This window comes from Cololabis saira, chromosome 1 (genome assembly GCF_033807715.1).
Source record: "Cololabis saira isolate AMF1-May2022 chromosome 1, fColSai1.1, whole genome shotgun sequence".
Lineage (NCBI taxonomy): Eukaryota > Metazoa > Chordata > Actinopteri > Beloniformes > Belonidae > Cololabis > Cololabis saira.
Window position 1 is genome coordinate 41,791,019 of NC_084587.1, and position 121,896 is coordinate 41,912,914.

The window sequence follows — 121,896 nt, forward strand, 5'->3', positions numbered from 1 at the left end:
AACTTCTGTAAAACCTGCATCACTCATTTCTGGGATGATAATGTTCTCTACAAGTGTCCCATGTGTCAAAAGATGTTCAGTACAAGACCTGACCTGGAAGTCAACACCTTCATCAGAGAGATGGTTTCTGAGTTCAGACGTGAAGCTCAACAGAAATCCAGCAGCAGCAGCTCAGAGCAACAAGCTGCAGAACCAGGAGAAGTTCCCTGTGACGTCTGCACTGGAACCAGACTGAAGGCCCTGAAGTCCTGCCTGGTGTGTCTGCTGTCCTACTGTGAGACTCACCTGGAGCCTCATCTGACAGCTTCACGTCTGAAAAGACATCAGCTGGTGGAGCCTGTGGAGAACCTGGAGGACAGGATTTGTACGAAGCACGATAAACCTCTGGAGCTGTTCTGTAAGACCGACCAGACATGTGTCTGCATGCTCTGCTCTGTTTTAGACCACAAGAATCATGAGTTTGTTCCTCTGAGAGAAGAATATGAAGGAAAGAAGGCGGATCTGGAGAAGACAGAGGCTGAGATTCAGCAGATGATCCAGAAGAGACGACTGAAGATTCAGGAGACCAAAGAGTCTCTGAAGATCAGTAACGATGCTGCAGACAGAGAGAAAGCAGAAGGTGTTCAGGTCTTCACTGATCTGAAGGAGTCTGTTGAGAGACGTCTGAAGGAGTTCATGAAGGAGATGGAAGACAAACAGAAAACTGCAGAGAAACAGGCTGAAGACTTCATCAAAGATCTGGAACAGGAAATCTGTGAACTGAAGAAGAGGAGATCTGAGGTGGAGCAGCTCTCACGCTCTGAAGATCACCTCCACCTCCTCCAAAGATTCTCATCCCTGAAAGATGCTCCACCTACCAAGAACTGGACAGAGGTCAGAGTCTATCCACCTCCATATGAGGGGACTGTGGTGAGAGCTGTGGACCAGCTGGAGAAGAACCTCAGAGAGAAGATAAAGAAGCTGCTTGAAGCTGAGCTGAGGAGGATCCAGCAGTTTGAAGCTGATGTGACTCTTGATCCTGATACAGCACATCCTGTACTCATCCTGTCTGAAGATGGAAAACAAGTGTATGATGGTAATGTGATGAAGAATCTTCCAGATAATCCAGAGAGATTCTCTCCATGTGTTTGTGTTTTAGGAAAACAGAGTTTCTCTTCAGGCAGATTTTACTTTGAGGTTCAGGTTAAAGGAAAGACTAAATGGACTGTAGGAGTGGCCAGAGAGTCGATCAACAGGAAGGGAATAATCACAACGAGTCCTCAGGATGGTAACTGGACTGTTTGTCTGAGAAATGTAAACGAGTACAACGCTTCTGCTGGTCCTCCAGTCCGTCTCCATCTCAATTCTCCTCCTGAGAAGTTGGGGGTGTTTGTGGATTATGAGGAGGGTCTGGTCTCATTTCATGATGTAGATACTGCAGCACTTATCTACTCCTTTACTGGCTGCTCCTTCAGGGAGAAACTACACCCGTTCTTCAGTCCTGAACCCAATGATGGAGGTGAAAACTCTGCTCCTCTGATCATCTGTCCTGTCAATCAAACTGTCTGATCTTTGATGTAATGAATCTTCATCAATTCTGAATGTTCATGTGAATGAGTAAATATTCACTCTGATTGATGGAAACAAATGTTCAAGTTCCCTCCAAAGTTTTTTCATCTCATTTTGTATGATTGATCATATTATTACGTTTATATGTTGTATGTTTTTATTCCTCCTCTTTTTAAAGGAAGATTTGAGATTTTCCAGTCAAATGTAACATCATGTGATCTAAGTGTAACATCTGTCTGCAAGTGTGAATGATCCTACAATCTCTGATGATGGAAAGATTGAAAACTGCTGGATTGTTGAAGTTTTTCCTGAATAAAGCTGAACTCTGTAATCTGTGTTTGTCTCTGGTGTTACAGTCTTGATTTTGAAAAGCTCAATTTTAAGTTGCTTTTAAAGTAGGTGAGTGTTTGTTTGATTTACCAAATGTAATCAGATTACAATGCTGATTCATTCTGTTAGATAGTTGGTCTTGCAGGGGTTCAAACCTGAATAAATATCAACTCTTTTGGCAAGAAATTCATGTTAAAACAGTGATGGACATTTATTTAATGAGAGTAACCAGTAACCATGTTTTTTTGACAAATCTTCATTCAGTAAAAGAGCACACTGGGAGCGGAGAAGTCATGATGTTGGGCTTTCGTTTTCTGAATCAACTTGAAGGCATCAATGAAGCTCCACACTAATTACTGATCCCTTTCAGTTGTGCCGTTTCCTCCTGAAGCAGCAGTCTCACCTCTCCTGGTGCCAGAACGTCAACGTTCTTAACCTGTGCATCCAGCTGTGTGATCTCTTTATTCTCAGACCTGTTTCCGTCCCTGGTGTTTCCTGCCTCCTCCTCGTTAGTAAGTCTTTATTGCTCCTGTTTTTCTCTGTTTTGTATGGGCAAAGGACTGTCTCTTGGACTGTGTTTGGATTCTGGACTGAACTAGTTTAGGTAGGATCTCTTCTTCCATAGTTGGAATAAAACCGGACCTTGATAACTGCTTTTCTGAAGTTTCTGGAACATCGCACCAAAACCCCGATCTGGGGCCGGATTCACCAATATGTTCTTAAAATCTTAAGAAATGTCTTAAGATCTAAAATTAAGAAGTTCATAAGAAAGTTCTTAAGTGCAATTCCTCAATATTTTCTTAAGAACCATCTTAAGAACTGTAATTTCTTACGAATTTCTTATTTTTCTACTTAAGAACTTCTTAAAATATGGCTGTATCCGAAATCACTCAATAAATTCAGTAGTTGCTCCAGCAGACCGTTCAGCAGTAGCAGCCAAGTATCCCAGAATGCAATCAAAAAAGGGAGTCCAAGGCACTCTTCTTGTGGAAAAATATAAAAAGCCTTTATTGAAACATGGCTATTTAGTATAAAAACATGGGAGCAGAGACCCACGCGTTTCGGCGCAAGCCTTCTTCAGGGTACTGCTCAAACAGGAATTCCTAATTATATACACCTGCCCTGCACAGGTAGGAAGTCACATGAACCATTTCCCAGGTAAACATTACATACAAGGGCCACTAGGTGGCCACGCAGGTGTCAAAAGCCAGTGAATGGCCAGGTAGAGAGAAGAGAAGAAAAATAAAATAAAAAATACATGCAAGAGCCACTAGATGGCCATACAGGTGTCACAAGCCAGTGTGTTGTTTTTTCCCCCAAAACCAAAGAGCACCTTCAAGATTCTTTCTTAACAATTCCCTGAGCACTTCAGATTTTCTCTTCACTTGATATCCCAGAATGCATTTTGCACCAAAACGACAGCGGAAGCCGAGAGCTAGAATCTGTTTTATTTCCGCTGTAGCGCTGTTAATATGCCACTTTATTAAGTTTTAATATTTTTTCAGGCGTAAAAGTAACCGTTAAGATCCCCAACCTGGGCTCAGTTTATCCAAATAACGCCTGTTGAGAAATTTGCTCCGACGTTTTCGGGGATGAGAAGAGCCGCCGGCCCGGCAGCAGCAATAGCTGACGGCCGGGGGGAAAAGACGTGATCGCCGGATCAAGCTACGCCGTCGTCCCGGGGAGAAACTGATCCAATGAACTGACCTGCAGCTCTGTGGAGAATTGTCGCTGGCTGAAATAAATCATTTAGGAAGATAAATGTTGGTTTAATAGATGAAATCTAACAGTTGTAGCTGCCATATTAGTTTGTCTGAATATAAAGGAAAGCTTCATGTTTTTACTGGAGCACCAGAAGCAGCTGCTGTTCTGTCTGAACATCAGAGCCGTCACAATTTTAATAAATGTATTAAAATGAACATGTCAGTCTATTGAATTTAATTGAATTTTATTAAGCTACATATGTTTGGGTTTTTATTTAGTGCACCTTTACGTAGTTGGTATACAAAAGTATATATATTATTCATTATATTATTATTAATTTCATTATATTTAGTCGATTCACCTGAAGCGAGACTTCACTATACCGATGCATCGCTCCACAATATTGCGGATCTTTGTTTGTGCATGTGCAAATGTGTTGAAAAAGGTGATATTAGAGTCTTACCTTTTCACAGACGAAATCTTAAGACGGGTCAAGGTTGTCTTAAAGTTAAGAAAAAAGTTAAGAACAAATTTGAGAACTTTTATTTCAAGAATACAATTTCTTCTTAAGTTTTTTCTTAAGAAGAAACAGAAAGTTGAGAAAATACTTAAGAACTTTTTTGGAGAATTTGACTTCTTCTCTTTTTTCTTCTTAAGACTGAACTTAAAAGGAGCTTGAGGCTCCGTTTAAGAAATGAGACTCTATAGCGCCACCCTTCACCACGACGGCCGTTGGGGGTACTGCAGCCAACAGTGAAGCCGGCACGGGAGAACGGGGAGAACGCACATGCAGCGTCATGTGACGTCACATCCGCAGCCCAGCGCGGGAAATTCGGGACCGAATTGCAGCACATTTTGCAGCAACAGCCTGTTCAAGGCAAAGGAGAGATACACTAGAGGAAACATTCTTTTGGGTTTGGAACGCTTCATCTGACATTATTACTAGAAAACTTAAAATGTATACAGATTTTTTTCATAAATTCTGCCTCAATCCGGCCTCAAGCTCCTTTAAGAAAAAAATGACATTTAAGAAGATTTTTTTTTCTTAAGAATGTTTTGTGAATCCGGCCCCTGTCTTTCTTCATTCTCCAGTGGATCTGCTGCTCACTACCTACCACCTGAAGACCCATACACTGTTTTTCCAGAGACTGAAGCTGCTTCTGCTGCCCTTGACATCAGTTTGCTAAGACGCTATAATAAAAAGTGTAAAGATTATCAGTCCCATTTTTGTAATGATGTATTGACTAATGAACAACTCATTCTTCCAACAACTTTTTGCAGAAGAATTTCAGATTCTTTTGTGAATGACGAGGCTTTTCAATAATAATTTATTCAGCTTCCAGTCCTGCCACATATTCCAATCAGCCATTCAAATGCAAAAAAGGTTTGCTAAATTATATAATTTATAAAAGATTGTTTTCAAAAGTCTGGTTCAGCATTCAATCCTGCATTTTCTAAGAACATGCAGCCTTTTTCTAGTTAATTAATCTGGTCATCAACACTGTTTTCTTCTCAGTAAGAATGAGAGTTCATTGTATTTGATGTGTTGGACGTCTGTGTTCCTCACGACCCGTCACTGATGTGTGTTCACATCCTCACGACACAAACAGAAAACTCATCAGTTTACTTTGTTTTGATATTTTTATTAGGGGGTAAGGCACAGTTGAACAGGAATAAACAAAAAAAGATATACAGTCTACCTCCTTTTTTTTTTTTTTGGATTAAGAACAGAACAAAAAATCCACACAAAACAATGACAAATACACGAAAATTATTATATTCTTATATATAAGTAGTATTTAAGCTAAACAGTATGAATTAAAAAAATAGATGAATAAAAAGGGGGAAAAAAAAACCCCAAAAACAAAAGAAAAGTAAATAAAAAGATAAATAAAAAGGAGGAAGAAAGAGAGAAATGAGAGAAGAGAGGGAGGGGGGGGATCCGTCAATCAGGAGGCAGGGACTGGAGAGAGTGGAAGAATGTAAGAAAGGGAAGCCACTTATTATAAAATTTGTTGCAACTACCCTTCAGTGAATATTTAATCTTTTCCAGCTTCAGAAAAAACATGGTGTCGTTGAGCCACTGGGTACTAGAAGGAGCCTTAGTCGACTTCCAGTGGAGAAGAAGGTGGCGTCTTGCCAGTAAGGAAGTAAAAGCCAAAATATCTATTTGGTTTGAAGTAAACCGGCCATGGTCCTCTGGGAGCCCGAATATGGCAACATGGGGGGAGACTTTTATATTCACCGAGAGTATTTTTGACATGGTGTCAAAATAATTCCACCAAAAGCGAGAAAGTAGTGGGCAAGAGTAAAACATATGAGTTAAATTGCAGGACGAGGCATGACATTTGTCGCATTCGTCAGTGACACTGGGATAGATCTGTGAGAGTCGAGCTTTAGAAAAGTGGACTCTAAACAGTACTTTAAACTGTATAAGTGTAAGACGAGCGCAGGATGAACTTGTGTAAATTTTTTTAAGAGCAGCGTCCCACCAGTCATCCTCCAAATTTAGATCCAGTTCATCTTCCCAGACAGCCCTAACTTTAATAACTGGAGAGAGATCGAAAGACAGAAGGTCATCGTAAACCTTAGAGATCAGTGATTTTTGAAGTGGATCATGGTTTAAAAGCACCTCCCACTGTAGAGTCGGCGGAGAGGATGGAAAAACTGGAAACAAAGCTTTAGCGCAGTGTCTAATCTGAAAGTATCGAAAGAGATGAGAAGGCGGGAGATTAAATTCACCTGAGAGATCTGCAAAGCTGCGAAAGATACCATCCTTGTAAAGATCTCCAAAACTTTTCAGGCCCTTATTATGCCATATGAGAAAGGTTGAATCTGTAAGCGGAGGTCGAAATAAATGATTGTTCAGTAATGGAGCTAAAGTAGATGCTGACTTAAATTTGAAGTGTTTCCTAAATTGATACCAAATTTTAAGTGTGGAGTGAACCACTTGATTATTTGTAAAGACAGAGAGGTTGGATGGAATAGATGAGGTAAGTAGAGCAGGTAAAGAGGATGAAATGCATGACTGTGCCTCCAATTTACACCATGGCATATTCACCGATTTGAACCAAAATGAAATTTTTTGAATATGTGCTGCCCAATAATACAGTTGGAAATTGGGAAGTGCCAGTCCGCCATTGAATTTACATCTCTGAAGTGTGGATTTGCGGATTCTAGGAGCCTTCCCACACCATAAGAAGTCAGAAATAGTTTGATCAATTATTTAAAAAAAGTGTTTTGGTAAGAAAAGTGGAAGACAATGGAACAGAAATAGAAATTTGGGCAAAATATTCATTTTAACTGCGTTAATTCTTCCAATTAACGAAAGAGGTAAGCTTTTCCATCTATGGAGGTCAGATTTAATTGTAGACATTAAAGGTGAGAGATTAGCAGAAAAAAGAGAGCTTAACGTTCTGGTTACGTTGATCCCAAGATACCTAAAGCCGGAAGGACTAATCTTAAAAGGGATATCTGACTGTACGAGCTGTGTTGCTGAGTCATTAATGGGATAGCATTCACTTTTAGATACGTTCACTTTATAGCCTGAGAAAGACCCGAATCTCTGGAAAGCAGATAAAATTGAAGGAATGGAGAGGACAGGATCCGAGACATATAACAGTAAGTCATCAGCGTAAAGTGACAGCTTATATTCTGTTCCCAATCGGGAGATCCCAGTAAAAGTGGGGGAGGACCTCAGAAAGATTGACAGGGGCTCTATAGCTAGTGCGAATAATAGGGGAGAGAGGGGACACCCCTGTCTGGTGCCACGGGCTAGAGTAAAAAAATTGGACTGAATGCCATTAGTGGAAACGCTTGCTTGTGGAGACGTGTAAAGGAGACGTATCAAAGAAATGAACCCATTCCCCAGCCCAAACTTCTTCAGTACAGTAAATAAATAGTCCCATTCAATCCTATCAAATGCCTTTTCAGCATCGACCGAGATTACGACTTCAGGTGTTGTGGTGACAGTTTTAGAGTGAATAATATTTAAAAGTGTCCGCACATTAAAGAATAACTGTCGCCCCTTAACAAATCCTGTCTGTTCGTTTGAGACAATAGTTGGCACAATGTTCTCCAAGCGATAAGCCAAGGCTTTAGCAAGGATCTTAGCATCTACATTTATTAACGAAAGAGGTCTGTATGAGCCGCAGAGAGTTGGATCCTTATCTTTTTTTAAGAGGAGACTTATGGAGGCTTGCCTTAAAGTGGGAGGGAGAGTGCCATGTTCCAGTGATTCCTTATAAACAGCATGCAATAAAGGGGACAATTTATCCTGAAATTTCTTAAAAAATTCCACTGGAAATCCATCAGGGCCAGGAGTTTTGTTATTTTGCATACTTCTCACAGCGAGATTAATTTCTTCTACCGTTAATGGCGAGTCAAGATTTTTAGCAGCATCGGAGCCTATAACAGGAAAGTTGAGGCTATCTAAAAATGAATTCAATTCAGTGGAGCCAGATGGAGATTCAGACGTATATAAAGAGGATAAAATGAGTGAAAGACAGAATTAATGGCGGTGGGATCCTGATGCAATGAGCCTGATGAATCTTTTATCTGAAGGATCATACGTGAGGCTGCCTGGCGACGTAACTGATGAGCCATGAGCCGACTTGCCTTGTCTCCATGTTCATAATATACGGAGCGTGATCGTAAGAGAAGTCGCTCTGCGTCATTAGTGGTAAGGAGATCAAATTCAGTCTGTAAATCGACACGTTGCTTAAGAAAACTGGGAGAGGGGCAAGTAGCAAGTTGTTGGTCCAATTTTGTGATCTTAATAGAGAGTTCTTGTAATTTGGCTTTCCGGGACTTATTCAAGTGAGCAGAGAAGGAGATAATTTGTCCCCGCAAATATGCTTTTAATGATTCCCACAGCAGTGAAGATGAAATTGGTTCCATATCATTTTGATTTATAGAGATGTAATCATCAATTTTAGTTGTAATAAAATTGGTGAACTTATCATCTGAGAGAAGTAATGTATTGAACCTCCAAGATGTTGAGTAGCGTGGCTGTGAAGAGAACTGAATATCCAAAGAAAGAGGAGCGTGGTCGGAGATCACAATAGGATGATAATCAACAGACAGTACTTTGGGAATTAGTTTAGCATCAATAAAATAATAATCAATCCGAGAGAAAGATTGATGCATCTGAGAAAAGAAGGAATATTTTTTGGTACAAGGGTTATAAAATCTCCAAGGATCGGTGCAACCGTTCTTGGACACAAAATCTGAAAGAGACCTCGACATTGAAGAAGGAGTCAGATTTCGTGGGCTGGAGCGGTCTAGTTTGGGGTCAATTACGCAGTTCATATCCCCGCCAATTATAAGAAGACTGTCGTTCAATGAGGGGAGACATTCAAAAAGCTTGTTCATAAAGTGTGGGTTGTCAAAATTGGGGGCATATATATTAACTAATAATATGGGAATATGAAATAGCGTACCCGCCACAATTAAGTATCTGCCGTTTTTGTCTGAAATCACCTTAGAAGCTGAAAACTGCATTGACTTACCAATTAATATAGCAACCCCCCTGGCTTTAGAGTTGAAATCAGAGTGAAACACCTCAGAAACCCAGGGACATTCAAGTCTGACCTGGTCTTTGGTGCGCATGTGGGTTTCCTGAAGGAACACTAAGTCAGCTTTAAGACGTCTCAGGTGAGCAAATATTCTCGATCTCTTAATTGGACTCCCCATGCCTTTAATATTCCAGCTCAACAACCTCACAGAAGTACCAGTATTAGTGGCCATATGTTAAATTCCTAAAGATAGAGATGTACCGAATGCGGATCCCCAAGGAAGGAAAGGAAAGAAAGGGTTGGAGGGAGGAAAGAAAGAAAGAAAGAAAGAAAGAGGAAAGAAGAGAAAAAAAAGGGGGAGAAAAAAAATAAATGAATAAATGAAAAAGGGGGAAAATTGAAAACAACAACAAACTTAACCTACTGAACCCCCCACCCCCCACCCCCCAATTGCACTTACAACGACCCCATCCCCAAACGATGGAGAACCCAGTGCAAACTCCAGAAGGAGTCAGATCCCTGAAAAGAACACTTACGGCTTTAAGCATAACTAACAAGATAATAAATAACAAGCTTCGTGTTGAGCTCCTGCAAGCCCAGCAACATTAACAGAGAGGTACAACCAATCACGACCAAGTTAAACTGAAAACCACATACCGTGTATATATGGGAGAAAAAGAAAAGAAAAAAAAAAAAAAAAAAAACCGACACTGATGAACTGAAAAAAGTTCAACTAGACTTTGAGCGACGTGATGAAAGCGCTGGCCTCCTCTGCCGACCTGAACTCCCTCTCTGCGCCGTTGTGAGTGATGCGGAGGCGGCCGGGGTACAGCAGACCGTAGCGGATCCCCGGGATCTCGCGGAGCCGGCGGCGGACGTCATTAAAGGCGGCTCGGGCACGGGCCGTCTTCTGGGTGTGGTCGGGAAAGACAGAAAAAGTCAACTCTCCACACGTAATCCGTTGCTGAGCCCTGGCTCGGCGCAATATATCCACACAGTCTGTATGATAGTGCAGACGGGCGATGATGGGACGAGGGCGCTCTCCGGTTTTCGGCTTCGGCTGGAGGGTGCGGTGCGCCCGGTCCAGGAGAGGCTCCTTCTCCAGGCTGAAAGCCTCCTTGAGCAGAGAGGGAATATCCGTAACAGCAGAAGAGGTGGAAAAATCTTCAGGAATTCCCACGATCCGTATGTTATTGCGCCGGGATCTCGCCTCCAGATCCTCGCTTTTATTATCCAGTCTTATCAGCTCAGTTGACAGATGCTCCACTTTAGCCTGTAAGGTTGTGATGTCATCGGTGCAGGATGAAAGAGATGTTTCCATTTCAACCACGGTGTTCTTCAGAGCGCGCACATCAGACTGGATGTTTGTAATGCTTTTTGATAATTCCGACTTCACCGCTTGCAGCTCAGTCTTGATGCTCGACAGGTTCTCATTTAAAGCAGCCTGAAGCTCCGCTCTAAAAACAGCCGCCATCTCAACGCGGAGTGATGCGAGCAGCTCGGCCTTAAAGTCATGAAGGAGCGGCCCCGGCGGCCTCGGCCAGGCTGGACGGGGGGTCACCACGAGGCGGGGATGCGGTGTGCGGAGAGGGCCGCGGCGGTGGTGCGGATGGTTTGAGTTTTGGAGGCATTTTGGTCGGCAAAAATACGGGGCCAAAGTAGAATAATGAAGGTCGGGAAAAATAAACCGAAGGAAGATGAAAAAGCTGTACCAAAAATAGATATTTTTAAAAGGTTGTTGCAGGAGCTCAAAAAAACACGTCCTAGTCCATTAGTCGCTACACCGGAAGCATCATCAGTTTACTTTGGATTAAGGATGTATTCATTTTATGGCAGAAATTACATCACATGTGGTTTTCTTTCTTTCTAAATTGTAAGTGTTCAAAAACGTCTTGATTTTCAAATTCCTCTTTATGTTAGGAGATATTGGAACATATTTTGGTGTATAAAAGTGAGTTTCACTACTTTATAGTTGGAAGCTGTCACATCCCCTCCAGCTCCATACCTGCCTCACTCACCTGCTAGCTCCGCCTCCTCATGTCACCATGGTGTCTCCAGCCTTCCACACCTGTTCCGCATCTGCAATCAGTCCTGGGCTGCTACTTAAACACTCCACTCCCAGCCAGTCACTGCCAGACTGTTCTTGTGTCGTGCCTAACTTTCCAGTGTTTTTCCCTGGACTGATCACCTGTTGCTGACCCTGCGTGTCCCCGACATCTTCGTCTGTCTCCGTCCTGGTAATCATCTCAGACTTCTGTCCCTGACCACGCGTTCTGCCTGAGCGTCTCTGGTTTCTGTTTCCCTGCTCCCTGGGCTACCTGGAGATTCCTCTGACTGACCAATGTTTTCAGTTCCTGTGTTCGACTTCCAGATCTACTCAGCGTTCACAGCAGCTGTTTTCTGGTATTCACTCTCCTGCCACTCTGAGCGTTACCACGATCCTGAGGACTGAACTCGGCTCTACTGACTGCTGTGAGGTTGGCTTTAATAAAGACTTTTACTGAACACACTGACATTGTACTGCATTTGGGTCCACCATACACTCTTCAGAAACTGTCAACTTGACAGTTCAGTTCCAAGGTTTGGCTGCACATTTCCAGATATCAACATAACCAGGAGAATCTACCATCTGTGTTTCACAAAAGTCAGTCTTTGTTAAAAACCACTTCTGGAGGATGAATCATACTCCATAAAATAATTATCATAGATTTTAAAACAAGTAATTCTTTTTAAATCTGAAGACGTGAGTACTGTTGTATTAAAGTAGAGATATTCAACCTGTATGATTCAATTTTATTTATACAGTGTCTATTACAACAGAAGTTGTCTGTAGACGCTTTCCAGAGACCCAGAACACGACCGTGTGTATGAGAACTTGTTTTTAGCAGGAGAACTGTTCCTTTGATCTGGCGTGACAAGTCATTTTCATTAAGTCACAGCAGTTAGCAGTTATTAAAAACCAGAACTTGTAACTGAAAGAGACAACTGCTGGAGGTGCTGGAAGGCTTTAACTGCTAGTGGTACCCGGAACAGATCATACCAGATACAACTGCTGCTAAAATCAGCAGGGCAAACCAAGTTTGAAGCTAATGCTAGCAGTAACAGCCTCAGTTGAGGATAGTGACTGTGTTAATTATTCATCACATAGTTGCAAATTCTGCATATTCATACTTATGTGTACATAAAAATGTCTTAACAGGTAGAAACACACTCCTCATATATTTGGTTATTATTCTGAAGTAATGAACTATTTGATGGTAGGCTATGATGGGTGTGAAGCTAAAGCTGCAGTACCATAGAGGAAACAAAGGTGGCTGGAAATTAGCATTTGATATCCAATTAATTTAGTTTTTTTGACTTTCCTCTGCTATTGGAGGGGTGGAGGGGTATATTTCTGTTGCCCTGGTAACTCTGCAGAAATGACTGGGGTTTATGGCATTATGGGTTTTGGGGAAGTCGGGACCTTTTTCTAGATGTGTGCACTCTGTGTTTTATTGTGATCATTACCCAGTAAACTTCAGTTGGACTGCTGTTCCGCTGTAGTGTCTCTTTAGTTCTCCTCTCTCTGTTTTTCATGCTCTTTTCTATCTCTTTTTTCCTGCTCTAACCCAACTGTTCTTCAAAAGGATGGTCCCATCTTATGATCCAGGTCCTGATCAAGGTCTCTTCCCTCTGAAAGGAGAGTTTTTTTTGTTGCCACTGTTTCTTGTCATATTTATTCAGGGGTCATGTTTTGGGTCTCTGAAAGCCGCATAGAGGAAGTTTATATTGTAATAGATTATATAAATAAACAATGAAGTGAATTGAATTCAATTGGTCTGAAGCTAGATGAAAAACTGTTATGTAGTCGGATGAATCAACTTTTCAAATTCTTTTTTGGTCACTGTGTCCTGCAGAATACAGAGGCAACAAACCATCCATCTTGTTATCAGCTTAGTTGAAAAGCATCACTGACTACGTTTACATGCAGTCAATAACCCTTTTCTAACTGGAATATTAGCAATAACCCGGTTGCGCACGGCCATGTAAACACCAATAACCCCTTTGAATAAGCGGAATTTGCTCATATTCCAGTTTTTAAAAACCCAAATATGACCCCTGGTTTACTCCTTTTCTAACCCGAATATTTGGTCATGTATACGCCTAACTAGGGATGCCCCGATACCGATACTGGTATCGGTATCGGGGCAAATACTGCCCTCATATACTCGTACTCGCAAAAATTCTCCGATACCACGCACCGATACTTCATTGTTGTTGTAGTTACTGGTTAGCACCACTAGGGGGAGACGTTGAGCCGCCCCGCAGCTCCCCGGGTGAATGTGCAGCTTTGCTGAGCAGCAGCAGCAGAGCTGCTACTCTGTGGCTGCAGCCAGCTGTTCCATGTTTCAGTAAATTATATCTTCCTTAATTATACAAACTGGACGGTTGAGTATTACCCTTACTCACAGGGAACTTTATTAAACACTCCACGTAACTCACAGTACAACATAAACAATCCCATTGTTACATTCCGGTTAGCCGCATTAGCCGGATAGCCGCGCCAACAACCCGCAGTCTGCCTTGCTTCTGTCGTCGTCCCTTATTTTGATATATGTCCACACTGCTGACATCCCACTTGCATTAATTGTCACTATCTTGCCTGAAACGGCACCACTCTCCTCCCACCACCACGCACCAGGCCGGTTAGCCGCTAGGCGGCTAACCGGACTGTAAGAATGGGACTGTAATGGGATTGTTTATGTTGTTCTTCTTCTTCTCTGTTTTATTAGCGGATCGCAAACTTTAAGGTGCATACCTTGCCACCTACTGTACAAGAGTGTGTAACATAATTTCACTTAGCCTGTTTTTTAAATTCTATTTGATTGTTTATTTACACGGACCGCTTCAGGTGAAGCACCGCACATGGGCAGTTGATGTTCCTGCGATGAGACAGCGCGGAGGAAAGCCCACCCGGCGGAGTTTTGTTTAAAATTGAATTTCTCTTCCAAATAAAACCTGTCTTCTAATTCATTGCATTTTTCATTGCATTTTTAGCCTAGTTATTTTTGTGGTAGAAGTATCGGATCGGTACTCGGTATCGGCAAGTACACAAATTAAAATACTCGTACTCGTACTTTGGTGATTTGTACGAATGCCAGACCAGATCAAGCACCGCTGGAAGACGCTGGAAAAGGCGAACTACAGGGCCAAGAAACAAAACCACTTCTACTGGGCTGTTCATTATCCGTCGTGCTGCTGTTATTGTTGTTTTGGATTTGGATACAGGAAGAAGAAGCGGAAATGATGGGAATTGCGTCATGACGTTCTCCGTGCGTCGCTGGTTTGATCCAGATATCCCAAATGATTAATTACCAACTTATACAGATAACCCTGTTTGCTCACGAACATGTAAACAGATTATTCCGAATGTTTCAGTAATCGGAATATTGACCTTAACCCGAATTTCGACTGCATGTAAACGTAGTCACTGATGGTCTGGGGTTCATTTGTGTCGATCTTCTAAGGCACAGCATTAGCATTCTAATGGTCATTTTCTCCACATATGTGATCATATCAGCCCGTATTTCATATGGATGTGTCTCAGCTTTACGGATCTATGATCGGGACGCTCTGTTTCGTATCAAAGAGTCTATGGAGGGCATGTTTGATACACGGGGCAGGTACAAACAAGCGTTTCCTCCTCCCTTTTTCATCAACCCCGACTCACCTGAGTTCTGGCTGCTTTGTCGGGCTCCGGGCCCAGTCCGCAAGAAATCAAGGAGAAGAGGCTCGCGCTCTGGTGTCCAGGTGAAGCGACGACGCGCTGCAGCACGCCTGGGTTCTGCCATCGTCGGCCATGGACAACGTGCAAGGTGTCTGCGCCGGGTCCCTCTCCTCAATGTGTGCGACAGCACATTCATGCTTTCGTCTGCTTGGACCACAAGGACAGTCTTGGAGCCTACACAGCGCTGGAGTAGTGGTCAATGGTCCTCATCGCCTCCACGCTCTTCCGTGTTTACACCGGCTCCCGCAAGGTCCAGCTGGAGGCCACGTGACCGCTGGACGTGCCTTCGACCAATCCCGATGCGCTCCGCGGACACTGCCCCCCTGACGTCATCGACCCTGCATATCGGCCTGTTGAATGCCCGGTCTATTGCAAATAAATCCTTCTCTCTGAACGATCTTTTCACAAGAGAAAAGCTGGATTTAATGTGTCTTTCGGAGACATGGCAGAGAGAGGAAGAGTTTATTCATCTTAATGAACTCTGTCCAGTTGGCTGCTCTGTTGTCGGGAAACCCCGCCCCTGTCGTCGTGGGGGGGGTCTGGCCGTTATATATAAGGACAGTTGCTCATGCAAAATGACCCAGACCCAGGATTTTACTTCATTTGAGTCCCAAATGGTCATGGTGGGATCTTCAAATCCATTCTGCTGTGTGTCAATCTACCGTCCCCCTGGACCTGCTGCTGTGTTTTTGAAGGATTTTAGTGACTTTTTATCCTCCATAATAAAGTTGGAATCTGTTCTTATCCTTGGAGATTTTAACCTTCATGTTGATGACAGCTCATCTTGCTCCGCAAAGGAACTTTTATCATTGACTGAAGCTTTTAACTTTGAGCAACATGTTTCTGAGCCCACACACCAGAAAGGCCACATTTTAGACTTAGTTTTTACCCTTGGACTAGACATTTCAAATGTGTCTGTACAGGACGTCCAGCTCAGTGATCATTATCTTGTTCAGTTTGATCTCCACTTCAGCCCTGAGCCTAAGCCCATAGAAGCTAGGTCTCAGAGGCGTGTTATTTCTGCCAATACTGCAGACAGTTTCTCTGCTATGTTTGACCCTCTTTTGTTTATGGACTGCCTTGATGTGGACAATTTTACTCAGTGTTTTACCAACCATTGTGTCAAAATTCTGGATCAGGTGGCACCTGTTAAATCAAGCTGGTCAGTTCGGAAAAAAGTGTGCCCTTGGACAAATGAAGACACCATGAGTCTAAGGAGACTTTGCCGTAAGACTGAACGTCTGTGGAAATCCACTAAACTTGAGGTGCACAGACTCCATCTCAGGGATCTTGTGGCCTCATACAATGAGATGGTGGAAAATGCCAGATCAGACTTTATTCGTCAACTGGTAACAGCTAACAAGAAAAATCCCAAAGTGCTTTTTAACACAATCAATTCTCTTGTGTGTCCTGCTGCGCCAGTTACTCCTGTTTTTTGTGAAGCGGACAGCAATGCATTATTGAGATTTTTCACTGACAAAATTAAGTTGATCAAGGAGAAAATCCCTCCCCTTTTGTGTGGAACCCCTGCTGTCGCTGAGCCTGTCTCCAGCTTGTGGTCCTCATTTAGGTCTGTGACTCTTGCTGATATCTCAGCACTGGTGACCAAGATGAAACTCTCCTCTTGCTCATCGGATGTCCTTCCGTGTAGGCTTTTTGTGAAAGTGTTTGATGTAATTGGCCCCTGGGTTACCAAAATGGTTAACCTCTCTCTGTCCTCCGGAGTGTTTCCCAATGCTTTTAAGCATGCTATAGTGGAGCCTTTACTCAAAAAGACAGGCTTAGACCCGACTGTCCTCAGTAATTTCAGGCCGATCTCTAAGCTACCAATCTTGTCCAAGATCCTAGAGAAGGTGGTCTCTGAGCAGCTGTCATTATTCCTGGATCAAAACAACATCCATGAGACATTTCAGTCTGGTTTCCGCAAACATCACTCTACGGAGACAGCCTTGCTGAAAGTGTCCAGTGACATTATGATGTCTGCTGATTCGGGAAAATGCACTGTTCTAGTTCTCTTAGACCTGTCCTCAGCCTTTGACACCGTCGACCACCAAATCCTGTTGAGAAGGCTGAGGGATGAAGTAGGACTGTCAGGTTCAGTTCTACAGTGGTTCTCGTCATACCTTTCTGGGCGTAGCTTTAGTGTCACAGCTAACCAAATAAGGTCTGGGTCAGCAGATCTGTTGTGTGGAGTCCCCCAAGGTTCTGTTTTGGGTCCTTTATTATTTTTGTTGTATTTGATCCCCTTGGGAAAAATCATTCAGAGTTTTCCTGATGTCTCCTACCACATGTTTGCGGATGATATTCAGCTGTACTGCTCTTTTAAGCCTACTGAGCTCCACAGGCTAAATTCCCTAGTTCATTGCTTGGTGGAGATAAAACAATGGCTAAGTGTGAACACCTTGCAGCTAAACGTAGACAAAACTGAAACCCTGGTTATTGCCCCTGATGCCTCCATTCCTGGGATTAACCAGTATTTGGGTGACTTGGGCCAGTCTGTTAAACCGAGCCTAAGAAACCTGGGTGTTGTGTTTGACAAAGACATGTCATTAGTGCAACACTGCAAACAGCTGACAAGGAACTGCTTCTTTCATCTGAGGAATATTTCGAAACTCAGGAAAATGTTGTCGCAAAAGGATTTGGAGCTGGTCATTCACGCATTTGTGTCCTCGCGTTTGGACTATTGTAACAGTTTGTTCTCTTGTCTAAACAAGAAGGAACTGTCTCGCCTGCAGCTAGTGCAGAATTCCGCAGCAAGAATTCTGGCCCGCGCTAATAGGAGGTCACACATAACCCCTATTCTCAAAGATCTTCATTGGCTGCCAGTTTCCTCTAGGGTCAATTTTAAAATTCTGGTTTTAACTTTCAGAGCTTTGCATGGTCAGGCTCCACCTTACATCAGCGATCTGATCCAGCCCTACACCCCAGCTCGGGCTCTGAGGTCTGTGGATCAAAATCTGCTGATGGTTCCTCGTACTCGTTTCCGGACCAGAGGAGACCGATCCTTCCAGGCCGTTGCTCCCAGGCTTTGGAACGATCTTCCACTCACTCTGCGTTCCATGGAGTCTGTTGATTCCTTCAAAAGGCAACTAAAGACCTTTTTATTTGTGCAGGCTTTTGCCTAATTGTCTTGGGGCTGTTATGATTGTAAATGTGTTGTCTTGGCCTTTTAATCTTAAATTTGTATGTATCCCTTAACTGTGTTTTTATTTTAACTGTGAAGCGCTCTGTGACCATGGTCTGTGAAGGGCGCTGTACAAATAAAGTTTACTTACTTACTTACTTAAGGCCCTGTCCCAATACTCCGACTACCCCTCGTTTTCATCCCTACCCCTAAATTTTGCGCGTTCCCGTGAGGATAGTGGTGTCCCAATTCCTCTTTCCACCTAGGGGTAGTGACGAAAAGTAGTGTAGTGGCTGTGAATCTGTCCCTACGGAGCGAGTTTTTTCCGATCCTCACTAGTTTTCTAGGGACAGAAAAATTTCCCAGAATGCTTTTCGTCGTCATTTGCGGACTGAATCCAAAAAAAAAAACATGGCGGACATTTCTTTTTTTTTTAGTGAATAAAATCAATATTTTGAGTTAGTTTCTGCATAAAAATGCGTTTTGATTACATTTCTAGCTAGAAATATATATTTTACTTTCATAATATTCACTCAGTGAATGTACATAATCACTAGTTTGCCCGTTTGCCGAAGATCACGCCAGAATAAAGGCTGATTTATGGTTCCACATTACACCAACGCAGAGCCTACGGCGTAGGTTACGTACCCTACGCCGTAGGCTCTGCGTCGATTTAACGCGGAACCATAAATCAGCTCCCGAGCCGGCAGGCAGGCAGAGATCTCAAAATTTTCGGAGCAAATTTCTTAACAGGCGTAGCTACAACTGTTAGATTTCATCTATTAAACCAACATTTATCTTCCTAAATGATTTATTTCAGCCAGCGGTAATTCTCCACAGAGCTGCAGGTTTCTCCCCGGGACGACGGCGCAGGTTGACCTGGCGATCACGTCTGTGCTGCTGCTGCTGCTGCCCAGGTTGGGGATCTTAACGGTTACTTTTACGCCTGAAAAAATATTAAAACTTAATAAAGTGGCATATTAACAGCACTACAGCTGAAATTAAATCAGCTTTTGGCTCTCAGCTTACTGATTTTAGGGGTGGTGCTGAAAGTAGGGGTAGTGGGTGTATTGGGACAGGCCCCTGGGAAAATTTCAAGTGCCCTAAAATCTGTCCCTTCTTTTTAAGGGGTAGTGATAGAGCAACATCTACTCCATCCAAACAACATATCTCTCAGCTCAGAAAGACCTTGCGTATTTCAGCAAGACGATGCTAAGCCACATATTGCGTCCATCATAACAGCAGGGTTTCAAAGGAGAAGAGTTGGGAAGTTAAAGTTCAGGGGCCTCATTTATAAAAGAGTGTGTAGGATCCACACTAAAAGTGCACGTAAAGCCCAAAGCCGAAAAAAAGCGCAAAAGAAATCTGGATTTATAAAACCGCGTGCACGCACACTTGCACGCACACTTGCACGCAATGTTCGCTTTATAAATCACAGTCCAGCTGGAAGGTTGCGCAGCTGAATTCGCCTCATATCCCGCCCTCTACACGCCCACTTTTTACCATATATGGGCAATGCAAAGTAGTATTTGCATATGAATGAGCCTGCTGAGCATGCGCAGCGGCTTCCTGCAGCCTGTTTGTGCGTCATGATGAATGAACGTGTTGAGCCACCGTGCCACTAAATTTCACGGAGACTGAGAACGAGATGTTGTTGATGAGGAGGAGGACAGGAAAACGACATTATTTGGTGGTCACAGTAAAAGTAGAAAAAGTATATAAATAGTATAAAATAAAGCAAGTGAGTGGCAGCACGGCGTTGCTGCGCTAAACGCCGTGAGTTCCCCGGCGCAACAGGGGGGACATGTCCCCCCGTCTTTTCAAAATCATGTTTTTGTCCCCCCCACCTTTTACAGTTTAAAAACTAGCGGTAGGCTCAGCCTGTAATTGCAAATCATCAAGACACTGTGCGAAGGCGATGCGAGAACGGCCCAGCAGCCCCGCACCCCCTCCTCCCCTCCCCTCTGCTCAAGGCTGATTTATGGTTCCGCGTCACACCAACGCAGAGCCTACGGCGTAGGAGCACGTCGCTGCGTACCCTACGGCGTAGGCTCTGCGTCGTTTTAACGCGGAACCATAATTTAGGCTTACACCCGCGCATGTAAAGGTTTCACGCGCACGTAAAACTCATTATATATATAAAAAAATCTGTGTCCCTTTAGGGGCTCCGTAGAGCCCCTAAACGCTCTACGGAGCCCCTCATTTGTTCTGTCCTCAGTCACTCCACGGTTGGAAGCGGTGGAGAAGAGGAGGTTCCCGGCGTGTCCTGCACTGCGGCTGCAGCAGCAGAATCCTGACTGACGCTGTGCTTCAAACACAGTAGGGACACAATCAGCGCTATTTTATTATAAGTCTGATATGTGATGACATTATTAAGAGTATGACACGAATAGGCTATGGCTTCATTTCACCACCTCACAGCCTGCATCGCCAGTTCCCCATATCTTAAGTAAGTTCCTACGGGAGGGTCAGGGTTGCCGTAGGGATACGCAGATTTTTCGGTTAGTTTTTTCTTTTTAAATCCCAACCTTTGCGTAGAAGGTGGCTTGCGCATCTTTCAGCCCTGTTTTGTGCGCAAGCAAGCTTTATAAATGAGGCCCAAGACCTTTTGACCAACTGAAAATAGTTGGTGCGTCATGAAACCAAGAATCCAGCACCAAAAGTCCAAGACTGGATCCTGAATCCTGAATCAGACAAGAATGGGACAACATTCCTCTCCTAAAACTCCAGTAGCTGGTATCCTAACTTCCAAAATGTTTACAGAAAGAGCTGCTGCACAGTGGGGAATAGTGTTTTATTTACATTCAACACAACTTTTTTGGAATTAAGATTGTGGCAATAATAATGTAACAGAAATTATAACATTAATCAGATGAAGTCATTTTACAGTAAACATGGAGCTATGTTTCCATCAATCAGAGTGATTCTTTACTCATTCACATGAACATTCAGTATTTATATCAAAGACAGTTTGATTTTTTTTTTTTTCCCCCCCTTGTCTGCACACATATTAATGATTGGTTAATAACTGGTTTCTACCATGACGGTAGAAACCAAAAGTATATATATGTGCATTATTACTATATTTAATATATATACATATATATACGCATACATATGCGTACACATACATAAATATACACATACAAACCCAGTGATTTTTTTTTTTTTTTTTTTTGGGGGGGGGGGGTCTGGAAATCTGCAACAAAAAACCACAAACAAAGCACGAAACCGGCACGGAGCCAACCAAAACAATAACAGCAATCGACCTAAATCTTGAGATCTGATTGCAGTCTGAGCTAAGCTATCGCTACCGCTACCTAAACCCAAAAACTAGAGAGCCAGCATGCAGGTGAACAAGCCAGTGTGTATGTCTATGTGTGTGTGTGTGTGTATGTATATGATCATGTGTGTGTGTGTGTGTGTGTGTGTGTATATGCGTGTGACTAAGTGACTGTGTGTGTGTGTGTGTGTGTGTGTGTGTGTGTGTGTAATAACCCGCGAGACCAGAGGCCGACACGGAAGAGCCCGGAACCCAGGCCACCGGCAACCCCACAGAGGGGAGAAGTAGGAGGGAGGCAACCCACCGCCGTGCCCCCCGCCGGTGGCACGGCGCGGGGAGAAGCAGCCAGGGATCCCGCGGCGGCGGACCGCGACCCAGGCAATCCCCGGCCACCCGGTCCGGGCCGGACACGCGGCCAGGAGGCCCTCACCCTTCAGGCCAACGACCCCCACCCGGCAGGGGGCCAGCCTGCCCGGAGAGACAGAGCCGCCCCGGCCGCCGACGCTGGCAGGCGCACCCGCCCCCCACGAAAGTGGCCCTCCAAGACCAGAGGGGCGCCCCGCCGCAGAGGCAGCGGGGGGGACCGGAGACCGGCCCGGAGAGAGGGAACCCCCCAACAACGCGACACCCGTGCAGGCCCGACAACGGAGGGCCCCAGACCCAGGCATCCCATTCATTCATCCATTCACCTATCCGATATCTATACTAATAATATGATATACTATCACAATAATAATAATAATAATAATAATAATAATAATAATAATAATAATAATAATAATAACCATCTTTGTATAATATAATAATGATAAATTATTAAGTTTTGATGTCCTGCCAATGGAGGCCCAAATCCTCCATGGCAGGACCCTTCCATACCGCATTCTCACCGACACAGACACACAATCACGCACGGTTTCCCCCTCCCCGGAGGGGTCCAGCACCGCCAGAAGGCGCCCCAGGCTGCACGGCGGGCCCCGCCAGGCCCGGGTATCCCGACCCACCTATCCCAGGCCGGTGAGGGAACGCGGGTGATGTGGGACCCCCTCCCGCCCCTGGTGTTGAGTGCATGTGATTAATGCCATAAAAACAGGGAGGGGGGAGGGCCAAGTATCGATTTGACACCGACCCCCCCCCCCCCCCTCCCGAACTACGTGTCCTTGTCAAATGTATTTATTAAGTGTTGAATGTGCAGTGTCTATTTTGCTGTTAAAACCGTGAGGCGGGGAGTGCCGGGCCACGCGGGACAATGCCCCCCACGACCCGGACCCCCCGCCCTTCGCCTATGTGCGTATGAATCGTGTAGGGGGGGAAGGAGGGGGAGCGGAGGCCGAAGCCAGGAAGCAGGACCAGCAAAGCCGGCCCTGATAAGACACCCGCGTCCCCCCACCGGCCATCCAGTAGACGGGGGCTGGCCCTCCGAGCCAGGCCAGGGCCCCACCGTACCTCCACGGGCGCCCCCGGCGCCGCCGGAGCCCCCAGACAGAGGGGGAAACGGTCCAACATCCTCCCATTCATACTGACAACATAAGACATAGACACCTGGGAATGGTGCCACCCCGCCGCCGTGCCCGCCCGTGCACCCCCCGGTCAGGGGTGGCCCGATCCCCGGACCCGGCCCCACCCACCCCCGAGGCCACCCCGGCGGACACCCCAAGGGTCACGGAGTCCCCACATCCGCAGGGGCACTTGGCCCCCGCCCAGCGACGGAGGACCAAGGCAGCAATCAGACAGTTTGATTGACAGGACAGATGATCAGAGGAGCAGAGTTTTTACCTCCATAATTGGGACAAGGACAGAAGTACGGGTGTAGTTTATCCCTGAAGGAGCAGCCAGTAAAGGAGTAGATAAGTGCTGCAGCATCTACATCATGAAAGGAGACCAGACCCTCCTCATAATCCACAAACACCCCCAACTTCTCAGGAGGAGAACTGAGATGGAGACGGACTCGAGGATGATCAAGAGCTTTGTACTCGTTTCCATTTCTCAGACAAACAGCCCAGTAACCATTCTGAGTACCCAGTGTGATTTCTCCCTTCCTGTTGATCGACTCTCTGGCCACTCCTACATCCCATTCAGTCTTTCCTTTAACCTGAACCTCAAAGTAAAATCTGCCTGAAGAGAAACTCTGTTTTCCTAAAACACAAACACATGTAGAGAATCTCTCTGGATTATCTGGAAGATTCTTCTTCTTCTTCACATCACCATGATAGACTTGTTTTCCATCATCAGACAGGACGAGTCCAGGATTTGCTGTATCAGGATCAAGAGTCACATCAGCTTCAAACTGCTGGATCCTCCTCAGCTCAGCTTCAAACAGCTTCTTCATCTTTTCTCGGAGGTTCTTCTCCAGCTGGTCCACAGCTCTCACCACAGTCCCCTCATATGAAGGTGGATGGACTCTGACCTCTGTCCAGTTCTTGGTGGGTGGAGCATCTTCCAGGGATGAGAATCTTTGGAGGAGGTGGAGGTGATCTTCAGAGCGTGAGAGCTGCTCCACCTCAGAGCTCCTCTTCTTCAGCTCACAGATTTCCTGTTCCAGATCTTTGATGAAGTCTTCAGCCTGTTTCTCTGCAGTTTTCTGTTTGTCTTCCATCTCCTTCATGAACTCCTTCAGACGTCTCTCAACAGACTCCTTCAGATCAGTGAAGACCTGAACACCTTCTGCTTTCTCTCTGTCTGCAGCATCGTTACTGATCTTCAGAGACTCTTTGATGTCCTGAATCTTCAGTCGTCTCTTCTGGATCATCTGCTGAATCTCAGCCTCTGTCTTCTCCAGATCTGCCTTCTTTCCTTCATATTCTTCTCTCAGAGGAACAAACTCATGATTCTTGTGGTCTAAAACAGAGCAGAGCGTGCAGACACATGTCTGGTCGGTCTTACAGAACAGCTCCAGAGGTTTATCGTGCTTCGTACAAATCCTGTCCTCCAGGTTCTCCACAGGCTCCACCAGCTGATGTCTTTTCAGACGTGAAGCTGTCAGATGAGGCTCCAGGTGAGTCTCACAGTAGGACAGCAGACACACCAGGCAGGACTTCAGGGCCTTCAGTCTGGTTCCAGTGCAGACGTCACAGGGAACTTCTCCTGGTTCTGCAGCTTGTTGCTCTGAGCTGCTGCTGCTGGATTTCTGTTGAGCTTCACGTCTGAACTCAGAAACCATCTCTCTGATGAAGGTGTTGACTTCCAGGTCAGGTCTTCTGGTGAACATCTTTTGACATATGGGACACTTGTAGAGAACATTAACATCCCAGAAATTAGTGATGCAGGTTTTACAGTAGTTGTGTCCACATGGTGTGGTGACTGGATCAGTGAACACATCCAGACAGATGGAGCACAGGAACTGATCTGCAGATCTCAGGTTGCTGCCAGCAGACATGTTATTCCTCTGTGGAAAGACAGATTTGATTTAAAATTCATGACATTTACATAATGGATACTTTCTTTGTGGTCATTAAATTACAGTGACATAGAATGACACTGCAGCTGGCCTTGAAGGACAATTTTCAGTAAAGGAGCTTAAAAAAGCTAATAATTCCATGCAAAATGGGAAGTGTCCAGGACCAGATGGGTTTCTGAGTGAATTTTTCAAGTTCTTGAACCAACCTTCCACTATTTTGCTCTCTTCAGTCAGATCGCTTATCACTAAAAATGATAAAAATCCCCAGGAATGTAGTTCATACACCCTATTTGGCTCTTAAATGTTGACAGTAAAATTATTTCAAAGATACTAGCCTGCCGTTTACAGGTTGTCCTACCCTCAATTATATGTTCACTAAACACATGCTTTCTTCTTGGATTCCTATATTTTTATCCAAATCATCGCTTCTGTCTATAGATAAATTGGTATCTGAATTAATCTGTATATGAATAACCCTCAGAAACCCTTGAATATGCAAAGGCCTGTTACAGTGGCAGCGTCAGCATGGTGGACTCTCTCTTCCTAATTTTCAGTTATATTATCGGGCTGCTAACATAAAAATTCTGCTATATTGGAAGGATTTTTCATCTCACAGCACCGGCAAATGGCTACAACTCAAACGGTTCCTGTGGACCCACCTCTTTCCATGCCCCTTCTTTACTCAAAACTCCCCCTTTCTGAGCCTGTCTCTCGGTGTATTTCAAACCTGACGGTGAAGCATTCCTTTAAGATCTGGAAACAGTTCAGACTATTCTTTAGACTGAATGACCCGTCATTCTACGCTAGGAAAAACAAGAGAGGAGACCGCACACTTTTGCTCCCCAGTGCAGATTTATTTAGCACATCACACGTGACGTTTTGAGCGCATTTTGCTCTTCTTCAGACTAAATGTGGATACAAAAGACGCCCCATTTCAAGCCCTCCCCAGGGGGTCACATGGTATAGAAAAGAAAAAAAATCAATTCAAAACTCCTGGTGTAAAATAAAATACAAAATACATGTATCCAGATATCCAAACATCTTATAACTAGAAAAGGCAACATGAGGCCAGCTGGCCGTCATACATATCTAGTGATAAAAAGAAGACCAGAAAAAAACAAAGGCGCCTCTTAGTTTTAGGATGGATCAACAATAAATGAATTGATTACCTATGGGTGGATTTGTCCTTTGTTCATATCAAGTATATAAGGAATTGAACTCTAATTTATGAGTAAGTCTTTTTAACAGAAATGTGTTCATTTTTTAAATAAAAATACAGCCTTGAATGAACTTTAAAATTTAGCCATCCTAAAACCCGCACTGAGCTCAAGTCTCCTCCTTACTCTCACATGACAGGGTGGGGCTTCTCTGGCCGGACGTAGTGCGTGGAAGGATCACGTTATTCCGGCCGGATCCTCCCCACCCCATCTGGCGCCCTGGTTGGCCAGAGGGGGCATGTATAGCCCAGGACTGCTGCATGTTTTTGTGAGGGTAGCTCCCATTAGCTACCCAAGGGAACACGGGGAGAACATGCAAACTCCACACAGAAAGGCCCTTTCGCCAAACCCACCCAGGGTGTGGGCACTGAAGTCATGGGAGAACTAACACACACTCAGCACCCACAGCGTCCCCGGCGGGAATTAAACCCAGGAACTTCTTGGTTTATGTTCCTTTTTACAAAGATTACTTATAAGTTTGATAAGTATCATGAAATGTGCATGAAGTTTGTTTTATGTAGATTTTCATAAAATGTGAATTGACATTCCCGTCAGTAAAACAGAACATGTGTTCATTGTAAAAAATATGCTATTGCTTGCTTACTGCAGCAAACCGTAGTCCTGCAGGAGCATCAATGCGGTAGTATGATGGTTCGGGTCTTGGTTGCAACAGGTGAAAAGGTTTGATCACATCAAAGGAAAAAATACCTCCAATATTAAACATTTTATGCATAAAAACTTTTGATGTGCAAAAGTTGATCATTGGCGTTGTTTTATGTCACAATGTTAATTTGAAAAGGTTCCTGTTTTTCACCTTAAGCCATCTTTGATTTAGTTAAAGTTAAACGAAAATATTGGATGAGAATCGATAAGCGATCGATAATGGAACTGGAAGCGGTAAATTCTTAACAATTCCCATCCCTAATTTGCAGAGAAGATTTGGTAGATTTTTCATGGGTTCAACCCCATCCTCAGCTTTGCAGCTCCTCCCACAAATGCATGTTCCTGACAAATATAGCGCCATTTACATACGTACATAAATACATGTGCATGTTAATATGTATATACAGTGGTTATGGAAAGTATTCAGACCCCTTAAAATGTTTCCCTAGATTTGTTTCATTGCAGCCATTTGCTAAAATCACAAAAGTTTAATTTTATTTCTCATTAATGTACACTCAGCACCCCATCTTGACTGAAAGAAACAGAAATGTAGAAATGTTTATAAAAATGTATTAAAAACGTAAAACTGAAGCATCACATGGGCATAAGTATTCAGACCCTTTACTGTGAAACTCATATTTAACTCACATGCTGTCCATTTCTTCTGATCCTACCTTGAGATGGTTCTGCTCCTTCATTGGAGTGCAGATGCGTTTAATTAAACTGATTGGACTTGATAAGGAAAGGCACACACCTGTCTATATAAGACTTTACAGCTCACAGTGCATGACAGAGCAAATGAGAATCATGAGGTCAAAAGAACTGCCAATGATCTCAGAGACAGAATTGTGGCAAAGCAAAGATCTGGCCGAGGTTACAAAAGAATGTCTGCAACACTCAAGGTTCCTAAGAGCACATTGGCCTCCATAATCCTCAAATGGAAGAAGTTTGGGACGACCAGAACTCTTCCTAGACCTTGCTGTCCAGACAAACTGAGCAATTGTGGGAGAAGAGCCTCTGTGAGAGAGGTAAAGAGGAACCCAAAGAGATGCAGTAGGGAGATGGGAGAACGTTCCACAAAGTCAACCATCACTGCAGTCCTGCACCAGTCGAGTCTTTATGGCAGAGTGGCCTGATGGAAGCCTTTCCTCAGGGCAAGACATATGCCTGCATAGAATTTGACCAAACTATGAGAAATAAGATTCTCTTGTCTGATGAGACCAAGATTGAATTTCTTGGCATTGATTCTAAGCAGTATGTGTGGAGAAAAGCAGGCCCTGCTCATCACCTGCCCAACACAATCCCCACAGTGAAACATGGTGGTGGCAGCATCATGGGGTGTTTTTCAGCTGCAGGGACAGGACGACTGGTTGCAATTGAAGGAAAGATGAATGCGGTCAAGTACAGAGATATGCAGAAAACCTCTTCCAGAGTGCTCAGGACCTCAGAAGGTTCACCTTCCAACAAGACAATGACCCTAAGCAGCTAAAATAACAAAGGAGTGGATTCGGAACAACTCTGGGACTATTCGTGACTGGCCCAGCCAGAGCCCTGACATAAACATAAACATAAACATGAGCATCTCTGGGGTGATTTGAAAATGACTGTCCACCAACATTCACCATCCAACCTGACAGAACTGGAGAGGATCCCAGAATTCAGGTGTGAAAAACTTGTTGCATCGTTCCCAAGAAGACTCATGGCTGTACTCGCTCAAAAGGTTTCTACTCAATACTGAGAAAAGGGTCTGAATACTTATGACCATGTGATATTTCAGTTTTTCTTTTTCTTTTTCTTTCTGTCAAGATGGGGTGCTGAGTGTACATTAATGAGAATTAAAATGAACTTTTTTGGTTTTAGCAAATGGCTGCAATGAAAGAAAGAGGGAAAAATGTAAAGGGGACTGAATACTTTACGTACCCACTGTATGTCCATTTTCTTCAAAGTCAAGGTTTTCTCTTTCATTGTTTTGAAGAAAAGTTTTGCAGGATGAGATATGGAGAGAGAGACAACTACTAGAGTTACGTTCAGAAAGACACAGTTCAATGGAAACCCCTCCCCCACACAGTTATGAAATTCAGTTTCACTTTTGCAAAAAAGTGTCATGGAAAAACACAACCATAAACAGAATTGAAACACTAAGTCTTAGGGACAAATTACAATCATCTTTTGACTTGACAAACGTGTTCTTGGACTGTAGGAGGAAACTGGAGGACCTGAAGTAAACCCACTCAAGCATGAGGAGAAGATGGAAACTGCACACACACACATGCTGCTGCTGGGATTCAACCCACAAACTTTGTTGCTCTGTCCAACGGTCCAACTGCCAAGCCACCCTGCTGCTTTGGTGATGTGTTTCTAAGCAACTATCAACATGGGTTTTGGATGCTGTGCTGCTTCCAGAACATCTGATGTTCCTCGTCCTATTTCCAAACCTATTATGATAACCATATAAGATGTGCAATATCTGTCAATCTGCCAGTCTACCTCACAACACTCCACCTGCTTTTCTGAACTGTTTCTTAACTGTATATACTGTTCATATCCTGTGTTTATACATATTTTATACGTATCTTTTTGTATTTTTATATATTTTTTATTTCTGACTTTTCAGTCTTTTTACCCCTCCCCTACATGTGTGTGCTAAGTGTACTGCTGCCAACAAAATAAGTTTCCCCACTGAGGGAGAAAATAAAGGATATCTTATCTTATCTTATGACAACAGAACATGAAAGTGAAGCTGCTCAGGAACAAAAATCTTGCTCTCTCGTTCTAATGCGGTGCAGTCCTTCATGGTTTGTTAGTGAAGTCCAATTTACCAGTGATGCTGACACGAAGGAGTGGAAGTGAAAAGTCGTGTTGAAGCAGGAAATGTGATGAGCTGTACTCACCAGTGTTTCAGAGACTCTGCTGTTGTGGAGGAAAACCCGATGGACTCGCTTGGACCTTCTTTCAGAGACGAACACGACTCTTCTGGACTGGATTTTGTAAAAGCTGCTTTACATCTGATGTGACTTCCTGCTAGACATGTTCCTGTTGCTGCAGAAAACCCCACCCTCATTTCCTGTTTTCGAGCTGTAGGATGTAATGTAGGATTTAATATGTTTTACAAGACACAAGGGCACGTATTCAGAGGAAAAAGTGGCTGATTTTAGCCAAGCTCCTACAAACGCTTTTTTTTTTCAAACGCCGCGTCATATGACGCAGCACTGGGGAGACGTCTCCACAGCTCTGCCCATCTTACTGCGCAGACCCCGGGTAGCCGGGTATCTGCTTAACCGAAGATATTTTCCTACGTTTGGACCTGTCATCCACATGAAAACGCAAATAAACGAATGTTTAAAAAAACTGCGGGCAAAGTGAAGATTTTTGAAAACTCAGTTTATGTAGATGCGTGTAGGCAGAGACAGAGAGCAGTTTTGCGTTTTCGAACGTCACATTATGCTCCAAAACAACAACAAATGTGCTCTGAGTCAGACGTCTAACGTGCGACTCAGAACTACAGATGATCCACTATCTGTCCTCCAAGCTATTTATTAAATAAATGGTCTCTGCTCTTGACCACCGTTTACTGCGTTACACCGACGCAGAGCCTACGGCGTAGGGTACGCGGCGACGCGCAGCCCTACGCCGTACCCTACGGCGTACCCTACGGCGTAGGGCTGCGTCGATTAACGCGGCAGCTCCGTGGTGGGACACGGGGGAGCTCGAGCTCGTTACCCGAGAAGGAGACGCGGATCCCGGGGAAACTGCGCTGCGGAGGTGGCCCGGAGGCTGGAGGAACAGATGATCTACAGGTTTGGAATGCTTATGAATGTGGTCGAAAACGCTGATCTTCGGTTAAGTGTGGAATTTTTTTTTTTTTTTTAACAATGATGTAATGTGGATACAAATTATTTTATAAACGAGGGGGAGGGGGGGGGGGGGTATTTGGTTTTAAAAATACCCGGCTATTTTGGATGCACTTTATCAGAAAAAAGAGAAGATAATAAGCCTGATTTCTGTTTAGAAAGTACAAACGTAGACAGATTACAAGTACTCACCCATTTTTAAGGAGTTTCGGAGTTTCTTTCAGGAGCACGGGCGGGTGCTGCAGTGAATAAAGGCGGATTTATGGTTCCGCTTAAAATCGACGGCGTAGCCTACGGTGTAGGGTACGCAGCGCACGCAGCGTTCGGTGCGTCGCCGCGTAACCTATGCCGTAGGGTCTGCGTTGGTGTAACGCGGACCCATAAATCAGCCTTTTAAAAAGCGAGTTTCAGCTGTCAATCAAAAGAACGTGGGGGGCCTAACGGGTTCGTAATTATAAGGCTGTGGCCCGTCATATTGGTGTGAATACACATTCACAACCTCTTCAGTGTCACAACTAACATTAAGATCCATTATTTTTCCTATTGTTGAAATTCACCGCACTCCCTCCCGCTACGTCACTTCCGGTTCAGCTTTTTCAGATGCAGAAGTAAAATACTCTCACAAAAACAACTCTGGAGGTCACTGTAGTATATATTTATGCATATTTCAATGAAAATTCAGTTCCTGACTTCCGGTGTAGCGACTAATGGACTAGGACGTGTTTTTTTGAGCTCCTGCAACAACCTTTAAAAATATCTATTTTTGGTACAGCTTTTTCATCTTCCTTCGGTTTATTTTTCCCGACCTTCATTATTCTACTTTGGCCCCGTATTTTTGCCGACCAAAATGCCTCCAAAACTCAAACCATCCGCACCACCCCCGCGGCCCTCTCCGCACGCAGCATCCCCGCCTCGTGGTGACCCCCCGTCCAGCCTGGCCGAGGCCGCCGGGGCCGCTCCTTCACACGACTTTAAGGCCGAGCTGCTCGCATCACTCCGCGTTGAGATGGCGGCTGTTTTTAAATCGGAGCTTCAGGCTGCTTTAAATGAAAACCTGTCGAGCATCAAGACTGAGCTGCAAGCGGTGAAGTCGGAATTATCAAAAAGCATTACAAACATCCAGTCTGATGTGCGCGCTCTGAAGAACACCGTGGTTGAAATGGAAACATCTCTTTCATCCTGCACCGATGACATCACAACCTTACAGGCTAAAGTGGAGCATCTGTCAGCTGAACTGATGAGGCTGGATGGTAAATGCGAGGATCTGGAGGCGAGATCCCGGCGCAATAACATACGGATCGTGGGAATTCCTGAAGATTTTTCCACCTCTTCTGCTGTTACGGATATTCCCTCTCTGCTCAAGGAGGCTTTCAGCCTGGAGAAGGAGCCTCTCCTGGACCGGGCGCACCGCACCCTCCAGCCGAAGCCGAAGCCCGGAGAGCGCCCTCGTCCCATCATCGCCCGTCTGCACTATCATACAGACTGTGTGGATATATTGCGCCGAGCCAGGGCTCAGCAACGGATTACGTGTGGAGAGTTGACTTTTTCTGTCTTTCCCGACCACACCCAGAAGACGGCCCGTGCCCGAGCCGCCTTTAATGACGTCCGCCGCCGGCTCCGCGAGATCCCGGGGATCCGCTACGGTCTGCTGTACCCCGCCCGCCTCCGCATCACCCACAACGGCGCAGAAAGGGAGTTCAGGTCGGCAGAGGAGGCCAGCGCTGTCATCACGTCGCTCAAAGTCTAGTTGAACTTTTTTCAGTTCATCAGTGTCGTTTTTTTTTTTTTTTTTTCTCTCCCATATATACACGGTATGTGGTTTTCAGTTTAACTCGGTCGTGATTGGTTGTACCTCTCTGTTAATGTTGCTGGGCTTGCAGGAGCTCAACACGAAGCTTGTTAGTTATTATCTTGTTAGTTATGCTTAAAGCCGTAAGTGTTCTTTTCAGGGATCTGACTCCTTCTGGAGTTTGCACTGGGTTCTCCATCGTTTGGGGATGGGGTCGTTGTAAGTGCAATTGGGGGGTGGGGGGTGGGGGGTTCAGTAGGTTAAGTTTGTTGTTGTTTTCAATTTTCCCCCTTTTTTTATTTATTTATTTATTTATTTTTTTTTTTTTCTCCCCCTTTTTTTTTTTTTTTTTTTTTTTTTATTTATTTATTTTTTTTCTTCTTCTTTCCTCTTTCTTTCTTTCTTTCTTTCTTTCCTCCCTCCATCCCTTTCTTTCCTTTCCTTCCTTGGGGATCCGCATTCGGTACATCTCTATCTTTAGGAATTTAACATATGGCCACTAATACTGGTACTTCTGTGAGGTTGTTGAGCTGGAATATTAAAGGCATGGGGAGTCCAATTAAGAGATCGAGAATATTTGCTCACCTGAGACGTCTTAAAGCTGACTTAGTGCTCCTTCAGGAAACCCACATGCGCACCAAAGACCAGGTCAGACTTAAATGTCCCTGGGTTTCTGAGGTGTTTCACTCTGATTTCAACTCTAAGGCCAGGGGGGTTGCTATATTAATTGGTAAGTCAATGCAGTTTTCAGCATCTAAGGTGATTTCAGACAAAAACGGCAGATACTTAATTGTGGCGGGTACGCTATTTCATATTCCCATATTATTAGTTAATATATATGCCCCCAATTTTGACAACCCACACTTTATGAACAAGCTTTTTGAATGTCTCCCCTCATTGAACGACAGTCTTCTTATAATTGGCGGGGATATGAACTGCGTAATTGACCCCAAACTAGACCGCTCCAGCCCACGAAATCTGACTCCTTCTTCAATGTCGAGGTCTCTTTCAGATTTTGTGTCCAAGAACGGTTGCACCGATCCTTGGAGATTTTATAACCCTTGTACCAAAAAATATTCCTTCTTTTCTCAGATGCATCAATCTTTCTCTCGGATTGATTATTATTTTATTGATGCTAAACTAATTCCCAAAGTACTGTCTGTTGATTATCATCCTATTGTGATCTCCGACCACGCTCCTCTTTCTTTGGATATTCAGTTCTCTTCACAGCCACGCTACTCAACATCTTGGAGGTTCAATACATTACTTCTCTCAGATGATAAGTTCACCAATTTTATTACAACTAAAATTGATGATTACATCTCTATAAATCAAAATGATATGGAACCAATTTCATCTTCACTGCTGTGGGAATCATTAAAAGCATATTTGCGGGGACAAATTATCTCCTTCTCTGCTCACTTGAATAAGTCCCGGAAAGCCAAATTACAAGAACTCTCTATTAAGATCACAAAATTGGACCAACAACTTGCTACTTGCCCCTCTCCCAGTTTTCTTAAGCAACGTGTCGATTTACAGACTGAATTTGATCTCCTTACCACTAATGACGCAGAGCGACTTCTCTTACGATCACGCTCCGTATATTATGAACATGGAGACAAGGCAAGTCGGCTCATGGCTCATCAGCTACGTCGCCAGGCAGCCTCACGTATGATCCTTCAGATAAAAGATTCATCAGGCTCATTGCATCAGGATCCCACCGCCATTAATTCTGTCTTTCACTCATTTTATTCCTCTTTATATACGTCTGAATCTCCATCTGGCTCCACTGAATTGAATTAATTCTTAGATAGCCTCAACTTTCCTGTTATAGGCTCCGATGCTGCTAAAAATCTTGACTCGCCATTAACGGTACAAGAAATTAATCTCGCTGTGAGAAGTATGCAAAATAACAAAGCTCCTGGCCCTGATGGATTTCCAGTGGAATTTTTTAAGAAATTTCAGGATAAATTGTCCCCTTTATTGCATGCTGTTTATAAGGAATCACTGGAACATGGCACTCTCCCTCCCACTTTAAGGCAAGCCTCCATAAGTCTCCTCTTAAAAAAAGATAAGGATCCAACTCTCTGCGGCTCATACAGACCTCTTTCGTTAATAAATGTAGATGCTAAGATCCTTGCTAAAGCCTTGGCTTATCGCTTGGAGAACATTGTGCCAACTATTGTCTCAAATGAACAGACAGGATTTGTTAAGGGGCGACAGTTATTCTTTAATGTGCGGACACTTTTAAATATTATTCACTCTAAAACTATCACCACAACACCTGAAGTCGTAATCTCAGTCGATGCTGAAAAGGCATTTGATAGGATTGAATGGGACTATTTATTTACTGTACTGAAGAAGTTTGGGCTGGGGAATGGGTTCATTTCTTTGATTCGTCTCCTTTACACGTCTCCACAAGCAAGCGTTTCCACTAATGGCATTCAGTCCAATTTTTTTACTCTAGCCCGTGGCACCAGACAGGGGTGTCCCCTCTCTCCCCTATTATTCGCACTAGCTATAGAGCCCCTGTCAATCTTTCTGAGGTCCTCCCCCACTTTTACTGGGATCTCCCGATTGGGAACAGAATATAAGCTGTCACTTTACGCTGATGACTTACTGTTATATGTCTCGGATCCTGTCCTCTCCATTCCTTCAATTTTATCTGCTTTCCAGAGATTCGGGTCTTTCTCAGGCTATAAAGTGAACGTATCTAAAAGTGAATGCTATCCCATTAATGACTCAGCAACACAGCTCGTACAGTCAGATATCCCTTTTAAGATTAGTCCTTCCGGCTTTAGGTATCTTGGGATCAACGTAACCAGAACGTTAAGCTCTCTTTTTTCTGCTAATCTCTCACCTTTAATGTCTACAATTAAATCTGACCTCCATAGATGGAAAAGCTTACCTCTTTCATTAATTGGAAGAATTAACGCAGTTAAAATGAATATTTTGCCCAAATTTCTATTTCTGTTCCATTGTCTTCCACTTTTCTTACCAAAACACTTTTTTAAAATAATTGATCAAACTATTTCTGACTTCTTATGGTGTGGGAAGGCTCCTAGAATCCGCAAATCCACACTTCAGAGATGTAAATTCAATGGCGGACTGGCACTTCCCAATTTCCAACTGTATTATTGGGCAGCACATATTCAAAAAATTTCATTTTGGTTCAAATCGGTGAATATGCCATGGTGTAAATTGGAGGCACAGTCATGCATTTCATCCTCTTTACCTGCTCTACTTACCTCATCTATTCCATCCAACCTCTCTGTCTTTACAAATAATCAAGTGGTTCACTCCACACTTAAAATTTGGTATCAATTTAGGAAACACTTCAAATTTAAGTCAGCATCTACTTTAGCTCCATTACTGAACAATCATTTATTTCGACCTCCGCTTACAGATTCAACCTTTCTCATATGGCATAATAAGGGCCTGAAAAGTTTTGGAGATCTTTACAAGGATGGTATCTTTCGCAGCTTTGCAGATCTCTCAGGTGAATTTAATCTCCCGCCTTCTCATCTCTTTCGATACTTTCAGATTAGACACTGCGCTAAAGCTTTGTTTCCAGTTTTTCCATCCTCTCCGCCGACTCTACAGTGGGAGGTGCTTTTAAACCATGATCCACTTCAAAAATCACTGATCTCTAAGGTTTACGATGACCTTCTGTCTTTCGATCTCTCTCCAGTTATTAAAGTTAGGGCTGCCTGGGAAGATGAACTGGATCTAAATTTGGAGGATGACTGGTGGGACGCTGCTCTTAAAAAAATGTACACAAGTTCATCCTGCGCTCGTCTTACACTTATACAGTTTAAAGTACTGTTTAGAGTCCACTTTTCTAAAGCTCGACTCTCACAGATCTATCCCAGTGTCACTGACGAATGCGACAAATGTCATGCCTCGTCCTGCAATTTAACCCATATGTTTTACTCTTGCCCACTACTTTCTCGCTTTTGGTCGAATTATTTTGACACCATGTCAAAAATACTCTCGGTGAATATAAAAGTCTCCCCCCATGTTGCCATATTCGGGCTCCCAGAGGACCATGGCCGGTTTACTTCAAACCAAAAAGACATTTTGGCTTTTACTTCCTTACTGGCAAGACGCCACCTTCTTCTCCACTGGAAGTCGACTAAGGCTCCTTCTAGTACCCAGTGGCTCAACGACACCATGTTTTTTCTGAAGCTGGAAAAGATTAAATATTCACTGAAGGGTAGTTGCAACAAATTTTATAATAAGTGGCTTCCCTTTCTTACATTCTTCCACTCTCTCCAGTCCCTGCCTCCTGATTGACGGATCCCCCCCCTCCCTCTCTTCTCTCATTCCTTTCTTTCTTCCTCCTTTTTATTTATCTTTTTATTTACTTTTCTTTTGTTTTTGGTTTTTTTTTTTTTTTTCCCCCTTTTTATTCATCTATTTTTTTAATTCATACTGTTTAGCTTAAATACTTAAATATTACTTGTATATAAGAATATAATAATTTTCGTGTATTTGTCATTGTTTTGTGTGGATTTTTTGTTCTGTTCTTAATTCCAAAAAAAAAAAAAAAAAAAGGAGGTAGACTGTATATCTTTTTTTTGTTTATTCCTGTTCAACTGTGCCTTACCCCCTAATAAAAATATCAAAACAAAAAGAAAATTCAGTTCCTACATTATTTTCCTACACATTGATTCACAGGGGTCTCCAACCTGCAATATGCTCTTTAAGTTTCTGCTCATGTCCTTTTAAGATGCATTTTAACTTAACTCATGTTCCATTGTTTATTTGTTTTGTATCGTTTAACTGACCAATCATTGTTTCATCACATACATGTAGCTTGTAAAAGGGTTCTTTGAGGTTGAGGTTTATGTCTGACTGGTTTTAACGGTAACTCATCAGTGTTGCAACCCCTAAACAGAACTGCAACATCCAGACACTGAAACCCTCCCAGCACACGTGAAACATGTCCTCACAAAGGTAATGTTCTGAGACTGGAAGGAGGTCAAGTTGATCAGGGTTCATGAGAGTTGGAGGAATGCTGGAGGAAGCGGCGTTTCCTACTTTTTTAAACTGTGTTTTTCAGTGTTTCTGCTTTTTGGACTACTTTGTCTACTTTGTGGACTTTTTCAATGTGCATCAGGTGACCCTTTCAGCCATGACTCCTCTGCTCACGCAGGGGACCCACTGCTAGCCCTCCATCGCTCTGGACTACTCCACGTCGGGAAACCAGAGATGAAAAACAGAGGTGCGGAGGAAACGGAAAGGCTGTCAGATTGGTTTTGAGACATAACCCGTTTACCATCTGTTAACACGGGAAGTACGCCGTTTTCCACACACGTCAGGATGTTGAAAAATTCAACATGTTCTGCCACATCTCCCTAAGTAACGAGGGGTTTGATAAATAAACGTTTGAACTCTGCTGATTTTCACCCGAACAAGAAAGAAAACCACGTCTGAACATATTTCCCCCAAACAGCTTAAAGTGAAGCTGCAACCTGAGTGAACTGATGAGTTTTCTGTGTTTGTGTCTCGTGGAGACACATCAGCGATGGTAGAGGGGGACACGGACATCCATCCATTTCGTAATGATATATTTTTACTTTTTTACCCCTCCCCTGCATGTGTGAGTTAAGTGAGGGAGAAATAAAGGATAATCTAATGTAATCACTGAGATGAAGAAAACAGATAATCAGATTAATGAAGAACAAGTCACATTAGTTATAAATGACAAGATTAGACAACTATTTTATAGTCTCTCTCTTGCATTCCTTGTTTAAGTAGGTCCAAGCATGTCTGTTACATGTGCAAAATAAAGACTTCTGAATTAAAATAAATTAGATGTATTTCCTATAAAATGACAATTAATTACACAACTGTGGAAACTAGAAGACATTAAAGATACAGGAGGGAGTCTTCAGGGACCACGTAGACCTCCTGGTCCAGGATGAAGACTGGATATTCAGCTGATTCTGGATCGCTGCCCTGAACTGGTCCTAGTGACGCTCCGGTTCAGACCAACAACTGACAGGTCGGACATCTCTCAGTCTCCATGACGACCGTATGGGACGAATACTCGAGATAAAATTATTATTGAATGTTTAGGTTACTTTCAGAGTCTTATATCGAGTCGGCTACAGGTGCTGCAGGACTCCAGAAAGTGTTTCTCCGGAGGCCGGCACCTATTTTACCTAGACCGGTCTCTCCTCCTGGTGATGGAGGAACTGCAGGTCTGGATCCAGACCCTAGTGGTCAGTAGAGGAACTGCAGGTCTGGATCCAGACCCTAGTGGTCAGTAGAGGAACTGCAGGTCTGGATCCAGACCCTAGTGGTCAGTAGAGGAACTGCAGGTCTGGATCCAGACCCTAGTGGTCAGTAGAGGAAGTGCAGGTCTGGATCTGGACCCTAGCGGTCAGTAGAGGAAGTGCAGGTTTTTTTAGTTCTGTATCAACCTCAATCCAGAAATTTGATGTTGGTTTGGTCTTAAGCGTTAAAGTTAAAACGTTTTAAATAAAACAGAATCTTTCATCTTCAGATCAAGTTTTATTACTTTAAAGTCAGTGATCACATTTATTTCGTCTAAAGCAGAAAACAGCCCAGATTTAGTCTTTTAATCCAACACAGCAGCTGAAACACCACTTTCTTACCATCTGAAATCTACTCAAACATTTACCAGCAGTTTTAAACCACTAACTCTAACCTGAAAACTTGTTAGCGTCCGTACACCGAGCTGCTCAGCAGCTGGAGCTGTTTGAACGTGTTTTCAAGATCAGGATCATTGTTGTCATTCAGGCTGGTTAAAAAAAAAAAGTACTGGCATGATGCATTCAGTCACTGGTCAAAAACTTGGACTTCTCAGCACGTTCCTGCGTTTTTAATCAACTAAAACTGCACTTTATTCTGTTGGTCTTATTAAAAATACACGAACTTGTGATCATCTAGATGCTGGAGGAGGTGGGGGGAGTTAGATGTTAATTACGATGCATTTTTTGGGTCTGAGCTGTTTGTAGTTCAGCTCTGGTCGGTTCTGGTCTTGAGTCTGGATCAGTGGCGGCTGGTCAGTAGAGGGCGCTAGGGCGCCGCCCCCATCAAACCAAGAGAAGAAAAATAAAAAATAATAAAATAAAAAAGATGCAAATAATTATTAAAAGAAAGTGTTATTTCATTCTGTGGGTGTCAATAGTAGTTAAATGTTGTTTAAATATTTATTTCGTTACAAAATATTTTTTATTTTATTTTATTTACTTCTGGAAGTAAGGGGCGCCGGTCAAACAGAATCCAGTGTAGGCTCTCATTTGATAAGCACGTGACCTGAGGATCTCCTTTAATTGGTTTGAATTAGATTCGTTATTACAGTCGTGTGCGTCCCTGAAACTCAGTTATCAGCAACGAATCCGCGATCAGTATTGTGACATACTCGTATGTTGTTAATCTAATGAGATTGGACAATTCATTCCCCGTCTTTTTTAGAAAAATCTAACTGAACTACACAAACAAGATTTGTAAATTGTTGTTTTAAATAGGTTAAATAACACTTGGTTTTGAGATAATATTTGTTGATCAAATATCTGAAAGAAAAGAACATTATCTTTTCAAATAATATAAATTCCAGACAGAACAATGGAAATGTTGATGTTTTTCTTCACTCTAATGTGTAAAAATAAACTGAACCCAAACCAGGAAGAAAAAAACTATACAATTTGTTGAAATGATAAACCCCTACTTTATGTTCAGTTTTCTTTTTCCACTGCAGCATAACTGAACTGCTTCACTAAAACTTACCAATAAGCCATTGTTGGATGTTTACATTTTTCAAAATGAAAAAAGGACCAAAATATTATTTTCTACCTTTTTTTCCCCATTATACCAAGCTTGTACCTAACTGTGACTTCTGTGTACCGTTACCAAGGTAAATTGCGCCCCCCCCCAAATTTTTAGCATCAGCCGCCAGTCATCTGGATCTACAAAAACTCACGACTATAAAAGTAGAACAACTCTTGTTTGGAAATCGTTGGTCTAACTTATTGATTAGTGATCAGACTATTCTGTTACTTTTATGGTCAAGAACATCTTTCTAACGTGATAACCTGATTAGCAGATGATTTGACTAGAACCGGGGATAGTCCCCGTATTTGTTTCTGCAGTGTAAAGGGGACCCGGAACCCTTCCAGGTATTGATGGCTGCAACGGCGGATCTGTGACAGCGTCTGAAGCAGGTTGGTCTCGTCTGTCCGGCACTTTGGCGGTCGCAGTGACGACGCTCACTGCTGCGGCCCGGGGTACTCGAAGACGGCAGCGGCTCCCATCCCGGTCCCGATGCACATGGAGACGACGCCGTACGCCCTGCAGACAACAGGTGGGGCTGAGAACAGGCTTAACGCACGCGTCAGTACCAGATGAGGGGGCGTCCGGACCAACCTCCTGCCTCTGCGCTTGAGCTCGTTGAGCAGCGTCACCACCTGCCGAGACCCGGTGCAGCCCAGAGGATGACCCAGAGCGATGGCGCCGCCGTTGGGATTCACCTTCTCCAGAGGGATGCCCAGTTTCTCCACGCAGTACAGCGCCTGGACAGCAGCAGAGCAGAGCACCCTCATGACGCGCTCCAACGTTTAAAAAACTAACTGGTTCCTCACAGATTCAGAAGTTCAGAAGCTTGGGACTGTTAAACCAAGTTCCTCCATCATCAGGAGCTCAGAAGTATTTGGACAACTGATTGTTAACAAGTTAAATGTCCAGGTGTGGACCATATCCTCTTCAGGTCAAGACAAACCGACATTGGTCTCCATCCCTCCACACTGGACTGGTTCACCTCCTACCTTGCTGACAGGACAGAGTACGTCAGCTTGGGATCTTCCAAGTCCCAAACAGCCCCTGGTTCATGTGATGTCCCCCAAGGATCTGTCCTAGGACCTATCCTTTTTATCCTGTACATGCTGCCCCTGGGTCGTGTCATCAGCCGACAGGGCATCTCTTTTCACTGCTATGCCGATGACACTCAGCTGTACCTCCGGACTGACCCCAACCTAAGTTCCACCCCAGTCCCCTCATCTTCACCTACTCAAGCCCTCTCTAACTGCCTGGAGGAGATTAGGGCGTGGATGAGTCACAACTTCCTTCAACTCAACAGTTCCAAAACCGAAGCCAAAATTGGCCCCCCTCACCAGGTCCAGTCATCACCCATAACCACCATCTCCTTCTCCGGTCAAGACATCCCCCTCTCCACCTCTGTTACCAACCTCGCTGTGAAGCTGGACCCACAACTCACCTTTGTAAACCTCATCAAACATCTGTACAAAACTTGCTTTTTACACATAAAGACATATCCAAACTCCGCCCCTTCCTCATTTTCTCCGATGCAGAAAAACACGTCCACGCCCTAATCTCCTCCAGGCTCGACTACTGCAACAGCCTGCTCATCGGTATCCCCAACAAACACCTCCAGAAACTTCAATTCATTCAGAACTGTGCTGCCCGAACTCTGATGAAAACCTGCAAATACGACCATATCACCCCTATTCTTCAGAACCTACACTGGCTTCCCATAACCTCAAGAATTCAATACAAGATCGCCCTCATCACCCACCTCTGCATCTACAGCAATAACCCTCAATACCTCAAAGACCTCCTGACCCCTCACTCGTCCACCCGGAACCTCCGGTCACAAAACACCAACCTCCTCTGTCAGGCCCCCCCCGACTCCGCTCCATGGGAGACAGAGCTTTCTGCTCCGCTGCCCCCCACATCTGGAACTCCCTCCCTGAACAGCTACGTCCACCCCAGTCTGTGGACACCTTTAAAAAGGGGCTTAAACTTTTTTGTTCAGGAAGGCTTTCCCTGGTCTTTTATAGATGTTTTTATTGTTTCTGTGCTTTTATGCTTTTACTTCTGGTCTTTTATGAGTCTTGATTTTATTCCTTTTTGTTTATGTTAGCACTTTGAGATTATTTTATGAAAAGTGCATTACAAATAAAATGTATTATTATTACAAAGTAGACTGAGGATCAGATCAGATAGTGATTCTGCATTTGTCTCTGACAGGAGATGTGAAGTCCAAGGAGGTCCCAACATGACAGACGGAGGACATCATCAGGCTGAACAATGAAATGGATCCAGAGGAAAAACTACAAAAACCTTCAGAGTAAAAAGTAAGAAACCTCCGGTGAGATCGACATCTACAGGTCTGGAAGACCACAGGAGACAACCAGAGGAGACCAGAATCCTTCAGACCATCAGAAGTCGAGAACTCCGTGGAGAAGGTAGATCAGTCGTCGTCAACAACTTCATAAATCCAAACACAACAAACCACTGAGAACATTCAGAACCAGGAACGAGAGTAAACATTAGCAGGAGACTTCTGGATCAGTCTGTGGACGAAACCAAGACGAACTTCTACCAGAACGATGGAAGACGTGAGAAGAACGTCTCACGATCCACAGCAGACACCTCAGGTCAGAACACGTGGCGGCAGCGGTGGTACGGACATGTGGCTGCGGGAGGGACGTCTCTGGTGTTTACCGACGATGCCACAGAACAGAAGTGGAGGATGAGCTGGCAGCTGATGGGCGGAGCTTCACAGTGCAGATGGAGAGTGACTCTGAACCTTACTGAGAAACTGAAGACTAAGAACCTGAATGCTCTTCAATGACCAACTCAGTCACGGGATCTGAGGCCGTTGTAGAGGGTTTCTAGCTCCTGAATACAAAGCTGAGGGCAGAAAGACCCTCAACCAACAACACAGATACAAGCCAACCTTTTCAAACCCGTCCAACACCAGGTGACCGAACCGTGAAGGTTTTGCTGGGACTCACCTGACTGGCAAAGGCCTCGTTGATTTCAAACACGTCGATGTCGTCCACGGTGAGACCTGAGGAGCCAAAGATGGTTCTCAGTTACATCATCAGCAGCATCGTCACCAAAACTTCAGCAGAACGTTTAGAGTCACGCTATGTAGCAGTGCCACTTCTGACCACATGGGGCGGCAGAGTGTGAGACAGCTCCTGCGTTGTCTGCTGGTGTGAGACACGGGGTGTCCAGATACACGTCGGACCGTCCCAACTTATTAGCATAATATTGTCAGCGGCTCCTCAGTCAGAAGAGCAGATGTACCCGCCCCCGTGTGGTCAGAGTTGGTACTGCTACCTGGACTACTGCTCAGTTCACTGTAAAAGGAGCTGAACAGTCTTTTACGCAACACTCCTGCACGCGTCCTGAGGAGAACAAACAAGCGTCTCGCTTCTGCAAGCATGTGGGTTTCTAGCACATCTGAACATGGTCCTAGTCTCAACACTTGACTGGACGCTGCTAAATACTCTCATCAAACAAGGACCATCTGAGGTTCCTACATGAAGATAAGATATTTGAAATGGTTCCGCTCAGTGAAACGAGCATCGGACGTAACACGTGAGATTAAAGCAGAAGTGTCAGTTGGTCTTAGCAAGTAGAACATTAGAAACGGGTTTGACCATTTTGGTTCATTTACTTGTGTGATTGAGGCTCTTCAGTACTAAACCTATAAAACTGGTTTTATTTGACGCTATATAACTAAAATTGCATTGAAATGAACTAAACAAAGTTAAATGTCTGAGATTAAACTGCTGACCAGTGTCCAGAACCAATGAGGACGTCCACATTGGTTCTGGGATAAATCCCTGGTGAGAACTGCAGCAGGTGTGCCCTGGTCTGACGGCGAGTTGCTGCCGCCCCTCCATCTTACCTGCCTGCTGCAGAGCTGCAGGGATCGCCACGGCCGGTCCGATGCCCATGACGTCAGGAGGGACCCCCACCACTGCGCTGGCCCTCAGGACCCCCAGGACCGGCAGACCCAGGGCCTCCACGGCAGCCCTGCGTCCGACCAGCAGGGCCGCCGCCCCGTCGCTCACCTGGCTGGAGTTCCCTGCCACACAGGTGTTTGACAGTTACTGCCGAGCGGCGTTGCTTTCAAAGCGTCCAGGTCGAGCCCTGACCTGCGGTGGTGCTGCCGTCCGGTTTGAAGGCCGGTCGCAGCTTGGCGAGTCCCGCCAGGGTGGTTCCCGCTCGCACGCCCTCGTCTTTGCTCACCGTCACCCGGCGCTCCCGGCCCTCGCCGTCCACGACGCTGGTGGTGACGGGAACGATCTCCTGGTCAAACCGACCCGAGCTCTGCGCCTGGGCCGCTCTGTGGGTACCAGCAGGTCACTCGGTAACGGTTTGCTGCAGACTTCTGTCATGTGTGTGAACGTCTGAACATCCTGCTGCAACAGCTGAGTTTACGGCCGCAGTTCAGAGAGATCCATAAACTCAGGAACCGTGTCCTGGTTCAGGTCACTGAGGACTTCTGGATTATTTACAGTATATTCACTTTTAAATAGGAGGTTACCAACTGATCAGAGGAACAAATCACTAATAAATAGGGGTGTAACAATATATCGTGCCACGAAATTTCGCGATACAAAAATGTCACGATACGTGTCGTGGAGGTGACAAACTGTATCCCGATATTGAGTTATTAATATTAATATATTGTTTACTAGTAACGTGCATCCTATTGGTGCAGCGGGATCACGTGACGACCGCGCCTCGACCCACGGACAAAATCTTACTACGCTCAGAAGAAACTAGCACCGTTTCGCGGTCCCGATCACGGGACTCTTGGGGGGTTTTGAGCTCCGGACTCATAATCTTTTTTATGATGTAAAGATTGTGTCGTCCCCAAAGGTGGGAGCGGGATGAAACGATAACGGGGTTCACCTTACGGCCTCAGGCTGGGAGCATGTGGCTGAAGCTCTTAGCTCTGTCATGAGCTAAAGAACAGTCATGTTGCATTTTGAGTTTCGGACTTTTCATAGTTTATTTATTTACTTTTATTTGTTAAATTTCTGGAAAAGAAAAAAAATCAAGTCATACATGAGAGAAACTATTCAGTCTGTGGCAAAATATTTTTACTTGTATGAAACTGAAGATGCATAATGCAAACCTGACATTTACTTTTAGTTCATTTTGTGTACCGGCAAATGGTTGGCCTGGCTTTCTCTTTAAAACTTAAACAGTTATAAAGCATTACAAACTGCAACAATAGGGCAAACGCACAGTATATTTTTGTATTTTTTGTCTTTCAAACAAAAGACAATTTTTTCCAGTCATATGTTCCTCATTCAAGGTTGTTAAAAAAAAAAAATACTGCTATAATAAAGTATCGTTATCGTGACCTCAATATGGTGTATCGTACCGTATCATGAGATTAGTGTATCGTTACACCCCTACTACTAAAACACCTTCATTTATCTGTGGAGACTCACTTCTGCTGAGAGCTCAGCGCAAAGGCGTCCTGCTTCTCTCTGGAGATGCCGAAGCGCTCGGCCACGTTCTCCGAGGTGATGCTGCGCACACACACACACACACACACACACACACACACACACACACACACACACACACACACACACACACACACACACACACACACACACACACACACACACAGAGTTACAGCTGTGCACGGCCTCAACCAGGATTTCCTGATTATGTCAATTTAACTGCAGTCAGGAATCCAACGATGGACACCACCAGGTCCAGATCCAGACCCTAGTGGTCCAGAGAGGAATCGCAGGTGGTCTGATGATCCAACCTGACTTGGAGCCTGCGGTGAAGGAAGTAGCCTCCTCACCTGCTGCTTGGAGGGCTGACCATGATGATGTTGCCGTGTGAGCGGCGCCTGGAAATCGGTTCGTGTATGTGATGGAGGGACAAAGACGGCAGCGTTGCATGCTGCTTTATAAATAACAGGTGGTGAGAGACCACAAAAGACCGGGGAGCTTGTGAGGGACCATCAGAGGTCATGTGAGGTCATACTCTGATCTGTATCTAATATGATTTTCATTAGTGACTGAATCTCAGGTCGCTGACTCAGGTGAGGTGGGCGTGTCCCGACCTGGTGGTGTCCAGTTGTGACGTATACGCTGGCGACTCACCCCATGGGTGTGAGACAGTCTCTGGCCTTTTCGTTGTCTGAGACTCTGCTGCTCAGGTCTCCCGGGTTACCGATGGACTGCAGCGACATGCTCTCCACACTGCAACACACACACACACACACCTCCGTACCAGCTGTTGGGGTCATGTGATCACACACCAGCTGCTCCAAACGTGGTCTCCGCCCGCAGGTCTGGCTTCGGTGTGAGGAACTCACCCACAAGCGAGGCCCAAGTCGATGGATCTGCTCCTGATGGCTCCTGCACAAACACACCCACCCGGTCACTTCAGGCCACTCCCCACAGAAGTGTGTGCTGGTGTGTGCTGGTGTGTGACCTGCTATGTTGAAGAGGGCCTGCAGGCCGGACGAGCACTGCCTGTTGACGGTGCAGACAGGAACCGTGTCTGGAAACTCACTGAAATAAAGACACAGAGGTTAGAAACTCAAGGGGCCAGTTGTTCAAAGGTAATCTGATCGGATTGGATCAAAGTTTGAAAATGGGTTGTTCAAAAGGGAAAGAAGGATTCTGAAATTGGATTAGATCACGTAATCCAATCCTAGTTTTAATCTGGATCAAACCTTCAGTTCAGTTTGTGTTGTTCAAAACTTTCCAGTAGGATTTGGATAACTTTGATCCAAAAAAACAGGATTATCCTGATCCCAACATGGGGTAGGATTTCAAGGTGGATTTCAGGAGGAAAATGTCGAAAAACTTTAAAATTGGTCAAATAATACAACATTTGTATCATTTAGTGTAAATACTTTCATTTATATTTTGCACTTGACTTGTTTAACCGTTACAGTGATAAAGTAGATAAAGTAAACATAGGCTACCAATTAAGCCTTTCAGTATAGTAAAGTAAAAATAAAATAAAAATGATCTTGTCACCATGAAATAATCCCCCAAACAGATTTCAATAAACAAAAATAATATATTCAATTTTTCTGTAATTCATCACTGTATATTAATATCAAAGAAACAATCATCAGAGATGAACCTGTCAAACATAATTTCTAACTATTGCATCCCTTACTACACGTCCAGTCAGTCCCTCATTCTGACAGAACACCAGAGGTTGGTTCTTCAACAGGCTCAGGTGCATCACAAACGTCATCACAGAGAGGGACAGAGAGCGCCTGGTAGCGATGTTGTGCAAGACAATACACTTAAAGGGACCCCATGTTGGCTCTTCTACCTGTTGTTCTTTACATAGCTGGTAGGCCACATTGTGATATGTTGTCCCATTTAGAGCACGGGTAATCTGGATTTGGTAATCTTGAAAACTGTGTATCTGGATCAGGGTGATCCAATCCAATGTTGCTTTGAAAAACCGGCATGAAACTAAGACGGATTACCTGATCCTGGATAGCATGAAATGGGATTTCCAAATCTGGATCACTTTGATCCAGATTACATTTTTTGAACAACTGGCCCAAGGAGTTCATGGAGCTCATCCAGACATTGAAGAAGCAGCAGCTCTACTCTGAGCTCCTCCTGGAGGGCCGAGCTTCTCTCCCCGTCTCTCAGGGCGTCTTACAGGGTTACAGAGCCACTTTCACCGCTTCTATCCAGGATCTCGTTCTCTCAGTCGAGAGCTCGGCTCCTCTTTCATCTGGACTGATCATTGCAGACTCCGCATCACTGCAGACGCTGCTCCAATCCACCTACTGATCTCCTGCCCCGCCCTTCCCTCACTTGTGAACAAGACCCCAGGTAACTGAACTCCACCTGGGGCAGGATCTGATCCCGGACTCGGAGAGGGAGCCGTTTTCTGACCGTTGACCATGGTCAGTGTTGTGCATGAAAGAGTTCAAATGAAGACGTTCATTGAACACGTTCATTTCTGTGAGAACGTTGAACTGAACGCAACATATTTGCAAATAAAGAACTTGAACGAGAACTTGTTCATTCTGCAGATAACAAACTGGAATTTGAACTGTTCAGATTATGTGAGCAGCGCCAGCGAGCTGTCAGATGATGCCTCCGCTTGTCTCCCAAAGAGTTTGATGGTAAAAATCTCACCTTTCTGTGCGCTGAGAAAATAAGTCAGAGCGTCTGCCTCGTCAACTCCAAATTTGAAACGTCATGTGGAGTTAAAACATCTGCCCAGTGTGAGGAAATATCTGCAAGTCCTTGACAATCAAACCAAGTCTTCAGGAAAGACCAAGAAGACCCAACATCCCCAAACGACCCCGGTCCCACTGCTGCTCCTTCAGGGGTTTGATTTCCCAGCAACAGGTAGACAAACTGATAAAGGACTACATTGTTGGAGATTTACAGCCTCTGAGTAAAGTTGAAAAGCCACTAGGACAATACATGATTGTATACAGTGAACAGTTTTAGGACAGGGTGGCGTTTCATTCGTACTTCTCTCCTAAAAATATTGAAATGAATTGAATTTGAACTAGTTCAAAATGATAATGGTGAACTATGAACGTGAACTGTTCATTTTTAAACTATGTGAACTGAACTTTGAACTAGTTCATGAGAAGTAGGAACTTGCACAACATTGACCACGGTCTCGGATTTACAGGCGCTAACTCTCATCCCAGCAGCGAACCGCTGCAGAGAGTTGAAGGTCTGGGCCTGATGAATCCAACAGAACCACATAGTCAGCAAGAACCAGAGACCGAATTCTGAGGCCACCGAACCGGACCCCCTCTGCTACTCGGCTGCTCCTAGAAATGTCACAGAACCGGTGACAAAGAGCAGCCTTGGTGGAGTCCGACTCCAACAGGAAACGAGGGCGTCTTACTCTGCATGGTTCTCTGTCGCCTCGACAACTGAAGTACTGCGTTCAGACCCGTGAGTCTGCAGCAGTCGTGGAGGATTTGACTCTCTCTGGACCTCTGTCTGTCTGGTGCGGTGGTCCCACCATGACGGTCCTCTAACACCCGGCCAGGCCCATCTCAACCTCACTTCATCTCTAACCCCAGGGTCTCGTAAGAAGCACACAATCCTGCTCAGTGTCGGTCGTTCCACCAGAAGCACAGGCGTGTTCCTGACTGACCGGAAGCTTAGCAAAAACGGGACTCACCTGAGGAAGTGGGCCACTCTGGCCATCACAGCCCCGGCTCCAGGCTGCAGCACGTTACCTGCAGAAAGAAAACATCTCAGATCACTACTGATGGATGTCAGAGTACGCCAGACCGGACCACGTCAGTGTTTCCACCCGTTCTAGAGACTCCAGACTTTGTTCTGGGTTTCTGTCAGCAGCTGAGGGAGAACCAGAGGCGGCCTGAGTTCAGACCTTCTCACGCTCTGGTTCCGAGGGAATGATCATATGGATCAGACTCTGGTCTGAGATACGCCATCTGGACTCACGACCTGGAATAGGGACAACTCTGCCCTGCTCAGGTCACACTGTGGATTACACCAGTTTCGGACCTGCGGTTCCTCCACGGACCACCAGGGTCCAACAGTGAGTTCTTCGACACATACACACGTGGACAAAATTGTTGGTACCCCTCAGTTAAAGAAGGAAAAACCCACAATTCTCACTGAAATCACTTGAAACTTACAAAAGTAACAATAAATAAAAATGTATTGAAAACTAAATAATCAAAATCAGCCATTACTTTTGAATTGTTGATTAACATAATTATTAAAAAAAACTAACTAATGAAATAGGGCTGGACAAAAATGATGGTACCCATAACTTAATATTTTTATGCCATAAAAAAGCGAGACTGGAATTTGCAAAAATGCATGTTGACAAGCCACAAAGCTTCTGGGAGAATGTCCTTTGGACAGATGAGACCAAACTGGAGCTTTTTGGTAAGGCACATCAACTCTACGTTCATAGACTCAAAAACCAAGCATACGAAGAAAAGAACACTGTCCCTACGGTGAAACATGGAGGAGGCTCAGTAATGTTTTGGGGCTGCTTTGCTGCAATGGCACAGTGTGTCTTGAATGTGTGCAAGGTAAAATGAAATCTGAAGACTATCAAGGCATTCTGGAGAGAAATGTGCTGCCTAGTGTCAGAAAGCTTGGTCTCAGTCGCAGGTCATGGATCTTCCAACAGGACAACGATCCAAAACACAGAGCCAAAAACACCCAAGAATGGCTGAGAGAAAAGCGTTGGACTATTCTAAAGTTCCTTCCATGAGCCCAGATCTGAATCCCATTGAACATCTGTGGAAGGAGCTGAAACATGCCATTTGGAGAAGACACCCATCAAACCTGAGACAACTGGAGCAGTTTGCTCATGAGGAGTGGGCCAAAATACCTGTTGACAGCTGCAGAACGCTCATTGAATATACAGAAATCGTTTGATTGCATTGATTGCCTCAAAAGGTTGTGCAACAAAATATTAAGTTATGGGTACCATCATTTTTGTCCAGCCCTATTTCATTAGTTTGTTTTTTTTATAATTATGTTAATCAACAATTCAAAAGTAATGGCTGATTTTGATTATTTCATTTTCAATACATTTTTATTTATTGTTACTTTTGTAAGTTTCAAGTGATTTCAGTGAGAGTTGTGGGTTTTTCCTTCTTTAACTGAGGGGTACCAACAATTTTGTCCACGTGTGTATTTACAGTCTGGTACAGAAACAGTAAACTTCCCCAACACTGCGCGCTGGTTTTTGGGTTCATGTCGCCGGGAGGTCAGATCTCTCTGATGAAGAGGTCAAACGTGTCGCCTCACCCACGCAGACGTCGCCCAGCTTGTCAGGAGACAGTCCCACATCCTCCAGCACAGCCGCCATCACGGCGCTCAGCAGCTCGTCAGGTGTGGTGTCCTGCAGGTAAGGCACAGAGCAGTGAAGTCAATGTTGTGTTCAAGCGCCAGTTTTAAAGGGCTTTAGCTTCGTCATCAGAGGGACTCGTCCCACGGAGACGTTCAGAAACGGAGCACTTCCTCGGCCGGGTTTATGACCCATAGCTGAGAGGGAACAGTTATTCACAATCACAAACCACTGAAGACAGCTGTCAGTCTTCTCTGGAGCAGACGTCCCCTCAGATTCACACGGACCAGTGGACTAGACAGAAACCTGGACCAGTGGACTAGACAGAGACCTGGACCAGTGGACTAGACAGAATAGGGGTGGGCAAAAATATCGATATGGCAATATATCGAGATACTTTTCCAGCTGATTCAATATCGATATTCAAAATTTGAATATCGATTTTTTTTGTTTTTTTAATCCCCGATCTTTTTCCCATTCTATCACCCAGTGGTCCTACCTAAGTGACAGTCCTGGGCATTGCCACTCTCTACCAACCCTGGGAGGGCCCTGCACTGAGCTCAGGTTTTATTTCACGTTTTATTTCATTTTATAATTTATTTTTTATATAACACAATTGCCTGTCCTTAAAAAATGAAAAATAGTGGACAGAGGTTTATTTATTTATGGATTTATATCTATACTGACTGATCACTGTGCCTGTCCTTGGTTTTAGTTCCATCTTTCTTGTGTTTATTATCATTTGCCACATAATTAAAGCAACCTCATACTAAATTTAATGTTAATTTCATATAAATAATATGAAAAACATATACAAATATGTTGTAACTTTAGCTTGTATAGTTATAATAAAACATTGTTTTGACTCAGTTTGTCCCATGAATTGTCACTATAATCTGATGAACGTGCAACTCAGATTTTAAGATCCATCACTATCATCTGATGTACATATATACAACTTGGATTTTAAGATGTGTAATGCATTTTTAAATTTTTCGGTGAACTATGTAGAATATAATAATCGGGATATCGCATAATCGGGATATCGCAATGTGTATCTTATCGTGGCTCAAGTATCGTGATGCGTATCGTATCGTGAGGTCCTTCCCAATACCCACCCCTAATACAGAGACCTGGATCAGTGGACTAGACAGAGACTGGGGGTTGGTTTTGAGCAGCCAGGGATGGATTTTTCCTGCCTAGGAAACGCAGGAACCTTGGTCAAATTTCCTACCGGCAAACATTTCTAACGGCAAACATAATTTTTTTCATACAACTATGTTGAACTTGCTGTATTTGATGTTTGAAACTTCAGTCGCAGCTCTCCACATCGTGGCGGCGCTATACTGCAACCTGCACATCGGGGGTCCATTTATAAATAAACCAACCTGATGGATGTAACCAACTACTGACTTTGAGGCCTTGTAAAATAGATAAATATGTCCAAATCTGATTTACAAACACACACAAACAACGGGGAAGCAGTAGAGGAGAATGGACATAATTAACCTAATATGGCAGAACTTGAACTAGTATTTCATGTAAAATACAGTTTACATAGCAGGAATAACGGTATAAATCAGTAATGAAGTCTGTGAAGGAGTTACTCAAAACGAGAATTAGTGCTGGGCGGTATACCGGTTCATACCGAATACCGGTGTTTATTTTTCTTATGATATGAATTTTTCATATACCGTAATACCGGTGAGTAGCGTGTACACAACGTTGGGAGCGCCGCGCGGCGGAACGTAGCACCGCTGGACCCTGTTTGTGAGGGGACTGTTTAGCGAGTGAGCAGTGAGCAGAGCCGGCACGGAAAAGTCAACCGTGCTGCGTGTCCGCGTGTAACCTAAATCTACCATGGTCTCGGTGTTAGGGCTCGGCCAAGTGAGGCTTTATTAATATATGGGCTTTATAAATGTATTAAATATATGAGCGCGGAGTCGGCGAGGAGCTGCGCGCGGCGCCGAGCACGATCCGGGCTCACAGTCAGTTGCGCTGTGAAGCCTGATTTATGGTTCCGCGTTAAATCGACGCGGAGCTTTCGCCGCTGGGATTTTTGAGTTATTTATGAAGAAGTTCTGAGTTCCCTCTGAGCAGTACTCGAGTTGAGGGGGGATGAGGGGTGATGTGATGGCACCCTCCCCCCTGAAATAAAAACGGTCCAAATCATCCCCCCTGAAATAAAAACGGTCCAAATCATCCCCCCTGAAATAAAAACGGTCCAAATCATCCCCCCTGAAATAAAAACGGTCCAAATCATCCTCCCTGTAAAACTGCCATCCCTCCTTTCCATCCCTTATGTCATTTCATCAATGAATGTGGTTTTACTGCTATTTCAACATTTAGAGTCATCACCAGAAAAATAACACCAGAAAAATAACTTATTTGACAATTTTCACCTTGAAATTTCACTTGAAATAAGTAGAAAAATCTGCCAGTGGAACAAGATTTATCTTCTTATTACAAGCAAAAAAATCTTGTTCCACTGGCAGATTTTTCTACTTATTTCAAGTGAAAATCTACTTGAAAACAGACTGATTTATTGCTTGTGTAGTTGAAAAAATACATGAGAACAGGACCTTGAAAAAAATAATCGCATTGTAAACGGCATCATTTTGTGAGGCCATGCTAATCTGTATTTATACTACTGTGGGCATTAATGTTTTTCTACAATATTTCCTCCTCATGACAGTAAAATAGGCCATTCTAAGTCAATTTACTGCAGCAATTCCTTTCCAAATCATTAGAAAATGTGGTTAACACCCGGTTGTGCATGAAAAAAAAAATACCGTGATATACCGTGAAACCGATATAATTTTGAAAAATACCGTGTATATATAAATTTGGTCATACCGCCCAGCACTAACGAGAATCAGTCGATAGAAAATTAGTTTAAAGAATATTAGTGCATCAAAAGTGAAGTTTATTCCATGCTGCAAACCAATGTGTGTTTTGTAGTGATAACAGCTCAGGTGAACTCACATGTGGGTGACAGGTTGTATATTTTGTACCTTCGAGCTTTCCATACAGTCACCTGAGTGTTTCCACACAAAGGGGGCGGGACTCGCTGCAAAGTTAGTTAAGACTGTTTCATTGGGGAGGTTTGTATGTTTGTCAGCGGCTCATTTTCAGTGTTGTGTTTGTTCAGCACCAGCTACCTTGAACGCTCCTCTCTTGGCTTTCCCGATCGCCGTCCTCCGTCCGTGAACCAGCACCACGTCCTCCCCGGAGTCCGGCTCCGAGGAGCCGCAGCCCGGGGCCCGCAGCTCCCGCCCGCAGCCCGAGGAGGAGCCGGAGGAGCCGGGGGGACACAAGTGTCCAGAAATCACCCTCAGTCTGTTCATGGCTCCTCTTCTCTCCCAGGTCTGGACCAGGGTCGGACTTTGAACGGTGAACCCGCAGGTCTGCGAGTACGGCGGGGGAGAAGGGACAAAAAGAACAACTCCGCCCTCTCCATACAGACGAGGGTGCACATGATCATAATATTCCCAAGGATCTTTATCTGTTTAAAATAGCTGGACATTCTGACTTTCTACAGTATATCGCAATAAAAGTTATATTGATTTATGAAAAGCATTTTTCCTGTATAATTGTTTTATAATAACTATTATTTTAATTTCTTTTTTTTATATATATTTTTATTTCACAAAAGAAAGGCAATCAGATACATCCTTAATGACGGTATGTCTTACAATTTTCTTTTGTGCACGCATGCCTACTCCCGCCTACCCAAAAACATACACAAAAAATAAATAAATAAAATAGATAAACTGGAGAAAAAAAATGAGTGAATAAAAATATGGAAAATAACATCAGTAAATAACAATAGGGGCATCAAAACTCAAATACCTACAGATACATAAAGTAAATGACAGCAATAAAACAGCATTCAGCGGACAATGAAGTTCTCTAAACCAGAGAATAATGGGAACCAAAAAGTTCTTGAAAAAGGGGGCCACGATTATATTTTCCCAAGGTTAGTTTTTCTAAGGGTAGAAATGCTGTGAGTTCATCTACAAAATTCTTATAAGATGGAGGGGAATCGTTCTTCCAAAATGAGTTATTTTAATTTCTAAGACAATAATCTGCACAAATCTGCTGAGCAGAAACTGGAAATGTTATGAAGACTCAAAAAACAACAACCTTTTAATAGAGGACACTATCAGATCTAAAGATTAGAAACCAAAGTTGTACATTTAAATCTGATTAGAGACTGAAATCTTCACAGGTCCTCCGGCATGTCCCCACAGTTCAACTTCTGGGTAGAACTGAGTTGCAGTTCCTCTACCGACCACCAGGGTCTGGATCAAAAACAGAGTGGATCATCATTGACATCCAGGTTAAAATGTCCAAGGCTGCGTCCGAAATTGCATACTTCCACCCTAATGAGTATGCAAAATGAGTATGCAAGATTTTTTAGTGCGTCCGAAACATTAGTACGTAATAGTATGCGCTATCCACACTCAATCCGGAGGAGTTTATTAGTGTGGATTGATGGACACTAGCAAAGCAGAAACTTCCCACAATGCAATGCAGTGGTGTTTGGTTGCTAAGTGATACGTATATGTCATAAGTATAATATTAAGTATAATAATATTATATAATATTAATATTATAATATTCGTATATAATAATATTATATAATGTCATCTTGTTTTGGCCAGAATAAACAGGAAATAGTGGAGCAGTGCTGCTACTGCTGCTGTAACACGTCACTTCCTCCCTACGGCAGGAAGTGACGTGTGCGCTCCGAATAGTAGTACGTCCGAATTAATGCATACTACTGATATTTAATCAAAAGTGTGCCGAATTTAAGTATACTTTTTAGTATATACTGTTCAGTATGGCATTTCGGACGCACCGCAACTTTACAGCAGAAATATACATGTTTACGTCTGGTACGGAAACAGTTTTGGTCTCCGTGGTTACATTCACATCCATGACGACTGCAGATTAACTTCAACCCTGCAGAGGAAACTCGCTGGGTTTCTGATCTGATCAGTCTGGAATACTAAGGAGGACACAAAATAACAAAAAAAAAAAAACAGTTTTCCTTGACAAATCCCATGAAGACGCAAGAAGACGAACAAAATCGATTAAATGTTTTATTTTCAAGTTTGTCACAACACATGAATAAGGCCACCAACTCACTGAACATTCATGAATCAAGACGAGACAAAAATACCTGCTTTAAAATATAAAATCTGAAAAGTTTGTTCAAAGTTTAAAGAGATTAATTGAAGATTGAGTGAACAAATGTGTTTGTTTACAAACTAAGACGTCATAAAACAACACAAACATCGGTTGCAAACTTGTGATGGAAAATAATACTGAAAGAAAAAAAAAAAAAGCATTAAAGTTACGAGGCTGCCAGCTTCAAACGAACACTAGGAGGTTGGCAGGTTTACCTGATCTGTAACGAGCTGAACACACCTGCACAGGTGAGGAAATAAAACTTCATCAAGGCCTCAAAGAAGCAGCGGGGAGCAGCAGGAATGTTTCAATATATGCCATTAAAAACATTTTTAAAAAGAAAGAAAACTTTCTTTAAGGCAACAGATGAAAAGGTGCAGCTCTAGTGGAGGGGTACGGCAAGCCAAAAAAACACAAGAAAAAACAATCCTCAAACAGGTCTTGTCCAAGAGACAGAAAAGAACATGACATTTAGAACATCAACAACAGTGTAGAAAAGAGAAACACTGGATTTTCAGAGGAAACAAATATTTTTAAAAAGTTGTATTTCTGAAAAAAAGCACAAATAATTTAGTCGTGTTTTTCACTTAAGAAGAATGGAGTTTTTTTTAATGCTGCTTTCGACAATCTAAATTAATAGTTTTTTTAAAACCATGTTTCTCTGCAGAGAAGAGATGCACGAATGTCGAACAACCAGCACACGTCTCCGGGGCTTTAGACGGGCATGAAGGAGAGCTGAAACACTCCTCAAGCCCTAATGCGACGACGCACTCAGTCCTGTTTATCACGCCGAATGCAAAAAAATACACACTCACTTACGACAAAACAGAACTGACGGAGACCTCATCTCACAAGTGCTGCCATGGATTTACGGGGTTTAAAACTCAGGATGACAGATGGTCAAAACGAAACCAATTCCTGCTGGAGGTCATCGTTTCCCTGGTGAAGCGATGGTTTATGGATACCCGGCTGGTCCAACAGATGTCTAATGACTGGAGGACCTTCAACCTGAAACATCACCGGTGGTCAGTCAGACGGGGCATCGCTGGAGTCACCTGGTTAAAGGATTTCTGACGAGGGTCTATCCGTCCAAAACAAACTAGGACCAGCTGTGGGGGCAGACGTCCACCAGAGACCACGCTGAGGACACGCCCAGACAGTCAAACCGTAGCGTTTATCCACGACGAAAAGCAAAGTACTTTTACGATTCGCTTATGGCCCTTTTGCACTGGTACCACCTCAGCTCGGTTCTACCCGTTTTGCGCTTTTGCATTAGGGTTGAGACGGGTAGAGCCGCTCCAAGCCGATACATTTTTCTGTAACCATTCGAGCGAGGTTCTATGCGGGCTGAGCCGGGACTATTTCTGACGTCACCACCCTCCACACCTCTGATTGGTCGGGGGCGGGGCCGTCAAACGTTTGAATCAGGAAGCGGGAGTCAGCGCGAGGCGACTCGCGCCGATTTTATTATACAGCACAAACGTCTGTTTGGTGATCCAACTCTGAGGTGCAGATGTTCATAAACCTGGTGGCTGACGAGAAAATTAAAAAAGCGATGTAGACGGCTGTTTTTTTCTCAGCCGCTCGCGGCTCCAGCTGATTTCTCATCTGCGCCGACATGAACAAAGGTGCTGCGCAATCGAGTACGTCACAGCAGCTTCACCCCAACCTGCACACTTCTCCCCTGGCTGTGCAAAAACACACGGGTGGAGCCGCGTCGAGCCGAGCCGGGCTGAAGCGAGACTAGTGGAAAAGTGCCATTAGATTTCCTTTATTCATTATTTTGGACTTGGAACCTGCCCTGGACTTGAAACGCGTCATTTGAATCAACAGAAACAGAAACCGTTGCGCCTGCAGGACCAGACTGAAGCGGGAGACGTGTCGGAGCTGTTGGTGGCGGTTAGCTCCGGAGGAGGGCCGAGACCCGTCCAGCAGTTTGTGGACGGATCTAGTTGTAGGACCGACGCAAACTGGACAAAAACCTCAACCCTCCTTCACGGGGCCACAAACAACTCAAACAAAAGTACACAAAGGAAACGTTAAACGCTCGTCCAGACATGTCCTGAATAACAACGCATCCTGATCAAGAACGCGAGCCTTCATTAACACCTCCAAACCCTCACATTTATAGACTTGTAAAACGTTACCATCTGCAGGAATCACGCTAAAGGATATCTCAATATGGCTGGTCGTTGTTTTAGCTGTGTGCATTACCGCGACTTGTCATCGGCCTCGGGTGTGTCCTCACCGGTCCCGGACGTTTTGATTGCAAGTCGACCAGTCGGTGAGAACACAATGAAGCCGTGGATGAAACTGCAGATCACTGAGTTTAAATCCACTTGTAGGAGACCAAGCTGGTGCACCTACTTTCAGATTTACAACAAAAATCCTGCAGAACAGCAGCAGAGGACAGAGGACAAGGATTGTGAAGACCTGGTTGAGTCTCAGACGGTTTCTGTCTAGAAAGCTCAGCGGTAAATCCAGGGTTCCATCAGCATCTCTGCCGCGACCCTGGTACTCCTCCTGGGCTCAGGCGTAGAAGATAAGTTCGGGGATCTGGCCTCCCTGTACCCCGGTGCCGTTGGTGCTGTCTGAGGAGCACTGGAACTGGAAGGTCACTTTCCCACACTGCACCTCGGTCATGCCCTCCTGCCCGAAGTAGCTGAGCTCGTTGCCGTCCAGCACCACGCTGGCGGTGTAGAAGGTGTCGGGCTCAATCTGCACCGGGTAGTCGAACCAGACGGGGAAGGTGCTGCTAGAGCCGTCGGAGAAGTACTTGATGATCCGCTGGGCCATCGGCACGCCCTGCCGCTTCAGCTCGATCTTGGCGCTGTACTCCGCCGAGCCGCAGCTGGAGCCGTACAGGCCGAAGCCGGCGATGAAAATGCGCTTGTCCACGGCGAACTGGATGCTGTCGCAGCGGCCGCGGTAGCGCCACTGATTGCTCCGGTAGGCGCAGGACTGGAACCGGTGGCAGCGCTGCGGCGACAGGCCTTTGCGAGGTTTGGAGCAAAACAAGAGGTCCGGCTTCTTGGAAGCGGTGTACCACAGGAATATGTCGTTGGTCTCGTTGAGTGTCAGCACCCCGGACTGTGCCGCTCCGTTGGCGAAGTCCTCCAGCGCCATGGTGGGGATGCGGATCAGGTAGATGGCCTTCCCCAGCACCAGACGCCTGTTCTCGATGGTCGGCGAAAGGTCTTGTCGCTGGCACTCAGCCTCCGCCCAGTTCAGCGCCGCCTCAAACACCACCATCTCCTTGGCGTTGAGCGTCTCCCGCCGCAGGATGCTATCCAGCGTCTGGGTGTCGATGTCACAGAAGCCCTCGGAGCGCAACGCCAGCTCAGCCTGGGCGTCGATGACCTCCCAACAGCGCTGCGTCAGGTCCGGCTCCTCGAACAGGCAACTCTGCGACAGCAGCACGCAGGCGTTCTTGGCACTCAGGCTGGTCTCCAGGAAGTTGACGCAGGCCCGCGCCAGATGAGGCACAATGTACTTTTTAGCAGCGTAGAGAGTGGCGAGCACCGTGTCGGCACACAGGTCGATCTCATCGCAGTAGATGTACCTGTGGATGCAGAAATAATATCAGAAACGCTCCCCACCTGGTGTCCAGTCCACCTGAAAGACCGCTGGGTGTCTACTGGGCGCAGAAGGGCCACCGTCGAGCTATCGTCACGCCGGCACACTCGTCAAACAACAGAGCGGTTCTACCACACGCAATGTTCTAGCAGTGACTGTCCACTGGGCTTCTCCACAGACCTGCACTTGATATCAAATTTGATCTATTTCCAACATAAGACACCCCGATCGGCACTGAGTCGCAGTAAACAAGTAAAATGTCTCAAGAGATTTCAACCAGATAAGTTTATTTAAGAAATTGAAAAGCACATTTTGCTCCACGTCACTCATCTCTTTCTGGAAGGATAAAGCAGGACAAGATGTGGCCCTGAATACGCTCTTAAACGAGGAGATAACAACGTCATGATTACGTCTGAAATGCAGAAGCAGAACTCATAAAGCCACAACTCAGGCCAATCAGGCGGGAATCTGATGCACTTCCCTCCTGAAACACTGAGTAGTATCTGAAAGTGATCCTTCACTCTTCCAGCTGGATCGTGGCTCGTCCATGCTCGGTGGGACCCAGAGGTTAGAGCTAGACTTACTTCAACATGGCCAGGAATGAAGGCGGCTCCACATCAGGGATCCGGATCTCCTCCTGGTCCTCGGCCAGTTCCCCGTAGAACATGGCATGGAACACAGAGCTGCCGACGGCCAGGACGTACTGCAGAAACAGAACAAGAGCCAAGACAAACACTTCAAACTCTGATGCACCTGGCAGACGGGGCCCTGGCCTTTTGATCCCCAGGAAACCACCTCAGCATAAGCCCGGTTTTCTTTGGGACTAATGTTCCATCTGTGCTGTCGATGTGACATAAGCAGACCCTTTGTGATGTGTCATACACTATTTCTATGTATTAAAGCTAAATTTCGTTCTGGATTGATCACTTTATCTCAACGGACGACACCGAACACTCCACCAGGAAGGGAGGATTACAGGATTTATACACATCTTGCAGCTGTGTGGGCTAAAGGCGTCGTATTACAGTCTTCCACATTATATCAGGGGACAGAAGAAGCACGAGGAAGCTGGTAGATCTGAAGGTTTACGACAGTCCTGGAGGAAGACTGGTGTGATCATAAAATTTTTTCTCAATTCAATTTTATTTAAAAAGGGACAGTGTACAGTTAAAACATAAATGTTGCCATCTGATGCACTGTACCAGATTATAGCTTTAAGCTAATTTGCATCTGCAGTCCCTTGAAAATGAACTAAGACCTGCTGGAATGGACAAAGTCGAGGGATAAATAGGACACTGGAGGTGAAATGCTGACACCTGCTCGTCATCTGCAGTAGCACACTGAAAACATTCATCAAATCTGAGACGTCTTGAAGCTGCTCCTGCATCCAGGACCCGTTTAATGTCTGCGGCTCTCCCGGTCCGAACGGGGCAAATTCAGCCGCCGTGCCTTTAACCAAAACTAGTACTCTCTCAGTGTCAGTAAATCATCCAACGTTCTTGATTCTGTCGTTAACTCTCCGTTCTGACACCTCATGAGTCGGCATCTAGTCGGAGAACATCAGCTGAAGGCCTGAAGGAAGAGTCTGGCGGACTGTGACGGACAGTTTGTCCTTTTGAAATTGAGCTCACCTGCAGAGCTGCGACCTGTGCGGGGCTTACCTTGTGTCCGGGGACTCGCTGCGTCGCACCTGGGGGCCCGACCACGAAGTGAACATCTGCCATCATCTCATTGTTGAACATGACTGAATTCCTGCAATGACAAAGTCTCATGTAACAACATTCATAAACTGGAGAAGTCACCAAAACACCAGTGCAGCCCCCCTACTCTTCTTCTCTGGAGGAAGAGCAGACGTTGGACTTCGAGCAGTCTGAAAAGTACAAAGATTTCAGTTCATCTACTGACCACTAGGATCTGGATCCATCAGTGAGTTCATCTCCACTGACTTCCATGTTAAAAAAATACAGATACAAATACTCCATAGTTAGATTTACATCCAGGACAAGTGTCCAATTTTATGGGCCTTGTCAGGTAAAAATGACATAAAATTATAAATCATGTGTATGGGGGTGTGGCTTTTTGAATGACAGCTACAATGCCGTCCAATGCCAACTTCAAAACGGGGCCGGTATCAACTCAGGACCTGCAGTACCTCAGAAATTACACCCCAAGTCCTGTGTTTCATGCAGCGCATGAGATAATCAGATGTTTTTTACTAAAATTGACAGAATTGAATCACCAGATATGTGTCAATGCTTTGGTTTTTGTTAAACAACTACCATTTAATTAACATACTAACTTTAGATACAGAGTCTGATGAAACACTCTATATTATATTGTTATATCATGACCTTGATATTTGAAGGATTATGGCAGGTAAACTTAGTGTTTACTTTACAAATTACAGACATTGTGCATTCACTCTGGATCCCTAACGTTCTCCACAATTATTACAAATCATCAGGTGACAAAAAGGGCCCACTCTCGCCGAGAAGCAGTCAAATGGGACTTTAATGCAGACATTTTTTTTTTTAAAGATATGGTTGTAATAAGGTCAAACTTGGGGGTGAGGGTTTACAGTTAGGGGACCCCTTGTGGTTATTTGACACCACACCATCCTCCTCGAACGCCTGTCTGCTCTCCTTGGTATCTCTGGCTCTGCTTTATCTTGGTTCCAATCTTACCTCACCAACAGAACTCAGTTTGTCACCATCCTTGGCTCCTCCTCCCACCCTGCCCCAGTCAACCATGGTGTCCCCCAAGGCTCTGTGCTCGGTCCAACCCTCTTCACCACCCACCTGCTCCCCCTTGGCCAGATCATACGCCACTATGGTCTCAGTTTTCACTGCTACGCTGACGATACCCAGCTCCATCTCAGCACCTCACCATCCTCCCAGCTCCCCCCACAGTCTTTGGTTAACTGCCTCTCTGCCATAAAATCTTGGATGACAACTAACTTCCTCAAACTGAACAGCAATAAGACGGAGCTCATGGTTGTGGCCCCCAAGTCACTGCTCCGGAAGGTTGGAGATCTGCTCATCCGGGTGGACGGCTGCACCATCACGCCATCCTCCGAGGCCCGTAATCTGGGCGTCATCTTGGACTCCACCCTCTCCTTCCAGTCACACATCAAGTCGGTCACCAAATCTGCCTTCTATCACCTCAGGAACATCGCACGTCTCCGTCCCTCACTCTCTGACTCTGTGGCAGAAACACTAATCCACGTTTTCATCACCTCCCGACTGGACTATTGTAATGGAGTCCTGTCTGGGGTTCCAAGTAAAACCCTGGACAGGCTCCAGTACGTGCAGAATTCAGCTGCCAGGGTTCTCACCCACACCAGGCCCTGGCAGCACATCACCTCCACCCTCATCCACCTCCACTGGCTACCTGTTAAGTTCCGCATTCGGTACAAACTCCTCCTACTCACCTACAAATCCCTTCACACTCTGGCCCCCCAGTACCTGTCCGACATCCTTCATCACCACACTCCCTCCCGGGAACCTGCGGTCTTCAGACGCTGGTCTGCTCTCCATCCCCCGGACCAGACTGAAGACGTTTGGGGACAGAGCCTTCAGTGTTGCTGCCCCCTCTGGAACTCTCTCCCTGCTGTAATCCGTGACTCCCCTTCTCTGGACAGTTTCAAAACCCAACTCAAAACCCACCTTTTCACCCTGGCTTTTCCCCATTAGTGCCCCCATCCCCCCTGTCGTTTTGTCCCGATGGTGTTTTGTTTTGTTTGTTCTTCCTTGGTTTGCCTATGATCTGTAAAGCGACCTTGGGTTCCTTGAAAGGCGCTATATAAATGCAAGTTATTATTATTATTATTATTATTTGAGAAAATGCCCACTCTTCTTGTTTAGTGAGAAGTGCATTATGCTGGTTAGAAAGTGTCTTCAGTTTAGATGAGCAGCTCCAGTACTGTTGTTAATTTGACTCAGAGTTTAAATAGCTGGGGTCCAGGGATGAAGCCCTGAGGGACTCCATGCCTCCTTGATGAGCTCAGATTTATGAGTCATGTTTCCCTCCTCACAACAGGATCCAGGATCAAGGCTGACCCCTCCCTGACGGTGGGGTTAGACCAGGGGTGGGCATTCCTGGTCCTCGAGGGCCGGTGTCCTACAGGTTTTAAATGTTCTCCTGCTTCATTGCCCCATGACACAAGTGACTGTGTCGTTAACAGAATTGTGCAGACCTTGATGACAAGCTGATGATGATGATTAATTAGAATCAGGGGTGTTAAAGCAGGGAAACATCTAAAACACGCAGGACACCGGCCCTCGAGGACCAGGAATGCCCACCCCTGGGCTAGACTGACCCTTCCCTGACGGTGGGGTACGGACTCACCTCTCTCGGACGGTGGGGTACAGACTCACCTCTCTCGGACGGTGGGGCTCAGACTCACCTCTCTCGGACGGTGGGGTACAGACTCACCTCTCTCGGACGGTGGGGTACAGACTCACCTCTCTCGGACGGTGGGGTACGGACTCACCTCTCTCGGACGGTGGGGTACGGACTCACCTCTCTCGGACGGTGGGGTACGGACTCACCTCTCTCCGATGGTGGGGATCAGATTCACCTCTCTCGGACGGTGGGGTACAGACTCACCTCTCTCGGACGGTGGGGTACAGACTCACCTCTCTCGGACGGTGGGGGTCAGACTCACCTCTCTCGGACGGTGGGGTACAGACTCACCTCTCTCGGACGGTGGGGTACAGACTCACCTCTCTCGGACGGTGGGGTACAGACTCACCTCTCTCGGACGGTGGGGTACAGACTCACCTCTCTCGGACGGTGGGGTACAGACTCACCTCTCTCGGACGGTGGGGTACAGACTCACCTCTCTCGGACGGTGGGGTACAGACTCACCTCTCTCGGACGGTGGGGTACAGACTCACCTCTCTCGGACGGTGGGGTACAGACTCACCTCTCTCGGACGGTGGGGTACAGACTCACCTCTCTCGGACGGTGGGGTACAGACTCACCTCTCTCGGACGGTGGGGTACAGACTCACCTCTCTCGGACGGTGGGGTACAGACTCACCTCTCTCGGACGGTGGGGTACAGACTCACATCTCTCGGACGGTGGGGTACAGACTCACCTCTCTCGGACGGTGGGGCTCAGACTCACCTCTCTCGGACGGTGGGGCTCAGACTCACCTCTCTCGGACGGTGGGGTACAGACTCACCTCTCTCGGACGGTGGGGTACAGACTCACCTCTCTCGGACGGTGGGGTACAGACTCACCTCTCTCGGATGGTGGGGTACAGACTCACCTCTCTCGGATGGTGGGGTACAGACCCTGCCAGCTGCGGCAGCTGTGCCCGGCGGCGCTGCCGTTGTTGTTCCTCGCGTTCTGCTGCTGGATGGAGCTGCTGGTCGAGGCGGAGGACACCAGTGTCTTACTGGGAAACAGCTCTGCAGCCATCCTGTTCCAGTCAGACCGCAGGCCGGCTCATGGCAGCTCCGGAAATCCGCCCCGCAGAACCTGAACAGATGTACGTTTTTTTTATTTATGAATTGGGATTCTGTTTAATTACTAAAATGATGTATTTTTTTATTTTACCTTTTATTTTATTATGGGTTCGTCCACCTTTAATTTACCAGGCAAAGGCCTGCTACTAGCTCATTTAAACATTTGTAGCTTAAGGAATAAGACCACAGATATGGGTAATATAATGAAGTCAAACAATATCCACATTATGGCTATATCTGAAACACATCTTGACGACTCTTTTGAGGATTCAGTATTGAGTGTGGATGGTTATAGGTTATTTAGGAAGGATAGGGATAGATATGGTGGAGGTGTGGCTGTCTATGTACAGAGTCATATCCCTGTTAAAGTAAGAAGCGATTTGATGTTGAATGAAATTGAGGCACTATGGATACAGGTTCATCTGCCACAGACTAAACCAATACTTGTTGGTTGCTGCTATAGGCCGCCTAGTGCGGATGTAAGATACTTAGACTCAATATGTGAAATGATAGACAAATCAAGTGATGAAAACAGAGAGATTTACTTTACAGGCGATAACAATATCGATTGGTTATGCATGTGCCCTCTTAAAAAGAAGCTCATTACTGTAACTAATGCATGTAACCTAACACAGACCATTACCCTACCAACTAGAACCACCATAAATAAGAATGGGTTAAAGTCATCTAAATGTATTGATCACCTATTCACAAATGTTCCTGAAAAATGTACCAAAACAGTATCAATAGCTCTTGGCTTCACAGATCACAATTTAATTGCAATTAAGGAAGACCCCAGGAAGAATAGCTGCTACTTAGGTAGTAGCTAATGGGGATCCTAATAAACAAATAAACAAATAAACTGAGACACGACAGCCCCAGACTGAGCCCCAGACTGAGCCCCAGACTGAGCCCCAGACTGAGCCCCAGACTGAGCCGCAGACTGAGCCCCAGACTGAGCCCCAGACTGAGCCGCAGACTGAGCCCCAGACTGAGCCCCAGACTGAGCCCAGACTGAGCCCCAGACTGAGCCGCAGCAGCCCGTCACCAGCCCTCGACCTGCTGCAGTTATCAGCAGCACATCCACTAAACCTCCGCGCAATAAAACATACGCTCATCAGCTCACCCGGCCAGGAAACACACTTTAGTGTTAAATAAAACTTTGGATTATTTGGAAGTCTGAAGTTTTACATCTTAAACCTGAATTATGAAAATCGACGCAGAGCCTACGGCGTAGGGTACGCGGCGACGCGCACTGCCGCGTAACCTGAGGCGTAGGCTCTGCGTCGCTGTAACGCGGTACCATAAATCAGCCTTCACTGCTAGTCACAGAGCTAACTAACCAACAAGTTCGCTGCTTTTAAATCGGTTACTTCAAGGCCGCCGTTTGACCGCTTGGTATGAACGCGGTTGGACCTACCAAAGAGTTACGAGGTTGTGGTTCTGGACATTTAATCCATCCGAAAGAGCTTTTTTCAGAAGTTTAACAGACCATAGGTGCAGCTTTGTTTACCAGCAGTCTGGACGGCAAACCCAGCAGCCAATCAGCGAGCAGGAGCGCCCCACACTTCTTCTTCGTGGACCTTCATGTTGCTTAGCACAGACTTCAAATACCGCCACCTGCTGGACCAAAGGGTGAACGGTCCTGTCCAGAAATGTCAAAGCACTGTGACTCTGACTGGAGCACACCACACTCCAACTATCACCGATGTCATTTTGTCAAATCTCAAATCTATGTGGTTTAAATCTGAAAATCTGTTTTTCTGTATTCCATATACTTGCTTAATCCCGTACAGCAGGGGTATTCAACTAGATTCGGCCGGGGGCCACATCTGCAAAAGGACTGTATGGAGAGGGCCGCACAATTTGAAAATGTGGGGGTTTTCAAAATGTATTTTGCACTCAAAGACGAAGACTTATGTAAATATAATACATTTGTATTATACATTTGAATATATCTAGTTTACATATGAATTATGTATTAATTGTCTCCAGATTTAGTAATTGTGAATGTTAAATATAATATTCAGATAAAGAAATATTATTTTGAATTCAAGTTCATTTTGAAACCATGCATTGTGCAAACTTAATGAAATTGATATTGACCTACTTTTAATAAAACACGCCATAATGACAAAGCACCACTTTCCACCAAGATTTCCTTATTTGAATATTATATTAAGCATTGAGCACAACCATTTTAGTCCATAGTAGCCAGTTATAAAAATATTATTAAAAAAAAAAAAAAAAAAAAAAAAAAAATTTCAACAAACTTTTTTGAAATATGACCAGGGGCCGCATAAAAGCTCCTGGCGGGCCGCATGTGGCCCACGGGCCGCCAATTGAATATCCCTGCCGTACAGGGTCACGGGGGTCTGCTGGAGTCTATCCCAGGCTAGTACAGGCGAAAGGCAAGTCACCAGTCCATCACAAGGCCACGTATATTGACAAACGACCACAGACTTAGAAGTGAACATGATTCCATCTCAGCTACTCATGTCAGAGAAAAAGCTGCAAAATTCAGAAGAGCAACAGATGGGGATCCTGAAATGCAGCTATTGAAGGACATAACATTAAGAGGGTGGCCAAATGACAGAAGAGCAGTGCCAAAAGACATTCAGTTCTATTGGACATTTAAGGATGAAATCACTCACACAGCTGGGCTGATGTTCAAAGCAGCAAAGTTTATTGTTCCACAACAGCTGAGATAAGAAATGCTTATCAAAATCCATGAATCACACTTAGGAATTGTTAAGTACAAAGAAAGAGCCAGGGATGTGCTGTATTGGCCACACATGTCCACACACATTGAGGAGATGGTTTCGCAGTGTGCAATATGCAACGAGAACAGGAACAGCAATCCGAGGGAGCCATTACTCTCACATCCAATACCAAGCAGACCGTGGGAGAAAGTAGGGACTGATCTCTTTCACTTCAGAGGGTCTGAGTTTCTGCTATGTGTGGATTATTTCTCCAAATTCCCAGAAATCGCCAAGTTGAGAGACATAACTAGTGGCAGTGTCATAGTTGCACTGAAATCAGTGCCGAGCACCCACGGGGAGGGCCGAGCAGGCGAGCCCCCATGTCAGCAATCACTGATTGGCTAAAGCGGTTTTCACATAGAGGGCGCACAACGGCAGCCGCCGTTGGCTTTCCCATTCATTGTGTATGTGCTGCCTCCGCGCAACAGGGCGCAAGCCGCCGAGTTTGCGCGGCAGCAAAGGGCGCAAGACGGCCCAAAGCGGCTTTCACCTAGAACTCGCCAGTTGCTTGGCGACCGAAAAAAAGTTTTCCCGGTCTGGCGCCGTTTTCCCACTCGTTTGGACGTACAGTAGCTACAGCTCGGTTTGCAAAATGCATGTGTCCCTGCTTCAAAGAAAAGCCCTGGCTTTAGTTCTTCTTCTGAGGAGGAGGAGACGAGCAGCAGCAGCAAGGAGGATCTGGGTCCATGAAATCCTCATGAGAAGACAGGATTTGGGGGAATACAGGCTCGTTCGGGAGCCAGGTCTACTTCAGGCTGAATCATATTTTATTAAAAAACCTGTCTGAACTATGTTGTTGTTTTTCTAGATTCTAGATTTTTAGCGGACCTGTAGTGCTTCAGTTTGCAAAAGTATTGACACGTGGTCTTTTCATAACCATATATTGATAAATGATTCAATTGATCCTGATATGAGGCATGGAAATGCTATATTTTATTTTAAATTAACATTTTATTGTTAAAAGAGCAAAAGAATATCACATTTCTACCACTTTTAAACACACCAGGTATGTCCAAATTCTGGGAGATTTCTCTCCACTTTCGTTGATTTATATTGATGTCCCGATAGGCCTACAGTCTCATCCCACAGCTCCTCACACAGACTCACAGCCAAGATCATTCTTTCTTCCATCTTGATCGTCTCTGATCTACAAGCTGCAAGTTTTTTTTCTCCCTCCAGCACCTTCTCTCCTATTGGACACCGCCGAGGGTTATTCCTGACCGGTATGCCAAACCACGCTGGTAGGACCCGGTTTTCCAGGAAACCAAGTGTAGTGAGCACTTGCAGGTGGACAGGTAGTGCATGGCTCCTCCTTGTGCCCCTCTCCAAACTCGGACCCAACTCAGCACTCAATTCAGAGTTCCAAGAGGATGTCTCTTGGAAATCTGAAACGGCTGAACAGCCAGTCATCATCGTGGGCCAGTAAATCGCTCCCTCCTGATCCTGCCATTATTGCAGTCGTCTACCACGAGCAGTGCTGCCATTGTGATTTGCACAGGTTACGTTGTCCTGCGCCGACCTTTATATGTTCAGACCATGTGGTTAATCATGAAATTGTTGCAGCTCCACTCGTGTGTGACTTATCTGGTGATGTGGGGACTGTCGTGTCCTTCACGTGGTCGTGAACTTATGGTTGACGTCACGTTTCCTCATATTCTGCACTTCACTGCATCCCCAGTGAGTGTCGCCAACGGACAAAACCTCAGAAAAGTGCGTATGCCGTCCTTGGTGTGAGCGTGAAAGACCACAACTTTCTACGCTCAAATAAATTTTCGATCATACGACCGTGAGCGTAGAAAGTGGCGTACGCATGTTTTTTGTGCGCTGCACGTTTCGATCATGAGGCCCCAGGTCTGGAATGGAAGCGAGCCGAGACCATCTCTCCTAGGCGATCTCGGCTCGCTTGTTTTGTCCCCCATCCGAGCGCGATTGCTGTGTTCACATACGACCAATCTTTAGGGGGAAACGCTCCCTGTTTCGGAACAACTGCTCCAAACAAGACAGGTGTGAAAGCCCTTTACTGTGCTGGATGCTGCTATGAAGTGGGAGGTACAGTATGTGGACTAGTCTGGGGTACCCTATATATTCTTGCTCTTACAACTATACTATGTTTAGCACCCACTATGTCTATTTTTGCAAATCTCTTTTTAGATCAGTTACATAGGTCTTTTGTTATTGGATTTTCCCATAAGTAGTTAGTGGGGAGTTACACTTGGTTTTTTACTATGTTTATTTCATTTGTCCCTTCCTCCACCACAGGTAAAAGCAGCTGATATCCTTCTCTCCAAACCAGGCAATAAATATAATCTAATCATTTTAATGTCTTCATTCCTTGGCTGTTGGTATGTTGCAATCCTTTTGGGGGTTGTAAGAAGATATTTAACTGCAAACATCTGGAGCATCATTAAACCAACTATCTAGCAACAGAGGTCCAAGACTGTTGAGCATCTAGAATCCTGCTCCAGACTATGGCCCTATTCCACTACTACCACCTCAGCTCACTTCTACCCGACACGCCCCCGTCTTGCGCTTTTCCACTATGGGCCAAGGCGGGCCGAGCCAAGCAGATACTTTTTCTGTAACCATTCTGGCGAGGTTCTAACCGGGCTGAGCCGGTACTATATCTGACGTCACCACCCTCCGCGCCACTGATTGGTCGGGGGCGGGGCCGTCAGACATTTGAATCAGGAAGCGGGAGTCAGCGCGAGAACGACTGGCGGCTCACGGCGATTTTATAAAGTGCAAAACGTCTGTTTGGTGATCCAACTCTGAGTTGCAGATGTTCATAAACCTGGTGGCTGACGAGAAAAAATTAAAAAAGGGATGTAGACGGGCTGTTTTACTCTTAGCCGCTCCAGCTGATTTCTGATCAGCGCCGACATGAATAAAGCGGTTGCGCAATCGAGTACGTCACAGCAGCTTCACCCCAACCTGCCCACTTCTCACCTGGATGTGGAAGAACAAACGGGGACAAAACGGGTAGAGGCGTGACGAGCCGAGTCGGGCTGAGTAAGTACTAGTGGAAAAGCGCCATAAAAGGGACAGCATTCCTGTCCTAAAGCTCCTGCAGCTGGTCTCCTCACTCCCCAGACTTTCAGAAAATACAGAAATACTACAAAGTCAGTCATTGATGTGCAACCTAGGTTGTCCTGGTGCCAAGTTCACATATGGACACCCTTATGTCTGGACATGGTGTTTTATATACTGCACATCCATGAGGAGCACCACTCTGGTTCAGATCGGTTAGGCCGTTCCTTCCAGGTCTCACTGTCATTGCCTACTTGAGCATTGAAGTCCTCCAGCAGAATGAGGGAGTCCCCAGCAGGGGGACTTTCCAGCACCCCACTCAAAGACACCAAAAAGGGTGGATATTCTTAACGGTTGGGTGCGTTAACACCAAAAGTTAATAATAGGATCATAGAAAATCAAAGAAGATTACAGTAAATGTGAACATTTGTTTCCATCAAACAGAGTGAATCTTTAATACTTTCACATGAACATTCAGAGTTGATGAAGATTCATTACATCAAAGATCAGACAGTTTGATTGACAGGACAGATGATCAGAGGAGCAGAGTTTTTACCTCCACCATTGACACAAGGACTGAATAACGGGTGTAGTTTCTCCCTGAAGGAGCAGCCAGTAAAGGAGTAGATAAGTGCTGCAGCATCTACATCATGAAAGGAGACCAGACCCTCCTCATAATCCACAAACACCCCCAACTTCTCAGGAGGAGAACTGGGATGGAGACGGACTCGAGGATCATTAGCAGCAAGGTACTCGTTTCCATTTCTCAGACAAACAGTCCAGGAACCATCCTGAGGTTTCAGTGTGATTTCTCCCTTCCTGTCGATCGACTCTCTGGCCACTCCTAAAGTCCATTCAGTCTTTCCTTTAACCTGAACCTCAAAGTAAAATCTGCCTGAAGAGAAACTCTGTTTTCCTAAAACACAAACACATGTAGAGAATCTCTCTGGATTATCTGGAAGATTCTTCTTCACATCACCAAGAGAGACTTGTTTTCCATCATCAGACAGGACGAGCCAGGGATTTGCTGTATCAGGATCAAGAGTCACATCAGCTTCAAACTGCTGGATCCTCCTCAGCTCAGCTTCAAGCAGCTTCTTCATCTTTTCTCTGAGGTTCTTCTCCAGCTGCTCCACAGCTCTCACCACAGTCCCCTCATATGCAGGTGGATGGACTCTGACCTCTGTCCAGTTCTTGGTGGGTGGAGCATCTTCCAGGGATGAGAATCTTTGGAGGAGGTGCAGGTGATCTTCAGAGCATGAGAGCTGCTCCACCTCAGAGCTCCTCTTCTTCAGCTCACAGATTTCCTGTTCCAGATCTTTGATGAAGTCTTCAGCCTGTTTCTCTGCAGTTTTCTGTTTGTCTTCCATCTCCTTCATGAACTCCTTCAGACGTCTCTCAACAGACTCCTTCAGATCAGTGAAGACCTGAACACCTTCTGCTTTCTCTCTGTCTGCAGCATCGTTACTGATCTTCAGAGACTCTTTGAACTCCTGAATCTTCAGTCGTCTCTTCTGGATCATCTGCTGAATCTCAGCCTCTGTCTTCTCCAGATCTGCCTTCTTTCCTTCATATTCTTCTCTCAGAGGAACAAACTTATGATTATTGTGGTCTAAAACAGAGCAGAGCATGCAGACACATGTCTGGTCGGTCTTACAGAACAGCTCCAGAGGTTTATCGTGCTTCGTACAAATCCTGTCCTCCAGGTTCTCCACAGGCTCCACCAGCTGATGTCTTTTCAGACGTGAAGCTGTCAGATGAGGCTCCAGGTGAGTCTCACAGTAGGACAGCAGACACACCAGGCAGGACTTCAGGGCCTTCAGTCTGGTTCCAGTGCAGACGTCACAGGGAACTTCTCCTGGTTCTGCAGCTTGTTGCTCTGAGCTGCTGCTGCTGGATTTCTGTTGAGCTTCACGTCTGAACTCAGAAACCATCTCTCTGATGAAGGTGTTGACTTTCAGCTGAGGTCTGGTGTTGAACATCTCCTGACATATGGGACACTTGTAGAGAACATTACCATCCCAGTGATGAGTGATGCAGGTTTTACAGAAGTTGTGTCCACATGGTGTGCTGACTGGATCAGTGAACACATCCAGACAGATGGAGCACAGGAACTGATCTGCAGATCTCAGGTTGCTGCCAGCAGACATGTTGGTTCTCTATGAAAGAGAAAACAGGTTTGTTTTAATTTCATGATATATAAGAGAAGTTCTGTCTGGACTGTACTTTTTGTTGCCCGTTTCAAATCTGTAACTTTGTACAATCACATACAGCAGAGAAGCCTGTAATTCTCTTTAGCAAAGGTTTTCCCATCATGAAATGATAAACTCCTCCTGATGCCTTGTTAATTCAAAGATGTTCAAATGAGCCAAGAAGACAATGGAACTATTTCAAATCAAGTCAAACCTATTCATAAACCAACCTTCGTACATTAAAATGCAGCTCAAATTGCTTAACAGCAAAAACAAAGTTGAACCCATCCACCCACCCCCTACCAACCCTCATCTCTATCAATGATCAAACACCCTCAAAGAGAAGAACCTGTGAGGGAACACCATCACCCTTTCACAGGCAGCCAGGAAGGAGGCTGCTATACCCGGGGGCCAGGCCGATGTGTAGGGGACCACAACCCACCCCCGGGCAGGACAGAGTACCACACACCACCTCTGTAAAATGGATTTATTTATGGACCCCACCTCAACAAGGGGACAAGCAGACCTTAGGACATCACTACAGTATCTGCAGTCAACAGCCCTGCCAATGCAGAGGACTCCCACTGAGGAAACGCTGGAATTAAAACTATGAAAAATAAATACAGATACACACATTAAAATAAACAATAAACTAACAATAGATCAAAACTGCATTCCCACTGAAAATGCTGAGATACTGAATGAGAGCTGTACCTTGGTGAAAAAAAAACAAAACAGCCGAATGCTGATGTAGCTCAGACATTTGAAAACAAGATGATGGAAGAAGACAAAAGCGAGAGCAGCTGAAGACAGGAGGAGTCACTGAAGAGTTTCCTAAAGAGAAGAAGACGACCTTGAGACAGCAAGATGAGCTGGAGAGAGGAAGAAGTTTTTAAATAGATTATTTTTTGAAGAAGAGTCGTGTTGATGGAGGCTGCTGAAGCAGAAAATGTGATTTGATTTCATACATGTAAAAGACAACAATTAAAGATAAGATAAGAAAAAAAAACAAACAAAAAGAATCTCATACTTTAACACTTAAAGGAGCTTGAGGCTCCTTTTAAGAAATGAGACTCTCTAGCGCCACCCTTCACCACGACGGCCGTCGGGGGTACTGCAGCCAACAGTGAAGCCGGCACGGGAGAACGGGGAGAACATGCATGCAGCGTCATGTGACGTCACATCCGCAGCCCAGCGCGGGAAATTCGGGACCGAATTGCAGCACATTTTGCAGCACACAGCCTGTTCAAGGCAAAGGAGAGATACACTAGACTAGAGGGCTCATTCTTTTGGGTTTGGAACCAGAGCCGGATTAACGCAAAGGCAGACTAGGCACGTGCCTAGGGCCCGACAGGGGGGGGGCCCAGACAGAGGGACAAAAAAAAAAAAAAAAATTTTTTTTTTTTTTTTTTTTTTTTTTTTTTTCTGCACACATATTAATGGTTGATAACATGCCGGTAAAAACCTAAGGCATATATATATATGTGCATTATTACTATATTTAGTATACATTAGGGGTGTCACGGTACACACAAGTCACGGTTCGGTACGTACCTCGGTACAGGGGTCACGGTTCGGTACGGGTTCGGTACGGGTTCGGTACAACAGGAAAAAAAATACAAAAAGTCCCAAATGTATAAGACGAGTTTTTTCTTCCTTTATTTTGATCATAGCATTTGAAAGTTAAAGTTTGTTCAATTGGCTACAAAACTAAAAAGCATCTCTTATTAAAGTGTAAAATAAATAGAATAAAACATTTAACTTGTGCATTAGTGTTTTTAATTTTACCACGGACTGGTTTATGTGAGCGCGGGATGGGACATTGTAACGAGGCTCGAGCACTTTTAATAAATACTTGAACCCGGGCTCCTCTACTGCTGCATATGGGCAGAGCCGTCTGGGGGCGGAGCATTCTCCATGGGCCTTATGATAGTCATTTTAACGTTCAACAACATCATCCTACCCATCAAACTACATTTATTCCCACTTTTATTGAGCCAAGCAGCCTATAGGCCTATGCTGCAGAAAGCAGAGTAAAGTCACAAACTTGTTCAGAAGAACACACACACACACACACACACACACACACACACACACACACACACACACACACACACACACACACACACACACACACACACACACACACACAGGCCTGACAGCTGTCAATCACATGGCTCTGAAAACTCAGGTAGTCACGGACTGACTCAGTTCATTCTTTGATACAATTTAAATACAAAAAAAACATAACTGGTCTAAATTACACAATCTTTTTAGATAGATATAGACACAGCGGTCTATAACATAATTTCTGAGCTCTATAACAGAGAATAGACTTGGCGGTCTCGTTCACAACAACACAAGCTCATTAAAATAGGCAGCTGGTCAAGAAACTGATAAATAAATTATTTATGAAGGTTACACTCACTCACCAACGGTAGTTGACTCTTCCATAACCCAAAATAATCCAGGTAACGTGGAAAACGGGGTAACATTCAAAACTTTGTACAAATTTAGTCCTCTTTTAAACTTTAGCGCTAATCTCCTTCACTGTGACTGTTAAGGCTGATTTATGGTACCGCGTTACACCAACGCAGCGCCTACGGCGAAGGTTGCGCGTCGCCGCATAACCTCGCCGTAGACTGCGCCGTACCCTACGGCGTATGCTCTGCGTCGATTTAACGCAGAACCATAAATCAGGCTTTACAGCCAATCCGCGTTGGCACACATGCGTTCCCTGCCCTGATGCGTTCAGGACAGTTGTAAATTAAGAATTAGAACATTTTATCGTTATTATAGCCTACAATTTATGATGATATATGAATTGCACATATATTTATTGATATGCACAGAATAGCACACATTTAGGTCTGTAATGGACCGTGACTGTTGATATTTATAAGGGGGAAAAAAAACGATGATTGATTTTTTTTTTTTTTTTTTTTTAACTCAGTCAGACGTATTCGCCGTATGACTGCGTGAACCGAACCGTGACCCCCGTACCGTGACGGGACGGGACGAATACAAATACCGTTACACCCCTAGTATACATACATACCCCATACCGGGGCCAGACCCCCACACCGGGGCCAGACCCCCACACCGGGGCCAGACCCCCACACCGGGGCCAGACCCCCACACCGGGGCCAGACCCCCATACCGGGGTACTTAGGATTAGGCCAATTCTACGAGCTGATGGAGCTCTCCATGGTTCTGATGGAGCTCCAGGACTCTGATGGAGCTCTACATGCCCAGGCCCAGGTCCGCCTGCACTCCTCCAGGACCGGACCCCCAATCCGGGAGCCAGACCCCAACACCCGACGCTCCGGCCGAGCCCGGGGACCCGCACTTAAGCACCCCTCCGACCAGCCACCCCTGAGTGATAGAGCCCAGCCCACGGGCCTGGAGGAGAGGCCCCTGGTACCCCCCGGGGACCTCGTGCCCGTGGTACTGCGGACAGCGCTCTGCAGCCCGTGTAGGGACTTAGAAACTTTTCCAACACATGCCTCGTGTATGTGGTACCATGGACAGCGCTCCGCAGCCCGAGAGGGACTGTGAACGTGCATCCTGCCCGTGGGCAGAGCCGGATTAACGCAAAGGCAGACTAGGCACGTGCCTAGGGCCCGACAGGGGGGGGGCCCAGACAGAGGGACAAAAAAAAAAAATTATTTTTTTTTTTTTTTTTTTTTTTTTTTTTTTTTTTTCTGCACACATATTAATGGTTGATAACATGCCGGTAAAAACCTAAGGCATATATATATATATGTGCATTATTACTATATTTAGTATACATACATATATATATATATATATATATAGGCATACATACGCACAGGGCCGCCGCAAGGGATGTGCGAACCGTGCGACCGCACGGGGCCTGGCGCCCCAAGGGGCCTGGCGCTATGGGCCGTTTTTTTTTTTCTTTTCCTTATAAATATCAACAGTCACGTTCCATTACAGACCTAAATGTGTACTAGTCTGTGCATATCAATAAATATATGTGCAATGATGACGCGTGTCTGTTGTTCAATACAACTGATCAGACCAAGCGCGGACACAAGCTAGTCTGATCCAGACGGGTGGAGTTGGAACAAACTGTCACACAATGTCGAGAGAACGAGACAGATTCAGGAAATTTCCATCAGGGGATGAAAAAAGAAAAAAACAAAAGAAAATGGAATAGTTTAATGCCTCTCTGAAAGGCACGTTTGATAAATTTGTTACAAAAATCCCCGATCCGCCCGGGTCTCAAGCAGCCATGGGGCCCCGCGTCGAGGTAAGCCCAGATGATGATGAGGCAGGGGAAGGTATCCAGTATTTTGCTAATTGGAGAGTTAAAATTGCGCATATAGACACCCGATCCGACCCGAAAAACCCAAAAATTTCGCGCGCGCTCGCTACGCTCACGCGCGAGGGCCCCCCTGGCTATTTCACACAGGGCCTCGCAAATCTCTCAAACGGCTCTGCATACGCATACACATACATACATACATATACACATACAGACATACGGTACATACTACAGCACACTTTGTCTTACTGCAAATTGTATTGGTCTTTGTAGATTTGACTTCTTATTTAACTATTCAATTTAATCAACACATTTAATTAAGATTTTCTGCAAAATGCTCACAATCGATAAGTTAAGGATAATTTAATAGAATTTAATAGAGCGTTGTAATAACGTATAAATAATACAAATCTAAAAATAGTCTGATAGACTGTTTAATATACAACACATGACTTATTTTGGAATACAAAGAACCAACTTGACTATGACTTTGCTATGTAAAATGTGAATTAAGTTTTATTAGTAACTTTGGTAAGTTTAAGATTTCATAAATAACATCGATGGAGGGGGGCCCAAAAATCACAGTCTGCCTAGTGTAGTCCATTTATTTAATCCGGCTCTGTTTGGAACGCTTCATCTGACATTAGTACTAGAAAACTTAAAACGTATACGGATGTTTTTCATAAATCCTGCCTCAATCCGGCCTCAAGCTCCTTTAATATCTTAATTACATGTGCAAAAAGGAGTAGGAAGAAGTCTAAACTTGATGAGCGGGACTCACCGGTGTTTCAGAGACTCTGCTTCGTTGTGGAGGAAAACCCAATGGGCTCACTTGGACCTTCTTTTAGAGACTAACAGGACTCGTCTGGACTGGATTTGTGCTCCGTCAGAGTTTGTAAAAACAGCTTTACTTCTGATGTGACTTCCTGTTAGACACGCTTCCTGTTGCTGCAGAAAACCACAACCTGGTTTCCTGTTTTCAAACTCGTTTGTCTCCCATCAAACCTCAGTTTCTGGTTATCTTCTAATGAGACTGTGACAGGGTGTAGGGCTGGGCGTGGTCTGCGGGGGAGCAGCACAGGTGGTGCGGGTTGGATCAGCTGATTGGGCACAGGTGTGTCCAATCAATCTCTCCTCCCTGCCTGTGTCTTAAGGAGTGCGGGCCCTGGAGACGGGGAGGGTGAAACGAAGCCGCCTGAGACCCGGACACGACGGCTGCCGTGTGCGTGTATGTGTCTGCTGACGAATAAAGTCGACCATTTCTCCGCTAAACCACGTGTCCTCATTCCTGTCTGCTGATCCCGGTAGCACGAGTTGGCTACAAAGACATATTTTTTAATTGAATGCACATGTCCTATCATTGCCGTCTGTATTACAAGTTTAACTGACTGATCTCATTACGTCATGTCATATATAAACAAGTTTGTCGGTACCTTTCCATTAAAAGAACGAAAAGCAGGAAATAGATGTTTGATTTTAATACGAGAGGTTGTCCCTACTGTAGCAGATTGTCCTGCAAGTCCAGGAATATTTCCAGATCTGTCTGTGAACACAGCTCACCGTACCATCCACCAATGCAGCTTACAGCTCCATCACGTGAAGAAGACATGTGCACATGCATGCAGCTGTCTCTTGAAACCAAAGATCATTAAATGTTCTGAGGAAACCTGTTCTGTGGTCCGATGAATCAACATCTGGAATTCTTTCTGTAGCCATGGAACATCTGGAATGATTTCATCAATACTGAGAGGTTTTAGAGCAACATCTGCTCCATGCAGACGTCTGTTTCAGGAAAGATTGTGCATATTTCAGCAGGAAGACGCTGGACCAGATTTGCATCCATCACTACAGCACGGCTTCAGAGGAGGGTCCCGGTGCTGGTCTACCTGCTGTCCAGATCTTTCACCATCAGACAACATCTGGAGCATCACGGAACCAAAAACACAATCTTTTTAATGAAATGTTAAAATGTTGCTTAGGTGCCGTTGAGAGTTGAAAATCATTGTGGCCGTTTTTATTTGCTTTTTTTGTGGGGGAAATTTTGTGTTTTGTTTTTTTTTTAACACAGTTTCCCCCGTGACAGCAGCATTCAGCACTGTGGACCACACCTTCCTCCTGGAGCGCCTTTGGACTGGTTCCGGTCCTACCTCTCAGACAGGACTGAATATGTGTCGCTGGGAGGCTGTAAGTCCAGGCTGCTCCCTGTCACCTGTGGCGTCCCACAGAGGTCGGTCCTCGGCCCCATCCTTTTTATCACCTACCTGCTCCCACTCGGTCGTGTCATCAGCAGACATGGGATATCCTTCCATTGCTATGCTGATGATACTTAACTCCACGTAAGAACTGCCCACACTCCCTGTGCAGCCCTGAACAGCAACAGTACTGAGGCTCTCCTTTCAGCACACCACATCAGATCCAGTTTTCACCCATATCCCAACTCACCTTCGACGGCCTGGTCATCCCTCTATCCAACTCAGTCACAAATCTGGCCGTTCGATTTGACCCCCACCTCACTTTCAACAACCACATACAACAATTGTGCAAAACGTCATTCTACCACCTCCGGAACATCTCCAAACTCTGCCCCACTCTAACATTACCAGATGCACAGAAACTGGTACATGCCTTTATCTCCTCAAGGCTGGACTACTGCAACGGACTCTTTTTGGGGATCCCTAGCAAGAACATCCAGAGGTTGCAATACATTCAGAACAGCGTTGCCAGGGTCCTGATGAGAGTCCGTAAATACAAACACATAACCCCTATTCTTCACACACTGTACTGGCTTGCTGTCTCTTCCCGGATCAACTACAAAATCCGGCTAATGCATCAATGGACCCCCATATTTACAAGACCTCATCACTCCACAAACCTCCACCCGTTCCCTCAGATCTACAGGCAGCCTACTCCTCCGAGTCCCAAAAACAAGACTCTGGGGGGCCGAGCGTTCTACTCAGCAACACCAGCCTGTGGAACCGTCTCCCCGCCCAGTTCAGGGCTCCACAAAACTTGGACAATTTTAAAACAGGCCTGAAAACCTTCCTATTCAGAAAAGCATTTAACTGTTAAGGAGAGTAGAGAGGACGCTGGCGTGTTTGTTCGCCATCACTGAGTTTTTAAATTATTATTGATACTGACCTTTTCTTGTACTTGTTTTAACTAGTTTTAAAAGGAGCTTGAGGCTCCTTTTAAGAAATGAGACTCTCTAGCGCCACCCTTCACCACGACGGCCGTCGGGGGTACTGCAGCCAACAGTGAAGCCGGCACGGGAGAACGGGGAGAACGCACATGCAGCGTCATGTGACGTCACATCCGCAGCCCAGCGCGGGAAATTCGGGACCGAATTGCAGCACATTTTGCAGCACACAGCCTGTTCAAGGCAAAGGAGAGATACGCTAGAGGGCTCATTCTTTTGGGTTTGGAACGCTTCGTCTGACATTATTACTAGAAAACTTAAAATGTATACGGATTTTTTTCATAAATCCTGCCACAATCCGGCCTCAAGCTCCTTTAATCTTGTAAGCACCCCTTTGAACCAGGATGTTAAATTACATTAAATAAATAAAAAGTACACAAACCTTCAATTAATAATCATCATAGACCTCACCAAGAGCTGAACCTGAGCTTGCTGGTTAAATACCCACAATCCTTCAGTGTTTCTGACTGGAGACTGACAGGCCATCAGGGGCGGAACCTTAAATGCCGGTTGCAGCCGTTTCCTTCACGATCCACGTTTTTTGATTTATTTTGAGTTTTGAAAGAAAATAATTTAAATCCAAGCTGCCGCAGAACTTGTACATCTGTTGGGACGTGAACCCACAACCAGCCATAACGTTGACGTCTGTCTGAGGACAGGATCTTAACCCTGACTTTCGTAGCTCTGAGGAGCATCATCCTGCAGGAGCCGACTGGAGCTGGTCAGCTCCACGACCCGAGCACAAAGCGACTGCGTTTGTGTTCACGATAAAAACAGGAAAAAAGAAATCTGAAACAAACTGAAACACCGAATTTAAACTTTTACTCTGCAGTCAAACTTTACACCTGGTTAATAAATACATTTTCTTTAACACTTAAGAACTGTACAAGTGTCTATTTACCACTTTTTTTTTTTTTTTTTACACCATGTCGATAAAACAAACTAATATCCCTCCAGGATGAGAAGCAGCTCTCTGGGATGAAGCTTTGATGAAAGGGGAGACGTTGTGGCCGGACACGTACGTCTGAGAGGATGAGAGAGCTTCACTTCTCAAGAAAAACACAGAATTAAAACTAAAACAAAAATACAGGACGTGAAACGTCCATCATCAAACAGCCATTTAGAAAGCTCGTCAGCGCTCCAGTTGGAACAACTCCATTAAAAACGCAGTTTCCAGTTATAGAACGACGTCCACGACATCTCGTCTCCTCGCTGGACTGTTCAGGCTTTAAATCCACCTCTGGAAGTCGTGATAAAATCAAAGATCACCGGCACGTCGGTCAGAACCAGAGCGCTACCTCTGATGGATGAAGACGGAAGAAAGCTTCTACGACGACCCTCGGCAGGAACCATGAACCCTGCTTTTCTAAGTCCACACCGTTGTCTGTCGTCATTATAGTCGTATTTGTCAAATCTTGCCATTTCCAGATTTGATCTATAAAACTCCCAGACTGGAAACTTTAAAAGCTGTTGGGTTTTACTTGTTTGATTTTTGTTGCTCCACTTGAGATCTCCTGAGTCACGTGGTCCATTGTCTCAATGCGTATTTCTTGCCACATCTCGCCCCTTCTGGAATCACACATGTAAAGGGATGAATGATGTGAAATAAAACAGGGTTTTCCAAATTCTAAACTAAAAACATCCTCCGTCCTCTGAAACCCACGGTCGACCGGGAATCTTGAGCGAAGCAAAGTGCTCCCTGGGACTTCCTGGAGGTAAATCATGAATCCAGTCGTGCGGGTAACACGCCAGCAATCCTGGAGGGGACGCTGGTGTAGACGGAGATGATCCAACGCCAACCTGGACAGCGGAGCTTCCACTTCCACTGGGTCCGAAGGTTTGTCATGTAGAACAAGTTTAAGTTAATCGTGTAGGGATGTTGGGAACCGGTCCAAAGGTCCGTCACTGTTGTAAGAGTTTGAGTCAGTCTTGTAGGAATGTTGGGAACTGGACTGAAGGTTCGTCACTGTTGAAGGAGACTGAATCATCATGTAGGGATGTTGGGAACCGGTCAAGACTCTTCTGCAGATTAATTCAATGAGCTTGTGTCTAAAGCTCAACAGCTAAAAGAACAGAAGCTCTGGAAAAAAAAGGCACATTTTGGACACAGACGTTTACCGGCGGACAGGCCACGGATTACAGCCGACCAACAATCCCAGATTCAGAAAAACATTTCACACTTTTCTTGCTTCTTCTTGGTTTGTTGCCTTTATTCAGAAAAATGTTTGTATGTTTGAGACACGGGCCAGCCCGAGTCCAGGGATGCTGGGTGGGGTTCTAAAAGGGGCGTTTTCAGTCACCATCAGCCCGCTTCCTCCACCCATCCAATAAGAAACCAGAAAAACAGGCTGTCCAGGTCGTGTCCCGTCAGGAAACACGGCCACCGCCCTCACACTGGCACTCCCGGGTCATACGAAGACCTTGGCTAGTGCGTCTGCGCCGGCGCTGCCGATGTAGCATTTGGTTGGGTGGAACGCCACATCATGGATGGACTCTTCAAACTTCTTGCGGTGGGCTGTGAACTCCTGGATGCAGGTCTTACTCTCCATATTCCACAGACGGATCGAGCAGTCGTGACCTGGTAGAAGGAGAGACAAGATGTAAAGATGGTTCATGTGACATCATTTCCTGTCTCTGCACAAAACTGAAACCAAAACCTGGCTGATACATTCTGTCCATGTTTAATACAAAGAAGAAAAAAAAAATAAAGAACACTAATTCTTAAATTTACTCTGACTTCTATTTCTTTTGAAGACAATATGAACCTAAAATACTTAACATAATTAAAATACTGAAGGACACCTGTGAGCTCCGACTCCTCCGATGACACAGACCGTTGGTCATCAATAGCTGATATAACCACGGGGATAACGGTTGGCACGGAGAACTTTTTCAACACTACAATATACAGGTAATGAATGATGAGTTAGTAGATATATCTCCCTCAAATGAGTTCCTGCAACTTGAGATGTCTGCAAGTACTTGCAACTTGCTAGACAAACACGTGAAGCATCTGTATTTACTTCTGTAACCAGTACGAGATGTCGCGTTTTTCTCTACGCATGCGTGTCACTTCAGGGCCGCTTACGGTTCACACGTCAGTGTAATGAAGGTCCCATTACAACGATAATGTGAACGACTAACGCAAACCCACCCCCACGACCCCCACAAAAAAAAAGTCGTAATTCGTTAAGAAACCTGATTTGAAAGACAGGATTGTAGTGGCTGTGGAGTCCCACAAGGCTCTGTATGAGGACCCCTGCTTCTTCCACACACTCCCACTCAGCATCATCACGCAGATGACAATCTGATTTATGTCACAAATCAGTATTCCAGATGGTTTTTGGAAGAAATGTGCACCAAAAGGAATCATCCAGACTGATTATCAGCCAGTCCAGAATCTAGACCTTGTGACGGTCTGGTCTGGATTCAGTGTCAGAGCTCATTTCCAGTATTAATACAGAAAAGTAACATTTACATGAATTTATCAACAAAACGACAAAAAACTACATTCTGGACTACCTGAAACCCTCAACACTTGGGTTCCTTCTAACCAGAAAGGGTCGTGAGAAGGAATGACATAACAAGGGACAAAAGAAAAACATATGAAGTGATGCTGAAGAGTGAAAACAGACTTTCAGGAACTAAACTCTGATCCAAACATTAAAGAACGATTTATTCTTCCTGTTTGGAGCAACATCGTAGAGGGTCACCACGAGATCTTGCTGCATCGCTGCATCTGTGAACTGTTGGGGTGTCTGTGTGGAGACTTACTGCCAGACATGAGGTACAGCCCGTTTGGATCCACGGCGAGGCTCGTCACCGAGTCCAGATGTGCCACCATGGAGTGGATGAGTTTACCTTCAGTTAGAAACACACGTAGACGTCAGAAACACTCAGCAGAACCAGAAGATTGTGACAGTCAAAGCCTGTGAGTCGGCGCTGGCGTCACCAAAGACAGAACCGGGTGTTAAAACTGTGGCGCCGTCCTTTAATCGGGATTCCATTAAAACTGAAAGCCTAAAAGAAAACGCATCAATACAGCTGCAGTTTTCAGGTCAACCAGGAGGTTTCTGGAGGTTTGAAAAAGGGCCGACTCACAAGTCTGATGACAGAAAACGTGACATCACAGTGACATCACAGACAAGGACCTTCTGGAAATTCTTCAGAACCACTCGTGAGAACCCTTACAGCTCGAGTGTTTGCTGGGACAGAAACCGACCTCCCAGAAGAAGAGAGCTCCAACTCTTTACTTCAGACTATTGTTCAGGTTTTAAACCAAAACGCTGCAAATGAAGACCTTTTCCTCCCACCTGTGTTGTTGTCGAAGAACTGGATGTGGCGGTCCTCCTGGGCCGTGATGGTGATGGGCAGCGTGGGATGACTCAGCACTTTGTTGATCTTACAAGGAGCTTCTGCAAGGACGACAGAGACAACGTGAGCTACCAGCCGGGACGTTCAAATCCCTACACCAGGGCTATTCTATTGGCGGCCTGCGGGCCACATGCGGCCCGCCAGGAGCTTTTATGTGGCCCCTGGTCATATTTCAAAAAAGGGGGTGTTTGTTGAAATTTTTTTTTTTTTTTTTTAAATAATATTTTTATAACTGGCTACTATGGACTAAAATGGTTGTGCTCAATATAATATTCAAATAAGGAAATCTTGGTGGAAAGTGGTGCTTTGTCATTATGGCGTGTTTTATTAAAAGTAGGTCAATATCAATTTTATTAAGTTTGCACAATGCATGGTTTCAAAATGAACTTGCATTCAAAATAGTATTTCTTTATCTGAATATTATATTTAACATTCACAATGACTAAATCTGGAGACAATTAATACATAATTCATATGTAAACTAGATATATTCAAATGTATAATACAAATGTATTATATTTACATAAGTCTTCGTCTTTGAGTGCAAAATACATTTTGAAAACCCCCACATTTTCAAATTGTGCGGCCCTCTCCATACAGTCCTTTTGCAGATGTGGCTCCCGGCCGAATCTAGTTGAATACCCCTGCCCTACACAGACCTGGACACGCATACCTGGAGATCTGAGCGTTTTGTATATAGCTTTGTATTTATATTTTAACCATGCGGTGATTATCTGAGTGAGACTGAAGATTATACGGTGTGAATCCAGACCTTACTGGTCGGTAGAGAGCCTGCAGATCTGGACCCAGACCCTAGCGGTTGTTAGAGAACCTGCAGGTCTGGATCTGGACCTGACCCTAGCGATCAGTAGAAGAACTAACAAACCTTTGGATGAATCCAACTTGGAAGCAGTGATGTAGGTGATTGGTCCTACCTGGGGGTCCGGCGGAGTCCAGCTTCAGGAGGAGCTGCTGTGTCTCCATGTTGAAGAGGCCGATGTGTCCGGTGTTGAAGGATGTCACCATGTAAGCCGGATCGCTGCTCACCAGGTCCACCGAGGTGGGGACGCCCAGTTCTGAGACAGAAGCACAGACAGACTCATGAGGAACTGGCTCCAGAAGAACAACCGTGGACGCCTCCAGAGGAGCTCCAACAGAGTCCAACAGCATCGCTATGTTCAGGACCCGACGTCTGACCGGAGAAACCCAGTTTGGTAACTGGCTGGTTTTCATCTGGATCCAGATGTTTCCTCACCTCCTCGGTCATTGAAAACAGCCAGACACGGTGACGTGTCTGCGGCGTTCCACAGCCGGACCGTGCCGTCGGCCGAACACGAGAGGAGGCGGTGGTGAGCCGAGCTGTAGACCACACCCCACACCGAGTCCGTGTGACCACACAGCGCCCCCCGCAGGACAGACGGCTCTGCAGCGAGACAAGGTCAATGTCAACACGTCTCACATCCGTGAGACCACTAAGAACGCTCAACGCTCACAAGCAAAGTTTTTAAGATGGACCAGGACCCACCATACGAGTCGTAGGGGTCGACGTTGGGGTTGGGGGTGTTCCAGCTCTGAACGGTACCATCCGCCCCCCCGCTGAAGCACTGGTCCCCGCCAGAGCTCATGGTGACGCACAGGACAGCGCCGCTGCACGAGAGGGACGCATTCAAATCAGGTTATCACAAACCGTCCAAACTTCAACAAGCTGGACTCTCTTCTGCTTCTGGACTGGGTCACCACGCGTCCAGAATGTGTCAGAAGAGCTGACCTGGGTCTCACCTGTGAGCTCTGAAGGTGTAGATGGGCTCCACATCTAAAGCAGCACACCTGCAGGATCAAAGAGCAGAACGATTACAACACGATCAGCCCTTCAGACGGACGATATCGCACTCGCTTCTAACACGACGCGCTGCCCCGCTTCTCCTGGGAGACCAACCGGGACGATTGTGATTCATCATCCTCCCCAGGTTCACCTTCATCCACACAGCAGAGAAAACTGCTTCTCTGAGGTGGAACCCTTAAAAGGAACCCTGGTTATTAAGACTTGTAGTCCCTAATTAGCCACAATTGTTCTCTTATACTAAAATATGTTGTTAGAAACACGTAAAATAATCTAATTGCTTTAAAAATCTACAATGTTTATCACATATTTTGACCTGCGGGAGGCGCCATGTTCTACCTGCGCAATGCATTCTGGGGGCGATGACGTAGAGCGGTGGCTCTGGGAAGATAAGCCGTGTTAGTTTAACTGGGACAGGTATCTAAAACATAGATGAGCAGCTCTCTCCCGGTCGTGGAGGCTGACGAGGGAGCCCATAAGACGTCTCGGTTCAGGCAAACTGGATCAAAGTTCTGTGATGCACGGGAGATCTGCAAAAATGATCAAAGTCGTGCGCATCTTACCAGTGCATTAGGCTACGGCGTAGGGTACGGTGTAGGCTACGGCGTAGCGTACGGCGTAGCCGCGGCTCTATGAGCCTGCAGCGCACCGCCATCCGCTCTCGCCGGGATGGAGACGCCGGTGGGCAGGAGGCACGTTTGGGTGGGCATAGCCCTCCCCTGCCCCCCCCCTAAAACCGGCCTCGGTGCTGGGTCCACCGTTTGATGACAGACCAGAGGCTGAGGGGACTGGCCCGGGACTTTGACGAAACGGGAGGCGCAGACTTTGCGTCAAATAGGCAAGAACATCTTTATTTAATTTAATGACGCCAGATCTGGCTGGGGTTTTTATTGTAGCATCGGCTATCTGCTAGTTGAAACGTGTGGTCTGTTAGTCTGTCTGAGTTTTATGGTGTTTTTATAGTTCATGCTGTATGGGGTTGCACTTTTTTTTTTTTTTTTTACTTTTTTGTAGGTGCGCCATCACCTTAATGTTTATCTGTGTTTTGATCTGTGTTTCTGGTGCGCCGTCACCTGTTTAGCTGTGTTTTCATCTGTTTCTGGGTGTCAAAACAGTGGACGGGGGCCAGCAGGTGCCACCGTCTGACGTCACTACCCAGAATGCATTGCGGTGTAAACAACAATGGCGACCTACGAGTTAAATTATACAAAGACATCAACAAGGTTTTTTATATCACATTGTTATAATTGATACCAACATTTATCTTTTCAGACCTACATGTCTTAATAGCCAGGGTTCCTTTTAAACCATAAGAAGCAGCTGCAGCCAAACCAGTCATACGTGAAGTCGTCCTCATCCGAGGGGTTCTGGGAGGTCCTGGTCCACGAGAACGACTCGTACAGCCCTGGTGTGACCACAGACGATGCTCGTCAATATGTTCCATCTCCAGGTCACATGACACCCATAAAAGCCCAGGTCTTCTCTGCAGAAACCGGTTAACCGGGTCGTGATGCAGCAGGTCAACCATAGGAGCTACCGCCACGAGTCGTTCTGCTCCTCCGTGACGTCGTGGACAAAAACCTCCCAGAAATCCACTCGGATGTGGCAGGGTCTTTGCTCCCTGCTTCTTACAGATATTTAATTACTTTAAGTAAAAATACTTTTGGCTAAACTGGTTTAAAGCTACAACTGAAGCGGACTTTGTGATACGACCTGCAGTAAGAAAAGAAAAAGAAGTTCGGTTTACTTTCTGCAACAAAACCATCCCGAAGCTGCCTCCCTCAGGTCACTCTGAGAACTACAACTAGTTTTAAAAGGTTCACACAGCTTCAAATGATGTCAAATAATCATCTTTAAATTTAGAAAAACAGAAATATGTTTATCACTTAAAGGGGACCTATTATGAAAAACACGTTTTTTCTTGTTTGAACATATATAAAGTGGTCTCCCCTCACCCTGCAAGCAGAGGGGATGCTAAATACTTAGCATGGGCTAAGTATTTAGCTTAGCTCCGGAGCACCGGGGCCGCATACGGAGCTGCCGGAGCTGCTCACGGACCGGACCGTCGAGGAGCCCCGGGCCCGGAGCTCCGAACCATAAAGGCTGATTTATGGTTCCGCGTTACACCAACGCAGAGCCTACGGCGTAGGGTACGTGTCGATTTAACGCAGAACCGTGGACACGCTTTGCTACGCAGCCGCTGCTCTTCTGCCCGGAGCGACGCTTTGTCTCCTCCCCTGCTACACGTCATTCAAGCAGCCAATCAGCGCAGAGCCTCATTATCATAGCCTCGCCTCCCCTCAGAATGGAGCACAGAAAAAGGCTTTAGAAGCGGTAAAACTAGAGACATGACCCACAGGCTGAATTTCTGATTTATGTAGAAAAAACAAGCTTTAGACTGTTTTTAAGACATTCAAGGCCTGTTTAAAATATACATTAAATGCCATAATATGTCCCCTTTAAGAGATAGTTTAACAGAGTTGGTTTCTAACTCGGCTTACAAGAACCCAAAACGGCTCTATCTGGTTAACGTTGTCTCACTTCTTGGCCGGCGCCGTCTTCTGGAGGTTCCACAGTTTCAGGGTGTGATCCTCGGAGGCCGTGACCAGGACCGGCTCCGTCGGGTGGAAGGCCAGACCCCGGACGGAGTCAAAGTGGCTCCTCAGGGTGAACTTTGGGTTCCAAGTTTTCCTCAGAGCGTCTGTGTTGTTTGCGATCTGATAGAGGAACAATTGGGTTTAGTTCTCAAACACATTGGAATCATCATTGATCTGCAGTTCATGGAAACACAGTCAGCTGCACCGATGAGACTTCATCGTCTACAAACCACAAGATCTTTTGAGTCGCAGTTAGGTTAAAGAACTCTTGTGTTGTTTGGTTCATGCTAGGAGATAATATGGGAGCTTTAATGAGGAGGCGTGGCCTGTCCTGTCAAGACCAGGCTGGTCCTGAAGCTGATCTAAGCATCGGCAGGTCTCAGCTCGCTCCACTCACGTCGTACGCCACGCTTTCTGCTTCGTTGGCGACAGTCAGTCCGGCCAGCTCTCCCAGTCCGAGCTCGTTTGTCATGGCCTCATCCGCCCTGCCCAGGATGAAGGACTTCCCAGTGGACGGCAGGAACGTCATTGGCTCTGCAGGGACGAGCAGGAACAATGTGAACGTTTACGTTTGAGCTCCAGCTTACTGAAGGACCGGGAGCGGAGGAGGGGGTACCTTCTTCAGGATGCCCCACTTCCTGCTCGCTGAGCCTGGGAGCGATGGGTCTGGAGGGCGGCGCCACGGGCGGCTGCATGGAGGCGAGGTCCTCGTTGTCCCGCAGGTTGGCCAACATGTCCTGGAGTTTGGACCGGTTTGGTCCTGGAGCACGAGGAGGAGGGAGAACGATGATAAACGATGACAGGAATGGGAGCGTTGGGGGGAGGAGGTGGTGCATGTGGAGCATTAAGGATGCAGCAGAGGGATAAAACCAGAGAACCAAGGTGACAGAAAGCCTCAGGAGAATAAAGCATGACGGGAAACGAAGAGCTGGAATGATGGAGACAGATGAATGTAGGTAACGTGAAACACGGACCACGGCGACTCATCTGCATGGAAGAAAGTTCCTGGGTTTTTAGTCCCAGAACACAGAGATGCGGGACTTTGATCTCACAGTTCTTTGTATAGCGATGGAGGAGGACTGACGTATCTGAGCGCTGCCTCAGGGGGGTCGGGAGAAACCAGCAGCGGCAAAACAACCGCTAAAACCCTCGTCTTAACAACTACAACAAATCAGCAAGGAAGGTCTGTGGGCTCCAAGACCGTTTAGATGAGATGGAGGGAAACAGAGAGGAGATGAACAAAACCATCAGAATGTTTAAAGGAAAAGGAAGACGGCGGCGTGAGAAGACTAAAGTAAGTGAGGGTGATGATGAAGCACAGACCCCGGACTGGACTTACTCTTCACCCCCTTCTTGCCCTTGCGCTCCTTTCTGTACTGCTCCTTGAGCTGGGCTATCAGTCCCTGGTCCACGTCCCAGGCCAGTTCACCCAGAGGAGGCTCGTCCTTCTCTGCAGACCATCGGAGGAGGAAGGGGGAGGACAGGGAGAGGGAGAGGGAGGGGGGCGGAAACCTGTGGTAAGTGGCGTCTTTGAGCAGGAAGATATGAGGCGAATTCACCTGCGCAACCTTCCAGCTGGACTGTGATTTATAAAGCGAACATTGCGTGCAAGTGTGCGTGCACACTAGGGCTGTTCGATTTTGCCCAAAAATAAAATCTCTATTTTTTTCTCTCGAAATCCGATTACGATTATTTTGTGAATTGACAAAAGGCAAAGAAATGATTTCAAATATGCTGTTTTTTTATTGAACCCATTGGGCTTTAAGTGCAAACTTTGCTCTTATTAAACCAAAAATGAATGAATAAAGTGCAAAACTCTGTAAAATAAGTTGAAAAAAAGTTTTAAAAAATATAATAAAATATAAAGTTTTATCTCTGAAAAAAAAAAATCAGCAAATCAGCACTTGCAAACATACAGTAAGTTATATTTCCAATTAAATAAAACAAGACATTTTCTAATTAAACTAAACTGGGTCTTTGCATGCTAAATAATAATGCAACCCATGAAGGAGGTAGAGGTGTGTAATGTCAGTCATTACATTTGCTATTCACATTTGCAAGTTTTTTGCAAGGAACACGAGCCGGTCTACCGCATCTGGCTTGAGGGATGCCCGGTGGCATGTTACAACGCCCCCTCCTACACTAAAGAGCCTCTCCGATGGGGCACTTGTCGCAGGTATTGAGAGGTATTTCCATCAATCATTAATATGGTATCAATCATTAATATGTGTGCAGACAAGGTAAAAAAAAAAAGTGAAAAATCAATTTGACGAGTTTCACGTTTTAACATCGTTCTAATTACATAATCGCGATTACGATTTAAAATAGATTAATCGAACAGCCCTAGTGCACACGGTTTTATAAATCCAGATTTTTTTTTGCGCCCGCCATTTTCGGCTTTTGGGTTAATGTGCACTTTCAGTATGAATCCTACACACTCTTTTATAAATGAGGCCCCTGGTCCGGATCCTGCAGTCCAGGACCAGGTCTGGGTCCTGGAGGCAGGAAGGAAGTAAGGAAACACTTAAAACAGCCCTGGAGTGAATTATGATGAATCTGTTTCATAACATGCTGCCAACATGCTCCCCACTATTTTATAGATGGTTTATGACGGAGAGCACCCACAAGGCCACGAGGCACGGCTCCGCGGGCCCATGGATCACGGCTCTGCGCTGAGTCAGCTCTCCCTTAAATCAACCTGAACCGTGACGCACTGACTCACCAAGTGCGTAGGACAGCTTTCTGCCAGCTCTCTGTTGCTAGGTAACAGAGAACCGGGAAGATTGGTAAACTTTAGCAACGTCCAGGTCATCGGATGGGAACGTCGTCACACAGACAGTTTTAATCAGAACAGCTCGCATGGACGAGCCCAGACATCTGGTACCAGGTCTGGCTGGGCCTCGTTAAATATGTCCAGCCAATCAAATCAGCCTATCCTTGTAGAGAGTCTATGGGCGGGGTTAACACTAGTGATGCACCGAAATGAAAATTTGTGGCCGAAACCGAAACCGAAAATAATAATAAACACTTGGCCGAATACCGAACAATACCGAACATGGTTCTTCGCAGTTTTTCATTTATTTTGCCAATTTTTTCACCATTGCATAAATCAAATAAATTTGATTTAGGCATGCTTTTAAAAGAAAAAAATCTTTTACAAAATTACAAGGTAGAAAACATTTGTTGAACATAAAAAACTGAACATTTTTTAATTTCCCAGCATTTCTTAAATATTCCAGCAGACATTATACCAGCAAAGAACAATAACTTAAAATAAATAAATTAGCTAAATAATTTTTTTGGCCATCTTTGAGCTTACGTTAGGCTTAACTGACTGAACATTGTAACATAGGCCTTAAAACAATAAAAATGCATTAAAGCGCTCAGGGTTTTTTATCATTTCAAATGATAAATCAAACTTGTAGTGCTGAAAGACTTTGCAGATGTGCCCCCTCTAGATATTTGAGCAGAACATTCATTGAAAACAGCCATTCTTGTATTATTCTTTGCCACTCTAAAATACTTCCACACTGCTGACATGTTTGCACCGCACCACTTCACTCCACGCTCTTCCACGTTTGATTTCCTCATCTAAACCTAATAGATTTTATATGTTGTTTTGGTTCCACCTGCTGGTGAATGTTGGTAAAATTCTTATGTGGTTAGTTTTTGGTTGGCCAACTATTTATGTGGTGCGCAACAGTTACGGAGCGGCCAGTCTATTTATATTTCAACGCCGTTATTAATTGTTCGGTTTTTTTCCCACTTATTCCACCGAACACCGAAAGTGTTTTTTTGCCATTTTCGGCCGAACAATTTCGGTTACCGAACAATCGGTGCATCACTAGTTAACACGATGATGACAGGGCGGTGTTGTTGGAAACGACTTTGGCATCGAGAGTAAAAGGTTCAGACTCAAATCCTTCCTGTGTGAGGTGGATGTTTCTGCTGTTTTGTTTAATCTACTCGCTGCTCTGATTGGTCGTAGTGCCAAGCGTTGGCCCCGCCCCTTAGATGGGGAGGCCCCGTAATCGTTTTCAGACCTACTTCTTTCTAGATGTAGGTCTGATCTATCGGGACTTGTGTCATCGTTCTCACCCCACTCTGCGCCGTCCTCGCCGCTCCTCGGCTCCCCCGACCCTTCCAGCTCGTCCGGACTCGCCAGGAAGTCGAAGCCTTTCAGGGCCTCCTCGGTGTCTGGGTCGTCGCTGAGGTCGGACGTGGTGGAGGTCGGGCTGGCCGACTGCTTCTTCCTCACCATCTGTCAGAGTAAAGACATCAGGATGCCGTTTGCCGTCAAAAAACCTGTCCAACACTCAGTCACATCACCATGAGTCTTCTGGAGACAAACCCGGAAGCCCATTTCCTGGAGATGGAACATTGGGACATGCCCCCCTTGTCTCAATAACCACAGTTTGGCCAGTTTAGCTTAGTGATCGGCTAGCTGTTCTCTTGGGGGCCTGGGAGGTTTATTTTGCTGCCAGAGCGAATGGCCGGTCACATGGTCCTTCAGGACAACTGACAGTGACCTGCGCTCCCTTTTCTTGTGTAAAAATGTGTAAACTTCTTTTAATCACTTGTGTAAAAATACAATGTTAACAATTTAAACTGATTGTAGTGGGTCTATCCGGCAGATACAACCCCAGATGAACAACGTAGAACTTGTTTACGTGACATAAATTAAGCCAGAAAAAAAAAAATCATGTGGGCAATGCTAAGTACCCCAGCTATTAAAGTACCGCTGTTGCATCATTTCTTGTCCAAGGCCTCGTATTGATGATGAGAGTCTTCTCCAGCACGCCCCAAAGGTTCTCGTGGGGTCCAGGTCTGATGTCTCCTGTTCCCAGAACCCCTCTCTCACCGTTCAACCCAGATGAATCCTGGGAACGCCATCTTGGGATACGTCTGCGTCATCAGGGAAGAACCTGGTCCTCCAGGATCTTCAGGGGGTCAGCCGACCTCATAACGACGCTGAACCCAGACTGCAGCGACCCCAGATCATAGCCCCGTCCCCACAGGCCTGTACAGTAGGCACTAGGCATGATGGGAGCATCACTTCATCCGCCTCTGTCATTACCCTGATACCCCCATCACTCTAGAACTCTGGATCGGTGGAAGAAGGTCATGTGGTGTGAGTCCAGATTTACCCAGAGTCCAGCCTTGGTGGTCTCTAGCACAGACTGTTTCCTGGTTATCTCCCTGATCTGTGGTTCTCTAGACAACACGGATGTTTAGTTCCTGGAGTTCCTTCATTGTTGGGTTGGAACTGTTCTTACTTTCACAGCTGAGCAGAGTTGTGGAGATGCTGCTGTTCTTCTACGATCTGGTTCCACCAAACGTTTAAAGGAGCCGTCTGTAAGAAATGTCCAAAACTGGTACTGCAGTCACTTTCAAAATATTGTTGAGCGGCGTGTACCCTCCCCCTCCTCCCCCCGACCAGAGGTTGCCAGGTAGGCTGCAGAATGCAGCAGGAACGTAGGCTGCCATGGCTGCGATAAGTAGAGCCGAGCTGGCAACCCGGATGCCGAAACAATACTGACTTGGTGATTGGGAGATAGGTGGAGGGTGGAGCTTCAGAAACAATACTGACTTGGTGATTGGGAGATAGGTGGAGGGTGGAGCTTCAGAAACAATACTGACTTGGTGATTGGGAGATAGGTGGAGGGTGGAGCTTCAGAAACAATACTGACTTGGTGATTGGGAGATAGGTGGAGGGTGGAGCTTCAGAAACAATACTGACTTGGTGATTGGGAGATAGGTGGAGGGTGGAGCTTCAGAAACAATACTGACTTGGTGATTGGGAGATAGGTGGAGGGTGGAGCTTCAGAAACAATACTGACTTGGTGATTGGGAGATAGGTGGAGGGTGGAGCTTCAGGCCAAAACAAAAAATGACAACATAAACATCAGTTGAGGGCTGCAACTCCTCTTTTTAAACTGGAATATCCTGGCTTGAGTGCTGTTGTCAGTGACATAAGTATTTGAAATGAACATGATTTTTAAATGTCTGTTGACATATCGGGGTCATTTTATGATTCGTTTTATTATTGCTCTTACATACAGCTCCTTTAAATGATGGTCGATCCTGGGCTCTGACCTGCTTAGTTAAATCGAGGTGGGGACTTTGGACTGGGAGGGACCTCTCAGCAGCAGGAACTCTCAGTAGATGTTTCCTTCAGCGGTTTCCTCTCCTCTTTCTAAAAGACTCTGATCTACAGAGGAGTTCCTGGTCCACTCAGTGCCTGACAGGTGTCCAGGTCCAGACCATCACCCCTCCTCCTCCACCGTGCTAGACTGCGGTTCTGTTGGTTTCCTCCAAACATGGTTTTGGACATGAAGACCAAATATCTCCACGTTGGTTTCAAGTGTCCAGAGAACATGGTTCCAGAAGTCTGCTGGTTTGTTCAGATCCAGTTTTAAGAACCTGAGTCCTGTTTCCATGTTCTTGTTAGACAGAAGAGGTTTTCTCCTGGTCCAGTCTTCTTCTAACTGTGGTGTCATGGACTTTAACACCTAACTTCCTCAGTGAAGCCTGGAGGCTCCCAGATAGAGCTCTTGGGTTTTTCTTGGGTCTTTTTTACATTGCACAGCCTGATCTTGGGGTGACTCGGCTGGGACGTCCACTCAGGTGAAGCTTAACAACTGTTCTGAATGTCCCGACCCCATCCAGGGCTGATGATCAGCAGCATCTGGCGGCATCTTACCCTCTTAATTCCCCTGGCAGCAATTAGCGGGTACTAAGTATTGCCCCGTGATTGTGCAAAACAGTAAATGTTGTTGATCTGATGTATTTTTACAGCACTAAGACCCACTATGATCAGATAAAAATTACTGTTTTCACACAAAGAAACCTAGGATTCAACGAGTAATAATAATAATAATAATGACTTTGTTTTATATAGCGCCCTTCTAGGCACCCAGAGCGCTTTACATGGATCATTATTCATTCATACACATTCTCTCTGGTGGTGGTAAGCTACATTGTAGCCACAGCTGCCCTGGGGCAGACTGACGGAAGCGTGGCTGCCATATTGCGCCAAACGGCCCCTCCGACCACCACCAACATTCACAGGGGGCAAGGTGGGTAAGGTGTCTTGCCCAAGGACACTACGACAGCAAACTGGGACGGAGCGGGATTCGAAGTGAGGCTACTGTTCATGAAATGACATCACTTTACAGATCAGAGGCTGTGATTGGCTCGTTGTCTGGACGCTTGATCTCATCAGCCCTTCTGGTTCTCAGTTTTTTTTTCCTGTGTCAGACTTTTTTTTTCTTCATACCACCAGCACCTGAACATCTCACGGACGACATTAGTCAAGCGTTTAAAGACGACAGGACAGTTAAAGTGTCTTACCGTAGCCAGGTCCAGGATGGTTTTCTCCCGCGCACCGCCGTCCTCTTCCTCCTCGTCGCTGAAGTCCGCCGCTGCGCTCTCGATGAACTTGAAGGCGTCCAGCACGGTGGCCGAGTCGGACGTCTCGGGTTTGCTGGAACATAAGCGTTTAGTTCTTAGTTCTGCGGGCGCCAAAGCCTGTCGCTGTGGGTCGTGTGTGGACGTGGTACCTGATCATGCCGCTGTCCTTCAGCGAGGACGGTTCGGTCCCGTTCACCAGGGGCTCGGGCCTCTTCTCCGACGGCTTCTCTCCGGATTCTCCCGTCAGCCCGAGCAGCGCCCGCACCCTCTGAGATTTCACATCCAGGATGGTGTCGGTGTACCCGACTTCCTGCAGATATCTGAAGCGCACACAGAACCGGGTCAGTCTGGAACCATCCTTTTAAAACACTTTTAAACCCACTGACAGCTGCGGAAAAAGTGCAGCGAGGTCCAGCAGACGGGACCACCGACCGATTCACCGACGATCCACCGGGCTGGAACCAAGACGTGAACCAAGTTGGTGTAGTTTCTCAGCGGATGGGGGTCATCTCGCGTTTTTGGTCCCGTCCCACAATTTGTGAGGTTGGGAACAAAAAACTGCGAGCCGAGGTTCTAAATTAGGGTTAACGCATTCCTGAGGAGCGGGCCTGTACCAGGAACCGACTCCAGAGAGGAAAACACTGCGTTTTTATCCCAGTAAGACCTATTCCAACCAGAACTGAATCCTTCAATGTCAAACAGCGTGAATGCAGAAGAAGACAAGGAAACGGCGCCAGAGAAACCCGTCATGGCGACCCGCTGCTACCAACCCTCCACGGTCTCCACAGGTCGCACCGATGGACCCGGACTACGACCAGCGACCAGGCTCACCTTCCACGGCTCTGAGTTCAGGAATCACAGGACTGGGACAAACCTGGATCGTCTTTCATCTCAGGAGACCACGAAGACAACTGTGGTTCTGGTTGGTTAGAGTCTGAGGTGAAGCTCCCACAGAGGCGTGTCTGACTCTAAAGCATCGGTCAGTTCCTCAGATACGGCCTGGTACGAACACAAGAACATGCAGAGGAGGTCGGGCGCAAACAACAAACGGACCCTAAAGGGTTCTGTTGGACAGACGTGACTACATAGGTTTCAGAGATGTGACCACATGTAGCAAAACTCCAACTAAACAGTCGTCTCCAAAACCTCTAAAGGTCCCGTTCCTCCACAGGAGTGTCGGTCTGGGTCCAGCACATGGTCAGGACGTGCCAGGATGGGTTCCTGGAGCGTCTGGGTTCCAGCTGCATGAACCAGAACAGATGTGAGCCCTAAAAGAGGAAGATTTGGTCCGATTCCTGCCGCTTGTCTTCAGTTACTGGTGGTACCTCTACTGACACGTCCTCTCTCATGTGGTACCGTTAAATGAACCTCGAAGCTGCTCAGATTAGATAAACTCAGATAAACTCAGATCAGCTCCCTCGATGACGCGTCAGAGCAGGAATCTCAGAACCGGGCTGAAAAGAAAGACTCAAACTCGGTTTCACAGAAGACTTCAAATGTCATATTTCCTCCGACTGCTTTTAGTGATTCTAAAGAGACTCCAGATGGTACCAGATCTGTACTACTGGCCCAAGTCTGGCTGCTCACCACAGCTGGGACACATCTGTGCAACTCCTCCTCATCATCTCCATCAGGTCGACGTAGCAGCTTCAGAACCCGTTCAGAGACATCAGGACTTTACCTTATGCGGCGGCGGCCCGCTGACCCGGGAGCAGCTTTTATCCTCCGAGACGACGGTCGGTCTGAAGAGCTGCAGTGTTTGTTCAGAGCCCCTCCCCCGGTGCGCCCCCCCCCCCCCGCTGCCCCGTACCAGCCTCTGAGATCGCAGCGGGCCTCCACACAATCTTCCATTCACTGTCACACACAGAGAGTCTGAGCTGCACACGAACGCACCACAGGGACAGGGAGGACGCTTTCAGGGGCGATGCTTTCACGGACGCTCGGCAGGACGGACGCCGCGGACCTGCGGATGGGCGGGCCGTCAGGAGGGCTTTAACCCGACACTGAGACGTGAGCAGACCGTTGTCATGGAAAAAACACACAAACGATGATGATGATTAAATGTCGTCATCATCGTTGTCAGATTTAAAACCACGTTAAGAGTCAAACGCTTCATTTACTTTGGAGCCATGACACCACCTGATTTTAAACTCTGACCCGTCCCCCAGATCTGAGTCTTCACCCGTCTCAGACGGAGGACCGCTGATCACAGACTGTATAACAGGAGCCGGACCACGAATGGACACGCCCACCTTACTCAGGTGCACAGTAGGGCTGCACGATTAATCGTTAAAAAAATCGCGATCTCGATTCATGCTTGAACGCAATCTCATTTCCAAATGACGACGATTGAAAAAAAAAAAAAAAAAAAATTTTTTTTTTTTTTTTTTTTTTTAAAGATGGCTGCATAAAAAAAGGACTAGGCCTATGTTCTAGGTTGTTGTAGTCCTGTCATGGTCAACTATCATGTTGTCATGTTTGTTATATTTTGTTAATGATTGTGGATTACATTTGGAGAAACATCTACCTTTCTCATCACCTGACACATATTGCACATAAATAGTTAAAATTGTTATTGTTAAAATTATTTAAAGACAAGAGAGATGTTTATTGTTTTTTTTTTTTTTTTTTTTAAACTTTATTTTTCCATTTTTCAATTGGTAACAAAATCAACAGACAGATACAAGAAAAACAACAAAAACAAAAACGGGTGGGGGGTGGGGGGGGGTCACTACTGTCTTACATATTGACACCATTTTGCCCATCTTACAACATATAGCTCTGTTTTGAGTCGTAAACTGTAGGTAATCTGTTCCATTAATCGTATTTCCTCAACAATATCACGCCATTGTCTCAGGTCAGGTGGGTCCATTTTCAGCCAATTTCTTGTAATGGCTTTCTTAGCCGCAAGAAATAGAATCTTAACGATGTATATGTCTTCTTTGCTTATTACATCCTCTGGTATCAGTCCAAGGTACATAACTCGTGGATCCTTAGGGATCTTATATCCCAAAGTTTTCTCCATGGCTGTTAGGATCCCATCCCAAAATGCTTGCATTTTTATACATGCCCAGAAAATGTGAGAGTGGTTGGCACTCAATTGCCCACACTGTCTCCAACAATATTGTCGTTCACCCAATTGTTTATTTTTAATAGTTGGAGTAATAAAAAATCGAATTAAATTTTTCCAACCAAATTCCCTCCATCCTTTGGAGCTTGTTGACGTGTGTTGGGTCTTATTCATGGAGTGCCAATCATCCTCTGACAACTCAATGTTTAATTCCTTTTCCCATTTTGCCTTTACATACATTGTATTTCTCCCCTGTTGCTTCATTAAACCTCTATACAGTTTGGAAACAATTCTTGAAGGAGTTTGCTTATAAGCTCCTGTCAACACCTCAATCACATCATTCCCTTCCAATGAAATTTCTGTCTTAATTTCTGTGTCATAGAAGTGTCTTAATTGCAGATATCTGTATAAATCACGATCTTCTAATCCATATTCATCTTTAAGTTGTCTAAATGATTTAAAGTGTTGTTTTTCTGTAAGTGTAAACATAGCTGTTATCCCCTTATCTCTCCACTTTTCAAAGGTCCTATCTGAAATTCCTGGACTGAATCTAGATGTGTACGAAGGCCAAATCAACCGCTTACTCTCTCCAGTCAGCTTGTATTTCTTGATCACAACATACCATGTTTCAAATGTTTCTCTCATAATTGTATTTTCGTCCTTAAAATCCATATGTTCTTTTCCACCTAATCTAGCCTGTGGGGGGACCCGGCTCATATTCTTTTCGATGTCCTTCCATCTGGCTTGATAACTTGGGGAGCACCAATATACTATGTATCGTAGCTGTGCAGCGTAATAGTATTCTCTAAGACTTGGCAACGCCAATCCTCCACTTTCTTTGTCCAGTTGAAGGGTTTTAAATCTTATCCTGGGTCTGCCTCCTGCCCATATGAATCTTGATATCAGCCTGTCCCATGCTGAAAATTGTGAATCTGGTATTTTAACTGGGAGTGATAGGAAGAGATATAGCAACCTAGGCAAGAGATTCATCTTGATCACATCAATTCGTGAACTGAAGTCTAATACTAATGTTGACCACTTTGCTACATCTCTTTGTATTTTATCATTTATATGATTATAGTTTAGCTCGTAAATTTTGTCAAATTCCTTGGTTATTTGAACTCCTAGATATTTTATTGACTTAGTGTTCCAATTTAAGTTATATTGCTTCTTGATTTCATTACTTGGTTTATAATTAAATGTCAATACCTGAGTTTTTGATATATTCAATTTGTAGCCTGACATCAATCCGTATTCTTCCATAGTCTTTACTAATTTGATAAACGTCTTATTTGGGTCCAGAAGGAAGGTAATTATGTCATCGGCAAACAAGCCTATCCTGTGTTCTTCTTTTGCCATTGTGATTCCCGTCAATTCTTCATCTTGTCTTATTATTTGAGCGAGCGGCTCTAAGAAAATCGCAAAGAGGGCGGGGCTAGCACAACAACCTTGGCGAGTCCCTCTGTACAATTTAAAGGCGTCCGTCAGATGTCCATTTATCTTAATTCTAGCTGATGGGTCAGTATACAATGCCTTTATGCATTTAATGAATTTATCATTGAATCCCATTCTCTCTAATACTTTATACAGGAAGGCCCAGCTGACCCTATCAAAAGCTTTTTCTGCATCAAAGCTGATCAGAGCAGCGCTTATATTGTGTTTATTTATATGTTCTGTAATATGGAGGGTTCGTCTGATATTGTCCTGCGTTTGTCTTCCTTTTATAAAGCCTGTCTGATCTTCATGTATCAAGTCAGGCAGGTAGCGTTCCAGTCGTTTTGTAATGATAGATGTAAATATTTTATAATCCACGTTCAAAACTGATATTGGGCGATATGACTCACAGTACTCTTTATTTTTCCCTTCTTTAGGGATAACCGATATCAACGCATCCCTCCAGGATGGGGGAGTTATAGCTTTTTCAAGCGTCCAGTTAAAAGACTCCAATAGTACCGGGGCGATCTCTTCTTTAAATATTTTGTACCATTCATTTGGGTAACCGTCGCTCCCGGGACTCTTATTAGACTTCAGTTTACCTATGGCTTTATCCAATTCATCTCTTGTAATAGGGGCGGTCAAATATGTATTTTGCTCTGTGCCTAGTGATGGGAGATCCAGTGACGACAGGAAATGTTCTATTTCGTCAACATCAACCCCCTCAGGTTGTGTATATAGGGTCTCATAGTAGTTTTTAAAAATCCTATAAATTTCTTCTGGCTCATATTTTATTGTGTTTGTTAAAGGATCTTTGATCTTATTTATTGAGTTTTTTATTTGTTGCCTGCGAAGACGCCTTGCTAATATTCGTGTTGCCCGTGGGCCTGATTCATAAAAGGTTTGCTTTGAGAATCTCAGTTTCTTTTCTAGTTCCTCATCCATTAGATTTTCTATTTGTTTCCTCACGTCTTTGATCTGAGTCCCTATTAAATCTTTGTTGTCACTTTTAGGTTGAGTTTTTTCCAATTTTTCCAATTCCATCTCTAATTGGTCATATTTCAGTGTCCTCGCCTTCCTCATATATGCTGTTCTTGATATTAGCTTACCTCTCATAACTGCTTTGACTGTATCCCACACAGTAGTTGGATTGACCTGACCATCATTATTGTCATTTATACATTCTTTAATTTCAAATTTAATTTCCTCCACTGTGGATTTTTTATTTAAAATTCCAGTATTCAATCTCCATATTGTACTCCTTGGCTTCTTATTTAAGCATATTTTCAGATAGACAATATTATGGTCCGATATATCTGCTGTTCCAATTGTGCATTCATGAGCCCTGTGCCTATCTATGGTATTCATCAAAAAAAAATCCAATCTAGAATGTACTTTGTGTGTAGCCGAGTAGTGTGTGAATTCCTTATCCCTCGCATGGATACTTCTCCAGACATCGAACAGGCCTGCCTCTTTTATCAGGATATTCAGGTCTTTTGATTTTGGGGATCTGTGTCTGTTTGTGCTTGTTGTGTCCAAATGGTAGTTCAAAATTGTATTCCAATCCCCCGAACAGACAAGGATGCCCTCACTTTCAGAAATAATCAAGTCAAATAATTTTTTGAAAAAAGTTCTGTCACTCTCCGGAGGAACATAGACATTCACAAAGGTGACCAAAACATTATCCACCCTGCCTTTGATTATTACATATCTACCGGCATCATCTCTTTTTTCTTTAATTAGTTCAAAGTTTACTGAATTAGCTATCATCGTCACCACCCCTCTTTTCCTGCTATTTTTACATGAACTAAAATATGAATTTGAGTACCCAAAATTTTTTAACTTCTCGTGTTCCTGTTTTGACATATGTGTCTCTTGCAAGAGAACCACTTGGGTCTTATCCTTCCGAATTTTAGCGAGCAGCCTGCTCCTCTTAACCGGGTTGCTCAAGCCATTCACATTTAGCGAAGCTATTTTCAAATTATGTGACATTATTTATTTAAACATGGAAACAAAAAAATGACATTGCAATAGTGTTGCCCCCACCCAAGGGAAAAAGAAAGAATAAAACCAAACAACACAAACTGAACATAAAAAATAACTGACCTCCAAACTGGGAGGGGATAACTCCTCACCGAGACCCCGTTGGTGGGTCGAGGGAAAGTCCAATCACTAAGAAAGGGCCCTATAAATAGGGTGGCTGAGCCGTCGCATGAGACTAGCCCCACCATCCTAAAGTCCAACTAACATGAGGTTGTCTCTCCCAGACAACTTGAAAATATATACAAAGCCAAATTTTACTCCACTTCAATCCTTGTATTCCAGCTTCATAGTAGCAATAATCACACCAGCTTAGAGTGTTGTGTTTTTTTTGTTTTTTTTGTTTTTTTTTTCTTGTTTTTCTTCTTTCCTCTTTTTTTTTTTTTTTTTTTTTTTCTAAATATCCATATCACCTCTTTGAATCACTTCTGGCCGGCCCGTCCACTTTGAAAACCCTGAAGTTTATTCCTCGCTCTCTGGGTGACGTCAGCCTCCGCCCCGCGAGGTCCCGTCACCGTCTGCCAGGATCCCAGCAGCTCTCCCAAGCGCGCTCCCCAGTCAGTCTCACCTGCGGGCGGGGCCGCTTCCTCCTCCACCGTGATTCCCCGTCTCATCAGCTCCGCTCTCGCCTCCGCAGCGCTGCTGTAGAATCGAGCTCCTGTCTCCCAGTGGATCCGCATGTTTACAAAAGGGGTTTGGAAGCGGACTCCCTTCATTTTCAGAGCTTTTTTAATAGCATTATACCCCTTGCGCTTCTTAACAACCTCTGCCGTGTAGTCGTGATCAAAATAGAGGGTCTTGTTATTCAGCTGGATTTTTCCCGCTTTGGTTTTCTTCCATGCCTCTTTTAAAACCCGTTCTTTGATCGCAAATTCCTGAAAGTTGATAATGATTGCTCTCGGGGGTTTATCCGGAGCGGGTCTCTGAGGTCCGGTTCGATGGGCGCGCTGTATTTTTAGCTCCGTGTGTTCCGGGACCGGCAGCTTGGAGCGTATGAGCGCCTCGACAAACTCCGGCACCGAGTCCTCTCCCTCCTCTCCTTCCGCCACTCCGAAGATACGGATGTTATTACGTCTGGATCTTGACTCGAGGTCGTTCAGTCTATATTGCAGGGTTCTTTGCTGTTTAAGGCAGGTATCGAGAGCCTCGGTCGCATCAGTCGCCCATCTCTCGACTGTCTCCATCCTGGACTCAGCTTCTTCCACCCGGTCCGTTAGACTGTGAACTTCTGCTCCGAGTCGATCAAGCTTACCGTTGATTTCTTGTCCAAGCTGCGTGATTTCTTGCCTCAAGGTATTGTTGTCACCTTTTAAGTCAGTTTTTAAGTCGTTAATTGCCTTAATTATGTCCGCGGGCGCCATGTTTGTTTCTAGTTCTTCGTTGCTGTTGACTCTGGTCGCCGTCGTGTTTTCCTGTTTCGTAGACTCCTTTCCTTCAGTTTTTTGGCTTCTAAGTGTTCTTCCCCCATCCATCTATTCTTATTATCGAATGATACTGAATTTTGAGTTAGTTTATGGGTTAGTTGTGATATGTCTGGGAGAGCGATCTCGTCGTGCGTCTGGTCACTCCATCAGCCAAACCGGAAGCCCCGATGTTTATTGTTTTTATGTTCAATGTCAGCTGTTACAGCAAAAAGCAGCCAGAGGAATAATTTGTTGCCTCAGAACTACAGGATCTGTTACAAGTCCCCTTTCTGAAAGGGTGTTCAACTCAGGGAGGAACAAATATTGTTCAAAATTGTTATTATTGTTTAAATTATTCAAAGGTTTGTGTAAAGAAGACAAGAGATGTTTATTGTTATTATATTTTTGTTCAGCTGTTGGAAAGTTAAAGTAATAAGTGCAATAAATTTTATATTGGAAAAAAATCGTGAGAGAATCATGATCTCAATTCTAAGCAAAAAAATCGTGATTCTCATTTTGTCCAGAATCGTGCAGCCCTAGTGCACAGATTATCTATTTTAGCTTATCGTATGTCGCGTTGCTACTAATGTTGCCTCACGGCCGTCCTTCCTGGTTTCAGGTGCCGAGCCGACCCTCGGCTAGGTGAGCGCAGCCCTGCAGTCCCCGAGGCTTCGTCGCAGGGGGATCTTGTGGGGGTCCTGAACCCTGGCAGAGTGACAGCCCCGGGGCTGCTGGCCTGCAGTCGCCTTGCCAACGGTGAGTTCAGGTGCTGCTAGTTCAGGTGCTGCTCAGCCAAGTGTGGTTCACAGACCTGATCTGGTACAAATGTCAGCATGAACATTTAAGCACAGACAGACGTCGTGTAAATATGTTCATTTCTGTTGGATGGAGACCCCTAGGGGTAAGACGAGGAACCGCAACCTACTGGTTCCCGTCAGACTAATAAGATGATTGTAGACCCTTGATGGATAAAAAAAAAAACTCACTGCGGACACTCAAAAGTCCCACAATAAAGACTAAAACTCACCACATGACGCATTAACAGGAACCAGAAACCAGGAACTGATCCCAGTGGATTTCAGGGTTTTATTCTCATTAAAATGTTTATCTCAAGTAAGATTTACTGGTTTCACTCTTAAACTCTTACACTAAAGTCCCAACATATTAAAGGTCTCTGTGTGTGTGTGTGTGTGTGTGTGTGTGTGTGTGTGTGTGTGTGTGTGTGTGTGTGTGTGTGTGTGTGTGTGTGTGTGTGTGTGTGTGTGTGTGTGTGTGTGTGTGTGTGTGTGTGTGTGTGTGTGTACTCACTGTCTGAGCAGCTGTCGTCCCTGCTTCCAGCTGAGCTGGTGGCTGCTGTTGGGAGGACTGGGAGCCTCGTCGTCGTCGTCGTCATCTGAAGAAATGAACAGAGATTTACTGCTGCTGTCCATCCATCCATACTCATCCATCCCTTTATCCACCATCCCTCTGTCTACCATCCCTTCTTCCAGTTTGTTTCTGTTCGGTTCACGTTGTTGCCACAAGGGGGCGACTGAGAAGCTTCTTTCAAGATAAAAGGGAGATGAAGATGTTCAAATGTGGCTCCAGTTTCCAATATTACCAATATTTTTTAATGTGGCTCCAGTTTCCAATATTACAACTTCTCAGTGGGATGAAATGAGGAACACGTTTCTGGTGAAGCTGGCCCCGCCCACATGTTGATGTCACCTTTTTGTGTTGTTATTTGCCAATTTCTCAAAAGGTTTTATGAAGCTATGGAATCAGTCAGATAACTGAACAAACCTGAAAGATTCTGAGAGGTCTTACATTCCTGCAGCCCTGCTGGTCGGGCTCTCTCTCTGATATTGAGCACTCGCTTCGATACCTCCGAGTATTGACCCGTGCTGTCACCGCAGGCGGACCGATCCAGTCCAGTTGCAGCTTTTCTTCATGATTTAATGAAAGTGGGAACAGACGACTGTTTAACTCCTGTATCTCAGGAGAGGCGGAACCTTCAATTTAAAGAAAACGTCCCACCTGAAGCAGCAGAACCCGTTAGAAACGTCACCAATCACTCGGTCACTCTCCATGTCAACGGGAAGTTTCCAACCGTTATCGAGTCTCCATTCAAGAACACCTCCAGAACCGTCTCCGTAGCAGAAACCATGACAAGGAAGTCCTGCCTACAAGAGGTGAGACGACGGACCAGCCAGTGACCCGCTTCAGAGCCGAGCTGCTGGACTCGGACGACATGAGGAGAGCTCTGAGACCGGCGGACGGCAGGAAAGTTCCTGGTCTGGACGCCATTCCCAGGAGAGCTTTGACAGCGTGTGTGGATCAGCTACCCAGAGGTTTGAGGGAGCAGCGTGCACCACTCACCACCTACAGGTACCTACTGGTCCTGGTCCAGTCCCGTCTCCGCTCTGGCAAGGATTCCATCTTATAGTTTTGTTTTAGTCTCATTTATCTTTTAGGTTCCCGGTGGAGGAGTTCTCATATGACCTTTTCTTTTGCAGTCGGGACTCGTTTGTTTTATTGTTATTTCACTGAAACGTGACGGTTAAAGAGTCAACGTTCCCGTGTCGAGGTTCTCCGCCGCAAAAAACCTAAAGTAGTGAATTGGAGCAGATAAATATTGGTGCCTTTTGGGGCCTAGACAAGTGAAACCACATTCTGTCCCCTGATCACCCTCCACGATGATGTCCAGTCCTACCTGGACATGAGAACCTTGATCGTAGGGCTGGGCGATATATCGAGTATAGGCGATGTATCTCGGCTTCTACTTTGTGCGATGTACAAAATTACTCTATCGTGAATATTCGAATATACATTTTCTTTTAGCCGCGGGCATTAAATTACAGGCTTTTCTCACTCTCTCGCTCGTCTCTCCTTCTCTGAGACATAAAACAAGCGCACCTTGTTAGATACGTCAGTCACGTGCTGTCGTGTGTGCATTATCATTGGCCCCTGACCAGCTGCTGGTGTCGGCGCTGCTGTCCAGGACCGCCGGTCACTTCCACCCCAATTTAACTTTCCCAAACTCGCCTGTTTGTGCCGTGAGCTCATCTGCGCGGTTGCTACGCGCAACGGACTCTTTTCAAAGCTAACTGGTTCAGTAAAGATGGAAGGGGATGTTTTCTCCTCGCACGACCCGCACGGCTCTCCGGAGACCCGAGGAGCCGCTCAGCGCGACACGCGCAGCCGACCCTTTAGGCTGATTTATGGTCCCGCGTTACATCAACGCAGAGCCTACGGCGTAAGTGCGCGTCGCCGCGTACCCTACGCCGTAGACTACGGCGTAGTTTCTGCGTCGATTTAACGCGGAACCATAATTCAGGCTTTTCTCTTCCATAGCTGAGAAACGTCACCTAGTGTTGCTTAAATGTGGCCACATGAAATCAATCACTATCATCAAAACAAAGTCAAACAAGACTATACGACGTCATATTTCTAAAAGTAAGTGAAAGTGATGCAAATTAAAGGAGGAGAGGATGAAACATTGCAGTCCCTACACCTACAATTAGTCTGAATATAAAGCTGCTGTAAAGGCCCTCCTGCTCAGAGCAGCTCATCCTGGTAAAACCTGGTAAAACAAGGTAAAACCAGGACCAGAACATGTTCTTAGCAGATGTTCTTCAGACGGGGAGTCAGAGAGATGCAACGTGCACTTTCTGTTTTGAAATGACACTTTTTATGTTTATGCCACTCACTGCTTAGTAACTGTTTAATAAATATAGTTTTGGTAAATTTGACTTATTTGAAAGTTTAAAATGATCATATATTAATGCAGTATGAACAAGAATGTTTTAATGTAGACATATAGAATCATCATACTGGTGTGATTGTATGCATCAAAGTGTTAATTCAAGGCTAAGGCAAGATATCGAGATATATATCGTGTATCGTGACATGGCCTAAAAATATTGAGATATTAATAAAAGGCCATATCGCCCAGCCCTACTTGATCGTATCCACCAAAGTCTCCGAGCATCATACAAGCTGACACCCTGACGGAGAGGCCTGAGTTTGAAATAGTCCAACAACTAAAGCGCGACCAGGTTTTATACATCAACAGAGGAAGAAGAAGCTGGTCTCACCTGAATCGTAGCTCGGAGGCTTGATTTCTCCCTGGTTCAGTTCTGTCCCGAACTTCAGCTTGTGGTACTTGGCCCTGAGGATGGACAGGAACACAACCAGACCGGTTATCAGAGTTTGACCGAGGAGGCGGAGTTCCTCCGACATCAGCAACACGTTCCTGGCGGCGGATGCTCCACCACCGACCCCCCCAGGCAGCTCCAGACCAGCCGTTGGTAACTTCTTACCACAGCGAGCGTCTCACCCTGCAGAACCAAGGACAGACGCTCTTTCCACATCTGGATGAGTGTACACGTATGCTCCAGGCTGGGTTTCCAGCAGCACGAGTTTAGAAGCGTCTTTGGGTCTCAAAAGGACAGCGTCATGGTCTGGATTAATTTATACTGTAGAGGAAAGACCATGGGCCTCATGTACAAAACATGCGGCAAACAAAAAAAACGTGCGTACGCCACTTTCTACGCTCACGGTCGGATATTCAAAAATTGATTTGAACGTAGAAAGTTGCGGTCTTTCACGCACACACCAAGGCTGGCGTACGCACTTTTCTGAGGTTTTGTCCGTTGGCGACACTCACTGGTGATGCAGTGAAGTGCAGAATATGAGGAAACGTGACGTCAACAATCAGTTCACGACCACGTGAAGGACACGACAGTCCCCACATCACCAGATAAGTTACACAAGAGTGGAGCTGCAACAATCTCACAATCAACCAATGATCTGAACATACAACTAAAGACAGGAGCTCAACGATTGTTCATCAACAATCGCCTTCAAGGGCACTCTAGCATGGAGGAAGTGATGAAGATCCCCTCATTTTTCCTGCAAACATGTTTTAAGACGCCAATTTATCCAAAAAAGATCGGGAATTCTGATTCAACTGACCACAGGATAGGTTTCTATCGTATGACGGTCCATCTCAGACGCATCCTACCCACAGAGGTTGCCCCTGGAAAAGGTCAGCATCAGGCTTAATTCTACAGGAAATATTCAAGTGTAGTTAGCATAGTTATGTGTTTTGTCCCAATTAAAAACTTTTTTGGCTATTCTAGCCTCTGGCATAGAAGACAGACGATTCCAGAGTCTAAGCATTTCCCCCTTCTGCTTGATTAAACACGGCTCCCAACCCATATCACCTTGTAAATTTGTGCACACCTAAAAAACATCGAATAGCCCGATTTTGAATAGCATTCACTCTGGATAACTCTTTACCCCCCCATACCCCTGCTGCATACAAAATAATTGGAGAAACACAGGCCTCATAAAGCTTTGAAAAGGTAGTATAAATAAGATGTTTACAATTCTTCATTTTACTTACAATAGAACCTAATGCTCTGCCTGCCGTATCAGTGAGGATATTAATACCTTCTTTGAACTGTAAGTGTTCATCCAGGGTGAGGCCAAGATATTTGTAAATATTTGTATAACATAAAGGTTCAACTCCAACATTAAAATTAAAAGTGCTTCTAGTTACTCCAACTTTTCTAAAATGTATAACTTGGGTTTTTCCTTGATTGATTAACAATCTCCATTTCCGACATCAGTTATCCACAATGTCTAACAGGGACTGTAACTCATTTACACCCTCCCTGTCTGCCAAGATAACAATGTCATCCGCATACAAAAGTACATTTAATTTCATGTCATCTATTTTCACTCCGATGTCTTCATTCTTAATTTGTTGCGCTAAATCATTTATAAACAGAGAAAAGAGGGTAGGAGAGAGAACATCTCCCTGTTTGACTCCCAGTGGAGTTGAAAACCATCCTGTTCTCATATTGTTTACCTGAACACATGCCACTGGATTTTTATATAATGCCTTAACTGCTTTGTAAAATGAACCATCAACATCAGCCGTCACAAGTTTAAACTCCAACAAATGTCTGTGCACACAATCAAAAGCTTTTTGAAAATCTTTACTTTCCTTCAAAAATTCTAGCTCTTATTACAGTACACAGAGTATAAATATGATCTAGACAATCTAGACTGGTACAATAATCTCCTGGTTGAAATTAAATTGTTATATTTTACTGTAACATCTTTTATAAGTGTGTAAATACTACATGAAATGAAGCTGTGGAGAAATCAGACATGAAGCAGGTGAGAGTACACATAAGAGCTGCTGAGACGGAGGACTTTCTGTCTCTGGGTGGATGGACGGGGGGGGGGACGCGTGATGAAGCCTCACCTCTCCTGTTTGAGGGCGTACTCCAGCATCTTGATCCGTCTGACCAGGTCCTTCTTCAGGTTCTCCTGGCCCCGCCTCTCGCCCTGCAGGAAGGCGATCTGAGCCTGAAACACACAGAGGAAGCTCTTGGTTTTCTGGAACACCGAACCGCGATCCCGCGGGAGGTCTTAATCAAACACTAAAGTTCAGTTGAGAAGAATAAAAAATAAAAGCAAACACTCATCACTTCAAGAGAATTAAAAAAGATAACGCATCAGGAGGTGGATGAAACATTTAATCTGTCGTAGCAGAGCTGAGGACGGACAGGCGACTGAGACGGCCTGCAGGACTCTGGATCTGATTTATCGCTCATACAGAACTTCAGACCAGAGTTCAGGCTTTATGGGTAAATGCATTTCAGTTTCTTTATTTCACTTCACCAGTGAAATGTACTTTAGCTTCCAACTGGTCATTAAAACATAAAACAACTTCTGGAAAAATACAAAACATATTTGATCTGGAAAAAGGGTGAAAAATTCTCTGAATAAACGATTCTGGTACTCCTCCGATCCACAGCCATTTCCACCGGTACAGAACGTACCAAACCAATCACAACAAGTTAGGTGTGGCCTTGATACGGCGACTCGTACAGGTACAGAGACACTATTCAAAACAGCCGACACAGCTGCAGAGTTACCAATAAAACATGTTTTTCTGAAAAACACCAACGTTTGAGATGTTGATGCTGGTCTGGCTCTCACACTGACCAGGTCACATGACTCCCTTCTCTCATTGGTTGTGTGTCTATCCAATGGTATCTAGAGGCAGCTTAGTCTGTGTCCATTAGTACCGCTGTTGATGGTGCAGCGGTGCAAGTTGATGGTGCAGCGGTGTGTGTAGTCAGCTGGTTGGATGTTACCCCCCTGATTCATACCACACCTGAAACTAGCATCGGTACATGAGGCAGTGATGTTTACCACCAATATGAGTTTACCAACAACTCAACCAGAACCTCAGGCTGAATCACACTTGGTTCTGGTCGGTTGGGCCACTGTCAGGCAGCAACACCCCCACCAGTGGACTGGATTTCCTCTCCAGTCCTTCAGGAGCCAGTCCCCCCACTCCTCAGGCCCCTGGAAGCAAAGCAAACCAGCCCAAAATCCAGAGTAGGCACCAGCAAGCGGAACCACAACACACCTGCAGCACTGACGGCACGGCACAAGGGGACCCCAGCTCCCACAACCACCAAGGCTTAGTTCCCTCCCAGCTGGGTGGCACAGAGAAGACAGGAGGAACCGGACCTACAGGGTGGAGTCCAGAGCTCCCCCACACCGATCCCCCAGTCACAGGGGTCAACATATCTCATAGGGTTCTCCACCAGTCGGCCAGGTTTTGAGCACACAGGTACCAGCCATGAGTGCCTGCAAAACCCATCCCATTAGGACAAGAGCCCCCACATGCAGGAGGGGACAGTGAGGGGGACAGCAGGAAGAAAGGAGACCCAGGGCCCCAACGAACATCCCGGATGTCTCTCCTCCACACAGGTCTCTACCAAGAGACCCTCGGAGCCCCAAACCTGAACCATGTGTGTGATTTGGCCGTGAAGTTTAGACCGCTTTCTGACTTCCTGATTCGAAGACTGAGGTGAAGGAAACGTTCACTACTCTCACGTGCCCATTAGAAAACTTGACAGGAAGAGGCCAGGAAGAAAGATCTCCCATCTACTTTTGTCCCAAAAACCCATGAAGCAGGGCTCACGGATCCACAAATCTGTTCCTGAAAAACGAGGTGAAACGATGGAGGTCTGAACATGGAACCAGCAGGTACTTGGGTAGGTTATCTGAGGGGGAAGTGCACTTTAATCCCAGACACGAGTCCCAGTCTCTGACTGCTGAGTCCAGGTCCTGAAGGTCAGGAGGGTTCCGCTCCACCAGGTCGGGAGGCCAATGACTCGTGAAGACTGCTGGGAACAGAGTAGACATTCCCAGACCGAGCCCCCTCACCTGACCCATCTTAGACCAGGGCACGAGGCAAGAGCGTGGGAACAGATGGTAGGTGGCCGACCAGAGTCCGACTCGGCTAGCATGAGGAGGACGCCGGATTTGGGCTGTGTTGTCATAGAGACTGAGACTATCAGAGTAATGTCTCCATACTTTTAGGGGCAGATATCCAGGTTTTAAGTTGGTGTGGGTTTGCGTGGTTTGTTTATGGTGTGTTTGCGTGTGTTTGTGTGGTTTTGTGTGCGTTTGTGTTGTTTTGTGTGTGTATGTGTGGGTTTATGGGTTTGTGTGTGTGTGAGTTTGTTTGGGTTTATGCGTTTGTGTGTGCATGTGTGGGTTTGCATGGTTTTGCGTGTGTTTGTGTGGGTTTGTGTGTGTATTTACAACATTAATTAACCCACCTAAATATTACAACGAGCACACTGAGTGGATTTCATCTCCATCAGGTGTGCAACAGCAGCTTGGGCCTAGAACTCCTCAGTTTCTGTCGTTGGGGACCCGGAGGCTCTGAAACATCCAGCTGTTACCCCGGCGATATACGACATCTACCCTGACATCACAGCCTCAACTCCCACAACAACAACCCCCCCGTTCTCACACTGATGAGCATTTGTGTGTGCAGCTTCTGTAAAACCAGGTCAGCAGTTAGATTAAACAAAGTTGTGAGCAGATGAGTCCAGCTTTGTTTATGTGAAGCTAATTCCAATCTGCAGTTCCTTTATGGACCTCTAGGGTCTGGATCCAGACTAGCGGTTCCAGGTCCAATCTCCTTATTTGCCAGCTGGAACACTTCGGCCGTATTTCAGTCAACGTTACCTCTTTCAGCCGGGCGCAGTCCGCCTGTGCCGGCCCACGATGTTAATCCATATTACTTTACACTCAATCTAATCAAAACTGTCCAAACGTCCTCATTTTCAAATGTTGCTTCTGAAACAACATCTGAAACCAGAGCCTGAACCTGGACTAGTGGAGCTCTACTGGGACACAGGAATACCGATGAGCAGAACCTGATGCAAGTCCAAACTCAGCTATAGATCTGTTCAGCAGAAATAAATGGAGCCTGCCACTCAAAGAAAATCATATTCTAAATAAAACTGAGCTTTTTTTCTTCTTCTTCAAGTTTAAAACTGAAACTAAAAGCTGAGTTTTGCCTTTTAAACCCAGAACGTGACCCATCTGAGTTTCTGTGAATCAGAGGACCAACACAATTTAGTTTGTGAGTCAATCGAGTTCCAACGTGGAGAGCACGCTCTGGTTCTAATCATGGCCCTAGGGCAGTTTTAAAGACACACACACACACACGCATGCACACACCCGGTTTTGTAACTGGGTCGCTGGTCACTCCAGGCATCCACAAGTCACTGAGACGATTAAACAATTTTCACGCTGAGAATCAGAGGCCGTGCAGTCGGAGGTCAAACTGGGTTTAAGCCTTCGCGACCACATCACCATGGTAACCTGCTGCAGACACGAGCAGCTCTGGAGGAGGTCATCTCTCTGACAACAGACCAAAGAGTTAAAGGTTCACACGGAGTGATATCTAACTAACCCTGATTCAGGGTCTACCGCTGCAGCTGCATCACAGAGGGGAGACGTGGACCTGGGAGCCAGGGAGTTGAACCTAAAGCAAACCCAACCACTACGTTGATGCTGGTAAAACTCTTTTTTTTTTTTTTAAAGATTTTTTTGGGCTCTAGTGGCCCTTTATTCAAGCTGCAGATATGAAAGGGGTAGAGAGAGAGATCGGGGATGACATGCAGCAAAGGTGCGCAGGCCGGGATTCGAACCTGCGACCGCTGCAGGAGGACTGTAGCCTCAGTATATGAGCCACTGCTTAACCCACTGCGCCACCGAGCGGCCCGATGCTGGTAAAACTCTTGAAAGAGTACTCCTTCACCCCCGTCCTGAGTTAGCTGGGAACCTCACTGCTTTTACACCAGACCAAATTCCATAGTTTGTTTTTAATCCCAGGTCACGGTTTCTCCCTTGCCCCCCTCCCCGTCTTCCTTCCTTCAACAAGCCCCTCTACCTCCTCGCTGCACTCGTTCGGGATCTCTTCCTTTGACGCTCAATCATCAGTAAACTGAAACTCTCCTCTCTCTATCGCTGCAGATGTGGGGACGATGGAACATTTAGAGTGTTGTCTGAGTTCTGCGATGGTCCTTTGCTTGTTGCCATGGCGTCCGAGGGTGAACTCGGTGGGATGTTTCGCGGCCTTTCGTGTAGGCAGGCACCGGCAGCGCCTCGTAATTATAGATCCTCCCGACACGTCTGAATGTCACGTGGCAGCTGTGGGATGTCTATCATGAAGATGCTGGAAACCAAGTGGCCATAGAGGTCAGGCTGACACGCCTCCAAACACCACAGGACCCTCCACTGAACCCTGCCGACCACCCGAAACCGCCCTCCATCTCGTTGTTTGGTTATAAGTCTATACTTTAACACTCAGTTAGTCAGAAAATCATCTGATGGAATAAATATGTTAACCAGGTTGGGAAGCCCCGCCCCCGTGTTTTCTGCTGCAGCAGATGCACCCAAACCTCAAACTCACACGACTCTGCGCCTCTTTCACAGACGTCCTGCTATATAACAACTTTATTGGACCCAGATTGGTTTATCTGCTCTAGAACTGGAGGTTTTTGAACATTTTAAAAGAGAAATGTACTTTCCAAATCAGCCATTTTTGCTTCATTAGCACAAATTGCCAGCTGCTGCATGCTGGGATGACTGGAACCAAACTTTTTAAACTTTAATAAAAATAAAACTGAGGGTCCTAGTTTTTCGTCCCAGTGCTGCCTGCAACTCGTGTAGATCTAGGACCCCTTGAACCACATTTAAAAGATACTGCCAAAAACCTTGGTGTAATTTTGGACTCTAACTTTAAAATGGAGAAACAAATTAATGCAGATGTAAAATCTAGTTTCTTCCAGTTGAGGCTTTTATCCAAGGTTAAACCCTTTTCATCTTTCAAAAACTTTGAGAAAGTTACACATGCCTTTTGGTCATCCCGCCTAAACTACTGCAATGCACTGTATGCAGGCATTAGCTGTTCCTCCCTGTCCCGTCTGCAGCTGGTTCAAAACGCTGCAGCTCGCCTCTTAACCAGAACGCAAAGGCGGGACCATATTACACCTGTGCTCGCAGCTCTTCATTGGCTCCCCTGTTATAGGATCAATTTTTAATTTTGTTTTTTTTGTTGTTTTTTGAAATCTTTACATGGTCTTGCACTTTCTTACACCTCAGGTCTTTTAAATTGTCGATAGACCTTCTAGGGCTCTACGGTCAGCTGACCAACTCTGCCTAACGGTTCCCCCCTCCAGGCTAAAGAGCAGGGGCGACTGGGCCTCTGCAGTAACTGGCCCCAAACTCTGGAGCGAGCTGCATTGCACATACGCCTGGCTCCTTCTATGGCTGTTTTTAAATCTCATCTTAAAATTCAATTTTACTCACTAGCATTTAACTCACCATGATTTTTGTATTTTATTTATGTTGAATTTTTTTTTACATTGTCCCGTTTTGTTTTTGTTTTCCTTTCGCTTGTCCAGCACTTTGATCAGCTGACCTGACCCTGGGGGCTACCCGGTTGGTAGTTAGCCACAGGTGAAGCTGCTACCTATCAGCCCTAAGGAGCCCCTTTCTTGCGGGCCTGAAGGATGCAGACCAGCTTTGACTTGCTGTAAATTTGATCAACAACATCCTCCACATCCTTGTTTGTAAGACAAATACAGTCAGAAGTCCATCTGTCCCGTGTGTTCATTGGACTATTGTGAACCAGCGTGACCCCACCGCCCGGTGACTGCGGTGCAAACATTATTTAGTGTCAGGAGACAGCAGGGATTTCCCGCTGCTTAAATCTGGAGCAGTGAAGGGATTAATTCATTCTTCCAGAAGATGAGGATAGTGAGTAGAAGGGAGGATAAGCTGCTAAGCTTGCGGGGAGGATGGGGGGGGGTTGCTGTAGGAAAGTTGAGACTCTTCAGAGAACAGCTCTCAAGGAACAGTTATACAGGTCATAAGCTGCCGGGGGACATCCACCATTGTAAACGGCAGGACATTTCCTTGTAGACTGTTCACCTTCACAAGACATTCAGTCTTGGTCTCCATTGACACACAAGTTTCCAGATAAAGTCGTCCAAGTGTCAGAAACATCGACGTTGGTTTGTTTGTTTGCTCTCGTCTGACATCAATGTCACATTAGATGTTCAAATGTTATCACGTCCTCTTTGACCACAACGGAGCCCTGGTGGAGGACGTCAGTCTGCAGAGATGTCTGTGAGGACCAGACCGAAGCTGAAGACGTGCTGCATGGAAACAGCTGTCCTTTAACACCAAACGTCTCACTCGTGATCATGGCCATCCTCTTATAGTTGTCCTCGGCGCTGCGAAGGTGCGGCAAGAGTTTGTGTGGGTTAAATTACGGCTGTTGACATTTATGCTACTTCCTGTTGGCAAGACGACAACCCTGGACGGTTGAAGCCCCAGCAGACCTCCTTCAATGGCTGCCGGGGCTGTTGGAAGCCAGGGGTCCGGATCCAGACCTGCGGTTCCTCCACAGACCGTCAGGTTCTGGATCTTCAGGTTCAGACCCCCAGCATTCACTGGGTCGGTACCCGACCCCACACAAGAACACGTGCTCGTGACAACTTCAATTCCCCCTTAATAAAAGCGTTTTACAGAATGAATAAAGAGTTGAGCAGGTCCCCACAAACAGAACCTCCTGGTAACTTTTTGACCTCGGAGTCGCCGCGTTGGTTTAACGCGAACCAGCAACAGACGGGCCCGTCCGCCTGGACTGATCCGTCGATTCATTAATCTAAAGCAGTGTTTCTCAATCATGGTCCTCGTGGTACCCTGTCCTGCACGACTTAGATACTACCCTGCTTCAGCACACCGTAACACACACAGTACCTGTGTCATCAACAGAGTTGTGCAGACCTAGGTGAGAAGCTAATGAGGACCATTAATTAGAATCAGGTGTGTTGGTGCAGGGAAACATCTAAAACATGCAGGACAGGGGCCCACGAGGACCAGGATTGAGAAACTCTGATCTAAAGGGTCTACATTAGGAACCACAAAGCCTCTCAATCCGGTCCTCTCCTGCTCCGGATACAAAACCCTAATCCTGGAGCTACCCACGCTGCTGGCATCGCCATGACACCCTGGCACTCTACAAAGGATGCTAAGAGCAGGAGGGGAGGGAAAGATGAAAGAGGCGGAGGAAGATGATGCGATGCCCAGAGGAGGAGATGAAGGAGCGATCAACAAAGTGACAGAAAACAAAAAACATGGGGGGGGTTGTGGTGAATGTGAACAAGAATAGCAGCGTGACAAAACCACTCGCCCCCTACGGTAGCGCTGACGACAAACGCTCAGCCCTGGAGCTGACAGGGCTGTGATTGGAATAGGGGTGGGGGGGTGGGGGTGTGAGGATGAGGAGCAGGAAGTCGCTTCCCCCTACGGGAGCGCTGACAACAAACACTCAGCCCTGGAGCTGACGAAGCTGTGATTGGAACGAGGGAAAGGGGGGGGGGGGGGGGGGCAGGAGGATGAGGAAGACGAGGAGGAGGAGAAGGACAAGGGAGCAAGGAGGACGAGGAAGGACGGGGAGGAGGACGAGGATGAGGATGAGGACGAGGAGAACCAGAACAAAGGAGGACCTGGGTCCACAACCGCCATCACTGTCTGGGTTCAGACTACGACAGAAGGGGGCATCCTCTGTCTCAGCTGGAACTACATGAGTGATAAGATTCTGGTGTCTGACCCAGTTCCAGACTCCGAGGTTCTGTCTAAATTAATCACTGTGGCCCAGAAACCTGGACACCAACATCCTGTCCGTCTCCAACCAGACGAAGCACAAACTTCAACTTCAACCAGCCCGGTTCACTGAGGCCCGTCTGCAGGTGTGTGTGCCTTCTGTCAGGGTGGAGCTAGCAGGTTCTGGTTCCCCTCATGTTCCACCACCAGCTGTAGCATCAGCATCTGCCCGTTATTGTGTCCTTGATAGAGATCAGATTATATTAATAGTGAATTAAAGCAGATCACCATATCTTCATTCTTTTTCTTGCCACCGTACAAACTTCAACTCGTCCCGAGTTCCTCGTCTTGGGGCTCGACTTCATGACGAGTGCCGAATGATGAGTCCTGACTTGGATGTCTCCCTGATGACTCGGAACCACGCCCACACGGCAGAGGAAGCCCGATGTAAGTTGAAGACCTTCATGCCCCCTCAGAGGGGAGATGGAACCAAAGTTTCAATAAGAGTAACGATAAGTATCGGTATCGATATGAAGTCCTAAAAGCCCCCCCCCCATGGTTCTGAAACAACCACGCTACATTTGTGGAAGCATCAAAAAACATACATCCTTCGGCCTGTTTGCAGGAATCTTCCTTTTCTTTGTGCAGGATGAACTGAGTCATCTCTCCACCTCTGGAGCCACTTTCCTCTTCCTCTTCCTCTTCCTTTTCCTCTTCCCTGCAGAAGAAGCCCCGCTACCAGTTCAACCTGCACGGCAGCAGAACACACAGATGTTCAGAAGAAACTGGTTTGTGGTCCCGGCAGACCTACGGGTCCTGGTCCCAGACCTACTGGTCCTGGTACCTGGTTCAACTCCTTTGACTGTGACACTTTTGAGCTTTAGCTGACCGAAAAATGACTTCGGTTTTATAGATTCTGACACAGTGGAATTCTGAAAGTGGATGAGTCCAACGGACCAGAACCACCGAATCCAGCCATGCTTCCATTATCGGACGCCCGAGGCTCGACTCGCGTGCTGAGTGGGAAACACGCGCTGTGGGTCTCCGTCCCTGTGAGGTCCACTGGTGGATGCTGGTCTGCTGGCAGCAGCCCCGGAATACAGACTAAACCCAACACACGGGCTCCCGCTGGTGTTACTCCCAGTGGGGCTCCGACTTCTGTCCGACAATGGATTAGGGCTGAAACGATTCCTGGAATAAATCGATTACAAAAGATTATCCAGGAATTTTCTCTGCCTCGAGGAATTGTTTAATTTTGCCAGCTCAAAGCAGGTATTTCGCGGTCCCGGTCTACGTTTAATGCGCCACGCACGTAAAGGTAGAAGAAAGAGGCGGCGGATATGTTTGATTTTAACTAAAAGATTAGGCAGAAAATGTCAAAAGTGTGGGAGTGTTTCAAGCTGGGCACCAAGGCTAACACTGTTGCATGTCTTCACTGTAAGACAGCGCTTGATACCACTACAGTACGTCCTCAATGCTGCAGCATCTCCACCCAACACCCTGTTTACTCCGACAGCGGAGGACCGTCACCTGAGACAAGGTAAAATTAAGTTAATATAGCGCTAATTAATAAGATTAACGTTACGGTACCTTGCTAACATAACGTTAGCCCTGTGGAGGGCTAGGTTTCTATTAATTATGACTACTGTCGATGCATGGCCAACGCATTTAATCTGTAAATACACAGAGCTGAAGAGTGATGAGGGTGAAAGATAAAAACGTAATAAAGTTAACTGGGTAGTTTTCAATTTTAGCTCTGCAGTCATTGATGGATAAAACATCAAGTAGCGCTGGTGGCTAATGTGCTCCAATACAGCAGGTCTCAGAATTTTATTTTGAACACTGCCAAAACTCAAAATCTTATCAAGACTTTAACTTAAAACTTAACTTAAAATTTGCTTGACACAAATTAAAGTTCAATTGAAACACGTTGGAAAAACACCTAACCTTTTAAGTGATGTGTGTTATCAGGTGTAATGGCATTTTTAGGTTGGAAATAAGAACATTTCTTGGTAAGATCCTTAGTTTTTGGAGTGAAGGCAGTGAATTTGGTCAACTGGTGTAAATTCAGGGTTTTTAAATGCACACCCAGGAACCTACTGTATTATATAATTTAATCTTAGTAATGTCAATTAACATCTAACATCTTATGTATATTTATAATCGCTCTTTAACTAAACAAAAATGTTTTATCCCATTACTCGATTAATCAATGTAATTTTCAGTAGAATACTCGATTTCTAAAATATTCAATAACTGCAGCCCTACAATGGATTTTCCCACCTGGCTCTCGCTGGTGTACAGGTAACGTGACGTCATCACGCAGGTTAACCTGGCCGCGGCGATGACACAACAACCCGCTACTAAAGCCTGATTTATGGTTCCGCGTTACACCGACGCAGACCCTACGGCGTAGGGTACGCGGCAACGCGCAGCGTACGGTGCGCGTCTCCGCGTACCCTACGGCGTAGGCACTGCGTTGGTTTAACGCGGAACCATAAATCAGCCATAATCTGGTTAGCATCAGAACCGAACCCCGCCGCTCACCTGCAGCTCGGCCCGCTCCACCTCCCACTGCGCCCGCTCCAGCTCGAATCGGGCCCACTCGTGCTGGAGGAAGTGCAGGATCCCGGGGACGCTGCGCGGAGCCCGGGCCGCCTCCCCGCCGCCGGGCTGCGGGGCTCTCGGGTTCCCTCCTCCGCCGCCGCCGCCGCTGCCCGCTGGGCTGCTGCTGCTGAGGAACACGCCGGGGCCCGCCTGCTCGTCCATGGCCGGACTGTGTCGGTCCGGTGCCGTCACCCACTCCCGCCTGATGTCCTCATCGACGGCGCTCGGAGTCACAACTCCTGCCCGAACCAGCTGTCAGACGAGGCTGTGCAGCTGCCGGGACTGGGGCGGCACTTCCGGTAGCGCCTTCAAAATAAAGTGTCCGACATAAGCGCCGGAAGACAAACATTATCACATAACTTCCGGTCTGAAGCCAACGAGAACTTAAGATGACCTACTACTACTATTACTACCAAAGATACTCTATACAGAAGATAACGCATTACTGTTTCTGCCAATGGTATGAAATGGTATACACTTCCTGTCTCCTAAGTGGGCGTGGTCGCCCCTCTCCCCACATCGTTTTGGAAGTGTTGTGAACGTGTGTGTGTGTGTGTGGATGGAACACTAGATACAGTACAACTTTAATATTTGCACCTTATTTTGCC

At 45.5% G+C, this 121,896-nt stretch overlaps 6 protein-coding genes across 9 annotated transcripts in view; 1 reads left to right on the top strand and 5 right to left on the bottom strand.

Moving 5' to 3' along the window:
• The window catches only part of LOC133446110 (E3 ubiquitin-protein ligase TRIM21-like), a 1,743-nt gene extending 100 nt beyond the window's left edge, over positions 1-1,643 (top strand). The window contains exon 1 of the mRNA XM_061723916.1: positions 1-1,643. This exon is cut by the window's left edge and continues 100 nt beyond it. Within this exon, the coding sequence (XP_061579900.1) occupies positions 1-1,548 (1,548 nt within the window). The 3' untranslated portion in view covers positions 1,549-1,643.
• Positions 1,644-22,927: 21,284 nt separating this feature from the next.
• Positions 22,928-29,591, bottom strand: LOC133453169 (E3 ubiquitin-protein ligase TRIM21-like). Its single transcript, XM_061733077.1, has 2 exons — positions 29,438-29,591; positions 22,928-24,654 (listed from the first exon to the last, which is right to left on the bottom strand). The coding sequence occupies exon 2, from the start codon at positions 24,643-24,645 to the stop codon at positions 22,996-22,998; it is 1,650 nt and encodes a 549-aa protein (XP_061589061.1). The 5' UTR covers positions 24,646-24,654; positions 29,438-29,591; the 3' UTR covers positions 22,928-22,995.
• Positions 29,592-40,254: 10,663 nt separating this feature from the next.
• On the bottom strand, positions 40,255-54,214 carry acaa1 (acetyl-CoA acyltransferase 1). The gene is made up of 12 exons (XM_061723835.1): positions 53,966-54,214; positions 50,765-50,858; positions 49,149-49,206; positions 46,446-46,525; positions 46,327-46,369; positions 46,112-46,210; positions 45,440-45,520; positions 44,129-44,319; positions 43,879-44,058; positions 42,974-43,029; positions 40,584-40,729; positions 40,255-40,508 (listed from the first exon to the last, which is right to left on the bottom strand). The coding sequence occupies exons 1-12, from the start codon at positions 54,149-54,151 to the stop codon at positions 40,427-40,429; spliced, it is 1,296 nt and encodes a 431-aa protein (XP_061579819.1). The 5' UTR covers positions 54,152-54,214; the 3' UTR covers positions 40,255-40,426.
• A 3,467-nt stretch (positions 54,215-57,681) lies between these two features.
• Positions 57,682-78,196, bottom strand: LOC133446081 (BTB/POZ domain-containing protein 3). Of its 3 annotated transcripts, none has more exons than XM_061723847.1 (5): positions 78,104-78,196; positions 64,852-65,063; positions 61,238-61,328; positions 60,161-60,279; positions 57,682-59,562 (listed from the first exon to the last, which is right to left on the bottom strand). In XM_061723847.1, exons 2-5 carry the CDS (start codon positions 65,001-65,003, stop codon positions 58,530-58,532), a joined length of 1,395 nt encoding a protein of 464 aa, XP_061579831.1. In that variant the 5' UTR covers positions 65,004-65,063; positions 78,104-78,196; the 3' UTR covers positions 57,682-58,529. The 3 variants fall into 3 exon arrangements, with proteins under 3 accessions (XP_061579831.1, XP_061579841.1, XP_061579849.1); XM_061723857.1 differs by lacking the exon at positions 78,104-78,196 and adding an exon at positions 66,471-66,589; XM_061723865.1 differs by lacking the exons at positions 64,852-65,063; positions 78,104-78,196 and adding an exon at positions 64,823-64,844.
• LOC133453177 (E3 ubiquitin-protein ligase TRIM21-like) lies at positions 71,346-72,998 on the bottom strand. Its single transcript, XM_061733082.1, has one exon. It carries the CDS (start codon positions 72,987-72,989, stop codon positions 71,346-71,348), a length of 1,644 nt encoding a protein of 547 aa, XP_061589066.1. The 5' UTR covers positions 72,990-72,998.
• Positions 78,197-82,241: 4,045 nt separating the features above from the next.
• On the bottom strand, positions 82,242-121,575 carry LOC133446098 (striatin-like). Of its 2 annotated transcripts, XM_061723879.1 has the most exons (18): positions 121,229-121,575; positions 110,949-111,052; positions 108,766-108,839; positions 105,998-106,082; positions 96,892-97,062; positions 96,683-96,815; positions 93,428-93,590; positions 90,669-90,779; positions 89,946-90,089; positions 89,727-89,863; positions 89,274-89,449; positions 86,672-86,719; positions 86,418-86,539; positions 86,148-86,315; positions 85,828-85,968; positions 84,832-84,933; positions 84,293-84,379; positions 82,242-83,096 (listed from the first exon to the last, which is right to left on the bottom strand). In XM_061723879.1, the coding sequence occupies exons 1-18, from the start codon at positions 121,448-121,450 to the stop codon at positions 82,927-82,929; spliced, it is 2,358 nt and encodes a 785-aa protein (XP_061579863.1). In that variant the 5' UTR covers positions 121,451-121,575; the 3' UTR covers positions 82,242-82,926. The 2 variants fall into 2 exon arrangements, with proteins under 2 accessions (XP_061579863.1, XP_061579872.1); XM_061723888.1 differs by lacking the exon at positions 90,669-90,779.
• Positions 121,576-121,896: the final 321 nt, after the last annotated feature.

What these genes read in the sequence shown, in the direction of transcription:
- LOC133453169 (XM_061733077.1), bottom strand. Translation starts at nt 24,645, where the DNA reads ATGTCTGCTGGCAGCAACCTGAGATCTGCAGATCAGTTCCTGTGCTCC.
- acaa1 (XM_061723835.1), bottom strand. Translation starts at nt 54,151, where the DNA reads ATGAACAGACTGAGGGTGATTTCTGGACACTTGTGTCCCCCCGGCTCC. An exon ending in GCTGGGCGACGTCTGCGTGG is followed by an intron (nt 49,207 to 50,764) that starts GTGAGGCGACAC and finishes TTCTTTCTGCAG; the next exon opens with GTAACGTGCTGCAGCCTGGA. An exon ending in GACTGTCTCACACCCATGGG is followed by an intron (nt 45,521 to 46,111) that starts GTGAGTCGCCAG and finishes GTGTGTGCGCAG; the next exon opens with CATCACCTCGGAGAACGTGG.
- LOC133446081 (XM_061723847.1), bottom strand. Translation starts at nt 65,003, where the DNA reads ATGGCTGCAGAGCTGTTTCCCAGTAAGACACTGGTGTCCTCCGCCTCG. An exon ending in AGCGAGTCCCCGGACACAAG is followed by an intron (nt 60,280 to 61,237) that starts GTAAGCCCCGCA and finishes CTGTTTCTGCAG; the next exon opens with TACGTCCTGGCCGTCGGCAG. An exon ending in TCATTCCTGGCCATGTTGAA is followed by an intron (nt 59,563 to 60,160) that starts GTAAGTCTAGCT and finishes CTGCATCCACAG; the next exon opens with GTACATCTACTGCGATGAGA.
- LOC133453177 (XM_061733082.1), bottom strand. Translation starts at nt 72,989, where the DNA reads ATGTCTGCTGGCAGCAACCTGAGATCTGCAGATCAGTTCCTGTGCTCC.
- LOC133446098 (XM_061723879.1), bottom strand. Translation starts at nt 121,450, where the DNA reads ATGGACGAGCAGGCGGGCCCCGGCGTGTTCCTCAGCAGCAGCAGCCCA. An exon ending in TACGCCCTCAAACAGGAGAG is followed by an intron (nt 108,840 to 110,948) that starts GTGAGGCTTCAT and finishes GTCCATCCTCAG; the next exon opens with GGCCAAGTACCACAAGCTGA. An exon ending in AGTGGGGCATCCTGAAGAAG is followed by an intron (nt 89,864 to 89,945) that starts GTACCCCCTCCT and finishes TCGTCCCTGCAG; the next exon opens with AGCCAATGACGTTCCTGCCG.